The 110,181-nt window shown below is 39.9% G+C and overlaps 9 protein-coding genes across 16 annotated transcripts in view; 5 read left to right on the forward strand and 4 right to left on the reverse strand.

Annotated features, from left to right (window-relative positions):
• Positions 1–1,771, forward strand: part of LOC111222932 (protein FAM3C-like) — a 2,149-nt gene extending 378 nt beyond the window's left edge. The window contains exons 3-9 of one of the 2 annotated variants that reach the window (XM_022746851.1): positions 1–32; positions 217–340; positions 423–481; positions 759–809; positions 938–1,022; positions 1,106–1,232; positions 1,375–1,771. The exon at positions 1–32 is cut by the window's left edge and continues 10 nt beyond it. In XM_022746851.1, the coding sequence (XP_022602572.1) occupies positions 1–32; positions 217–340; positions 423–481; positions 759–809; positions 938–1,022; positions 1,106–1,232; positions 1,375–1,476 (580 nt within the window). In that variant the 3' untranslated portion in view covers positions 1,477–1,771. The remainder of the gene's footprint in view (positions 33–216; positions 341–422; positions 482–758; positions 810–937; positions 1,023–1,105; positions 1,233–1,374) is intronic. The other variant, XM_022746854.1, reaches the window with a different exon arrangement.
• A 1,127-nt stretch (positions 1,772–2,898) lies between these two features.
• On the forward strand, positions 2,899–7,941 carry LOC111222943 (protein FAM107A-like). Its single transcript, XM_022746874.1, has 5 exons — positions 2,899–2,957; positions 4,130–4,181; positions 5,297–5,486; positions 5,563–5,719; positions 7,755–7,941. Exons 1-5 carry the CDS (start codon positions 2,934–2,936, stop codon positions 7,860–7,862), a joined length of 531 nt encoding a protein of 176 aa, XP_022602595.1. The 5' UTR covers positions 2,899–2,933; the 3' UTR covers positions 7,863–7,941.
• A 3,978-nt stretch (positions 7,942–11,919) lies between these two features.
• On the reverse strand, positions 11,920–30,866 carry LOC111222933 (calcium/calmodulin-dependent protein kinase type 1-like). The gene is made up of 12 exons (XM_022746855.1): positions 30,800–30,866; positions 29,325–29,443; positions 20,044–20,175; positions 18,958–19,032; positions 18,324–18,462; positions 18,084–18,210; positions 17,708–17,783; positions 17,511–17,623; positions 17,339–17,417; positions 16,668–16,755; positions 16,331–16,505; positions 11,920–14,601 (listed from the first exon to the last, which is right to left on the reverse strand). Exons 2-12 carry the CDS (start codon positions 29,408–29,410, stop codon positions 14,498–14,500), a joined length of 1,194 nt encoding a protein of 397 aa, XP_022602576.1. The 5' UTR covers positions 29,411–29,443; positions 30,800–30,866; the 3' UTR covers positions 11,920–14,497.
• A 1,218-nt stretch (positions 30,867–32,084) lies between these two features.
• LOC111222867 (protein polybromo-1-like) lies at positions 32,085–44,445 on the forward strand. Of its 4 annotated transcripts, none has more exons than XM_022746753.1 (30): positions 32,085–32,150; positions 32,461–32,630; positions 32,768–32,865; positions 33,028–33,175; positions 33,534–33,683; positions 33,961–34,077; positions 34,323–34,391; positions 34,482–34,580; positions 34,660–34,745; positions 34,876–34,967; positions 35,052–35,268; positions 35,448–35,589; positions 35,764–35,849; positions 36,005–36,284; positions 36,397–36,499; positions 37,064–37,703; positions 37,846–38,066; positions 38,164–38,355; positions 38,608–38,765; positions 38,866–39,108; positions 39,640–39,785; positions 39,908–40,065; positions 40,427–40,610; positions 40,708–40,915; positions 41,046–41,244; positions 41,326–41,481; positions 42,327–42,488; positions 42,878–42,942; positions 43,250–43,463; positions 44,015–44,445. In XM_022746753.1, the coding sequence occupies exons 2-30, from the start codon at positions 32,487–32,489 to the stop codon at positions 44,176–44,178; spliced, it is 4,941 nt and encodes a 1,646-aa protein (XP_022602474.1). In that variant the 5' UTR covers positions 32,085–32,150; positions 32,461–32,486; the 3' UTR covers positions 44,179–44,445. The 4 variants fall into 4 exon arrangements, with proteins under 4 accessions (XP_022602474.1, XP_022602476.1, XP_022602477.1 ...); XM_022746755.1 differs by having other exon boundaries at positions 41,326–41,397; XM_022746756.1 differs by lacking the exon at positions 42,327–42,488 and having other exon boundaries at positions 41,326–41,397.
• A 168-nt stretch (positions 44,446–44,613) lies between these two features.
• stau1 (staufen double-stranded RNA binding protein 1) lies at positions 44,614–52,214 on the forward strand. 4 transcript variants are annotated; one of them, XM_022746842.1, is made up of 15 exons: positions 44,614–44,789; positions 46,644–46,949; positions 47,311–47,432; positions 47,563–47,719; positions 47,842–47,998; positions 48,111–48,282; positions 48,390–48,485; positions 48,987–49,199; positions 49,289–49,432; positions 49,569–49,715; positions 49,816–49,891; positions 50,035–50,354; positions 50,439–50,561; positions 50,865–50,944; positions 51,420–52,214. In XM_022746842.1, the coding sequence occupies exons 2-15, from the start codon at positions 46,757–46,759 to the stop codon at positions 51,505–51,507; spliced, it is 2,088 nt and encodes a 695-aa protein (XP_022602563.1). In that variant the 5' UTR covers positions 44,614–44,789; positions 46,644–46,756; the 3' UTR covers positions 51,508–52,214. The 4 variants fall into 4 exon arrangements, with proteins under 4 accessions (XP_022602563.1, XP_022602565.1, XP_022602566.1 ...); XM_022746844.1 differs by having other exon boundaries at positions 47,845–47,998; XM_022746845.1 differs by having other exon boundaries at positions 47,563–47,707.
• Positions 52,215–53,476: 1,262 nt separating this feature from the next.
• On the reverse strand, positions 53,477–56,113 carry LOC111222829 (retinol dehydrogenase 10-A-like). Its single transcript, XM_022746685.1, has 5 exons — positions 55,661–56,113; positions 54,713–54,811; positions 54,320–54,465; positions 53,743–53,874; positions 53,477–53,597 (listed from the first exon to the last, which is right to left on the reverse strand). Exons 1-5 carry the CDS (start codon positions 56,111–56,113, stop codon positions 53,477–53,479), a joined length of 951 nt encoding a protein of 316 aa, XP_022602406.1.
• A 2,643-nt stretch (positions 56,114–58,756) lies between these two features.
• Positions 58,757–62,890, forward strand: LOC111222830 (somatomedin-B and thrombospondin type-1 domain-containing protein-like). Its single transcript, XM_022746686.1, has 5 exons — positions 58,757–58,991; positions 60,139–60,330; positions 61,420–61,498; positions 61,641–61,823; positions 62,773–62,890. The coding sequence occupies exons 1-5, from the start codon at positions 58,757–58,759 to the stop codon at positions 62,888–62,890; spliced, it is 807 nt and encodes a 268-aa protein (XP_022602407.1).
• Positions 62,891–68,344: 5,454 nt separating this feature from the next.
• On the reverse strand, positions 68,345–94,319 carry LOC111222832 (potassium voltage-gated channel subfamily B member 1-like). The gene is given in 3 exon segments (XM_022746687.1): positions 68,345–70,270; positions 93,713–94,288; positions 94,290–94,319. Coding segments are annotated over 3 exon segments (2,532 nt in total).
• A 4,312-nt stretch (positions 94,320–98,631) lies between these two features.
• LOC111222893 (prostacyclin synthase-like) lies at positions 98,632–105,383 on the reverse strand. The gene is made up of 10 exons (XM_022746789.1): positions 105,294–105,383; positions 104,676–104,799; positions 103,942–104,117; positions 103,689–103,835; positions 103,491–103,603; positions 103,190–103,371; positions 100,767–100,929; positions 100,274–100,455; positions 99,829–99,980; positions 98,632–99,250 (listed from the first exon to the last, which is right to left on the reverse strand). Exons 1-10 carry the CDS (start codon positions 105,362–105,364, stop codon positions 99,082–99,084), a joined length of 1,479 nt encoding a protein of 492 aa, XP_022602510.1. The 5' UTR covers positions 105,365–105,383; the 3' UTR covers positions 98,632–99,081.
• Positions 105,384–110,181: the final 4,798 nt, after the last annotated feature.

The raw sequence follows: 110,181 nt of genomic DNA on the forward strand, positions 1-110,181 counted from the left end.
CTTAGATAAAATGAAGCTAGGATTCCAAAACGGTAAGACACATGTTCACTGTTTTTTAGCAAACTCACATGAAGTGTAATGTAATGAAATTTTCTTTCAAGTTAAATTCAGTTATGAACTCATCTTTCCAACATTACACAACTACCACATGCTGTGTGTATGACCAACCTCCTGCAAGATCAGAGATTTTTCTCTCACTCTTATCTGCACTTTCAGATATAAATCAAAATGAACCACAATGCAGCGTCTCCACAGTCTGTCCACCCAACCATTTTTCTATACAACTCCGGAGTGGAACAGCTAATATTATCGGGCCAAAGATCTGTTTTGATGGCAAAACGTACGTGTCATAGTATTAGTACCTGAATTAACCACTAATAAAGGCTCTGAAGGGAAACTAAACCTCCCTGCTATCTCAACAGCATCATGAGCCATGTGATGAATAACGTGGGACGCGGATTGAACATTGCGGTGCTAAATGGTGAGTAAAATACTCTCTGATACCTCCTCAATACACTGAAAAAAAGATCTCATAAAGTACTGGTTAGTGGTAATATTTTTTTAGATTGAAATAGTTTATCTTGAACTTTGAAGTTCTTTCTCAAAGTTTTTGATCATGTTACATGTTCTTAAAAGTAAAGTGTGTATAAGATGCGGGGAAAGTCCCTAAAATGCTCATCTAATCATAGGATCGTGATATGATCAAATGCTCTGGAACAGCTATAACATCTTTGATATTGTGTTTTTTTCCATCTCAGGTGAAACTGGAGCTGTAGAAAAATTTGGCTATCTTAATATGAGAGATGGAAGTAAGGGTTTTTTTTGTTGTTTGTTTGTTTGTTTGTTTTATCTTTTAATCCGGTTTCAAAGTTTATTAAAGCCTTTAAATGATGGTGATTTTTATTGTTATTATTACTCTTAATTACTCTAACAAAAGATTCAAACGAAATCCTGGCATACCTGAAGGAGATTAAAACTGGCAGGATTGTTTTGGTGGCCTCCTATGATGATGTGGCAGAAAAGTAAGTCCAAACCTCAGTGATTCAACTGCTAAAACAGTTTCATATCACACAGTGTGACCCGCTTTATTCCTTTTTCGTGGCAGGTTGACAGACAAAATGAGGGAGATATTTGTTGAAATGGGAAGCTCTTTCATCACCTCTGTAAGAACACGAGACAGCTGGGTGTTTGCAGGAAGAGCAGGGACAGAACAGAAAAGCCTCTTTGAGAAGGTTAGTGATCCTGTTCACTGCAGTTTTTGTTCTTTTGTTCTATTTGTGTTAGAAAAGACCATCTATTTTAGAATATGCCAAAAGTGAAAACACTTGATAATTGATGGAAAACAAAATGGCGTCTTCCCTTTTCACCCAACAGCAAGCTGTTAATGATGCGAAAACCAACGTTTATGAAGGATGGCCGGATATGGTGGAGGTGAGCGGCTGTTTCCCAAGAACCGAAACTGTTGTGAAGAACTAAAGATTATAACTTGGACTAAGTTTTTGTTTTACAGCAATGGCCTTTTAAGCCTTACCTCCTTGTCAAAATGATGTAAAAAACCTCTCAAACTTAAAACTTACCTTATTGGACTTGAGATTAACTCAATATTAGTATATCATTGTATTTCATTTACCTATTGTCATTCTGTTTCTCCACATTGTAAATTTTGTCTGCTGTGGGAAAATGTTAAATTGTTGTCAAAGTTGTAAATTGTAAAACCAGCAAGTTAGTTATTGATTTGTGTGTGTGTGTGTGTGTGTGTGTGTGTGTGTGATATTTTGGGCTAAATAAATACAATTGAATTGACTTGACTTGTGCTGTAAATAGTAATAGAAAATGCAAAAATGAATCTTCAAATAATAGAAATAGAGCCAAACATTTGAAACAGTGACAGATGCTACTGAATACTGTGCAAGTATATCTTACAGGTGGACCAATGTACTCGGGGATAAATGAAAAATATTTGTTGTGATTTCTGGTATGTGGAGGATCTGTCACTGAGGACCAGGTGCATCTCTGCTCTCTTTTATCTTACATTTCACTTTTTTTTTCTTTATTCCTTTTTGTATTTGTTGCACTACTTTTCCATTTCAACCTGTTCACCAGTGGTGGAAGAAGTACTCAGAACCCAGAATTCAACTAAGGTAACTAAGGTAAAAGTAAACATTAGATGATCTTATAAATGTCCCTGGTGACTCTTAACTTAACATAATATACTCTATATTATTAGATTTTGCACTGATGCAGCATTGTGTGAGCAGCGTGTTTCTGTTTCTAGTTTGTTTTTTTGCTGAAATATTTTGACCTCTCTGGGTCTTCAACCATGTGAGAGGCTGAGAAGGGAACTGTCTCTTTGGTTGAACTGCAAGTTAATGATATCTGAAATGTGGCCAGGGACACCAACTAGTCGCAGTTTTTTTTACAAGGGGTCACAAGCCAATGGAAGGAAAGTATTTTATATTCTTATCACATTTTTTTTTTCTTAAAAAAAATCTTAATCTTAAAATTAACTCGTAACTGAGGCTGTTGAATAAATGTTATGGAGTAAAAACAATAAAACAATATTTCCCTCTGAAATGTAGAGAAGTAGAAGTATGAAGTAAAATAACAATAGATTAAGTACTTTAATATTCTACTTAAGTACACTTGAGTAAATGTACTAAGTTACTCTCCACCACTGCTGTGCACTGAATATTCTGCCAGCGCTTTTGGCCTGTTCTCCAGGGTTTGTCTTCCACTTGGTTGCTGCTTCCCTGGGAGCATCATCATTGGTCCAAGCACAGATTCCTCTCTATGGTGTACTTCACTGCTGGAGAGCACAGAGAGAGAGAGAGAGAGAGAGAGAGTAACCCCAAATGACTCTTTGAGTAACTGTTGAAACTGTCCACTCTGAGGCCAGGAGGTGTTTGTGCAGAAATCTGACTCACACTGAGGACATGGGAGTCACCTATGGAAAGAAGGTAAGAGATAAGACTTTCTGCTTCAATTTCTTCTGTGAGACATAACACGTCTGTGTTTATCATTTCTCATGTCTCATTACAAGAAGAACCACCAGACGCATCTAAGTGGAAAATAGCTTACACACCACTTTCTTGATGTATCGTGTGCTTGAGAAAGTTAAGAGAATAGTAACCATGAAAAAGCATACATTGTTGAATCGTCTGTCATCATAAACAGCATATTATTTGTATATACTTAATCATACTGAAGCATTTTTACAGTATTCCTGTCACTGGTTTATATCTTCCTAAAGACAGTGAATTCTTGAACCAAACGCAGCTCTTTATCCATCTAAAAAAAAAAGAAAAACGAAAAAAGGCCTTGCCAACAGTGAAGAGTGGGCCTTGGAGACTGTTTATCCCGTCATGTCCTATTAATTCTTCTCTGCACAATATCCACAGTGCGAGATTTAGCCAAACAGCAGGACTCTCCCCTCATCAGCCAAACAGCAGCTGGCAGCAGAGTTGTCATTTAAAATGCCTCATGCAGTTTGCATTTTTCCTCAGTATAACCATTCACTGTTATCTTGTTTTTCTTTACCATATGAGATGCCAGTTCTGAACATATTTAGCAACGTTTCAGTGTTTTCTTTTGTTTTTTTGACATGTTGAAATGGAGCTTATGCTGAGGCTACAACAAACATTTAACTTAAGGAATAGATAAATGCTGTGAGCAAACAGTCTATTGTACCCATGTTGTATTTTCCTGCATATTCATGAAGTATTTAATCAGTGGAATAACTCTTGTCTCGACAACTATTAATTCTGTTCAAACTCCAGCAAATGAGGAACTCAGTGGGAATCAAAGTGTGTTTTGTTTGATCCTGTCATTAATGAGGTGGCAGCCCTCCATCTCACCAGTGAAGGCCCTCGCTTCACTGGACATGTGGAACAGGAGCTGACACTTCATTTGTCCGTCAGCGTCATAATACAGCTTTGTACTGCTCGCACTGCATGAAACTGCATTGTTGACCCGACAGGGAGATTTCTATTTATTTGAAGAGCTACCCTCTGCCAATTTATTTATTTATTTATGTATTTAAAACTAGCATTTTGAAAAAGCACCATGTCTTGGGGATATGCTGGTTGTGACTCTGAGCTATTTTATGTTCTTTTTGACTTGTGATTGACAGAGAGACCTGCAAAGTTTTCCAGGTAGAAGTGAGACATACCTGAACGGGTCGGGTGAGAAATCTAAAAATATTCCATGTGGTATTGTTGATTTCTGTGTCATTTTGTAAGTAGGCCTGCCTGTCTTTTTACCTTCCTTTACTAGTGTCAGTTGAACGCTATATGTTATTATTATAACATATATTGTTATAACATTATATAGAGTATTGCAATAGATTTGATAGGGCGACTGCCTTCTGCTGTTTAAACCTCCTATGAATCTTTTGCTGTGAGGCAGCACAGTACTGACCACTGAGCCACTGTGGCATCCATTAAGTTTATCATTATTATCACTGTCATAAAGACGCAGCTTAAGGTGTTTGCCTCTTTTGGTCTGTTTGTGTGACTCAAGGAACAAACTGAAAGGAAGCAGAAGAGATGTCAGTGAATCTGAGTTATGAAGCATGGGGGAGAATTTCCTGCACAGACATTTTCATTTAATGTATCGGTCATAAAAGAATTAACAAGGGCGAGCCAGAATGTGTTAATGAACTATGAAGTGTAAATAAACCATTTGCCTGGTGACATTTTAGCCTTCAATTCTGTGAAATGTGCTCTTTAAAAGCCTCAATGCAGGCTCAGGTTTTGTGCCTCTAATCCAAAGTTTGAATAGAAATACTTGAATGAGCCTCTACAGATGAAAATGCTACAAGGCTGCAATGTGTCTGCGTGTACTTTCAGTGGTCCTTACAGTAATATCAGTCACAGTCACCTGTTAATAAGTAGGAGGACAGCTGGTCTTAGTCCTGTTTCCAGAGAGAGTTAACGTTCTCATACATTAAAACCGAATACACCTCATCAATGTGATTCCGTGAACTAGTGCTCCAAAATAAAATAAAGAAATCCACAATTTAATTTGATCTCTTCTGCTCTGAATCAGATTTACTTTTTATTGTTTTGTTTTTTTTTCCCACTATCAAGCACTTTGTCACTTTGTTTTTGAAAAGTGCTATATAAATAGAGTTATTATTAATGCAGGGAGTTAACTCTTAATTGTCAATGCATATGTAGAACAGTCTACTGTAATGTTCAGTTTTTTATTTGTAAGTATGATGAATAAGACAAGAGGTTACATGCAAAAATCAGCTTGGTAAATATATATAGCATGTTGGTATGTTTTTCCCCTTCAGCCTCAGTGATGCAGGCGCATCAAAATGAACAGGAAGATCGATGCCCAAAGCTTCAGGCCTTCATTCCACCTCAGCTACAGAGTGAGGAGGAGAGTGTTCACCTCATCAGACCCAGAAAACCTCTCAGTCCCTTAACTGCCTCCAAGAGCCACCAGGAGCTCCACAAAGAGCTGCGGATGACTCACAATAGGTTGGACAGACTCACCCATCGTTCATTGTTTCCTAGTTGTAATAATTTGTTAACTCCCCGTGTGTGTTTCTGTCAGGAGGGTGTGTCAAGAAGGAAAAAGTGAACTCCAGCAAGTTCTAGAAAAGAGAAAATGGGACCAAAAGAAGAAGGCGAGCAGAGATCAGGAGGAGGCAAAGAGGAACAGATCACCATTTCATCAAGAGCTGTTGAGAAGACATCATAGGCTAGAAAAAGTATGTAAACATATCATATCAAGTATCCATCTAAGAAGCCATCATGATAGTTGGCATTAAATGAAATGTCTATTCATGGAACATTTGTTATGTTATCTTAAAAAATTGTTGAGGGTGTACATAGAGATTGAAATAAGTCCTGTGCACATAATTATCAAGTGGCTGGCCAGCAGAGGGCAGTGTAGACGCTGTTTCTGACAGTGAAAGTCTAGTATATATACACACACTATATTGCCAAAAGTATTGGCTCACCTGCCTTGACTCACATATGAACTTAAGTGACATCCCATTCTTAATCCATAGGGTTTAATATGACGTCGGCCCACCCTTTGCCGCTATAACAGCTTCAACTCTTCTGGGAAGGCTTTCCAAAAGGTTTAGGAGGGTGTTTATGGGAATTTTTGACCATTCTTCCGGAAGCGCATTTGTGAAGTCACACACTGATGTTGGACGAGAAGGCCTGGTTCTCAGTCTCCGCTCTAATTCATCCCAAAGGTGTTCTATCGGGTTTAGGTCAGGACTCTGAGCAGGCTAGTCAAGATCACACCAAACTCTCTCATCCATGTCTTTATGGACCTTGCTTTGTGCTCTGGTTCACAGTCATGTTGGAACAGGAAGGGGCCATCCCCAAAACTGTTCCCACAAAGTTGGGAGCATGGAATTGGCCAAAATCTCTTGGTATGTTGAAGCATTCAGAGTTCCTTTCACTGGAACTAAGGGGCCAAGCCCAGCTCCTGAAAAACAACCCCACACCATAATCCCCCCTCCACCAAACTTTACACAATGCAGTCAGACAAGTATCGTTCTCCTGGCAACCGCCAAACCCAGACTCGGCCATCAGATCGCCAGATGGTGAAGCGCGATTCGTCACTCCAGAGAACGCGTCTCCACTGCTCTAGAGTCCAGTGGCGGCGTGCTTTACACCACTGCACCCGACGCTTTGCATTGCACTTTGTGATGTATGGCTTCGATGAAGCTGCTCGGCCATGGAAACCCGTTCCATTAAGCGCTCTAACGCATTGTTCTTGAGCTGATCTGAAGGCCACATAAAGTTTGGAGGTCTGTAGCGACTGACTGTGCAGAAAGTTGGCGACCTGTGCGCACTATGCGCCTCAGCATCCGCCGACCCTGCTCCGTCATTTTACGTGGCCTACCACTTCGTGGCTGAGTTGCTGTCGTTCCCAATCGCTTCCACTTTGTTATAATACCACTGACAGTTGACTTTGGAATATTTAGGAGCGAGGAAATTTCACGACTGGACTTGCACAGGTGGCATCCTATCACAGTACCACGCTGGAATTCACTGAGCTCCTGAGAGCGACCCATTCTTTCACAAATGTTTGTAGAAACAGCCTGCATGCCTTGGTGCTTGATTTGATACACCTGTGGCCATGGAAGTGATTGGAACACCTGATTTCAATTATTTGGATGGGTGAGTGAATACTTTTGGCAATATAGTGTATATGTATATTATCAGTGCCTTCTCTGGGTTAATACAACTTCTAGTAATATGAATTTTGCATAAAGATAATCAATATTTCTGCTCTTTCTCAGACCATTTACAGGTTTTAAGAACTATGGATTATGTGGATGTTTTAGGCATTTCAACCTTAGGCAGTGGCAGGAGGGGTTCATATATTAATATAACATAATATTCTTGTTGCAGCTTGTCGGGGTTGAGCTAATTTTTCTACATTATCATTATATATATTTTAAACAATGCATCATATTCGATACTCTCATCATATGTTTTGTATACAGAATATTGATTCATAAAATATCCAGCAACAATACCAAATTTAGTGGGGTATAAAGTATAAAAAATATTGTGCCTTTAAACTTAAATCACAAAGTGGCCTGCAATAGAAATACTCAAGTGAAGTACAAGTATCTCAAATGTGCAACTACAGCACATGTACTTGATCATATTACACCACTGTTTTTATTGGCTTTAGAGTGTTCTGTAAAAACACTGCTCGTTGACTGTTTAAGAGCTCCAAGTCTTAGTCTTTTTTATTTTTTCATTTCTCCACAGCTGGAGAGCGAGGAGACAGGGCAGCAGCGAGAGGAGCTAGAGTTCCTGCGAGTGAAAGAGAGACTGAGGAGGACAGCAACGTTGGATGCAGGAGAAAAAGAAGTGTGATGGTTATGATTCATGACGGCATGTTTTCTGTTGACAGTCAACACAATGGACTAGTGGGAGTAAGTGACAGTGTGGAGAAAGACATGAATGAACTTCACTGTTGGAGCTTAAGTGTTTATTTTTTTTTTTTAAAACCTGTAGAATAAATAGATTATACAGCACAGTGTTTATGATCAAGGCAACATCAACAGGTCAAAGACAGAACCAGATATTCTGTTGTAACACTGTGCTTTAATAAGTCAGAAATCAAAGTGTGCATAGATGAAAAAGAAATTAGTGATTCCACCTGAAAACAGGATGTGTCACCATAATGTGTGAGTGTTTGCCTTATTATTTTTTAACTTCTTTTTGGGTGTGTTCAGTTTTCCCTCGCACATGTCACTTTTTTTTCACAGTCAGTCAGAAGTCATCAATACACAAGTATCATCAGTACACTAGTCAAACAATCAGGTCAGCTATATTTGTCTGAACGTATCATGACCCAATCTGTCTGGGAAGGTGTCTGATGTCACCACTGAGTATTACTGAGAACTGCTGATTGAGAGACATTAAATGAGCATTTAATAGAATTATTCTTAACATTAATTTGATACGTTTTAGTATAAATACATCTATTTCTATACTAATCTAAGACAGTTTTTAACTGAGGAAAAGACTCTTCTTATGTCATGATGATGTCATCAGCATACAAGTGTATTCTGTGTATCAGAAAAGTTAAGCCGATGTTTATTTTTAAAAAGTCTGCACATAGAATAATCTACCTATAGGGGCCTATGGGGCTGCAGCCCTGGATGTTTTTTCCCGAAAGCCCCAAATCTTATATGAAGTTTATAATATAACTTCAACATTTCCTCTCAGTCTCTCTGACTGGACTGACAAATCAGTGGAGCTCTATTAGTACTGCACTGGGAAAATAGCAATTTATAGGATGCTTGACAACTTGCAGAGCATTGGGGATTGCAGCAAAACACTTAAAGTCTGCCGTACGGAGCCAGAACAGTTCCCTGTGGAGCCCCAGTGCTGCTGATCACTGTCCCTAGGACACAGTTAACCAGCCTGACGCACTGTGGTCGTCTTGTCCACAATCCAGGACATGAAGCAGGGATCCAACCCCACCCCTTCCAGCTTGTCTTTTAGAATTGGGGGTTGGATGGTGTTCAACCCACTTGAAAAATCAAAGAATATAATCCTCATCCACCTGGCTCATCCAAGTGAGAATGGGCCCGGTGGAGCATGTGAAGGACCGCATCACTCACTCCAACATGTTCCTTGTAGGCGAACTGTAGGGGGTCTAGTGCGTGTTCAACCTGTGGCTTCAGAAGGTGGAGAAGCAGCCGCTCCAGAGTCTTCATGACGTGTGATATGAGGGCAACTGGTCTGTAGTCATTTATCTCAGCTGGTCGCCCTACTTTAGGTACCTGAGGAAGACATGATGTTTTCCACAGGACCGGGACCCTCCCTGTTTGAAGGCTGAAGTTGAAGATCCTCTGGAGGGGCTCAGCCAGCTGGACTGCACAGTCCTTTAACAGCCTCAGACACTCACCATCCGGGCTTGTTCCTTTTCCAGGACGTAGCCTCTTGAGCTCCGCCCTCACCCCCTCCGCTGTAAAGGACAGGAGACTTGACCCCAGTGTGGAGGGAGTTGCAGCTGTAGTGTCAGGTTGTGGAGCAGATGCCTTAAGGAGAAGCTGCAGCTAAACCAGTGGGAGACAGAAAAGGTGAGGCTTTGTTAAACCTGTTGTAGCACAGGTTGAACTCATTGGCCTTGTCCACATCACCTGATGTTGCCTGGCTGTTCCTCTCTTTATAGTCAGATTCCACACCTCTCTGGTGTTGTTGTGCTGCAGCTTCCTCTCTACATTCTTTTTGTAGTCCTCCTTTGCCTGCTTTAATCTCCTCTTAAGCTCATGTTGCACACACCTGAGCTTCTCCCTGTCTCCACCCTCCGTCCTTTTTCTGGTTGAGGAGGGATGTTGATGTCTGATTGATGTTACTGGTGATCCAGGGTTTGTTGTTTGGAAAGCAGTGTCCAGTGTACCTTGCTGGTATTACAGTGTCCATACAGAAGTTAATGTAGTCCGTGGTACATTCAACCCTTCTATCAAGGTCAGAGTCCTTGCTGTTATCATTTTCCTGTGACTCCAACAGGACATTCCAATCTGTGCACTCAAAACAGTCCTTTAGAGACTCACTGGTCTCTGGGCGTCCAGTTCCTGAATGAGCGAGTGGTTGCAGCCTGCCTCAGTACACAGGGCTTGTAGGAAGGCTGAAGAAAAACCAGATTATGATCTGATCTTCCAAGTGGTGGTAGAGCTGAAGCAGTGTGGGCCTCCTTGACATTTGCATACAACTGATCAAGTGTCTTATTTTCCCATGCGGGGCAGTCAACATACTGAGTGAAGCCAGTCAGGTGAGAGGTGGGATTAACGTGGTTAAAATTCCCCGATGTTGCAATGAATGTTTTCCGAAAGTGGCCTAGTGATACAAGTGGATTTTCATTTAGACTGGTGGAAAGTTTGTCTCAAAACTCTGTGTGTGTAAAATGCAAATCCACAAGTGTAGAATTGAGATCCGCAAATGCTTTTTCGCTTCACAAATAGGAAATTGATTGACAAATGTCTGTTTGAAAGTTTTAATGTCTCGAAGATATTCACAAGTGCTTTTCATTTATTAGTAAATTAATTGAATGTATTCACAGATATGTTTTTTTTCTTTTTTTGGAGTTTGTTAGTGTATTTGCAGATCTGTTTTATATTTGCAAGATATTTTTGAGTTTACAAATGTATTTTTTGTATTTGTGGAAGGTGTTTTAGCCTACATTCACAGATTAAACATTTACTCACTGGTTGTCAGTCTGTTCACACAAATATCACAAATCTACCTTCATAGACAGGAGATGAAAATGTGTTGATGTGTTGAAGGAGAGCAGAGGTGGAGCAGATGTAAGAGAATAAGATATGCATTAAATATTTTTACATCTTCAGTTTATGATCAGAAATATTAAAACTCCTTTCGTTTTATATTTTCTTTGTGTGGAGAACATTTCCAGGGATAGATGACTGGAGCTGAGAGAGTGAAAGAAGAAGAAAAGAGGAGGAAATGAGAACAGAGTGACAAGAGTAGATCAAATAAAATACTGTACGATATCATTACAGTAGATGTCCATGTTGTGTATCCTATGATGCTATTCCTTAAAGAAATTCTATATCATTAGAGTAAATGTTCTTCTGTTCTTCTGGCTTAATATTCAGTTTAGAGTCGTGAAGACATTTGCCTGGCCTTGTTGTGGATCTGTGTCTGCTCAGTAAGAGCAGCACATATTATTATGGTCTGGATTTAAATGTAGATTTGTCATCTAAACATTAAATCTTGGGGCGTCAAGTGGCGCAGTGGGTTGAGCAGGCGCCCCATGTGTAGAAGCTACAGACCTCACTGCAGTCGGCCCCAGTTCAAATCCTGCATCAGACGGCCCTTTACTGCATGTCATTCACCCTCTTTCTGCCTCCCCATTTCCTGTCTCTCTCTTCTGTACTATCTAATAAAGGCATAAAAAGCCCCAAAAAAAATATACTTTAAACATTAAATCTTTGAAAACAAAAATAGATGTCAAGATTGTTAATGCTGTTTATTCCAAATTCATCCCACACTTATGTTCAAAATTGTAACATCAGACAATTTAAGCCTAACCCCAAATGTTTACAATGTCTGTTGCAATCCATCACAGTGATCCACTGTGGTCGTTTTCAACACTAATTTACAGCAGTGCTGTTTGGGTTACATTATATCACGTGTTCATTGTGTCCATTATATCTTTAGACTCATAGGTTTTGCATATTCCTCACTCGGTATGACAATGGAAGAAGGAGTTAAATAACTGAAGGAGTAAAGATGTAAAATAAGTTATAGGTAAATATTTTGTATGCATTGCATTTTATAGGTCATGTGTTTGAATCGATTCTGTACAAACCGCAGTGTTTCCTGTGTAATTGACATGAAGTAATTGTGGAACGACGGAACACACAATGCATAGACAAGGAAGTTTTATTTCATTTCCTGCAATCATATCTCTGTGGGTACAAATCATTGTATTTTCTAACATCTTATTCAATAACCCATGATGCATTGCATCCATACATTTGTAGCTCAAAACAGCTTTTACAAAAAAGGATATACAATATATACTTATATTTATATATATAATATACACGTGTTTCTTTATGCATTTAGATGTGTTTGTAATGGGTAAAATAAGCTTTTTTTTTCTTTAAAAAAAAACAAAACAAATTAAAAGAAAACCCCAAAATACAGCCAAGTGGAAACAAATCCCAGGTAAGGTTCAACAGAAGGTCATTACCAAACAAATAATAGCCAGTTTATCAAAGTCATCAACATTGGCTAGCTAACAGTTAACATGAAGCCCTTCACACACAGTTTGCATATTTTCCACAATTACAGTCATGTAAATCCAGAGTGATTGCCCTCTGTTACTGTACTATGGACCTGTATGTATCAATGACAGATCGAGGGAGTTGGTTTAATGTGGGCAACAAAATTCTATCAAATTCAACAAAATGTTACGGACTGGTTCTCTACAGCTAACTAATAATACAGTATTATGTCATGACATACCTTAAATTAATAATGGTATGGTATGATATCAGAATTAAAGTACTTTTAGCTATTAGTTGTTTCATCTGTCCTTTCTGTGTTAAATCTCTTGCAGAATCCTTCATCTGAGTCACATTTTTAAAAGAAGATGACATATCTGAGTCTACAGTAAAACATTCCCACTTGTATGGCTTTAGTACTGCAGTCCTTTTACTCAGGAGGACAAATGAAGAGCTTGCACACTGGCAGACAGGAGATGTTTCCAGCACAATGATTTTGTTTCTCTCATGTTTTGTACTGTGACTGGCACCTGTTTAAAATTGGGATATGTGTTTTTTTTTTTCTTGGTATCAGACAGGAATAAATAGTTTCAGAAATTCTACATGAGCAATGGAAAAAAAGAAAAGACAGAAAGAATATTCTGAGATGGAAATAATCATAGTACAGGAGAAATGTCACTCAGGTAGAGACTTGACCATCAGAGTCAATGCAAATGATAAGTCCACTGTGCTGTGTTGTACTTTGTCAAGGACATTACTTCTGGTGTTACTCACTTCACATTATATAGCTCAAAATTACAGTATTACATCATTTTTCAATACAACAGAGTAATAATAATCATGTGTGTTTATACTAATTGATCATCATTCATGTAAACATATTTAACCAGGTCATGCAAACAGTAGACCAAAACTTCTTCCACTAGAGGTGCACAGCACAGAGCAGGCGGAGCGCCCAGACTGAGATCCCTCTGACTCAGGGTTAGACGGGCCTGAGCCAGACCGAGAGACTGACAGCCGGCGGATTGTCAGAAACAGAACACGGAGGGTGAGCGTGACATGAATATGATCATTTTCTTCCCATGCATTGTGGATGCTCAGCATAATTGCATCTTCAAAGTAACTCTCCTCGTCCAGGGAGGAAGGTCAGATTCTTGTGTTTGACAAACTTACAGGGATCTCAGTTTGAGCCTCTGGTAACAGAACAGCCATAAAACAAAACAAAACAAAAAAAAGTCTCCTTTTGATATTCATACATTTCTATGTTTTCCCCGACAGAAGCATGCAGACACTCCAGGTCAGAACCACTCTTCACAAACCCAGTCTGAGCCAGAATATAGAGTCCATAACCCCCAGAGGTACCCTCCACTTTCACGTATCTCCTTTCCAAAAAGGCTTTAAACAAAAGGAGTAAATACAGAAACACTTAATAATGACACTTAATGTGAGAAAAAAGACAAGAGTGATCAAACAGAACAAATGGGCAGGTGGAATCGGTAGACGCCTTGCGATTAACTCTATTCAACTAAACAGCTACTTGGTCAGTGACTGAGTCACATTGATGGGTAAAGAGTATAAAGACATGCAGGAGTAGCTTTCAGCACTGTTTCCCCTTTAAAAAGTGTTCCCCTCTTCTTTGTGCCCTGTCTGGCCAGATTTTTGGAGAAAGCTGCCAGTAATGTAGAGTGTGTGGGCCGGATGGATGTAGACACACAAGTAACTGTGATTAGAGGTAGATGTGACAGATAATGTGAGAACAAAAATAATGAAGGAGACTGCCTTTAGGCCACTGTCTCGTCTTTGATTAAGACTCCAGAGGCTTTGATCATTCCTGAAGGTAACATCCAGGAGAAATTGTTGTGATGTACGCGCTGCCAAGTGGCCACTGTCTGCAACAGCTGCACAAAGGACGACTACATGTTAGGGCTGCTAAGGGGGTTTATTTCAGGATAATCATGCAGATAGGCCCTTTTTCTTTTTTTAAATCATAGTCGCTGTCCATTTGGAGTCGCCTTGCATATTGTTCTGCAACGATGCTAAAACTTGTGTATATTTGAGTCAGGATGTGGCTTTGGACAAACACTTGGACAGTATGTTTCTCCACACCGTAACAGTGAGCTGCTCGCTGTGGATGTACTCTGGTGGACACTGCCTGATAACTACTCTGCATTCCTGGCCAGACTGGGCGGGTGGGCTCTGGGTGCTCCAGGGACAACACAATGTCACCATGACAACGGGAGGTTGTGCTCAGACACGACTGGCTGGCCTGCAGCAGTAGGTGCAGCTCCTCAGGCTGTCCCGATCTGTGCTGCCCTCATTGCTTCCGCGGCGGCCGTCCTCATAGTGGGACACTGGATGTTAGAGCAAAACAGGGAGCATATGAATTTAAAGGGAAATTCTGGTACTTCTCAACCAAGGACTTATTCTCATACATTTGGCTATTCCGCCTGTGGGTCATAATACCTTTGCAATCACATCTGAGTACAGCCGCCCACAGGAAATTGGGCATATTGCGAGAGCCTCCTAAAGCTTTCCAAATAAATGTCAATTTTTCAGAAGTCATCTCAAATGCTCGTCTTTGAGACCATAAGTAAACAGCCACATGGATTAGATAATGTTTCTAACTGCATGGGGATCTACTTCTGGAACATCCAGTCACCAAACAACTCACTATTCCTATCATGTTGTTGTTCTTCTTAGGATATTAAAGAAAAATTAGTGCAATGGTTGATTATATAGCAAGCTATGATGAGGAGGATGTCATTTTACATAAGGCATTTTACAAGGTTGTCCATTTTATCTATTTGTCTCTATCTATTTGAGTGGTGAGGAAAATCTATTGGTGTCCAAAAACAGAGTGATAATGGCTGTATAGCTATGACAAATGTGTGGCTCTGATAACATTGCCACGGTAACAATTTTGTTTCTTGTCCCCAAAGTCAACTGGAAGGATCTGGCTGGATCAAACAGCCTCCATATATGGTAAGAGAGGCGATTACAGCTACAAATCCATTTCTGTGATATCTGTTTACGTCTGTTCAAATAAAATCTATACATGTGACGATAAGTAATACATGTTAGCAAAAATAGCTAATCCTGGATGCTCATTTATGTGTTTACGTTTGGTCAGACTCAGAGCCAAGCGTGAAAAAGGTGAAATTTTTTATGTAAAATATCTGTTTATTTGAAAAGAGGTTTTTGCCCTGATATTCAGTGTTTTGCTGGAGGCCTCCTGAATCTCTATCACAGAAGTGGCGGGTATAAAGTTAGCAGGACCAAATGTTACAATTATGAGAATAAGACCCTGGTTTAAAAATACCTGATTGTTTTGGTTCAGGAGCAGGGACCTCTGCTCAACTTATACCTCGTTAACTCATCCTCTCTTCTCTTTTCTCGACTCACCCTCCTATCCCTTTCTTTCATCCACTGACCTCACTGCTTCATCCCCCTTTCTATCCCTCACCCCTCTATTGGATATGTATCAGAGCTTTCAAGATTCATGTTTCTCCGATGTAATTATGACTTCATTGTTGATGTGAACGCTACTTACCTGTCGGAAACTGGTAGTTATGGTAACTCTGATATGATGGGAAGATAGCATAAGTGTATTCCCATTCATCCATCCATCCATCCATCCATCCATCGTTCCATCCATCCATCCATCCATCCATCCATCCTAAATGTCCATTGCTTTCAAATTGGGCTGAACAATTCATTGAAATATGATTGTAATTGCCAAGTGCAATATCCAAATCCCAGGAGCTGTAACTTTTTGGATAAAGGTAAAATATGTCACAACAGACCATAAATAAAGCATTGTGATGCTACAGATGCATTTTTGGAACAAGACCCAACAAAAATCACATCAAAATGAAATGTAAAAAATGACCATTCCAACTGAAATTGTGACTCACATCACAATCGCTGCAAAATAATCGCAATATGATTTTTTTTTTCTGTATACCGTTTAGCCCTACTTTAACCACGTGCTGTCGTGGGACGTTCCTGGCTACTGAGTTCACACGTCTGAAATTGATTCAAAGCAAGTGTCTGTTCATTCACTGTGAACTGTTAACTTACGGCTCTCCTCCTCCCCATTCCCCAAATCATCATCCTCCTCCTCCTCCTCTTCTTCCTCTGGGAGCAGATGTCCATGGCAGGGACTGGTAGGAGTTATTTGACTGGGTCCTTCGAGGCTAGTGCCCAGCTGCAACTTCCTCATGTGGCGTACCACCGCTGTGGCATTAAATGCTTGCTACATGGACACAGACAGAGAGGAAGAAAAAAAAGAACCTTCTGCGTCTGACAGCCAGTGAGACACAGAAACAGCAAAGGCAAAGAAGATGTGCTCTAACTCCTGCCAATCTTAATACTGCTCTCTCAGCAGGTTGTGCTGTGATTCAGCCAAGGCACTGACCTTCCATTTACTTTTGGCAAAGTTCTTCTTGATTTGAGCACTGACAGATTCATGGATATTCTTGTCCAGAGCTGTGTCTCCACAGATCCTGCAAAGTCACCAAATGTTAGATAATTTACAGCATTAATCATTAATCATCAACTATTTATCAATTAATCAATTAATTGTTCCAATCATTTTTCACATTAGTTCCAGCTTATCAAATGCGAAGATTTGATACTTTTCTTTTTTTTCATATGTGTGTGATTGTAAACGGAATAGCTTTGAGTTTTGCACTGTTGGTCAGATAACATTTTATAGGCAGAAAGATGAATCATTTAATTAAGGAAATAATGAACACATTAATCGATAATGAAAACATGTTTAGCTGCAGCTCTACTATCGATTATTTCTTCAAAATAATATTTTTTTTTGTTTTTGTTTTTTTTAGTCCATTGACAAGGTGATCTTGATCATTTTACAATAATACAAAACATATAAAAGCAGCAAATTCTCATATGAAGCTAGAAAAACTTCAGTAATTTGCCTGATAAATGTCTTAATAGATTAATCTCTTACTGAATTTGCTGGTGCTTAATTTCAGTTCAATTAAAACTGAAATCGTTTGTCAGGTCTTTCAATCAAGTAATTGAGAAATAGTTTCAGCACTGCACATTTCTTGACTTTCTTACCATGGATGCTGGAGGGCCTGGTCACATGTATATCTCTTCAAAGGGTCTTTTTCCATCAGGTGACAGATGAAGTCTTTGGCTGTGAACAAAAAAAAATCACGTAATAGGACCCTCGGACTTCTTAGATTTCAGTGTTGGATCTCCTGAAGATATTTGTAGTAAATGATAGTACCTGAATCTGAGATGTCATCCCAGTACGGAGAGTCAAATTCATACTCTGCTTTCAGAATCTGCTCAAATAACTTGGCATCATTTTCATCGTAAAACGGAGGATATCCACATAACCTGAGGGAGAGGTGTTGGAGCACATTCAAAACTATAGAAGTAGCACTTTTCATACTTCCCAGGAATAAATGAGTTCTGACTTACAGGATATATGAAATAACTCCTATGGACCAGCAATCCACTGCTTTGCTGTACGGCTTCTGAGCGAGCACCTCAGGAGCTGTGAAACACACACGGCACACACATTCACGGAATGGAAAATGTATGAGCAGCAGCAGCAACGAGGGTGAATTCAAGTTATCTTGACCTTTCAGTAATACCATGCGATGTGGTAGGTCACGTTAAACAGGTAGAGAGCACTTCTGAAACACTTGCAACTGACTCAGTCGTGGATGAAAGAGCCTCTCACAGCGCAGCGAATGAAGAGGGGATATCAGTTGAAACGGCAAGTACCGAGCTCACATGAAAGAGAGGGGGGAGGTGAGGAGAGCCTGACCGACGAGAGGAATAAACGCCTTACCCACATAACCTGGAGTACCACAGGCTGTGGACATGACACTGCCTGCTCCCTCAATTTTTGACAGTCCAAAGTCACTGATCATGATCTTGGAGTCTTCGTCCATGCTGTAATACAGCAAATTCTCTGGCTGCAAGCACAAGAAGACATGATCAAAGAGGAGGGTGTGAAAATGTGAGGAAAAGGGCCGAACTGTAAGACAGATTGAGCTGTTACGTTTCTGTCTTTCATGAAGTACGATACCTTCAAGTCTCTGTGGACGATCCCCATGTCGTGGAGATATTTGACTGCATCTAAGATCTGGTGGATGAGCTGGCTGGCATCCCTCTCTGTGTAGAAACCTTTCTCCACGATCCTGTCGAACAGCTCACCTCCAGATACCCTGGCAGGTGAAAATCATGGGAAAAGAGTCCCTGACCTTTAGTGTGAGCACTAGTTAAATCAGTCTTTTTTTCAATTAATGAATGATTTCATATTCATGTTTTCAGCCAAACACTGTTTTAACCCACATATCTTTATTCTCTAAAGTTACCAATATTAAATTGTAGGTAAATAAAATGACATAAAAAAGTGGAAAATGGCCTGGAAAATGGTCGTCACAAGTTCTCAGATTCCATGGCAACATGCGGAAATGTCTTGTTTTTTTCCGACCAGCAGTCCAAAACCCAAAGATATTCAACATACAATTATGTAAATAGAGAAAATCAGCAAATATTGTGGCAGTTTTGCTTGATAAATTGATACATTTTCTGTCAAAATAATTAATTAAATCAAATGTTTCAACTCAAATTTACAGTAATTCACAATTGCATGTTAACTGCATGCTTTCCGTCATATAATCGGTCCTTCTGTAAGACAAAGAGGAAGGACAACTCACAGCTGCATGACAAGGTATAGGTGAGATGTACTTTCAAAGATGTCCTCCAGTGAAACAATGTTGGGGTGCTTGATTCTGAGGAAAAGAAGTAGACAAAAATCATCAGTCAAAATCTATGAAAATGTGCCACATTTCTCTAATGCTTACTGTCAAACGGTCACCAGATGGCATTCTTGCAGCATAATTCAGATTTCTGTTCTGTCTTTCTCTCTCTCTCTCTCTCTTTTTTTATTTTTATTTTTTTTATTGGAAAGCCCGTCAGTTTACACTGTTCCCCAAAAATACAAAATGACAAAATTTGTAAGAACAAACACAGCAAAGCGTAAGATGGATACTGCCTCTTGTTGAGAATGACAGTTACTGGCTTCTGAGGCTGGAAGCATTGACAAAGAACGGCTTTGGATATTATAGCGATGGCTTGACAGAATGACTGTGAAAAAATGCCATTCTTGCACACAGAAACCTGATTTGGATCATTTATTGTCATAAACCAGCGAACAGGCAGTCAAGCGTCTCTCTTGGATCTCGAGTGGTGCTGAGAGCGTGTGAACTCACCATCGCTTTAACACAGCAGCAGCTGAAAGGGGCTAATGTGACTTTTATTGGAATGAGAGTATCCCTCTCTGTTTTTCTCTGATTATTTTTCAGCTTTCTTCATGTCTCTCGCTCTCGTCACTCGCTTATCTCTTTAATGGTGACTTTGAGTGTATGGCCAAACTCCATTCTTCCACATCTTTCTCCTTCTATCATACCCTACCTCCCTCACCACTTCTCCACCCTCTATGTCTCTTTCTCTTTCTTCAATACACTGCTGCGGGGAACTCCACACCATCTCCGTCTCTGTGTGCTGTTGCCCTGGCAACAGGGACACTAAAAATAGGTCTATCTTCTTTACTCCTGACATTTCCGGTGCACAATCCTACTGTTTCTACTGACACCATGTATTTAGTCACCCATACAATTGACCCCTTGCATGTATATTGTGCAACTGTACATGCATTGTTGTAAGAGGTGTGCACTGACTAATTCCTCCTGCTGGATGTAAAGTGACAGCTGAGGCATCGCGAGGAACTTCGGTGGCATCACCTGTGTAGTACTGCGATCTCATTTTCGATGTTGTTCTCTTTGCCTTCCAACGCTTTCTTGGGGATGCACTTGATGGCCACCAGCCTCTGGGTCCTCTTCTCCTCGGCTAGAACCACCTCGGAGAAAGCTCCCCTAAAAGAGAGGCAGTGGAAACACACACGCACGCACACACACGCACACACGCACACACATGCGCACACACACACACACACACACACACACACACATGCACACATGCACACATGCACACATTAGAGAAAGAATGAGAACTGTGTGGGAGTGTAGGGTGAAATGGACAAGATCAGAAAGCTAAAGGAAAGTAGGACTCATTCTTCCTCGGCTGCAGGCGATGATGGCTTGAGAGTGTTACACAATAGGAGATAATAACAAGAAATCCTTCTTGAAATCTTTTAAGTGCGATTGAGTTTTTAGATATTTTTGTGACCTCATGAAATTGATTGTCAACTGACCCAAACCCTAACACTGGTATTTTTAAAAAAGATCTCCTAATACATTGCAATCAACCATCTGGGTGTGTGTTTGTGGGGCATAGGTGCATGTGTGTGTGTGGATGAATAATTAAAAATGGTGACATTACTGAGAGGTTTAGGGAACTGAGAAAGGCTATGGGAGGTGAAGCAACAGTCACATAGAGACATATAGGAATAGCAGTTGCTTTGAAAAAAAAAAACAACTATTTTTAATCCATTCAATAATGGATGCAGTAAATGTAGTGTAGCTGTTTCTGAGGGAGACTAGACTGCATTATGGATTATGGTCTGGTGATGATGAGAGCGAGAATAGTGTGTATTTACACAGTCTCCCCACAGGAGCGTGGGAGGGAGCTCAGGAGGAGGCCTGAACGCACGAACATTGTCAGCAACCACAGGGATCCTTTACATGTGTGTGAAACAGCACCATCATGCAATACACAATGGATGTTCAAAGTAGCATATATTTTGTCTTCTTCTCCATTTGTCACACCATGGACCATCTTTAACTTAACACTTAAGTCTGCAACCTTGAGTACAAGGATGCAGACTTCAGAGTTGCTGTTGCCAATAGCGACCCTGTTTATTCTGCTTTTAATGGTTATTAACACCTAATCTGAAGAGTTATTGTGCAACCTGACCGCTTCTCAGTAAACCTCCCCCGCTGTGATTTTTTTTTCCCATCATGTCATAATAAATGCTCAGTGTGAATGTGTGGTAAATCGTTGAGATGGCTTTGTATCGTGGCCATCTTGTGCTCAACGAACCAGCGCAGCAGAAACGTTTGCATAGTGAAGCTGATGCACAAGAGGAGAGCCGATTCTCACACACATCTCCGGTTTCATTTTTTTTTTTTTACAGAGTCCTTGAAATAATCTCAAAGCAAAATCACATAAAGCTCCAATTCCCTTCAACCCATAAAAGCATTTTAATGTGTTTAAGTCTGCAGCCTCTATTGCCAGGGTTTCATCAGAGGGTCGAGAGTGTTAAACTTCTATTATCGGTCAGGAACAATCTATTTAGTCTTATTGGCTGTTTGAAATAGGACAGTCAGGGGGCTGAGGCTATAGGACTCAGAAAGCTAAAGGTGAGGACTGATGTGTCAATATATCATGAAAATGTGGGAAATACTTCCTCACTGAAAACAGCATTTCTGTTGTTTGTAAGATTAGATTACCAACACATATAGTATTTCTTAGATGGAGAGGAAGCTTTGCTTGTTAGCTTTCAAAATGGACCAATTTAAGGCAAGAAAAATTGCATCAGGTTTACATGAGCCCTGAAATATGGTGCAGTGACAGCGATGAAATCCTCAAAATCCAGCTATCTGTTGTTTTCAAGTGATGCCTGCAGCTATCGAGAAATAGCGATGTCAGTCTTTGGCCAGACTTTGGTCCAGACTTAAATGTCTCCACAACTATTGAATGGATTGCCATGAACAGATGCAATGAACAGATATTCATGGTCCCCAGAGGATGGTGATTACTCTACAATATTGTTAGAGCAATTTATGGTATGCTAGTACTACAGCAAATATTATCGACAGTTTATACTGTATGTGACCTGATCCACGGTCATAGATCCTATTATTCAAACCTTTATTATGTAATACAACTTCTGAAAGAAAAAATCCCAGAAATGAAATATAGTTTGTTCGTATACGATCGTGTGACTGCATGTGAGCTGGACTGACAATTGAAAAGCTATGTAGAACTACATGTCTGCATCATTTCACCCAATATTTTTGACTGACAGAATGACTGAGAGCAAGTGAAAGAGCTAGAAGAGGATGTACACACACACACACACACACACACACACACACACACACACACACGCATGCACACACACTTTTCTACTGTTGCCGTGAGACACATTGTAATTAACCATCCAGTTGCTCATTTCTCCTTGGAGACGTAGTAGGGGTGGGCTCTCAGCGGGTTTGGGAGAGGAACACAGGATGGAGGAAAAGAGGAAGCTACTGTAGCTGTTACTCTGAACTAATGAGATTTTGTGAAGCACTAATGTGTAGATCTCTGCATTAGACATGAGTAAAATTGGTTTATGTTACTGTCCAGCCTTATAGACTGCAGTCTCTTCAGTCTCTTTCATTCCACAAGCAATCAGCAACAAGCCACTGAAATTTTTGACATATCATTTTCTATCTATTTTATGCCAGTAAAGAATTCTGGCACACATGTTAACTTGCTGCTAACAAATTCAAATAAATAAGTTTCACATGAGTCATTGGTCTCAAGACTCATATCTGACGCATCTGTCAGCTCGGCTGTTTTTGTGCACATGAACAAGACTGCCACAGCATCTATAGAGATACTAACAGATAAACTGAAACTCCATAAGATACATAGATGCACCATGAAAACTTAAGAAATATCCAAACTAGTTGAGACTAACTGGTAATGTGCAAATCTGTTGCTAGCACTGTCCAATCAAAAGCAATTAACTGAAATTCACTGTACCTTTTTAAGAGGGCAAATTATATATTAAACTTAACTGCCAATATGTATCACTTTATTTTATCTATATTTAACAAGACCTCTTATCAATATGTGTTTTTTAGACCTAGTATGGAGTTTAGAAAGATTGTGCTAACATAGCTAACATTATTTGGCCATTTAGCAAAATGTTATTAGCATAAGGCTTGGTAATTTGAGGTATGTAGTGTTATCAAGGCATCAGATGTAGAGTCAAAAATGGAAATATAACTTCAGGCAATATCACATGCAGATCAATATGCTGATGCAAACAAATGAAGAGACTGAGTAGGGCCTGATCCAGGCCTCTTATTAGTAAGGTGTGACCTAATATGTTGAGAGACTCTGTCCCCCCTCCCGGAAAATCTTCAATCTAAAATGGCTCTATATTAGCAAGCTAGCAATAGTTTTGTCACTTATTTCAGTTGCTTATGGTTATGTTTTTTAATGATTAAATGCTACATTTATTAACAGCAGCAGAGTCACCAGAAGGTGATCAGGGTTGGAAGATGGGTGTACAAGGTGCAAAGACTGTCGCACCAGAGACCAGGGTTTGTATCCACAGTCCGCTCTGTGTTTATAGGCCTAGGCAACAAAAGCATTTTGGTTAAGGTGGGGGAAACATTTGTTTTGTTGGTTAAATGAAAATAAACTTTTTCTGTATTAGACCAAAATTGTAGGGGACAGTGTTGCTGACATTATAACTAGGCTAGATTTGGACTTCTGAACAGCTGCTGCACCCAGCTCTACACACGATCAAGAGATTGATGTAATTAAAGCTCACTGCATCTCCCTCACAATGATGGATGTTTGCCACAATTCATAATGTTATTTTTTTTTTTTTGCATTAGCGAGATGCACTATCAATCAGGTAGAGTCAGGCCCCTTGGACCTGTTGCAGACAGCTAGGACCATCCATCAGTGTATCGATCTCACCTGATGCAAGTGCTCCCTTCAAGCCTCACATGCTTCCAAGTTCCAAAAAAAGCTTTCTCTTTTTAGCCTAATCCATTTTGTGTGTGTGCTGGTTAGTGTGTGCGCGCGTGTGTGTGTGTGTGTGTGTGTGTGTGTGTGTCTGAGTTGAACAGAAAACAGTGGCATATGTGCGGACATACAATATAATCCCATTCCAACCAAACCAATCTCCAGATCCATTCTTATATTATGAAAATTAACATCTTTTATTCATCAAAAAAATAGCTCGCCTCTGGACCATTCACTAACAATCATACAAATGTATGTCCTCCATCTACTCTACTAAAGTCACGTGTAGGTCAAACCTCTTAGCTCCACTGCTTTGCTCTATAAACAAACCAACCAGCACAAGTGCTTTCCAACAGTGTTTAGTACTACACAGTCACAATGTTTATGCTCTTACACATGATCCACCTGGACTCCAGTAGCTCTTAAATCTGCCCTGCCCCATTTTGTATCTTTTTTTCTTTTTTAAGCCGCTATGAAAAAAAAATCATTTTTAGTTATCCTCTGTTTCTGAGTGCAACTGCTAAATATCTACTGTATGTTTGAATATCCTTAAAAAACATGCAATTTAATAATGAATCAAAAAGCACTAGGACCATAGAAAATGGCTGCTGCTCCTGCTGAGCGTCAACACCAGATTCTGAAACTCTTTGCAGGTTTTCTTGCTTAGGGCTCATTATTTTGGGTGTTCATGTTACTTTCATCCCATCACAAAACTGTTGAGTTTTAGTTTTGTGATGGAGAGATCTGAAAGCAGATTTGAGCATCAGCAATACACTTAAGAAGTACTCTGCTGTGGATGGTTTTAACATTAACTGCTGTGCTGCAGTCTGAAATTGTTTTGTTAACTGGCCCCATGCTCTTCATTTCTGTCAGACAAGTTGCCAGCTCACCGGGATATCTCTGTCCACAGGGCTCGCAAACTGAACTAATGCCCATGCATCAATATCACTACTCCTAACTAACCCTCTAAGTACATGAAAACACCAAACCCTGGACAAAAGTTATTATCTCAAAGTAATTTCAAGTTACATTTAATGAAATTTTACACGGTAGACATGATGTCTGCATAAAGAGTTGATACAGAAAATAACAGCTGCTCTACTCTCTCCTCCTATCCTATCTTTAACAACAAGACTATGTCAAAACCTAATGTATGGCTGGACCATGTATGGTCAATGTGAAATTGACGAGAGAGTTGAAAACTGGAACCGCTTTAAATATCTCCTCTTAATGGAAAGTAGCTAAAGTCCCCTCAAAAAGTCGCTACATGTTGCTAGATGACGTAATATGCTAATTAAATTCATGAGGTCATTTCGATTGCATTTGCATTATCTCTGTGCTTCTCTCCTACTCCCTGTACTCACATATACAGTATTTCAATACAGTTAAATTCCCAATAAAGCTGTTCTTATTTACATGATTTTATGTCGTCAGACAATGAAACAAGTTTGAAATAGTGACTATAACCTGTCCCATTAAGACTAACTGTTAACCAGCCATTTTCAGGCTGCTGCTCTGCACTGCTAAAATTCTGATTTTATAATCGCAAAATCATCTGACAAATTCATCATATCCACAAGTTATAGACAACAGCTGTTCTGTGATTTTGGCTACTTGTAAAAATGATCACTCAGAGAGAAATTTAGAGTCTCATCCATGTCCATCTCAGCTGCCGTGTGGTGAGTTGAATGAGAGGCATAGAGAGGTGTGCCTGTAGTGGGAAATCCTGACTTCACGCTCGCAGGGCATCACTGGTGACTCTCTCCTACAGGAAACAACTAAGGTTCGTCCAAAAAATCTTTTGTAGAGTTGCTAAAGGGATCTGAAAAGTTCTAGTGACCAAAGCTGGTTGGTAACATTGCCTGTAAACACACCTGATGACGTAATAGGAACTGTTTGTACCATTTCATTTTGAACAGCCAATGGGGAAACTCCAACACTCGGCCAGCTGACCAATGATGTAACTTCAGCCCCCAGTCAACTCAAGAGACATTTGCGTTTATAGGGGTGGCCTCAAGTTTACATTTTAGATTATCTGAATGAGCCAAAAATATATATATCCAAACACAATATAATGTCTTAATAGATGAGCTTTAGAGGTGCTGATATATGGATTTTATTACCTTACGTTCCTGCCTGTTTCCAGTTTTTATAGTAGTCTAAGCGAGGGCTAACTGGTATCTAGCAGTAGCTTCATATTTACCGTACAGATATGCGAGTGGTATTAATCTTCTCATGTAACTTTCGACAAGAAAGCACATTGATGAGTCTTTCCCAAAATGTCAAACTATTCCTTCAACGATTATATTCATTATCATTATTAAAAGAAACATATTTATTCACTTTCTGCCTTTTATTTCTTCTTTAAAAGTTTCACTTTTTCAATCTGTGGCACTGAGACACGACAACGACACAACGAACATCTCTAAGAAGAGTTATATCAGAGCTGTCTTATTCATTTCATCCTCAGTATATAACATCGTTTAAGCCTAACAGTGTTAATGAGAATGACAAAGAAAACAGGTGTGATCAAAGAGTGATAGTCATGATAACTGAAGAGTGAGGGGATTTTTTTTATTTATTCATCTTCTAACCCTACCTTCAGGACAGCTTGTCCTGAAGTGGACTACAAACAGAGGTAGAACTGTGAGGATTAGCCGGATCTGAATATAATATTTCAACATAAATCAATTAACTTCACACACTGAATTCCTGGATAAAGCTCCACTGTAATCTCCTCTCCGAGCATAAGGAGCTTTCCGTCAACACATTAATTCTGCCCTCTGCCAGGTCCAGCTATAGTGACAGGAGGGAAAGAATATTACTACAGCTTTTTCTCTCCTTTTTTCCTGAAATGAGAACATACTATCCTGGCAATTGACTCTTTAAATCCTTGTTACATAATCCTTAATATCATCCTTCTAAATTACAGTCACTGTTTTAAGTTCCTGTGAAGTCTCGGTGGAATCATAACAGAAGTTATCAGCGTTTAGCAGCAGTCATGAATTCTCAAATATACAGCCTGCTAGTCAAAGTGCATTGCACACAGCATGCACAGCTCTGAGACAGACTGACGGAGTCTTATTTGGCGTCCTCCTGCAGGACTCAACATACCCAGACAGCCTCATCATCTACCCACTGATAGTTCACTTTTTTTGGATGTGGACCAGAGTTGTGCAGTCATTAATATCTGATTCTGTGCAGCCTCTCTGGGGAAGCAGGTGTGATTCCAAGAAGAAAGAAAACAACCACACTCCATATGGCACACTCGTGTCATCACAGGTGGACATGTGCTAGGTCACTTGTACTTGGTTTTAGAGGGGGGTGGAGATGTGCCCCTCGACCATCTGGGCTCAATCCTGTCCCCCTGGAGCGTGCAGTCACAGGTCTGTGTGAGTCCAGCCCTCACCATTACTGTCTGCAAGGCAACCTTCCCCCTAGCTGGTTGAAGATTAATTCTGCAATTTATTATAAGAGGCATATTAAATCAAAATGTAAATGTAAATATAATCTATTTCGGATCCCAGGCTGTCTAGCAATATAAAATGTAATCAGGGCCACAGGAAATATAAGTTGCCACCTGGTTTCATGTGGGTGGATTGAACTTGGGGTTTTTCAGGCAAATTGCAGCCAGCAGTTGCAGTAACAGGTCTGTGTCATCTTCAGTCAAAAGTTTTCTCTTGATTAACTGTCTCTTACATGCCCCCAGTCAATCATCACATGATCAGATAAAGGTGTAGCTGCTTCCCACATTCGGAGAGGATGGGGTCGTGTTCAGAATCCCAATTTTAACTAGGTTGCATGATGTGGTAAGAAAAGAACCGTTGCATTTAGTCACATAGTTCCAGGGAAGGTGGCAGGACGACATGTGTGCTTTCACAGCTTTCATAGAAAAGAGAAAAATGTTTGTGCACTAACAAGAGCTCAAAACCAAGTTAGATCTACTATGCAGGTCAGTCTGCCTAAATATCATCTCCTCTGTTACACCAGTACAACTGTTCACATTATCGATACTGGGATGATTGATCTAGGTTCTTGATTTTATTATATTTAACATGGATAAAAATGTATAGAACGATGTGTGAAATGGCTAAGATAGTGAATCTGCCATCAGCTGTTCAGGTCACTTTAGTTTTTAAAGACAATTGCTCATCCTGACAAATACTGACGTAATATCCGAGGAAGAAAGAATAAGGTGTTGTTTAATAACAAACATAACTCCATGTAAGTGGCCTCACATACCCGCATCCGCACATTTGCATGTGCAAACATACACAATTGTAGTTCCAGATACAAGACCTTTTTTAAGGTCTTGGTCAACAACAGTCAGAGATTGATAAACTCGAAGCCACATCTAAAACAAGATTTATTACGTTATTAATGCTTTTTATATATTCTGCCATTTTATTTGTAGTGACTTTGACCAGTCAATCCATAAAACTTAGCTGCAATCCCTTTAAAATGCCTTTGTACCTCTGAGAGGAAAATCAAGTTGGCAAGAGAGGGGAGGAAAAGCACTTTTGAATACTTTTAGAGGACTGGGAAATAGTTGAGTCAGCATCCAACAGTGGCCAAGAACAAGACAAGTCAAAATAGACATAAGTGAAGGGCATATCCAAAATGTCAATCAAGTTTCTTGAGACAGACTCCAGAGTCTACACTCAAATTCTGCAGCCCTGGCAGGATGGACAGATGGGGAAAAACTAAGCGATGGGCCCCTTGTGACCCCTTGGTTTCTTCGGCACTATGTAAATTGTGTACTGTGGGTACTGGCACGTACCCATCCATTACAGTGCATACAGCATGGGCAGCTCCCTACCTGATCCCACGCTTGCTGGTATTTTGATTTAAACGTGTAATCCATGTAAGAACAACAAAATCTCTGATAACAAAAACAGATTTCACAAAGGGCATCCTCTAAAATAGGGCCTCTAGACTAACCCATATTTAAGGGTCAGTTCAAAATTATGTTCTTAGTGTTTGTCTAGTTATGTTGATCATTTTCAATTCATGTTCAAAAGGTTTGAGGTGTCCACAGCTGAAACCTCTGCAGCCACCCCAACACATGGAGCCAAATGGAAACAGTCCAATGAAGGTAAATGGCACTAAAAAGGACTGGAAGAAATGAAGAGAATGACACCGTTCCTGAATAAATGTCGCAGGTATTTATGTACCGACTGACACACAGTGAAACTGGAGAGATCATGGGCCCCTGAGGGTCTGAGGGTCACTTTTGCAGTAGCCCACTTTGCCCAGTTGGTAATCCAGCCTTGTCCTGATAACAGCACTAAATTTACAGTATACAACTTACGTTCCCAGCACTTCTTTGAAGTCATAATGTTCTTTGATGTCTGATGTCTTCTTTTTCCATCCATTTCCATCCTCTCCAAGAGGCATCCTACAACGCTGATCGGATTCGCCACACTACAGCTACGGGGCAAGAAGAACAGAATTAAAAACTTTGAATAGACTCGGAGTAGAGTTTTATCCCCCACATGTGCCCTCTGGTGTTACATGAAAATAAGTGATTAAGACAAAAAATTTCCCCAATGCCTATATTACAGTAGTTTTATATTTGTTTTTTTTTTTTTTTTTTTTTTACCACTTTCCGATGTTGTCTCTGTTAAACACATCATTCTGGCACACAGTGGGGAAGTAATAGCTAAAACTTGACTTGAAATATTACACCACAATTCACTCTGCTATTGTTTAACATGCTTAATTAAGAGTATTTACACTGCAAGAGATGTTCTGCCTCTGCATCAGTTCAATCGATCCATTACAGTTTGTCTGACTGATGTGACTGTTGCTTAAAACCTGCAGTCATTAAATAAACCATTGATTTTCCTGATGAAGTACTCTGGTTGCTGCATCTCATGCTTGGGTTTTTAACACCACTACATTGAAGCTGTAGCCTGCTGCAGTCTCTTTCTCTTTCCTTTAAATATTTGCTCTTCATTCCATTTATGAGATGGGATACATTAGAGAGAACACTTTTATGAGGCTGAGGAGAATGTTAAGAACAGACTGACACATAAAACAGAAACAAGAGACAAAAATAAACTTGCACACTGATATAAAGATATGACTACTACCCCCTCCCTCCCACCCCCCTAAAAAAACTACACAGGGTAACCACATACTTCTTTGCTTAGAACCGGCCTTGCAACAATGAATAGCAACAAATAACAGCTTGAAAGTAGGGCAAACAGTGCAGCAGAGACGGTCGCAAGAAAGGGACCATGTAGCCTACCGTCGCAAAAACAAACGCATGGTCAGTAGAGGCAGATACCAGCTGGGGGACCTGTGCTATATTTAACATCTGAAGCTTTAAACCTTCATTTTGCTCTGAAGAAAGAAAAAAAAACCACAGATACAACAAGAGCTCTGCTCGAATGGAAACTGTATTCCACTGAGAAACATTTGATAAGGTGCTCTGCACTAAGGCTGCAGGGCGTGAATGACAACCAGGAGGATAAATGGAAATTATAAGGTTTTGCCGGTGCAATATGTCTGCAATGATGAAATGAGTTTTTTTAATTTTTTTATTTGTCGTAGTGATCATGCATGTAAGCTACAGTAAAGAAAAGGCGGTGTGGGTGTGCGCACCGTAGCCTATACTGCAGCGCTCAAGGGTATGGCAGTCAAAGGAAGGCAGCATCTTTAGGTTAGATCAGGAGGCTGCAGATATGCGACATGGAAGCTGCTTCAAGTTTTATTGCTTAAAGAAAAAATATATATACACGGTTGACAGAGGAAATATAAATGTGAGAAAAAAATACATACCTAAATGGCGATCTGTAGCTGTGATGTGTTCTCCTTCCCTCTGGGAGCGATGTGGTTGTTGTGCTTGGGCGCAGCGCTGGGTCCGCTCAGACTTCTCCTGACGTCAAGAAAACCAGACGTCTGTGGACGTAGTGCAGCATAAAATCACTCACTGTTCTCTTAACAACGTGATCTGCGATTCACCTTATGATAGTCGAACCACCGTCTGTTATGTGAACAGCTTTTTTGGTACATCTGCTTGTTATTTTATTTATTTATTTATTTATTTTTGAAGAAATCTTCTTGCAGTAGAGAGAGGGGTAATGCTGTCGCTGTAGCAGAGTATGTGGGGTATGCAGACAATTTTAAGGGCTTTTCAAAACAGGAATAACGTGTCACCGTGAATAATTTATCACAAAGCACTAACAAGGAACACACAAACAGCATGTATAGAATTAAAGTATTTAGTTTGTTCATGATAAAAAATATGTCCTAGAATGAAAGAGGATGAGTACCTCTCAAACCAAAAGGCTTTAGGCAGTTTGCAAGGTATTAAAGGTCTAATCTTTCCTAAAGTCCACCAGAGGTGTGTGAGGGGTGGAGCCCGGCCAGTTAAATGACAATCATGCTATACAGAGAATTTCTCTTATGAACTATGTATTTCTTATGTAAATTTAGCACTAACTTCAGTTTATGCTGTGCACTCTGCTTTTTTTCTTCTTCTCTTAAGCACTTTGTAAACTTGTTTTTGAAAGTACTTAATAAATAAAGGTTATTATTGTTGTTGTTGCTGAAACTTCCTGGCATTGTATTTGTGAAATAATTCATTTTTATTATTTGTTGGTTCATAAAGCACTGAATGATTCAGGGCTAAAATAGGCTACATTTTGTTACTTTCTCTTTTTAAATACCATTTATGCACGTCGTTTTATATTGTCCTGTGTTTCCTGTGTTGTCTATTTTCAAAATGCTTTTCTGTTTCGTGTAAAGCACATACATTTTTTACATGTGTTAAACAAATAAACTTCCCTGAGCTGAAGTGTTACAGGGTTTGATAGGCCAACATTCTTCCTCAGACACAAACTTACACTACTGTCTAAAAACTAGGACTACTATTGTAGGCCCACTAATATTAGTATTACAATTAAAAATACATTGGTCTATTTTTAAATTGTCTATTGGTGCATCTACTGTCTATGGCAGGCACAAACTATTGGGTGCAAATCCCCCCCGAAACTCTAGGGTGCAGCACTGTCTCATGTGGCGCTCTACTTCTCTTCCGGGCAGGAGTTTTCAAACAACAGTAGCTAGCCAAGTAGCCGTTACACATTTTTTTGCTCAGGGAACTACGGCAAACTTTGCTGCGTTTTGGGTACGAGTTTGTCTTTTTTAAAAGTCAACTCCTTTGTTTATTTATCATAGGTTGCATGTGTTGTTTTTGGTAACTTTATTATATTTAGATTGGCTGTTTTGATATGAAAGCGACAAACCAGCTAGGATAACATGCTAACAGCCGCTTGTCTGTTTGCTTTGTTTCATACATTTAACGCTCCAGTTCACTCTTGTTCTCTTGTTATGAATGACCAGAGGGTCTGTCGATGTTCTCTTTAACTTTTTTATTAATCGCGTCTAAATCGGATCAAAATCCATAGTAAGATTAACTTATTTTGCTGTTTTTGTAGCTAGCGGGCTAGCTTGTTGTTAAGCGATGTCTGCGAGCTCCAAGAGGAGAAGAGCAACTTCACCCTCCAGCAGTGTCAGCGGAGGGGGAGATCTCGATGATACCTCCTCTTCTACTCCTGGAAGTGGCAGGAAAAGGAGAAGAACCTCCAATGTTCCTCCTGTAGATATGGTAATTGCACGTCCATTTTTTTTGTATGAATTAAATGCGTGATATCGGCGATGTGGGATCTTCTCCTTCTCCCCATGTGCGCATTTGTAAACATAACAAGGTAGTTGTGATCTCTTATTAGTCTTTTGCCTTCCCAGATCGCTGTATGCCATGAGTTGTTCAACGCTGTCAGGGACCACAAGGATGATCAAGGGAGGCAACTTTGTGAAGTTTTTCAAAGGGTACCAAAGAGAAGGTAGGGTTGCATGGAATATGGTTATTGAGATAAACATTGCAGTTAACGTGAATACCCACCATTACATAAATGACTGCATTGCATATGGGTGGGTATTGTGCTAAATATAGTAAATATAGTAGGATAATATAATGATGTTTGTTCTTTCTTGTGCTTTTTCAGGAATCAGCCTGATTATTATGACGTGGTGACTCAGCCAATTGATATGACAAAAATTCAGTATAAACTGAAGTCAGAAGATTATAGTGATGTGGAGCAGCTTACTGCAGATTTCCAGCTCATGTTCAACAATGCCAAATCTTTCTACAAGGTATGAAAGAAAGAGAAATTCTACTCTAAACGTTTTTATTTTACTTAAAAGTACTCTGTATAAGATTAAAATGACTATTGAGCTTATAAAATTTGTTATTGAAAACTTAAGAACAGTGCAGTGTGACTGTTGTGCATTTCATTGGGTGAGAGTACAGTTTTTCTGATACAACTATTAATAAATATATAATAACTGTTAATAATGTGTTAGTAAGGATTTATTAAGGAATATAATACCAGCAAACTAGTCATATTCAGTGTTGCATAAGAAAATTTGATTTTGTTTTCTGATTTGTATAAGAACATCCCGCTGACAGTCTTAATTGAGTCTATATTCTTTTTCACGTTCAACAATTCAGAGTGACAGTGAGGAGTATCATGCTGCATGCAAGCTGTGGGAGGTGTATTTGCAAACAAGGAATGAGTTTGTGCAGCCTGGAGATGGAGATGAGGATGATGAAGATGGTGACGATATGATGGATAATCCAGGAATGTCAGCTGAGGATGAGGTGAGTGATGATACTAATGAGATGTAATGTTAAGTTGCCTTGTCTGACTGTATTATTGTCACTTATTTGCATAATTTATGTGTGTAACATATTAGGAAATGGAATAAAAAATAAGTCCAGTTCCTTTTTTTTTAATGAATGAAACATGTATTTTCAGTGTTTTTGTTGGTTGACATGCTTCTAATGTGCATTTTGTGGAAAATTAGTGTTTGTTATATTCAATAACAAGGAACTGACATCCTACTGGAGACCTTAGTTTTGCATATTTATCTTTTAGACCTCAACTGGCAGTTTGAAGGAGGTGTTGGAGCAACTCTTGGAGGCTATAGTGTCCCACACTGATCCCTCAGGGCGTCTGGTCAGTGAACTGTTCCAGAAACTGCCTTCCAAAGTGGTAAGTCCTCATATAGTCTTTAGACTTCAAATGATGCCCCTGAAATTGTTTCACATTTTTGACATTTTCAGCCCTCTAGCAACAACACACAATTTATGACCCATTAAGAAAAATCACTCTATTCAGATTTTGTTTCTAATCTAACATTTTAGTAGTGTAGAGCCTCATTGTTTTTCAGTGGTATCATTCGACTAGTCAGCAGTCATGTTCTTTATTTTATCACTTTGAATTTTTCTCTTTTCTAGCATTACCCAGACTACTATGCCATTATAAAGGAGCCAATAGATTTGCGAACAATCGCTCAAAGAATACAGGTAGTAAACTGACTTGCTGATGGAATTCACAGAATTCAGAACTTCATGATGTTTTATTCAAACCAACACTAATCTATTTTATTTGCATAGATTGGATACTATAAAGGTGTCAACGCAATGGCCAAGGACATTGACCTGATGGCCAAAAATGCCAAAACGTACAATGAACCGGGATCTCAGGTTTTTAAGGTAAACACTTTTTTTAAATTCAAAATTTTAAATAAGATTTAATATCTCAAATGTTAACAATGGCTATCTTACCGTGTAGGATGCTAACACCATAAAGAAAGTCTTCATCCAGCGGAAGACCGAACTTGAACACGCCGAACCCACAAAATCTAGTCTTCGCATCAGGTATTAAACAAAAATAGATTCAATGTACAGTTTTTCATCTCAAATAAGAGAAGATTATTCCATGACACAAAAAAGGGTCCTTTCAAGTTCTATATGACGTGTGCAATGTGTCTTTGCTGTTGCTATTCAGAAATCGCAGGTCTGGCCAGGGGGATCGGCTTTCTGGTGTCAGCGTGGCTCTTCACTACGGTTCAGAGAGTGAGGACGACCCTGTTCTCTCTGGTAAGTGTCCTTGCTTTAGGCAGCAGAGAAAGTTACTTTGTGTTTGCGTAACAGCTAACCAATTTACCATGTAAATGTTTGCAGGCTCCGTGTGCTACGATGAGGGAGAGTCAGAGGCTGAGAGTCAGAGTTCTAGTATGGAGATGAGCAACCCGATCTTTCAGCTGTATGAAGCTGTGAGGGGCGCCAGGAATAACCAGGGCCAGGTCTTCTCAGAACCTTTCCAGCAACTGCCCTCGCGCAGGGAATATCCCGATTATTACCAGCAGATAAAACAGCCCATCGCTCTGCAGCAGATCAGGTAAGGCACAGTTATTCAATATGTTTCATCAGCACTGTGTTAAAAGGAAAAATGGTGGATAGTTTAAAAAAAAATTGTTAAAATTTTAATTTCACCTGCTGGTGTGGTATGAGGTCACATTTAAAGATTCACTTGTGCAGGATTGAGCTCAAGTGTTTAAAATATTTGTTTCTTTTTAGGGCAAAGATGAAGAATGGGGAGTATGAAAGTGTGGACCAGATGGAGGCTGACCTCAATCTGATGTTTGAGAATGCAAAGCGCTACAACATGCCTAACTCAAGCATTTACAAACGGGCCTTCAGGCTCCAGCAGATCATGCAGGTAATTACTTCTGAATTATTCTGTCAGGTTTGCTGGAAGATGTTTTCACTCCACAGTTAAGTCAAGAAAAAGACCTTGTTTGAAACAGACCATGAGGGCATCTTGCAGGCATAGATAGACAAGCAAGTGTATGTGGAAGTACTGTATCCATCTGTCTGTCTCTTGTCTGTACAGGCAAAAAGAAGGGACCTTTTGAGGAGAGATGATGAGGACGGAGACAGCATTCTGTCATCTGATGCAGGGAGCGTCAAGAGGAAAAGGTATAACAGTTTTTCATTTTCCTAAAATTACCTATTGCTTTATTACAACACAATAACATACATCACCCTTAAAGAGTTATTTTTTATGTTCTTGCATTCACTGGCTCTGTATTGCCATTCATGCCTATTCTTCTTATACTTCTAATTTTTTTAAGCCACAAGAAAAATGTCAAAAAGAACCGAATGAAAGCCCTATACGCTTCGGTGACAGAGGCCAGGGAGGCGGGCACCAATCGACGGCTCTGTGACCTTTTCATGGTTAAACCATCCAAAAAGGACTACCCTGACTACTATAATGTCATCCTCGAACCAATGGACCTGAAGACCATCGAGCACAACGTCCGCAATGAGCGCTATGCCACAGAGGAAGCTCTGATGGAAGACATGAAGCTGATGTTCCGTAACGCCAGACATTACAACGAGGAGGGATCTCAGGTAGACAGTGTGAATCTCTCAGGGATAAAATGTACAGCTTTCATTTTTTGCTATTACTGCATGCACAACAATCTTGCCATGAACTAAATTCTTAAACCCAAATTTTGGACAGGTGTATAATGATGCTGATGTTCTGGAGAAGATACTGAAGGACAAGCGAAAGGAGTTAGGACCTCCTGAAGAAGAGGACGTGGGATCTCCAAAACTGAAACTAAGTAAGTTTGATCATATCAAGTGTTTTTACAGCTCATTTACTAAAAACTGGGTACACTTTACTTTACTGATGACAATTTTTATCGAATGTAGCACTTCAATTTCATTTTGGTATAAAAATGAACTAGCAGAGACTTTGATGCTGCCTCCACACTTCTGTGAGGAAGAAACGTGTAGATTTAGAAACCCTTTGACCCCTTTCTCTTTTGTAGTGCCAGCAGGCCGACCTTTAATTTTTCAGTCGTGCCTATATCTTGACTTTTTAGACACAAACACAGAGTATTGTAGGACCCATTCAGGATCACAACAGTGGAGAAATCCTTTGTTTGGTGATCCCATGGTCTTTGTCCTCACTGCAGCATCAACCCAGACTTTGCTCATCCTTGTTTTGCCATACACCCTGCACAATGGCAACTGTGAAAACAAAGGCTAGCTGAGAGATTATTAGCTCTTAGGCCTGTGCTGCATCAAGTGCTTTCATGTTGCTGTTGGTAACACTGTTCTTCAGCTTTAGTTTTGGTTTTACATTCATTTGAATTCTAAGTGTATTTTTTTTCCATATCTAGGAAAGAGTGGTGTTTCTCCAAAGAAATCCAAATACCTCACCCCTCTCCAGCAGAGGTTGAATGAGCTCTACGATGCTGTGCGAAACTTCACTGATCGCCGAGGACGGCGTCTGAGCACAATCTTCCTCCGTCTGCCCTCTCGTGCCGAGTTGCCTGACTACTACGCTACCATCAAGAGGCCCATTGATATGGAGCGCTTGCGAAGCCATATGGCGGCTGGTCGTTACCAAGACGTTGAAGCCCTGGTGGAGGACTTTGCTCTCATGTTCAACAATGCCTGCATATACAATGAGCCCGAGTCTCTGATCTATCGGGATGCTCTGGTGTTGCATCGGGTGCTACTGGAGACACGTAAGCAGCAGGAGGGAGGCGAGGACTCTGGGCCTCCTGCTGTAGGACCGCTGGTACGAGAGCTGATCAGGAACCTGTTTGTGTCTGTGCTGGGCCACCAGGATGAAGAGGGTCGATGCTACAGTGACTCACTGGCAGAGATTCCTGCTGTGGATCCAGCTTCTCCTGAGAAGTCACCACTTAACTTTGATGTCATCAGGATGAACGTGGACCGAGGACGCTACAGGAGACTGGATGTTTTCCAGGAACACATGTTTGAAGTGCTGGAGAAAGCACGGAGGCTTCACAGGTATACAAAGTGATTTTGAAAAGACTGTGCGTTGTTTACATGTAAAGTAGACTGAGGCTATGTCAATGGCTCTGTTTTGTTATGTTCTCATGCTCTCACAAAAGAAAAATCAATTTTTAATGCCCCTTTTGTACATTTCCAGGACTGACTCAGAGATATTTGAGGATGCAGTGGAGCTGCAACAGTTTTTCATTAAGATCAGGGATGAGCTATGCAAGAACGGAGAGATTCTACTGTCCTCTGCGCTCAACTTCACGTTTAAACACCTGCACAGCGACGTGGAGCAGGAAAAGAGGGAAAAAATTCCCAAAGAGATCGAGGAGGACAAGCAAAAGAAAGAAGAAGAGGAGAAGGAAAATAAAGGTATGTGAACTGTTGGCATAATACACAGTTTTCAGGAATAAGTCAAACTGTTGATGTGGTATTCATTTGACATTATTACACATATTCTTGCCCAAAGACGGTGGGAAAGTGGAGGACCTGCCAGGAGAATCGTGGCAGTCGGAGTCAGAGACAGAGCGTGTGTACAGCCAGAACTGCAGCTTTGAAAACAGCACCTACCACGTGGGGGACTTCGTCTATGTGGAGCCGTCTGAGCCCAACCTGAAGCCACACATTGTCTGTATTGAACGTCTGTGGGAGGATGAAGCAGGTAACACACTCAACACTTGTTTGGCAAATTTATATTATTGTATGTTATTAATAGCAAATGTACTCTTTTTTTTATGACACACTGCAATCAAAAATAGTTGGCAGAAGTATTTTAAAAAATGGTCTTCAACTGCTTTTAGATAGTGTTTTTTTTTTTTTTACTGAATACATATTGATGTTTGCAAATTACCCTAAAAAAATGTCAGACGTTTATTGCCTTGACCTGAGTCTTTGCTTGTTTTTGTGTTTGAAGGTGAGAAGTGGCTGTATGGTTGCTGGTTCTACAGGCCCAGTGAAACCTTCCACCTGGCCACCCGCAAGTTTCTGGAAAAAGAGGTCTTCAAGAGCGACTACTACAACAAGGTGTCCATCAGTAAAGTCCTGGGAAAATGTGTGGTCATGTTTGTGAAGGTAAGACTGAACCACATTTAGGATTTTTTTTTTTTTAACTTGACACGGGACTTGACACTAAACCAATCTTAATTTTTTATTTATTTTTTGGTTCCTGTAGGATTATTTCAAAATGCAACCTGAGGGCTACAGAGCTGAGGATGTGTATGTCTGTGAATCCCGCTACGCTGCCAGGAACAAGTCCTTCAAGAAGATCAAGATATGGGCCATGCCCGAGAGCTCTGTGAAATTAATGTCACGGGAGCTGCCTCTGCCTGTTGTCCGCGTAGCCTCCATGTTTGCCAAGCCCGACCAAGACAGGCTGACAATTTCATATGCAGAAAGCAGCAGTTTTGTGGACAAGGTAATGTGACATTGTTGGTTTCGAGGGTTTGAACATGTCAATACAGACTGTGTTCAAGTTATGATGGATTACTTTATGTCTTTGACAAGAGGAATTTGTGCTAAATACTGCCTTATAGCCTCTCTGGGACGCTCTTAATCCTGTGAGAGGCTGTTAATTTTACTTTGAAACTGGGCCATTTAGCAGCAAATAAAAGACAACAAAGACAAATTATAGGCACAGATAATGGGGGTGACAGGAGACTTTGAGCTACCTTTGGCTTAATCCCAAAAGGCCAGCAGAATCAGGACACTAACCCCCACAGTAAAGGATAAGAGAGAGAGTCCAGGTGTAATTGGAAATTAAAATAAAATCTAGAGTGTATTGTTGCTAAGCAAAAGGAGGAGATGAAGTAACACCTAAATTGGTTGTAGGCATGTCTTGACTAAGCACCTGGTAGCATGGGAAAAGGTAATTCCAAGTATAAAAGTTTGTTTGTCACAATATAAACAAACACCTGGGTCCTCTGTGTGTGCTTATTTATTCATTTAGGAGAGAGAGGATGTCCCTATGGAGATGAGTGGAGCTGAGCCTGGCTGTCAGCACTTTGAACAGTTACGCTACAACAACATGTGGTATAAAGTGGGAGACTGTGTTTACATCCAGTCACATGGTCTGTCAAAGCCCCGGGTTGCCAGGTGCGTGAAAGTATATTTTGCTCCCTAGTGTAAAAAGGCCTCTAATTGAAATGCGGTTTAATGTGACAACGGTGCAATATAATTATTATATATATTATTAACTTTTGATAACATGGCTGCAGGATAGAGAAGCTGTGGGTGCAGAATGGAACTACTTTCTTCTTTGGACCCATCTTCATTCATCCTGAGGAAACGGAGCACGAGCCCACAAAGATGTTCTACAAGAGAGAAGTGTTTCTGAGCCACCTGGAGGAGACCTTGCCCATGACCTGTGTCATAGGTATTGCTTCTAAGAACTTGCTCTCGCACATCACAGTGAGCCGGTGCATCTTTCATGTAATGCACTTAAATCATTGATCATTTCTGCTTATCACAACTATTTAGCACTAGTGTAAAACTCTTGTTTTTACACTAAAACAACTCTACATCAGAAAGTGAATAAACATATTTCACAAATATTCCAACATTTCATTTCCCCTGTAATTTTTAAGTGATATTACAGCTGCTCCATTTTTACGTGAGAATTTGTGCCCTCATACTGCTTTGAATTGAATTTGAATACTTTCATACTAATTTGAATTTTGACATTTGTGAACGGTTTTATCAACAAACCAGTTTTATCCTTCCTCTCTGCTCTCCAGGCAAATGTATGGTTTCCTCCTTTAAGGAATACCTGTCATGCAGACCTACCGAGGTTTCAGAAGAAGACATCCTGCTGTGCGAGAGCCGCTACATTGAGACCGAGAAACAGATGAAAAAGTTCAAGGGTTTAAAACGCTTCTCATACTCCGCCAAAGTGGTTGAGGATGAGATCTACTATTTCAAGTTAGTCAGGGAAGCAGTGCACTTATTCAGATTTAAAGGTTTCAAATTCTTGCCCAGTCTGAATTTCTGTTTTTCCTTGCACTGGAACCTTCCGTAGGAAACTGATGGTGCCACAGAAGGAAGCCTCACCCGTTTTGGACAAGAAGATAGATGAGCTTGAGGTTAAACTGGCAGACATGGAGGATGCAGATGATGATATAGAGGATATGGATGACGAGGAGGAGGCTCCAGAAACGCCTTCTATGCCTCAAATGCAAACGCCACTTGTAAGCGATATGGACAACATACCATACACACCCTCTCAGGTACCAAAATACCTTATCCAAACAAGTTCAAATCTTCTGTCCAATATCTTCAAACCCCTCCTACTAATATTAACACAAACACACGACTATGTTTGTTTTTCTAACTTCCATTTTTGTGTTTTTCATGAAGTCCACTCCTAAAGTGAAGGGCTTATCAAAGAAGGAAGGGGCCAAGAGAAAGATCAACATGAGTGGCTACATCTTATTCAGCAGTGAAATGCGAGCAGTCATCAAAGCTCGACACCCAGATTACTCCTTTGGGGAGCTGAGTCGACTTGTGGGCACCGAGTGGAGGAACCTGGAAGCATCCAAGAAAGCGGAGTATGAAGGTGAGAAGAAGCGCTACATGGGTGTGGAAGTCCTTTTGATGTGAGCTGATGTCAAGACTTAAATTTTTTGGTATTTTGCAGAACGTGCAGCCAAAATAGTGGAGCAACAAGAGCGTGAGAGGCCACCCCAGAAGCAAGCGTCCCCTAGAGCAGGTACCCCTGTAGGGGCACTGATGGGGGTGGTGCCTTCGCCTAGCACTATGGGAATGATAAACCAGACCATGACACCTGTGTCAGGTAACCCCTCTCAGAGACAGCACGAGTGTTTGACAACAAGGCAGCAGGGAAATGAGGCTGGACTGTTAAAGAGTGTAATCCTCTAATTTTCTAACCATTTTATTTATCTCAAAACTACATTTGAGTTTTTTCTTTTTTTGCTGCTGTTTCATACTTTATGTTTATAGTTCTATTATCACTAGCTTCATATCTGAAATTGCATGACATTGACTGCATGATTATTTATAACGATGAATAACTTTTTAGATATTCATTTTACTTTCATGCTTGTTTTGCCTGCTAACATTCTCAGACCCATTTGTATTGCCTGCCTCTTTCACACACTGAACCTTTAAGGTCTCTTGATTCGGTCGATGAAGTGCTTTTTTTTTTTTATCATTCACACGCCTCGTATTGCATACCGGATGCATGTTTGTTTTGTTTTTTTTTTTTTTTTTAAGTCGGCACAGCAGGAAAACAAAAGAGAGTTTGAGAGAGAATGCAACAGAAGGTCATTCTAAATTTTCAGTCTACCCAAATTATTGATTTAAATCGCATCAAATCGTATCACAATTACATATACAGTTATTATTACATCATCATTATTATTTTGCAAGCTTCACATGGAGATATTGCTGATTCTATTTCCACTAGAGTTGTAGTTACATATTTTGAGACATCTAACTACTCATGAGCAAACATGGAAAAACAAATCAGACACTGAAAATTACTAGAGCATTTATGGCTTGAGGTGCATGCGTGAAAGAGGCCACTGTGTGCAGTAGTAGTGCATGTTATTTTAGAGTTGGCTGCATGTCACTTATGCATGGATATGTTGTTGTCCTCTCCTCGCCTTCTTCCCCAAGGCATGATGGGAGCTTACGGCCCACCTTACATGCCCATGCAGGGCCCCCATGAGGGCTTGTTGAGTGTGGCCCCAATGCCACCTCACCCTGCAGGGGGGCCCCACCTGCCTCCTCACCATCTACAGCAAGGTATGCCTGGGTACCCTGGCATGCCTCATCAGGGTAAGGACCACTGTCCTAGCCACACCTGCTCAGTCACATCCAATCGTGTCTCTCCTGCTGGAGGGGTTTACCTGGTTCACAGGCTGCACAGCCTGATCCACTCACTGATCAGTCAAAGCTCTCTGGTCTACAACAATCTCTTTCAAAGTGTTCTCACATCACAGACCTAATATACATCCATATACACATTCACAGATATATAATGCATGTGAAAACTGATACCAAACAACTAACATTCAACTGATATTCAACTAACATTCAATTGATATTCAAAGACTTTGAAACAAGTAATTGAAAAACGTTGTACATCTTAACACAAAGCAAACCAGCTTCTATTGAGTTTACCACGGTTACTAAATGCACAGAAACTAAATATTGTCATTTAACAGGTATGATGGGTGCTGGTATGAATGGCATGGCAGGAAGTCCTGCACAAGGAAACTTTATGCAACAGGTGAGCCCCTGTCCAGAAAATACTCAGCCATAAAGGTTTTAGTTGAGTTCATGTACTTCATAATCATTTTGTTCCCCGCATAATTAATCATAACTGGCATTTCTGCGTCAGTCCTGCAGCCGCTGTGTTTTCACTGATGGAATGTTACAAGAAGGAGTAAAGATGATAAGATGAGAAAATAAAAGCCTCATGGCTAGTTATTATTATTATTACAGTTTTTATCATGCATATTTATACATTTTGTATAAATCAATATTCCACATATTGTCCATGTGCTAATACGTTTATTGTCATTGTTTGATTTTAGCCTGGGATGTTCAGCCCAGGACAGCATGCTCCTCCTCCATATCCAGGACAGGGCCAGTTAGGCCAGCCCTCACACCTGCAGCCCACCACTCCCATGTTTGTGGCTCCACCACCAAAGACCCAGAGGGTGCTCCACTCAGAGGCCTACCTGAAATACATTGAGGGCTTGAATTCAGAGTCTACCACTGTCAGCAAGTGGGACCAAACACTTAAAGGTGGTGTACCTTAAGTGGTCTTTTTCGATTTTACTAAGTGCCTCTGTGTATGTGTGTGCTCAAGGGTTCTTTTGAACATAATATTGACAGAACAGAAACTTTGTTTACACCACATGTGATCTTGTTAGATTTCAGTGTGTCATTTATCTTTCACTTTTTATATGCATTTTTTCTTCATAAATAAACTTTAATGTATTGGTTGTTGAAATACTAAATTCATATTTTTAGTTCATATTCTTCATTCAAGACAAATATGTTGATGTGTAAGTGTTTGGTACCGATGATGTGATTACCGTTCACATATAAATCAAGAACAGTGGAAATTATGGAAACAGGTTTGTTAAGATTATATATCAGGAAGGAACTGCTTTAATTTTCTTAGTAAGTATATATTGTGTTTATCATAGCATGTTGGTGAGCTTAGTTCCTCTTGTTTTTGTCTTGAAAAATAAAAAAAAAAAGAAAATCATTCTGCTGACAAAAGTAACCATTATTTGCCATTATTTGTTTAAAAATGTACTTCAATCATGAATCCTGTGTTTCCATAACAGCTCAAAGGCGAGATGCTCACCTGACCAAAGAGCAGGAGAGCAGACTGCCAGCTCACTGGCTAAAGAGCAAAGGAGCCCACACCACCATGGCGGATGCACTGTGGCGCCTGCGTGACCTGATGCTGAGAGACTCTCTAAACATCTGTCAGGCATACAACCTGTAACCCCTTAGGACACTCAAACCACTATAACCAGCTGTCTCACTGCTCTTATCCTCAAGCTATGGAGTTTAGGCAGGATTATAGACAATAGAAGCAATATTTTATAGTGAATCATGATCAATTTTATATTTATTAGCTAACATAATGAGCTTGATAGTTATTTGTGTGTGCATTTTGATTTTTTTTTTTACACCATTTGGATTAATTGTGCTGTAAAACCAGTGTTTTTTTGCTTAATGATTCTTCCAAAATAAAGTCCCGATTACCCTATTTATACTGTTTGCTTTAGTTTTAAATTATTTAAATGTATTTGTGCTTGTGATTGCTCACTTATGATAAAATGAACTGCTAGGTACCTCTTCACTGTCCACCCGGTCCTGCTTTATTTTGAAAGTACTTCCTCTCTGTGGATGTCACTTCCCGAAGAGAGAATCAAGACAGGGCCATTCTCTTTAGTGTTTGCCGTGTCTTCCCAATGTCCACCTCCTCACCGCCCGCATTTTGATATAAAAATAACATAGACTGACCCTTGAAACCGGCCATTAACGAAAGCATACGTTAGTAAATCAACGTGTCCTATGGAGTAACTAAAAACTGAAAAAGGGAACGACGAGGTGAGGTTTATTCTGTGCTGTGACTTCTCGGGGGTCGGGGGTTAGCTAGCTAGCAGTTTCACCGGTTGTGTCCAGACTCATGGGAATTAATATGAGATGCATACTTGATTCAGTTAATAAACTAGTGCCAGGTACTGCTGCACATGTGCCGAGAGTGCACCTTCCCGGAGACACCCTTGTTAAAGTGATTTTAACTGTATGGGGTTCGTTTTTGCAGAGGTTGTCCCATTATTCCCATCCAGCCCTGCCACTGTAGCCAGTAAGCCAGTTAGCTAACGTGGTCTTCAGGGAGAAACAGTCACCCGGCGGCCTGATTTCAATGAGAACCAGTTAATGGCACATTGGCAGTAATGTCTGATATATAAATCTTTCCACTCAGATCGTGAAATCATTAGGAAATGAAAGTTAAATGACGTGAGAGGTGTTCTCCCATGAATATCTGCATGAATATCTATGCTTCGTATTTGTAACAGCTAGCTAGCTTGCCGGTTAAACTTGTTATAAACCTAGCTGCTATTTAAGTGAGTATTTCTTTAACAGGTTCGTCAGTTTTGTTAAGCAAACATTTGATAGCAAAATGCACATTTTAAAGTTAGTGCATGTGAGTTTTAATTGTTGAATCACATTTAGCAAAGGTTCCTAGGGCCCCACAACACCCAGACAGGGATCGACACATCCCAACCCTAAACCTGGAATGAGGACAAAATAATCCTCACGTTTTTGGATATCTACTGACAAATCAGAGCAAGATGTTTGTGAGGAAACCATTTAAGCCAAGCTAAAAGTGGGGGTGGTGTTTTACTGTTTCAGCTAACGTCGGTGTAGCTCTGTCAACACATCACATGCAGTATTGTTCGTGACACACATCTGGTTGCATTGTTTGGTTGTCCTTTTTGGCTGTGACTGATAGTCAAAGTTGCCCTAATAATGTTGACATGCTGGGTGAACACTTTTGGGACATTTCGCAAATCTCTATGGTGTGCGTTTGTTTTTTACAGCCAGAAAAGGTGGAATATTTTGAGACCATTGTATACTTCATTCATGACAAGAGTATAAGCATATTATCCTGCAGTGCTGTCCAATGGTAAATTAATGAGTAAAACTCACAGTGAAACTAATGACTTCAGTATGTTTTGTACCACTGTTGTCTCAGTTGGAATATTTTATCCATCCATAAAATGTCATGTGCAGATTTTGCACAAAGGCTCAAGAAAGAACAGCTCTGTAATTGTGACCAGTGCAGTGAAGAAACCAGGGCTACACTGAAATACATACATTTTAAGGTGCCACCTTTTGTCAAATAGTAATAAAACTGCTTTACATGTGGCCAGGGTTCTCTAAAAATCATGTTGATTGCTGTAGTTTAAATCTTATCCTGTAAAGCAGAATATTCTTAGCACTTATCAGATGTCTTACTTTACATTAAATTCATATAGTTTCATTTCAGGTTAATACTTATAATGATTTAAAGTAGAAAATGTATCAATTTCAAAATTGAAAGTTAAAATTGAGCTTGCAAAAGCATAGTTGGCTCAGTGGGGAGCAGTGTTGCCTCACAGCAACAAAGTGCTGGTTTCAAACCTGATCCAGCCAGCAGGGGCCTTTCTGTGTAGATTTTCCACTTTCTCCCCCCCTCTGCATCAGTTTTTCCCACAATTCAAACACATTCAGGTTGAGTGAATTGGAAACTAAATTGTCCATAGATGTGAATGTGGTTGTCTTTGTTTGTCAGACCTGTGGGAGACAGGCTGGATAAAATTAAAAAAAATGGTAATTTACCCCCATATGTAAAAATTGGTATACTTAATATTTAATTTTTAATTTTTTTTTAAATCTTATATCCTCTTTTTCCAGGCAGAGCTAACATTCAGACCTCCTCAATCAACAGTTCCTCCCATTTTGGTATTCACCATTGCTGCAGAAAAATACTTACCTTGACCACAGCCTACTAAGCTAGACCAACAAGGATGTCGCAGCTCCAGTTTCAGTGTCCATCTAGCCCCATGCCTGCTGCTCCTGCCCCTCTACAGCTGGGGCAGCCACAGCCTGGCTACAGCATCCCCTGTGCCTCAGGCACTTTACCCTCGGAGAGCGCCAGCCAGCCCATCAGGAGCTCCGCTCTCCCCGCGGGCTCCGCCACTCCCTACAGTACCACCACAGGTTTGTTTGGTCCAAAAAATAATTTTTTTTTTTTCTTTTTTTCTTTTTTTTCTTTTTTTTTTTTACACATTAAATGTATAGTTTGAATGAACGGTGAGGTGCAATCTTTTGTTTAGCCCTGAGATTGGTGGTTGGAAATACTACATACATTAGGTTTTTCCCTTTTTTAAATTTATCATATCTGAATATCCCAATCATTTGCAATATTTCAGATTTTATATTCCTTTTTTTCAAAAGTCTCGAGACTATTTATGTATTTGCCCTCAGACTTGAGGGCAAGGATCAGCCCTTTGTATTTGTGCTCATAATCACACCTTTGTGCTTAGTTTGGACTATTTTGGATCTTTTTGTGTTGTTATAGTATCTAACATGGCAAACCCTAAAGAGAAGACCCCCATGTGTTTGGTGAATGAGTTAGCCCGTTTCAACAAGATCCAACCTGAGTATAAGCTGCTTTGTGAACAAGGACCAGCTCACTCCAAGGTACGTTGAGAAAAACTTTTACAAACAAACAAATGAGGTTATTTCATCTATGATGTCGTCTTCATTTTTCACCAGTTCATGCTAGTGACTGAAAACCTATTGTTTTTTCCCTGTCTCTTGCCTTTGTCAGATTTTCTCAGTGAGGCTGACACTGGGAGATCAGCACTGGGAGGCAGAGGGGACCAGCATCAAGAAAGCCCAGCATTCCGCTGCTGCTTCTGCCCTCGCTGAGACAACACTTCCCAAGCCCACCGTGAGGACACCCCGCAACACAGGCAAGAACCCAGGTGGGCTGTTCCCACTGTCTCTGTCTCTTTCTTATGCTTTATATAATGCTTTGCAGAAAAAGGGTTCGCTCATATGTATTTTTATCTTTGGTTTGTTGGTTTTGTTTGTGTTGATTTTATAGCAGATGGCATGACACATACTATGGAGTTAAATGCACTATGTATGAAGCTTGGTAAAAAGCCTATGTATAAACCCATCGACCCGTACCCGGGGATGAGACCACCAAACTTCAACTACAACGTTCGGGCTCCAGGGCCTTACCAGCGCTCTATGCAACAGTGAGTTTCCTTTATTTGGAAATTAAATGAGGACATTCAACCATTTTGTCCTAATTTATTGAGTAATTTCATGAAGTCTGATTGAAAAAATTTGCCTTTCTTGTGTGTCCAGGTACTACTACCCATTTCCTCCAGTGGGACCAATGTTATACCACATGGAGCTTTCCATCGGAGGCCAGCAGTTTATTGGGAAGGGACGCACGCGGCAGTTAGCCAAACATGATGCTGCTGCCAAGGCCCTGAAAGTGCTACAGAAGGAGCCAATATTGCAACAGTTGCCGGTGGTGAGAAAGAAAATGCACACTCAGCATGAAATAGTGCTAGTAAGCTTTTGTGCAGTTTTATTCAGACACCGCTTTTCTTTCTTTAATATGTATTTTGCTCTTGACAGATGAATGGAGAGCCTGAGGAGGAAAACCTCAACAAATCGGAAATCAGTCAAGTATTTGAAATTGCACTTAAACGCAACTTACCTGTCAACTTTGAGGTGATTCCCACATTTCTTTTTATATAAGTTAATAATAAGAATAATACAGTCCTGATGGTAATTTGTTTTGGACAGTTACACATTTTTTGTTTTTCAGGCTCTGTGCTTCACTACAATCATGTGTGAGCTCTTTTGTGTATGAACTAAGACTGAAGCGACCCAGGTGCCAAAGAAACATTTAGTTGCCAAGTGTCCAATTACTTTTGAACCCCTGCAATTTGGGCACTTAGTGTTAAAAATCCATATCTCACACTCATATCTTTCTATATTGATGTAAACCTGCTCAATTTATAGACTTGGCACTTCAATGTAGTATCTATTATTTTATGAATGAAAGGTATGGAGAACAGAATCTGTAGAACAAGAATGTGTTACTGACCAAATGTCTACTTTTCAGACTGTTTGTAGACCACATGCATGACTTACCCCACTTTCTTATCCGGTTCATTTATAGAACATCAGTGCTTCGCTACACTCTAAATTGAGAAACCTGTTTTTCAGGTTTTAAAGGAAGAAGGCCCTCCACACATGAAGAGTTTTGTAGTGCGTGTCACAGTTGGGGAATTCACTGGCGAGGGTGAGGGAAAGAGTAAAAAGATTGCCAAGAAGCTGGCAGCAGCAGCAGTGCTGAGGGAGTTGAAGAGGCTACCCCATATACCCAGTGTGGAAAAGACGCTGCCACGCATCAAAAAGAAAACCAAGTCCATCATCAAGGTAATACAAGTAGTTGGGTGGACTTGAGGATAATCAATATGGACCCTAAGAATCTTCATCAAGTGATGATTAACCTGTCATACAAACAGCTGCAGACCAGCCCAGAGTATGGTCAGGGTATGAATCCTATCAGCCGCCTGGCTCAGATCCAGCAGGCCAAGAAGGAGAAGGAGCCGGAGTACAGCATGGTGACAGAGAGAGGTCTACCGCGACGCAGGGAGTTCGTCATGCAGGTGAGTCAACAGTAACTGAGGCATGCCGGTAGAATAACCTATACAACTTATGGCTCTGTTTTCCTCTGCCTTTGCTTGTTCATGACTCTCCCATCCAGCTCTTTGATCTGTGTATGCTGCATGTTGTCTGGTCCAGGTGGCTGTGTGTGGCCAGTCTGCAGAGGGAATGGGACCTAGCAAGAAGGTGGCTAAGAGGAACGCAGCAGAGAAAATGCTGGAGCTCTTAGGATATAAAGTGCCTCAGCCTCAGCCCCCTAAACCGGCGCTGAAAACTGATGAAAAGGTACTGCTAGACCTTTATCAAGCAGGTCCTGTAAACATGGCAGACATAATGTGTTCTTTGTTAAACCTTCATGTATGTATATTGTTTTTGTAATATTTAGACCCCAGTGAAAAAACCTGGCGATGGGCGCAAAGTGACCTTCTTTGAACCTGGCTCTATTGATGAGGTGGCATTAGGTGAGTTTTTTTGTTGTTTTTTTTTTTTTTGGAGATGTTTTGTACTAGACTCAGGTCTTTTGATGTTGTTTTTTTATAATTTGATTTATTATTTTGTTGTTGTTGTTTTTTTTGTTTTTTACAAATGTGATTTTCCTTTGAAGGTTCTAAGGAGGAGGACTTCCGGCTGCCTTACCTGAGTCACCAGCAGCTGCCTGCAGGTATCCTGCCCATGGTGCCTGAGGTGGCTCAAGCAGTCGGGGCCTGCCAAGGATCCCAGGCCAAGGACTACAGTCGAGCTATGCCCAACCCAGGCAAAGCCACAATCACTGCCATGATTGCCAATGAGCTGCTTTACGCAGGGACATCCCTGACTGCTGAGACTATCCTAAAGAACAAAAATAATCTGAACCAACTTCCCCATGGGCCCCTCACCAGGCCTTCAGAACAGCTCGGCTTTCTTGCGTCTGTGCAAGGTCTACAGGTAACCAACAGCGTGTTCTGCTTTGGTTCATGTGCATGCATTTGATTTAGACTAAAATCACTGAAATATTTCATTTGCTTGCAGGTGGAATACAAAGATTTTCCCAAAAACAATAAGAATGAGTTTGTGTCACTGATTAACTGCTCCTCCCAGCCACCGCTAATCAGTCATGGGATTGGGAAAGATGTAGAATCCTGTCATGATATGGTGAGTCTTTCAAAATCTACAAAAGATATGTTCATGGCTTTTTGGGTTGTCCATCCATGTGTCCATCTGTCCGTCCGTCTGTCCCATACTTAGTGAAGGCCAAGGTCACAAAATACATTTTTAGCCGTAACTCAATACTTCACAAAGCAATTATGACAAAACGTCACACAAGTGGTTAATATTTTAGATGATTCTGGATAAACAGGGATGTAATCTGACTTTACACGTCACTACTCAAGTGAGCAGCAGTTGCCTCGCAAAATCAATCCCTGCAGTAACTGAAATGGTTCTTTACCTCCACAGGCTGCACTGAATATACTGAAGCTGCTCTCAGAGTTGGACCAGCAGTCAAATGAAAGAACAGGAAATGGACCAGTCTCTGGGTAAGCCCTCACACAAACATTCTCCCCACGTAGATGTGTTTTATTACTCTAATGTTTTGATTAAAAGCTCCGTCAGAGTAAAAATATGTCTTTATTAGAATAAAGCGTCTCATTCTGCAAGATGCATTAATCTGTTTTACACACCCGTGCCTGTTTACTGAACTTTGGAGTGCAGATGCATTTGTGAAAAAATGTGTATACAGTCATTTGTGGCTCCAGAGCTACGCAAAGTCTGATAAACTGCCTCAAGTGATATCACTTGATTGCATTGATTCTGATCCTTTTGATCCTGTCCTTTTAGAGTCTGATGATGATATAGAACTGAACTGTTAAATTGTTGGGGTACTGTTTTTAGTCAAAGATTTTCCATTGAGAGAGGTTAACAGTGAGCAGAGATCATTTTACTCAATGGAGGAATATTTTAGCGCTGATTAAAATGTTGACAGTGACACTAAATCTGACCTGTTTTCCACAGGTGTGGCAAGCAGGAAATCGAAGGTGACTTGCACATCAAACAGGCTAACTCAAGCACATTGGCACAGACCCTGGATGGCACTGTTTAGATGATCAGGTTTGGTTGTCTGTAAAAGCACTAGAGAAAACTCAGACACTGTGTTCTTTGTCAGTTTTAGAAGGCTACAGGAAGCTTTGGGCTCCGTAGGCTCTAAACAATCACTGTTCATATTCATTGTTCCGAAATGTTCACAGTTAAACAAGACTGATAGGGAAAAAATTGTTTCTTCTCCTTGATGTTGTTTAATTGTACACATTATTTATTTTGTTGCTTTGTAGAAAAAAAGTAGCTGCATCCTAGTCAATGAGTTGAGAGTTTACTTGGTGGGGAAAAATGAAGCTCTGTGAACTGTGAACTCTTTTGTTTTGCCTAGAACTTGTTTCCTCTCTGTGAGACCTGCTAACTCTTGTTTTTAAGTGTTTTATGTTTTACCCCCTGCTGAGATAGTTCAATTATAAAGCTCTTGTTAAGGTTTGGACCTCATCTTTGCCTAGGGTGCAGCTGGCGAACCTCTGTTGATTTTCCTAGAGTGCTTTATATCAACAACCACAAGTGAAGTGTTATCTACATTACCATGTAGGGCTGGGAAGAATTTGTGACTAAATGTAGCGTGTTTGTAATGTGATGTTGTCTCTGCTGTGTGTGGCAGAGATGTTTCCCTGTTGATACTCCTGGTCCCTCCCTTATGTCAGCCCCCCTTCTCTCTCTGCTCCCCATGGTAATTAAAATTATGTGCTTACGTGCACAAAACAAAGACTTCTGTTAACTTGTCTTTTCTAAATACCAGTGGTGGAATATGTAGATAATCTAGGGCTGGGTGATTATTCAATATTATATTTTATCACCTGTCAGTGGTATCATATTGCAATGATATAGTTATATTGCGTCAACATTTTACAAAACTGTTGATCACAAGCAAATTCTAAGTATAAACTAATGAGAAGTTATTAAAGTTGTAATAATTTTCAGTCACAAGTGCAGTTTAAGGCTGTGTTTAGACCAACAGCAGCCTTGCTTGAAAAAAATGTAGCCTTGCCAGAAGTCAGCTGGCCAGCAGCAATGCAGCGGTCCCATCAAAACAATTTAAATCTTGTAATGCAAGTTTGCTGCTCTTATTTTTATTTGAGTGCCCAAACAAGCTCATTCTGGGACATTATGACAGGAGACATTTTAAACACATTATGCTGCGGGAAATGTTTCATTAGTCATCCCTCCTCCCTTGCATGAGTATATTTTTGGGCAGTGATTACGTTGTCAGTGTATCACTGCTGTCTTTTGCAATTAACCACATTTAATGCACTGGTCTGCAGTCTTGTAAACATATGTGTGCACTGACATAGGCATAATCCACAAGTGCAGCAGGCCCAGAATTTTTCCCAATTCAGTGCCAGTTTTCAATACCCAACCTAGTGCGGAGTTTGTATTTTTTCAGCAATACTACATCTTTCTTTGCTCATTTTCATGTCTTGTACAGTCTGAAAAGTACTCAGTGAAACACACATAGCTTGCTCTGAACAGACGGTGTGTTTGGGGCAGTAGTTTTCAATCATTTTATTTTATGTAAACATAATGCAGCACAATATTCAGGTACATTATTTAGTATCAGACATTAAAGACACGACCATTCCCATTTTGATCAGTCCAGGATTCAATCACTGCCCTGTCATTTGACAGATTTACAGTGAAAATATTTTGAAGGGACTTTAAACTTCCTCTTAACATTACTGAAATCTTTTTGGTGTGCTGATGACCACTTGGCTGAGTCGTCATCTAGTACAGGTTTCAGAATGATCAGTTTTAAAATCTCAAGTCCCTTCCATTTTGCAGTAATTCTGACTTTTGCCATGTTGTGACTGAATCCTGGCTGTAGCTGAGCAGTTTGGCTTACTGCTATTCACAAAAGCAGGAGGATTTTGTTTTTGTTTTTTTTTAAGTTACCATGGACCCTTTTAAATGATATTCAATTTTAATTTTAAGGTCTTAACTCCCAAAGTTGTCATAAATGTATTTAGGTATGATTATGCAACCTTAATGGAGGTATTAGACACTTGTTTCCTCATGGTATCAATGAAGGGGTACATGCACTTGTCAGACCCCATGAAACGATACACAACCACATTGGATTCCCATGGCAACAACCTGAAAAAGAACATGTGCAATTGAACTTAAAACGCTGTACTTAAAACATGAGCTGCTTAGCAATGAAATACAGGGAATGATTCATGTTCCAAAACAGACTTATTTCTGGTCTTTGATTACTATGAAAGTGCGGCTTTGTACTCACGCTCTGGAGAGGAAAGGCAGGTAGGTGAGGCGAGGGATGCACACCAGCGGTTGGTCTATCAGGATGGCGTTCATGGCCTGCTCAACACAGTACTGGGGCTCGAGAGGGGGTAGCAGCAGTTCCAGCTCCTCCCTAACAGTGGCACCAAAGAACATTTACATAACCTAAACATACAGCAGTTTGCCAGTAGAAAGGACTGCCACTTCTTTCAACACATGTATAATAAAAAATACTGTACAAGATTCTTCAGTTGGAGGCGATTACAGTTGTAGACGACTAGTTTAGCTTCAAATATCAGCAGAATATCATAGAAACCCTTTCTATTACAGATTCCATAGTTGGTATTTGTTTTCACCGTTGCAATAACTTGACCATGTCACTTGCATTATTTTAGTGAAAATAGCAACAGAGATGTATATTTGGTGTGCACGTGTTGGTGAGTAGGATATATTCAAGTTTACATGCAGAAGCTATATCATACATAATCCAAATTCTTAATACTTCCAAGTGGGTCTAATTCAGTCCATTTGTCAACAATCATTTTTGACGGTAAGTAACCGTTATTTTGTTGACATACCGTATCTTGCAGCCGTCAAACATGCCTGTGTCCACAATATAGGGGCACACGAGAGTAGTCTTCACTCCTTCAACCTCCTCAGCCAGCAGCTCATGGGCCAGAGACTCATGGAAACCCACTGCAGCAAACTTGCTGGCACAGTAATCCTGTCCCAAATCAAACAAACCACACAAAACACACATCAGAGCTGGTTTACAGTGTCTTCACAGAAATGAAATATTTAGGAACCATCGTTTTCTGATTTCCAAAACCACCTCAGACTTCTTTTTACATGACAGGCATTTGAATTTGTCACATGAATTGTAAACTTGTGTAGAGAGGTGTGTTAAAGAGTGTAACAGTAAAGCTCTCATATCTTAGTGTAGCAGTGATGTTTCTCCCTCCCTGGTTCACCTCGACACAAGCCGTGCTGAAGAGACCGAGGACGCTGGCGATGGTCACGATGTGTCCATGATTCTGGGCCTTCATCTGGGGGAGGAAAGCCTTCACTGTCTGAGACACACACACACACACACACACACACACACACACACACACACACACACACACACAGACATACACATACACTGTTATTTTGCAGTAGGTTACTAGGCAACACACTGTGCAGTGTTCATATGACTTGTGGTGACTTAAATATTGTTCAATTCGAGGGAAGCTTATGTTGCACGAGCAGCTTCATATTAAGAGGATTTATGTGGGAATCCTATAGTCCATAGTGTGAAGGGGATAAAGCTGTTAACGCAATACATTTTACATGTCATGTGTCACCCGACGCACAATAACCTGCTCTGTTTAGCTGACGGTGTAAAGCATCTTAACTTTTGCATTTTGAAATTCAAAGTCTAAATCCAGCTCTCCAAATATCAGTCAGTGCTGAGTCATTGTCTGCGTGTCCTACAAAACTGGGTTATAATGTTTTTTACTAATCATTGCATGAAATTGTATTTAAATACAATGGGTCCATTGATAAGTACTTGCTCTTAACATTTGAACGTCATCACAGTATGGGCTGCTGATTTGGAGATGTGGACCAAAATAAATTGACCCAAATTACAAGAGAAAAAAATGTTCTCACTTCTATCTCTGAGATTACGAAATGCACAAACCGCACTGCCAACACTTTTCATTGGGGTTATTTCTTTGACAGAAAATAGTCCAAATGAAAATATGTCTCTCAGATATGGAGCTCTTCAAACCTGGGCAAAATAAACAATCATTTGAATGAACCGAGCCTTTCATACAACTGGCAACATTCAAATCAGTTATATATTGGCCTTCTCTGTCTTTTACTTCTTCATCCATATGCCAATGCCACACTGAGTTAAGAGTATCTCTTCTCACCCAGAAGAGGGCATGACAGTTGACTTTCATGGTCCTCTCCATCAGTTCATCAGGACAGTCTAGCATGCGCTCCCCTGCCACCACTCCGGCATTGTTCACCAGCATTGTGACGTCTCGGCCCAGGTCCTTTCTGACAAGCTCTGCATTGCGATACACGTCCTCCCGGTTGGTCACATCCACCGTGTAGGTGTGCGCCTTGCCCCCCATCTCACGCACCAGCTTGGCTGTCTGCTCGTTGGAACTGCTGTTGATGTCCCATAGCACCACGTCTGCACCGTGCTTGGTGAACTCCTGAGCAAAGAGACGACCCAGGCCACCTCCTGCTCCGGTGATCAGCACCAGCTCACCGTCAATGGGCTTGGTGCGCGGGCGCAGGACGACCCGCACGGAGTTGCGCAGGATGAAGTAAATCACATCCAGCAGCATCATCTGGAGGTCCATGAGAAAAATCATTTTGATCTAATTTGCTGCTGATGGTCTTGAGTGCAAGAAAATGGATTAGACTTCACACCTGTTCCCTGTGAAGGTTAGTGTCCTAAGTGTTGAATAGTGTGAGTGCAAAGGATGCAGACAGCCAAGCTGGTGTTTCCCTCCCTTTGTGACCCTCAGCCTCCATCCTTGGTTTATTTAAACACTCTCCTCCCAGATTAGAAATACCTAAGCTCCTAATAAAACCACTTTTGTTGTAAGCTGTGAATGTATGCATTTTCATTATTACTGAGGAAAATAACATGTGCCAGACGGCATTACAGCTGATTCCTGAAGTTTGAAGGTCTTTGCAGGACACCTTTCAAAGTTCACAGCTCATTCTGATCATAAAGCTGTTTATGCACAATGTGAAACGAAGCTGTATGAACCTGAACCTCAGCTGTATCAGTGTCAAAAAATAAAAAACAAAAAAATTCTGTCATAGTTTTTGAGCAACACAGTCAGAGAATTGAGAGTTGGTGTTGAAAAGCTTCCAGTGAAGTACAAACACTTAAAAACTTATAAACTCTCAGGTAGCTCGGACAAAAGGACAGCACAGTGGCTTGTAGATTAGTTGTAGTTAAAGTGATGCAGTGAGCTAAAGTTAAATTAGATATGGTGTTCAGCAAATCAATATCATTCAAGGATAAGGTTTGGTCCCATACGACCTCCCTGCTGCAGCATGAATCGTATTGAATGAGAACTTAAGGAGATTATGTATATGAACTGTAAATCTCTGCATTGTTAATTAAGACCCAAGAAGGCTGCTTGTTGTGTATCACGTTCTTGTTTTCTAGGTGAACACAGGCAGCCTTGTTTACTCCCAGCATGCATATGTGAGCCAGTCATTGGCCCATACTGGTGGATCAGCATGGTTTCACCCATTTATTAGAAATTCTCAAATTCTGTATATTTAAACTTATATTCATAAGATTTTTCTTACCTCCAGTATTTTTTGCAGTATAGAAAAAGAAGAATATAATAATTATTATTATTTCACAGTTTATTTTCATACATCAGTGATATAAAAGCAAACCACCCTGCAATATGGGAAGTAATTAGTAGGTATGTTAGCTACAAAAAAAAAAAAGACTCTAATGTAAAGCTTATTTATGTGAATATACATCACTCAGGTGAACAACATGATGTGTTACCAACATACAGCTTAATATATATATTATATATATATATTAATATATATATATATATATATTATTATATATACATGCAGAATGTGGAGCTGTGTCAGACTGTTTGCCAGCCAGTTTCTCTGTTACAAATGAATACATTTTGACTGCAGTGTTTAGTATGGGAAGCCATTCCAACCTGGGCTCATCCTGTCTTCTGTGAACTGTGTTAATTGAATCTGTTTAACTTTTAAGACACAACCCATGACCCAAATATTTAAAAAAAAAAATGGTTTAAATTGCAGGATTGTACAGTGAAAACTGTAATTGTGTTGTGAGAACTGCTTTAGAAATGATCATTTTGAAAAGAGAATCCTCACATTTCTTGATGAGAAGATCTGATGGCCTGAGATGTATATCATAAGAACAGGAGAGAGGGTGTGACTGGTGTCTACACTGCGGCTGTATCCAGTTTGTTCTGACTGTCTGTTTACTGGAGCAGCAAATGGGTGAGGTCCTGGTCTTTGCAAGCTTTACAGCTCTGCAGATACACATTCGGGCGACATGATAGGGCCACACAAAGGGAGAAGAAGCCACCACTGTTACCTTAATGCTTTTTGCTAAGTCTGGACATATATTTCTCTCTTACACAGAACACAATTCTTAGACTTGTGCTTGGTTTGCAGCTCCACCCGGGCCCCTTCTCTTTCTGTCACTATCTCCTCTCTCTCTCTCTCTCTACACACACACACACACACACACACACACACACACAGTAGCAGGCTACTAGGAATCTGAGTTTGAGTGGAGGCCTTCACTGTCCACACTGTTGTTCTTTATGCATGAATAACCTCAGCCATAGGAGTTTCATTAATCCACCCTTTTCACATGTTGAGGCACACATGAGCCGGGGAAGTTAGCCGCTTCACCAGCAGATCAAGAGAGACTGTGTGAAGGAGGGAATCTGAGCAAACACATCGCTCAATTTCATTTTCTAACTGTTTTGCAAGTAGAGCAGTAGACCCGTAAACCTTCTTTCCTACACACTCTAATGAAGGTTTTTGCTGAAAGTGTCCTAAATGAAATGGCCTGCAAATGCAGCTCAATGTGGGTCTATATCTTCACAAGCAAAGCTTCAGTGCATTTGGCGAGGTAACAAATTAACTATAAAATCCTATGGACACACTTAAAGTCTAATGATTGCCTAATATGTGGTCTTACACAGTCTTATGAATTTAATTTGTGCGCCACCTGTTTCGGTCTAGCACTTTATCTACAGTGGTGAACTGCGCCTTTAAGAGATGCAGAGTTGACACATGAATAACTTCCAACCCACCGGCCACTGTTTGAGCCGCTGACCTGACTGACCACAGATGATAGGAGCTCATTATAACACCATTAAGGACTTAAATAATACCAGTGTGCAGGTGAATAATTTACTGCGACACCGTTGCTCTAACTTGTTAAAGTGCATCACTGGTTGTCTGTGCGGTCAGTCGTGATGACAGTGTGGAGGAGCAGCTCTGCCACTTTGATGTGTTGTCTCGGACTGTCTTTACTCCTCGTCGGTCCGTGCCAGGCGGACTGTCGGGAAGCAGGCCTGTGTTGCTCCGGTCGCGACCCGTCATGCATCAGCGAGGGATGGAGATCTGACCGATCATATGGCACCTGCTACTGCGACCAAGCGTGCGTCTCCACCCTGGACTGCTGCCATGACTACGAGACAGCCTGCCCAGGTAGGTGTGTGATGATGTGAGAAAAGAGACTGAGCTTGATTAAATAAAATTAGGATAAAACCTGAACAAATAGAGGTATTGCTTATAATAAAATTACTTTTTTAAATTCTATATATTTAATTTATATAGTAGGCGAGGTTTTGTATTAAAAGCCAACTTTTTAGGGGAGACTGGGGGTGGTTGCAGTACTTTTTGCATTTCTCTGTTACTCAGAAACTATTTGGACAAGACCAACCAAACCTTTATATATTAAACTTATATCTGCTCATTACCCATACCATTTGAAGATGATTACATTTGACATATCATTGTCAATTTTTTTATTTTAATGGCAGAATTCAGATGTTGCACCTGACCCCAACATGCTATTTTATTGCTTATGATAAATACAACAGGAAAATATATGAGAGGCTTACAAAAGTATTCCCAAAATAACTTGTTTGTATTCTGTTATGCATTAAAATGAGCAATTATTGTTACCACATTTGTACTATGTGGCGAAACTGGCTGCATAAATTGCCTATTCTGAATGAAAAATACTGAAAAATAATGTTGTGTGTTCTGTTTTGATATGGCTGCTTAGCTGCTAGCCAGACACACTTACCTTGACAAAGCTAACCACGTCACCTAGAAGTCAACAAAACAGTGATTCGGACAGACAGAGTACGTTTTGATTCGTTCATACAAAAGCTCAGGACAGTATGACAAAAATACAACTCATGAATATAATAACTTTAGTACCTTAAAATTTTTTTCACTAAATGCAGCAGCAGATGTTGAATGTGTCTTCTGTGTTCCTGGTGGGGTGAGGTTCTAACTGAGCATGTGCAGGATGAGGGTCAACACTCTAGCATGTTTCTGATTAGAGGAATACGACTTCCTGCGACCTTCCCTTGTTGCAACCGCCCACGGTCTCCTGTACATACTACGGAAAACTGGGTGGCATTAAATAACTGATAGCTGTATTGTATCTACCTATGTGACCCTTCACAAAAACGTTTTCAGGCCCAGTCTAAGTGAAAATGTTCTGACTTCTTGAATGTGGCATCTTGATCTCTAGACATACTGCATGAGGGATATGAACTGAACTCTGTGATGCTGGTTTTAGTTTATCATCAGCTGTTGTGGTCTGTCTCCTTCCCCTCAGCGGTGTCCTGTGTGGTGAGTGAGTGGACGCAGTGGTCAGGCTGTGCCGAGCCATGCAGGGCCACAGTTCGCAGGCGGAGCAGGATCATCCTGCAGGAGCCGCTCAATTCAGGGAAACCCTGTCCACATCTGGAGGAGCATGCTGGCTGTGCAGAGTACTGGTCGAAGCAAGGGCACTGTCACAACTCACTTGGTGAGAAAAATCAAGCTTGATTCTTCCATGAATTCACAATCATGTGATGACTTTATTCTGTTATCCTATATCAGCTGAGGAGAGATCTCGCACTGGGTCGGATGTGTGATTGGCAGATTTTGTGATGTTTCAAGTTATTTTATGAAGAACTTGATTGGCTTAAAAGACAACTTTGGTCAACAGGTTCATCACTGGGACAGATTATAATTTCTTAGTCCCTAGCAATGTCAAAAAAACAAACACCCTTTAGCTGTTAACTGACCCGTTAAAGACACATCAGTAGAAATCAAATATACCAAACAACCCATTACATTAGCTTTTCATAGATCCACATCTGAATAACAGATCAAAGGACAGATTACACATCTGATTCTCCAGTAATTAAATGTAATGTAATGTTACTCTATGTTGGTATTTTTTAGGGAGGATATTCAATGAAACAGAGAATCACTTGCAGAACAAGAGATGTTTTTCATTACTGCCTTGTTGTCAAACAGTATAAGATAGTAGAAATTTAGACTTACTGAATATAAAAAGTTGTGATAATCCATCATGTGCAGTTGTCAATCATTTAATTAATATGGTCCATTATAGACTACTCAATGCCTTAGGAGAACATCAATACTTGCTTGAATTAGGAATAAGGAGTGTTTGAAAAACTTTCTCAAGGATTTATATAGTTGTAGTGAATACAGCTGTGCTGTTGCTAATACATATAATATATAAGAGTGATGGAGATACTGATGCATTGGGTCTTTAGACATAGTGGTATATGGAGTATCATTTATAGACACTGCCCCAACAGGTCAAACCTATCTAAAAGAAATCACCTGTTGACGTATCTGATGAAGCCTATGAATAAAGCTGTGTCTTCCCTTTTGCATCATTTCAATTTTTTCTCTCTTGAAAATGTAAAATAAATCGAACAAGCTGCTAAATGAAAAGCATTCATTCAAATGTGACATACCAGAGAATCCTATTTTTGTGAACATTTTCCCAACCCAGGCTCATTTCATTTTAAATGTATGAGACCCATACTGCAACATGTGGTCCCATGTAATGGTCTTATTATGGATGCTCCCTCTGCAGTCCCAGCTCTAATAACCACAGGTGGCTATGGCAACGCCAGGAAGAAAAGAGACATCCCTGACAGTGACAACATTATAGGGTAACACATCCATACAGTCCAGGAAAATGTGAAATTACCATCTTTTGTGTTCTCAGGTATCATTACTATATATTTTTGTTATTTTGTGTATGTTTGTGTGCATGTGTGTGCGTGTGCATGTGTGTATGTGTGTGTAAAACAGGTATTGTGTCCAGTTTCAGTTGACCTCTCTGACAAAGGGGTGCCAGCAGAGTGCAGGCCCACACACCCAGTGGATGCAGTACCTGAGGGAGGGCCACCATGTGTGTGTGGAGTGCCAGCCGCCAGCACTTGCTGCTGGACAGAGACACTGTGCCGGAGACGGAGAGGAAAATGTTGAGGACAGGTAAGAAAGGAGAGAATGGAGACTGTGGTTCATAACAATGTACTGTAAGACCACAAGAAGTTTCCTTGCATTACAACATTGTCACAACACAACTCACAGCTTGTTTTATTTCGCAATGATTCAAATTTAATTGGCTGCACAAATTTAAGCTTGTGTTGATCAGGAAATGCTAATGACCATAACAGATAGATAAAGTGTTTGTTTTTAAGCCCAGCTGAGAGTTTATTCAGCCATGAAATTAGCTTGAAGTTAATTTTGCTTATATGTGAAGAAAGAAAATAACTTCACTACGCTAATAAAGTGAAGGTGACCTTTCTGTCCCACCCTATGTCATAGTTACAATATTGTAATAGTATTTTGTAATTACCAGCTAAAAACAGTGTATATCACAAGAGTACATTAAAAAAATAATTGCATATGGTATTACTCATATGTGACACACACCACTCTTGTCCTTCAGCAGGTATAATGATCAATACTAACAAAATCTGCTTTTGAACCCTATGTTCTTGTCAATATGCTCCTCTGGACAGGAAACATCAATTTTCTTTTTGGTTATGGCACAGTACTTAAACATGTGGGGAGGAATTAGCGGAATGCGATGGGTCCTTCTCTGTTACCTGCTGAGGAGCAGGTAACAGAGCAGGTAACAGAGCAGGAGTTTGGTGAGAAGGTAAATTCCCACTCTCATGTCTGTACAATAACAAAAAACATTTCTATATGTCTGCATTCTGAGAGGTGCAGTGGCATATGGAGTATGTAGGTCAGTTGTAACAGGTCACATTTGTAGAATTTGTTTGTTTGTTTTTCATCCCAGACCACTGATCTACACCGATCTGATAGGTACTGTAACAGCAATAACTACCACTAGATGGCAACATTGTTTATCACTTGGACTTAAAGAGAAATCTTTTGAGCGCTAACAATCCCCTCTCCCTCCTTCCTGCAGAAGACAATCTCTCCAGTGGCAGGCGGTGGGAAACCCTCGATGCAGGGGTGTGTGGAGACGTGTTGGGAGGCTGGAGGCCTGCTCCTGCCCAACAGCCCACAGCTTCCTCTTCATCTGATCTCCTCCTTCCTTCTGTTAGCCCCCCATCAACCTCCTGTACATATTTACCAAGAACAATCTTCTAGTCGTCAAGATTGCTGGTCAGTGGTCAACTTTGCCTTTTTACAATGACCAAATGTAACCTGTGACTCCATATAACTACAACTGCATGTAAATGTAAAATATACTTATTTCTTAGTCAGAATATAATAAATCTTCTACACCTTTCTCCACAAAACAAGCTTTAATAGTACACATTCCTATCTACTTTGGTTTGCAATTCCAAAACTTGAAAATGAAAGTCAGCAATTCCTAATCAAAATGTAAAGTGATCTGATTTATTTTGTTTTGAGTCATCAAAGGGAAATGTTGCTTTTCTTAAGAAATAGAAATATCTTAGGACATTGAGACACTTTTTGTTTTTACATGACAAGTACTGGCTCTGTGTGAATCACAACCAGTCACAACGCCAAAGTTACAACATGCACTGAACAATAGAACATTTATACAGAAACAACAGCATAGAAAGTCAACAGGTAAAAATGTTTTTTTGTTTTTTTTTTTACAAAACAGACAGCCTCGGGACCTACAAACAACATTGTATAAGAGCTGGCTATGGTCGTTCAAATATCTTTTTTCAATTCCCTGGAAACAGTGTACTTTACAAAGACTGATGGCTTAGGCAAGGTTGGGGTCAATTCCACTGAGAGCTTAAAATGTAGAAAAAATATAGTTTATGTTTTTAATTTGTACTAGGTTTAATTTGTGTCATGCTCTAATACTGGTTCCCTTTATAGTGTCATGTGTGATGTGTGTTTTACTTCATCAAGGCATCTTGAATCGACCCCAACCCTGTAATACAGTGTTAGATTCAGAGTGTGTGGGATTGGGCTACTTGCTAAAGCAGTGGTTCTCACTGGGTTTTTGAAACTACCACATGTCCCTGAAAGGGTCCTATGGGGTTATAACAAAGATGAAAAAGACTTGAACCTCTTTACAGTTAAATTTAGCAGCAGGTGCAACAACCTAACTCTATTTTAGATGTCAGCTAAATGCATTTACTGTACAGTTAGGAGTCTTTTAATGGAAAAGTTTGAGAATCTGTGCTCTTCATCTTAATTTGTATCAATAAATGAGAAATAAAACAAGTCACTTGATTGGGTTTTCCTTGTAAAGCGTGATGGTTTAGTCCTTTGATTCATATCAGAATTTCTCCACAGGGATCTCAGTGAAATTAAAAGCTCTTTTAAACTAGTTTGTAAATTTGAATGGCTCCCTTGGAAATGAAGGGGAGTAAAGTGCCCAATAAAATAAAAACAAGGATGATTTGTAAAAATAGATGGGTTTTTTTTTTCTTTTTTTTTTGTATTATGGTGGTAACATGTCACAGTATCACAGTCTAGGTATCAAATCACAATGTCATGCTTGGTGTTTCTTTGCACTACCTTGTCTGAAAGCCTAAGAGTATCAGTACTATAGTGTCAAGATTTCAATACTTGTGTGTGTATGCACATGGTTGCACATTTTTGTAATATGTGCCCATAATAAATCTCAGTTCTCTACAGTAGTGCTTGCTGCCTATTCATGAACTATTGATTGTCATCATTGTTGAGAGATATTCCAGTGAAAAATGGTCCCTGACTACCATAATATAGAAAACCTAAATGATGGGACAGAAGCTCACATGATGCTTCAGGGGGAGTTGTGTGATCTGAATGCCCTTTGTATTAGAGTTTTTAAATGATATTATGCACTCAGAAGGACAACTTTAGAAAACACTTTGAAATCGCCACAGATGTAACAGGTTTAAAGATGTCGAAATGTTTGGCATACATTGGCCTTGACTTTTCATGAGGTACAGCGCAATGAAAGAGTTCATCAGAAGCTAACACGTGAACCAAATGTTACCATCTTAACAAAACAAAATAAAATGTAATGAACCAAGTTTGCATGTTTATCAAGTTTTTTTCATTGTGAAATTGAACCCATGCCACTCCAACCTCACAATGTGATGTTAAGAATTATGCATTTTTTAATGGGAAAAGTATAAATTCTTGCATGAATATTAAGGAGCAGCCATTCATAACAAGTGACTTGGGGGAGACTTTTAAAAATCACTAGAGACCATCTGGAAAATGTTGAATATCTGCAGCCAGTTGTTATTAGATAGATATGACATATTTTCTCATTTTAAAAATCACATAATTTCATTTTTTAACACCTCTTTACAGACGATGCCTAAGTTTATGTTTTAAAATCCTTTTGAGGATGATTGTTTTTCTTTTTTGTGAACTTTGCCTCTGATGTTAACAGATACTTTGGTTTATTTGCAACAAAGGGAAAACATGAGTCATTTCACTTGAATACAAAAAAGAGCTCATAAAATTAACCTTGCGTAATTATCTGCAAATTTGTTTTGTTGCTAAATAACAATGCTCCTCCCATCCCTCCCTCCTCAACTGTAAATTAAGTAACACTTCAGAAATTAAATATGTGCTTAAGTAATCTTAATTTCTCATATGACTAGAGTTCTCTTGGAGTCTGTTACTGATGCATTTTACAGTCAGAATATGGAGAAAACGAAAGCGGGATCCCCCCTCCAACATGCATACATTCATATCGGAAACACTTTATTCTTTTCCATTATGTGGCAGCTACACTGCTCTAATGCCCTGGCTTTACGGCAGTCATACACACTCACACTCACACACACACATACACAGATACACACACACACACACACACACACACACACACACACACACACACACACACACACACACACACACATACACTGTTCCATCTGCCTCTCACAGTCATTGCTATTCCTTTCACACCTCAGCTCCTCTCAGCATGGGAGAGCAATATGAAATGGTTCAACTCTGTGATTAAAACAGGAAATGAAATCAGGGTTTGTGATTACACTCTTAACCACAACACTAAAAAATGTATGTCAAGCCCCTTCTGTTGACTTTCAAAACAAATTTCACTCACCACCTACATTTGTAATAGTGCAACTGCTTCTTTAATAGCATCCTTTACTGTTGTATTTGTATCGAAAAAGTGACTAAGAAAGCTTTCAGTTTGCTCAGTTTTGTTTGAGAATTTGTTGAGTTGGCAGTGAAGGGATTACAAAAATTCACAAGGGAGCAAGGAGCTGTATTTGTAACTCTGCTCATGTTCTCCTATGCATGATCTTAAAGGATGCGTATGATTTAATTGAAATTCTCAAAGTAGTATCAACACTTTTCAAGTATTCCTATTGTGTTCGTAATTTTATTTTCTGTCACTGCCTGTGGCTTGTTGCAAAATGAATTTCTTCGTTTCAAGTTGAAATTATTTATGCTCTTCTTTAGAAGACAAAACACTTTCATCCCTTCTTTCATTCTTTTAATACCAGTATAACGAATCTGCCTGTTATTTTTACTATGGTAAGTGACACTTATATGTTATATAAGACATATAAGAGTTTGTCTCTGCTATGTGGCAATATAAACAGATAAAAGAGAATGCATCGTGGGTTCCTAACAGTCAAGAAACCAAACCTCATTTATATCATTTATATTGTGTGGAATTATAATTATTTATGGAATGTTACAAAGATTTAAGACAAACATCAATGTACAAGGTCCTCACATCATAATTGTGCATTTACACAGCACTCATGAATGTGCACAGTGAGTATTGGCTCTGCTAATATGTAACTACTGTGCATACCTGTCACGTTATGGATGCATGCGTCTATGTGTGTGTCTGTGTGTGTGTGCGTGTGTGTGTTTGTGTTTGTGTCTGTTGTTATATGTGTGAGCATACATTACATGCAATCAGACTCTCTCGCCCCAATTAGCAAACCGTTGGTGAGCTGCTGTCAGCCTTTGAGGACAACTGCTGTCACCATGGAAACTAAGTGTATCCTGAAGATTGTCTTCCATAACTGTATGTATCTTTTGTGGGTGAGTGTGTGCTCATGCATGAGTTTCATCAGTTCTGGTATTACAACTGATTTACAGTAAAGTTAACCTGGTTGTGTATATTCAGTGCTATTAAAGTTTATTTTGATGGTTTAAGGAACAAAGTAGAGGTGGATAACTCCCCTGCTTCCAGTATCTTGTGCAAGTACATTATCTCCTATTATCTGAAACTGCGTGATCTCTTTGGCTGCTTTCATGTTGGTCAGAGGAAGGCCAATGCATGCTGAACATCTATTACTGGAATCTAAACTTAATGTCAGTAAGCTGTAAACATTAAAAAAAATATTAGAGGATTTTCTCATATTTAACTATTTCTTTTGATATGAAGAACAAGCAACTCATTATGTTTTTGTGTGTTGGCCAGTTGGGCGCATGCATGCTTCATTAATGTGCGCTTTATGCAGCAATCAAGATTATTATGTCTGGCTCTTATGTTAGCCCATATCAAAAATTCTTGGTCCACCACTATCATCCTTGAAAATGACACTGAGGTGCTAAGACAATATTCACTGGTGGAGATTCGAGAGACATGATAACATAGGGGATAGCAAAATACTGTTCAAGAAGTAGCGCTCATTATGATGGATGATGGGCTGAAGCCTCTGATAACTGCAGCCTCTGTGCCAAGACATTGAACCTTATACAGGATTACTCTTCACATATGATTATGACACAGGAGACTAGCAAATCACATATTTCTATAAGGAACTTTCTCTTAGCTATATAAAAATAAATCAGGTAAGACAATCTCAAGAGTGTGTATACATGAATTATAATTACATCATCCATTAGCATTCACACACACACACACACACACACACACACACACACACACACACACACACACACACACACACACACACACACACACACACACACACACACACACACACACGCAGACATACACACCCTAACAAATGCAAATGACTAAGGCCAGGTTTGGGAATGGAGGGCACAAGTAAGTAGCTTATAGGCTTCTAGGTCCTCTCCTGTATCTCCAAGACTACAAAATGAACTGGGACTCTGTAATGGGACAGTGGGCAGCTGGGATTTTGTTTTCCTAAAGAATATAGAGATAACCCCCTGCTGCTAAAACCACATCATTCAGATGGGTTACACCAGTTTCAACCACAAAACTGGACTTCTCTGACGAGCCTGCTTCCACAGGGATCTCTGAACAGACCTCTTGGCTACCAGGGAGTGCTCCTTTGTTTTGTGGGTGTGGAATACCGCTAATAGGAATGAGCTGAAGGAGGGGCAGTGACATTCTCCAATTTAGAAATGTTTTTCTCCCAGAGTATTTACCACACATGTTCACCTTATTATGCCATTGGGCTTGTTGCCCAATGGCATGCTCAGGTAATTTGTGAAATGTTTCAGTGAGACCCTTGTCTCTCCCTCTTCCTTTGTCTCTGGCTTATGGAGTGTTTGTAGTCTGTCTGGTGTCTTTATCACAAACACTCTGGTCCCAGTTTCCTGTTTGTTTCTGCTCCACTTGTACCTCAGAGGTTTTTATCCAAAGTATTTTGACGCCCCCTCTCAACCTTTGGTCTACGTGCCATCTCATGTCCTACATGATTCTCAAGAGCGACCCCACGAATCCCTTCAAGGGGGAACAGACAATTCTGGCCCAGCATTTTCTGGGCTGCTTCTAAATGATTGGTGCCCCTCTGGTAATTGATGTTGATACTGCGTTTTGGGCTTGATCCTGCCAACAGACGCTCTGAGGGACTTGCATCAGAGATGTCGCGAAGGTGCTCATCATCATCTGTATCGGCATCAATGTATTTGCTGATGGAGGAGTCGTGGAAGGTGAAGACAGTTGGGGCCAGGGCAGTGCTCTCTGGGGACTTCGGTGGTGTCCTGCTACTGGCAGTGGTATAGACTGACACTTCAGGACTCAACAGAGAGTGGTCTGACAGGACTGAGTTGTCTGAGAGCGGGGATGGGCCTGACTCCCCCTCACTGCGGCAGCCTCCTTTAGGGATAAGGCTTTTTGAGGAGTTGCCAGAAAAGAAGAATTTTCTTGCATTCTCTGAGCATGAGGGCTTTGTGACAGACACGGGGGTCAGCATGGGCTCACGCTCCCCAGTGGTTTGCTGGCCTGTTTTTGTACTGGCGTGCTGGGACAAAGCTGTAGCCGGACTGTGGGAGAACCGGTTGCCTTCCTGAAGACCAAGGTCCATTGCTGGACTATGGGGGAAGCGTGGATTCTCCTGGAAGTCTGTAGCACAACTTATGTAGCTGTCAATGCTGGACAAGCTTTTCATGTCCCCCACTCCCTCTCTGGTTCCTAGGACTGGTGGCCTGTGATCTTGGATGGCCCCCAACTCTATCTCATCTCTCTGTTTGCTTACTCTGGAGCTTCTGTCTTTAGCATTGAGGTTGGGTTGTGACTGTGTCTTTGCCATCTGGTTGTACATCTCCTCTAGCTTCTGAACATTTAGCCTCTGGGGACTGGTAGCCCGGGCCTTGTTGGGAGAACCTAACTCCTGAGCATTGAAGGAACGATTTGAGCTTGTCTCTGATGCAGCCCTCTTGGGGGTCCATTTCCAACGACTTGGAGAGAGGTGGTTGTCATGAGGCCTCTCACTCTTCTCCACCACCACATCCATCAGTTCTGCACTACGAGCAAATGCCTCTTTCAAGTTCATTGAGACAATGCTACCATTTCTCTTTGCCCTCTCAAGGGCCTCTCTTCGTTTAAGTGCTTTTTCCTGCCTCTTCTGCTCCTTATAGAATTCAGAGAAGTTATTCACAATAATGGGAATAGGCAGGGCAATCACCAATACTCCAGCTATGCAGCATAACCCACCCACAATCTTTCCCAGTAGAGTCTTTGGGTAGATATCTCCATAGCCTACTGTGGTCATAGTAATAGTAGCCCACCAGAAAGAAGCTGGAATGCTTTTAAACTTTGTATCCTCCTCGTCCTTCTCAGCGAAAAACACCAGACTGGAGAAGATCATGATGCCCATGGCCAGGAAAAGTATGAGCAGGCCCAGCTCATTGTAACTCCTCCTCAAGGTAAAGCCCAGAGACTGAAGACCTGTGGAGTGACGTGCCAGCTTCAGAATACGCAGGATACGCATGATCCGAAAAATCTGAACCACGCGGCGGACGTTCTGAAATTGCAGCACACTCTTGTTGGATTCTGTCAAAAAGATGGTGACATAGTATGGCAGGATTGCCAACAGGTCAATGACGTTCAGAGGACCTTTGAAGAACTTCCACTTGTTGGGGGAGGAAAGGAAGCGAAGCAGATACTCCATGGTAAACCAGGCAATACACACAGCTTCCACGTGGGCCAGTTGTGGGTTGTCTGTGGACTGGCCAAACTCATCTGTGTCCTGCAACTCTGGAAGGGTGTTCAGAGACAAGGCAATGGTGGATAGCACAATGAAGAGGATGGAGATGATGGCCAGGATCTGAAAGACAAATTTAGGTAATATAAGTAAAGGTTGTAGGATCAGAGAATGACATACAGTATATCAGTTAAATATCAGATATCAGATATGCACTTAAGCTTACATTTCTTATTCTGATTAGTCAATTACACCCATACTGAAAATAAGATAAATGCAAATCCAGAGTATATATATATATATATATATAGTATATATAAAGGATTTTGATTACAGCATGAAAGTGCAGACAGCAAGTGAATTCCAATAACCTTATAGTCTAAACAAACCTTCAATAAATGCCAGACTAAGTGTGTGATTGGCTGAGAGCTAATGGATTGGATTGACTTGGACCACTTATTTATTCATGACTCATTTATTGGGCTTATCCACATGAGTGAGTGTGCTTGAGTGGAAAATAATGTTTAGCAATCAATATACAAAAGTAAAAGTGCACAGAATACAGTGAATGTAGTTAGAGGAAAAGTCGGGGATCACCAAAGTCATTAGGATTTATCTTTTTGGGCACCATGTACATCTCTACAAAATTTCAAGGCAGTCTATTCAATAGCTGTTGAGATATTAAACTAAATGCCAAAAATAGCAACCTCATGGTGGTACTACAGTAAAGTCAGTGGGATTCATCCTCAGAGGGCCATGAATATATGTGCAAAATTTCATGGCAATCCATCAGAAAAGTTATTGAGATATTTCAGTCTGGACCAAAGTCCAGGGACCAATCAATAGACAGAATGCATGGCTAAAATACATGGAAGACTTCTCAGATTTAGAATAAGCAAACTAACTCACATAAAAACCTCAAGAATTAGTATAGTCAAGTAGAAGCTAGATGGTAAATGAGAAGTTCTATGATCACAGACACAGCCCTCGAATGGGCTCTTCAACACCTTCCTCTACGCTAAGATTATCTCGTCTCATTATCTCAGATAATCAGACAAGCCCTCTGTTTTCACAGAGTGCTGGCCCTGCTCAGTATCCTCCAATTAGTGATCCAGCAGGCACCGGACATCAGTGTAATGTCAGAAAGACACTAGACTGTAATGACTCTAACGTTTTGGTTGGAAATCAAAATTGTGTTGACATCAAAATCCGTAGGCTAAGTGAGATTGTCATGTTTAGGAGCAGTTGAGTTCTCTGCTCACGACTAGAGTGTTGGTATTTTATACATCAAGATTGTGTTGGCATGAGACATTTGGAAGACATTGGATTTTGGTTGCTTAACAACACAACTTAAAATCCAACAAAATATTAACCTTAGCTGTCATCACTATTCTTTGTGAAATTTTGGTCACCCAGCGTCACAACCTACATTCAACTGAATATCAATCTCTAATGATGATGGTGGCCAGCTGCGTGCCTTCAGGGATATGGTGAATGTTAGATTAAACAACAGGGTGAAAAGCTGGCCTCAGGAATGTGATCATAGAACTAAGGTTACCAAATATAATCTTCATGCTATTTCACACAGGTTCCATCCTCTTATGGTCTCTCTATATTGAGAGGGATTGTGGCTGTCACTGCCTGTCACTTGCACCCCCATGTTGTGACACAATATGACATAAAGAAGAACATGCAACAGTCACATGTTGTAGGAGCTGAATTTCCCCAGAATCCACTGCACTAGATGATGTCTGATTCATATTCTACAGTACAGAGAACTGGGATGTCTTACAGAAAACAGAACCTTAGAGACACACACACAGGCACCCACACACACACACGCACACACACACACACACACACACACACACACACACACACACACACACACACACACACACACACACACACACACACTTCCCCACCTACACTCTACCAATCATGCCAACAAGCAAGTACGTGGTGGTAGACTACACCTCTTTTAGCATTTTATGACAGCTCCCCTCTCAGCCAGTATACATAGTGTAAACAAAAAAAATCACTGCAGTTTCTTTGAAGTATATTATTTTTGAGCTTCTTTGATCTGAATAAGTGACTACTCCTTTATACCACAATGAGCGCTACCAGAGGAAATGTTGCACTGCTCTCCAGTCTGTATTATCCCATCAACCACGTACAACTCAGATGAAAGATACTTGTAAAAATAACCTGAATGATTTCATGTTTATAGGGTGTATTTTGTGATGAAGAACTGATAGCGCTGCATGCTACTACAAATTTTCTGATGTCACATCACAGACCAAAATTACATAAAATCACATCGGAACATATTTTCTCCTTCCTCAGAGGCATATAAACATGCAATCATTTTGGATGTATTTGCCCACGTTTGGACACATCAGCCACTGAGATTACATCTTAAACCCCAAGGAAGTTCAACATAATTTAATTTTTGTTATCGAACACAGAAAAATTATGTGTAAAACAACTGCCTAACCTGAAACGTTTACAGTCACTCTACATGATCCACAGACCTGTTAAAACCTCTGACTGGAACAGTTTACATTGGAACTATAGTCTTAAGAACTACTGAAGAAACTATGAAAAAGTCTATGAATACTGCTGAAAGAGAGATCTGTGGATTACTGAATAATGATAGGTGAGAAAGTCTTTTTTAAATTATTTACTTTCATATAATTTGGCCCATGATGATTACAAGTTTGGTTCTGTAGACATTAGTAGATTTATTGGCTTAGTATAAAAATATGCAAATTCCAAATTTGTGTGTTATTATTTTCACAGGTTTACTTCTGTACTCATGAAAATATCCAAGAGACATGGGCCTTCCCTGTTTTTAATCTGCTAATAACAATTTTATAGGAAGGTTGTAAAATCAACTTTCCTCAAACATGGGGATGAAGGGTACAAATCCAGCAGCTCTGTGCTGATCTTAGTGCTGTGGTACAATAGAACGACTGCTGCCTGACCTGAGTGATGGTGAGTCATAGAAGCCGCGTGGTCCAGTCGTGTGTATTGTGTATATTTAGCACAAACATAAATATACTCTGATATTCTGTCTTACAATCATTTTGATGCTTCTACACAGGTATTACACAATAAAATATTACATATTATTCTGATTACTGACAACTGGCTGAATGTATCTTGGTCAACTCAGCTAGGTAATGCAACACGGGAGCATCTGCTCCTTCAGTGGACAAAGAACAGAAGTACTTCATAAACTATTAGTCTGCACTTGTTATATTCACCCTAAATGACACCAAACATTCCTGATACAGGACCAAACAGCACAACTTAGAGGATGAGTAGGAGGCTGTAGCTGGAACACAGAGCCTGTTTCGGCGATAGCCCACACAAATGAGGTTAGGATGTTATATGATGAAATAAGTCACAGAATAGTTAAGATACTTTCCTCTGAAAGTGAAAGCAGCTAAGCCTTAGACCACAATACTGTGAGGCATTTATAAAACACCTGTGACATTGAGAATTAATTATTTCAGTTTAATAATTTAACTGGTAAGCTTGGCCAAAACCTCATTCATGAACTGGATCTGCTGGTTAAACACACAGTCATTTGTGTAAATAAACAGAGCACAGCACATGATGCAGGGTTTCCCTATAAATTGTCCAGAGGAAATGAAGGCACACAGGCAGAAATAAGGCAATAGCAACAGTTGTTAGGAGGTGATTGACAGCGTGGGCCTTGACAATGGCCTAATATGTTTGGAGTCTACTCCCAGGAGTAAAAGTGATGGCCAAAGAGGCGACCTTATCTACGGCCAATCAGAGCAGGAGAACACTGTTGCCATAGCGTCACGGCAGACATGAATAATGACCCTATCTGTTTATTTTCTTCCCCCTGTGCTCCTCTCCTCCTGCCCTGGAGGAAATCTATTTGAATCAAACACTTCAGGAGCAGAGAGGTGCTCGGACCAGAGAGTGAAGGTGGAGATGTCAAGGGCAGCACAAAAGCTGCAGAGGGAGAGACGGTGCATTGCTGTCAAGAATGGAAAATGATGACGGTAAAAGAAAAAAAAAAAATTGAACGAAGTAAACAACACATTGTATTTGTAAAAACAACCTATTAAAGTTTACTGATTGTGTACCAGACACGGCAGAATTGTAATGAGTCAGAAAAAGAGAAAGACATGCTGCTAACAAATCCCAAACTTAAAGCCAGGGGAGCTCGTATCTATGGAAGAGCAGGACAAAAAAAGGGTAGAGGTAATAGGATTGAGATGCTATAAAAAGGTCGCTAATGAAGGCACACTGGTGCTGCTGTGTAACATCATGGTTATGAGGTCAAGTTCCACTAGGAATCCCTGCACATTTCCCACCGGCCTATGTCCCTGTTGCCCCTGCTTCTACACACCGCGCACTCTCTCACATTGCCTCGCTTGTCTTTACCTCTTCTTTTTTCCGCATTGTTTAATGTCACGGGGCGCTAATTTCATCCAACCATTGCACTGTAAATCTGAGATAAACCTTTCAGTGCACATAAATGAGGCCACAAACAAAAACATGTCTCGGAAAAGGTTGAATGGAGCGCCACACATGACTGTAATGGCATCAACAGAATTACAGACTATTTATAGACTCACACCAGAACCAGGAGCACACATAACAAAACAGATGTTAATAGTGGCCACACACAAGATTATGTCCTTGTCTGTTCCACATGATGAATACTCTATTATTGTAAGTAGAATATATGGACGCCAAACGTGAGAGTGACTCCCGGCGAATGCTCCTTGGTGGCCTACTGAAGGGAAGAAAAGATGAAGGGAGTGAGATATTTATATCTGGAGGAAAGGAAAAGACAATATATGTGCAAGAAATGGAAAGAGAGAAAGAGAGAGAGAGAGAGAGAGCATAGACTGACAAGAGATCACACTTGCACTCTAAAAACAAAGCCAGATCACACTGGATTGTGTGTCTCATGGCACATTGCTGTGTGGCTCAGCAGACACAATAGTCCACACCCCCATCTTATACAGGACAAGGTGACACCAGCCCTCATTAGGCTGTTTGAAAAGATATCTAGGACAAGATTTGGTTTGAAGAATGCCCTCAAAAAAAACAAAAAAAACACCCAATGACATGCACAGCCCTGTGTCATGGACTGTGACATTGTCTTCTGAGTTACATATGGAAGAGAATTTATTTCACATATGGAAGAGGGAGTAAGCCCTCAGATATGGCGGTCATTGCACAGAGACTGTTGGCTGGCACACTATACATACGCCAAAACATATTCTGCTCTCCAGAGGCGCCCACACTTGAGACTTAGAGAGGGAAAAACTGATTTATAATTATTGCTGGGTATTTGACTGTGGTTGTACTTGCTGTTCGCTCTGTCACCAGCTCTTGTTCAGTTACGATGCCCTGGTTTTATGTTGGCTGCATCCCAGCAGCTGTGATTAATTTTCTTTGTGCTACATTGGTTTTGTCAGGGTCAGGTCCATTCATCTGTCTCCCCAGCGCTTATCCAATGAGGATGGAACCCTGAACTTTGCTCTTTTCATATAGACTTTAAAAAATGGGCAATATTTATAAATCAGACATTGACCATTAAATCGCTGGTGTGAACGTGAACTTGGCTCCAAAGGAAATTAATGGTCACTGAAGCATCAGCTAATGAAGAATATAAAGTAGAATTTCTAAAATCTCTGAATCCCGTTTTGAAGAAGCATTAATGGATTTTTTGGCTTTTAGCTTCATCAACTCATTAGGGGAAATATTCAGCTTTTCAGCTGGTAAAAGCATGATGATGTTCACCAGCTAGTGGTGCTGAGCAGAAGGGCGTGAGATTAGTCGACCAAACGGTTAAACATTGCTAACCACCTTCCTAAGCAGCACCAGACAGACTAGTTGGTTAAACTAATTATTAATATTTTATTAAAGCACGATGCCTGTTGTTAACTGTTTGGCCTAAGATGTTAGGCAGCCGCCCTCTCCCCGTGCTAATGCCCGAGTGTTATAAAAAAAAAAGGTGGAAAGTGGGATGGATAACATCTTGTAAAACCAGTGCGGTTTGGCAGTTTTTAAATGAAAATAAGGTTGTATGTAGGCTGTGTCAAAAAGAAACCGGCGTATAACCACACAACCAGAGCAATGCGTAACCACCAACAAGCTAAGAAGGCTGCTGGTGCTAGCACGCCTAAAACTAAAATTTGGATTGCAGGAGGAAAGAGAACACAACACAATGCAGGTTCCAAATACAGATGTATAGTGGTAACGGCTCTCAGTAGAGTGCATACCTCTGCCAGGGCCGAACAACCCTACAACTAAAAGAAAATGATTTTAAAAATCCCGGAACTTCTCCTTTAACCAGATCTGCACCAAAATGTAATGGGTTCTTCCCATAATAAATAATAATTAATAAACCCCTGCACTATAGCAACAGGTAATGATTATAGGATACTGGCAAATTCTAAAACATAATCTAATAGTAGCATAAGTAGACAAAGTCATAAATCAAGTAGACTGACTCAGTGTTTTCATTTATACTGCAATATCTATCTAAAGTTTGCATTAGCTAGTGTTAGCTACTACAAGCCAATGACTATGTCAGACCAAGTAATGCTGTAGTTCAACTTTTCATTTGTTAGAGGAAAACTGTGCTTTTTCTCCTTTCAAAAGTGTCTGTTTTCACTTTAAAGGGTTCTACTCTCTTGATGATGGGTTAGTCAGCTCGGACTGAGGTTGCACTTGATTTAGTTGTTTATTTGGTAACTCCCTTGGTTAGGTGCAGTTAAGGTTAGTGTTCTCACACTGCTTTAAGTCTAGTAGCATCCCAAGTGACAGTTCAGGAACTCCCAGTCTCCCAATGCACAGCCCGGCACCTTTCTCATTAGCTGCAACAGGAGCAACAGACATACTGCTGTGCAGTGGAAGCTCCTGTTCCTGTGAGTCCTAACACCATTGTCTGTTAACTCTCCCAGTTCTCACCCATCAGACCTACCTAATAATGATAGGTAATACACCAAAACTTCTAATTAACACTCAAACAGACATGGGCTGACAAGGTTTTGGCAGAGATATGTCCACTTTCAGGTCAGTAAATCCAGGTCTGGCTTGATCACTAACACTAAGACCCCTGACTAGTTGACTTGCTTTCCCATCATCCCCTGAGCCACATCGGAGACCACAGGGATACCATGCAACACTCTCCCAGCCTTGACTGCCAGCCACTGTCACCATGACAACCCCCTTGAAGCTCGACAGGAGGTGGCTACGTGGACCTGCTTGTGAAAAGCAAGTCTGACAGTCTCCTTCTCTCTCTCTCCCTCCCTCCCCCTCCTCTCTCCTTCCTTCTATCCCTGATTTGTACCTTATTCGAAGCTCACCCAGCTTTTAACCATCTGCACTGTTCTAGTCTCTGTTATGTCTCTAGGTTTTTCTCTTATTTGTGTCATACTGTTTGCATTTCAGTTGCTGTGATACCTTCTTTAAGTGCTTTATAGGTTATCAGTTCAGTTGATTAATATTGGTCTGTGGCACATTGGCTCAGTTTCTGGAATTAAAGCAATATCCAACATTACTATTTGAAAAGGTAAAGAACACTTCATAAATACGTCTTTAAAACTGCCAGACACCATGCAGATGTTTGTCATACCACTTAATAGGCATAAGGATAAATAGGCATCACACAACCACACTGTTGGTCTTCGTCTTCATCAAGATGTTAATGTCAGTGGTTGACTGTATGCAAGTAATATTGTGAGCGTTAAATAATGTGGAATAATTCACACCCCTGATTCTGAATGTAGAAGGGCTCTGCCTCTCTGCCTGTGAAAGAGATGGGGTTTCCATGGAGACGGGAGGAGACTGTGTCTTCCACATTTCCCCCAGCATGAGAGCTTGAAACACACACGCACATTTGCAGTGGCTCAGCTGTAGTCTCCCCACCCTACACCACTTCTGCCTCTAACTTTGAACAGCAGATCCCCGTTTATATTAACCTCTCACATCTTGCCAAAATGAACAAGTTGTACCTTGTGACTCTTCAGGGGCACTACAGTCAGTTTTGGCATGTAGCTTCAAACTGGTGACCTATGATCATGACCTTGCTTCTCTAACATTAAGGCGACCGTACTTCAAACCTTGTAGATCTTTTTCAGGCTCCCTCTGAGAGAGGCTCAGTCTCTATAAATATTATATGATGGTTAAGAGTCATTTTCTTAAATAATCTGCACATGAACCGCAAAAGAAAATCTGAAAATCACACTAGTGTGATAGATTTATGTCTTTGGGACCACTAAATTATATTAAATTTAATTAAGTTACATTATAGGCCCTTTGACTTTGCTTCAGCTCTGAGTAGATTACACACATTTGCAATATTCTGTTGTGAACTCGATTTTCAAGATTGGGTATAGGTAGGAGTATTCAAATGATCGCCAACATTTACTATGTACATCCCATCTATATGTTAGCAACTTTATTTTATTTATTCCCTACTTTAACTACCTTAAAACACTATATAATTTGAGGTCAAAGAAAATTTGGAAACAAGCCATTTTTGGGAGCCTTCATCAAACTTTTCCCTAACTCATGTAGTGCTTGCATGCACAAAGTGCACCACAACCCCATTCAGCAAACCACTAATGTAGGTAGGAAATCTATGCTGGACCATCCATCTCTTGAATGAATCCCACCTCATCTCCTCTCCCTCTCAATTATTCATGCATTTCAGAGAATCCAGACTCAGCATCTATATTTAAACTCTGGCTGGTCTATGGTGGCTATATAAATAGAAACAGTATAGGGTCTGGTCTGGCACACCAAAGGAGGCTGTTTTCATCAGGAATTTTAACTTGGAGTACATAGAGTACATTTATAAGAATTGGAGAGAGATGAAAGACACGTTAGTCAGTGTTTCTGGATTGAAGAAATAGCATAGCTTCTACTGGTCATTAAATGCCTGAAAAATCTCATTTTATTCCCATGGTAGTCCCCCCACTGCACAAAATAACTCCTATAGCAATGGTGAACAGTCACATGTTGGAATAAATATAAACAGACACAAAGTTTTTTGTGTATTACACAATTCTCCCAAAACCAGTTTTTCAAATGTATTACACCCCTTTCCACTTGCTCTACAAAAATGTGGTAAATATCAAAAAAAATATTCTGAGCCAAGATCGAATACACAAACTCAAGTATATCCTTATGTCATCATTATAAGGATGTGGTAGAGTAGATAATTAGATGCATAAACCCCGTCCATAATGCTGTGTTGTAGGAATGTGGTAGAACGGGAGATTGGCAGCATGAATGTGCAGCTGACAAATCTGTAGGCATGATGTGATGCAATCACGTCATCATGGACCAGAGGAGGATCTCAAAGGAATGTTTCCAACATCTCATGGAATCAATGCCACGAAGAATTTAAGCTTTTTTCTTTTTGAGCAAAGGGAGGCCCTAACCTGTATTAGTCTTGTGTTCCTAATAAATTGCTCGGTATAAGTTTTTCCAGTGATTGCTCCAGAGTTGAAGTGTCTGCTAGGATATCCTGTCACTCCCAAAATACAAATATTGTAGTTCAGGGTACAGTCGAGTTCAGATGAACAAATAGGTCGGATCAAGCGTTCAGCATTCACAAGCTGAGAGGAGGAATACAATTAATAAGGAAATTAAATTAAGTTATCAAAAAGTATGTACTGTAAGTCTACTGTCTACATAAAAGAGATATAGAATATTATTTTGAATGGTTTCTATTCTGTCTGATAAAAACATTTTAAGTACTTGAAATGATATATCTAATCTTTATTGTGACAGTGTAAGATAGCAATTATCTTATCTGTGCCAGTAAGAAGAACAGTTTGGTGCGTCAAGTCGAGTCAAGTCAGCTTTTGTTTATATAGCACCAAACCACATCAGAAGTTATTTCAAAGCACTTTTCAACTTACAAAACTTACAAACTTACTGTACATGTGTAGGTTGTGCCATAACTTAGTGTTTGAACATGAATAAATAATAATCACACCTAATCCAACATGTAATAAACTTTTGACTATTGTCAGTACTAAAACTAGTTTATGGGATACAGTACTGACCCACTTAAAACTGATAAGTGCTCAGTGATGGGTTCATTTGCAACTGTAAAGCGCCAGTGGTGCAGCATCTGGTTCGAATCCAGCAGTTTTGCACTAACATAATGAAAAAAGGAAAAAATTTCTTTTTTTTTTTTTTTAAATGACGAAGAAGTAATTTGGTACACACACACGCACACATGTACAGTCAGTCAACAATGATGCAGGAATAAAAGGCAGCTGCAAGTCTCTGCATCACAGAAATGACAGTTGCCATGGCAATAGTGACAGTGAACTTTTAACCATTTTAGTGATAGCAGTGACAGGGAAATAATGAGAGAAATGGAGAGAGCACAAAAACATTCACAAACAGAGAAACAAAGACAAGACTTGGACGACCCAGACTGAAAGATGTGAATGTCACATATTCTATTCACAGAGCAAGAGCAAGACAAAGCAAGGTTAGTCCTAATCCTGAACTCAAACACATGCTTACAGCAGATATTCTACTTACTGACAGCGAAACACTACACTGAGTTCATATTTTCACAGTTTGTGAGAGCTCAGATCAGTGGCCATTCAGTGTCAATGCTGTTAATCCCTCTGAGAGTTACATTCAGATTAACATGCAAATCCTTTAAATTTGATAACTGGGCAGCTATAAACAGAAGTTTTGTACTTGAAACAGCCTCTGTTGTATAGGTCCTAAACCGTTTAATAACCATCCTGACTGTGATGTAATCACCAGGGCAAAGAGAATATGTGAGAACATACCATAATGATAACCACAATATACACCATGTAATTCAGTGGCAGACTGAAGGATGCTGCTCATTTCTAGCTCATAACCATAGATTTGGCTTCTTTTTTTGTTTTTGTTTTTATACAGAAAAGTTTTAACAGGTGTAGCTAGCTAGTTACTCACGCTAACACTTGCTTCATGAGTTCCACTTGATGGCTACATACATGATATTGTCCTAAAAGACTGTGGCTAAAGCTGCATGTCCCACCCTCACATCACTCCTCACCAGTTTATGATTGTTACAGAAAAAAAAGAAAAAAGTAAAGATACTGTGGAGTTAGTTAATCCTAATATAAAAGGGAGGATAAGGAAAAATTTAAGACCAGACTTATTTTATCCCTATTTGGCTGCTTAGCTCACATTCTATGATAAGCAAGAGAGATAATTGTTCATATTTTCACACCACATCTACAGTAAAGAAAAAAAAAATTAGTTGTGTCCCAATTCAGGGGCTGCATCCTTCAGAGAGTTGTAATAGACTGAAGGCCCAACTGAAATCAAATCATCCTGTCGTCTAGCAACCTTGACCACACGTACCTTTTTTTTCACAAAAACTTGAGGTTTTAAGGCCTTTGGTTTTTTAACAGTTGTACTGTTAGCTGTTCAACTGACCTGAAACACAATACTTAGTTGTAAAAGTGTAATCCTCTGGCTCTCAGTCTCTTGTTTGCTGCCATATTATTATCATTACTGGTGCATAAAGAAACTTGGGATAAGTTGGAAAAAAGGGCTGCATTTCTTGGCCGCATTTGAAGGGGCCTTCGAAATGGGACAGCCTTGTTGTGCTGCTGTGACACAATCAGTCTCCAAATGCAGCCTCTGAAAGAGGTGCCCCCTGAATTGGGACACAGTTAAGGTAATGTGAAAAAATACTGTAAGTGTGTATGTGTGTGTGTGTGTGTGTGTGTGTGTGTGTGTGTGTGTGTGTGTGTGTGTGTGTGTGTGTAAGAGAGAGAGAGTATGTGTGTTTGTCTGCATTTGGGTGTGCTGAAACTTGAAAGTTGTCCCCGAAAGTGCTCATCAAGGTGAAAGGCTTCTTGCTCCAGCAGTCAAGTGCTGTCTACCTACTCTCACAATCAACCGTTGGCTTGATGGATGCTTCTCCTTCACCTTAGTGGATTCTATTTCTGCCTCTGGCCTTCACACTTTCCACAATGTCACTCATTCACCTTTCCACACAACCTGCCCAGTGGAGTGAAATCCACCAATGAGGAAAGCTGCAATAGCTGCAACAACTAGAGCAGCTTCCAGACCCGTGAGTTCTGATTTATAGACTGTGTTGTTCTGTGCACACATATATAGGCTGAGTATTGGTTGTCGTGTACAGGGGGTTGCAAATCAAAGTAATGGCGACATGGCCTCTCTGCAGGGCCATGGCCAGATGATGCCTTTGGGCCACTAAGCTGCATTGTGTTTGTAAGAGATGGTAAAGAAAGGTAATAAATAAATATTAAAAATATATCACATATACCTGTTCTATCCCATGAATTACTGCTTAGCACACACCAAATATCACAATATACATTAGGCTTCAGCTTTTATGCTCATACTGATTGGCAGCATTAACATTCAGGCAGACAATTCGAGTTGTGCTCTTACTCTTAGGTACATGGCAAAGTCTTCATGCATCATACAGTGTATCCAATGCACCCTCTGTGTATCTTAGCTAACAATGCCCTATCCACTGTTTTGCTCTGCTGTAACAGTGATGAAAACACCTGTAGAGTTAAATCATTTGCAAGTTTATCATTGACACCCCCCAGCACCTGTTGCACTCGGCTTGGTGTAACCTTAGGGCAAATGGAGGTAGGAGAACATGCTATGTATTCATATCCAAATCTATTCCACATACAGTGAGATGAAATGGTTATCTTCTAATCCACTGAACAGTGTGCAGTGGGAAATGTAAGGAATCTGGGCGTCTGATTTATATTGATCCTTCATGGCAAGAATCTTCACCAACTTAACGAGCAATGACTCAAACTTACACATTGCATATATTTTTAATAGACTGTGGTGGCAATGAGTGTTAAGTAAAACAAAATCAAGGTGAAATGTGATCTAAGATTTTAGTTTATACTTTTAAAAGAAAATTCCATAAGACTTTGGCTTTACATTTCTGTCTGTTCTCCTGTTGTTTTGGATCAAATCCTCACACCTGAACCCTAATTGTTCACACCCATGATAACACTATGTAAATAAAAGCAGTCTGTCATTCATTAAAATGACATTAAAACATTCTTTTGGCTGTGGGTTATGACCTAAAAAGGTCATATTCTACATGGAATATCTTATAGCTTGTAGCATTGCACCAACTTACTATTTAGATCACAATCATCAATCATTGAGACAGAGGAAACTTTCCAGAGTTGTGCAATGAACGTAACTCAGTGTTTCAGTTGGGATGTTTTTCTCGGGTTCCCTGCTGACTATCAGAGAGGGGAAGGCTGTTGCTCAGCCGTCAGAACCTTCAGTGTTGCTAAAACGGCGTCATTGTTTTACGGCATACAGCGTCATGTGTTCGCATGTGCTACAGCAGTTGTGACAGTCGCTGATGAGCACTCTCCTCGAGGCTTGGGAAAACTGACACAGAGTTTCAATATTAATCACTCACTCACAGACTTAGACAGCAGAGTTGTGAGCCTGAGTGAGACTGTATTTCACTGGAAGGTATGACCTCTGTGTCACTCCAACTGTAAGACTAAAACTACCATGTCTTCAATAAAATATAAACTAACCACTACACTTCCATGGTCCTCTTTTTTTACATAGAGGAAAGAACACAGGTTGGTCACTGTTGTTTTTTCTTATGATGCATTTTGCAGTGCAGTAAATTGAGCTAAGACATTAAGAGGTATTATATAAACCTGCTTGTCCATGTTCAGATTGCGTTAGTAGTCCTTTCTTTTTCAAAATGCTGAATATTTTACAATTATTTTAACTATACATGTGTTTTCTCTACAGGGCATCTGTGTCCCAGAATGGCTTTGCTACAAAACATGTGTCTATAGAGATACCTCATAATGAAAATTAATTTTTATGTTTTCAATGCTGCACTTTTGTTTTTTTACTCTCAAAGCATAAACAAAATACTAACCAGATGCTTTTGTTCTTTTAGCTTCTGGGAATGTGGATGATTGTCCCACATATGAGCCTCGTTCTTTAGAATTTAATCTGGTCTGAAGGCAACCAAAAAAAATCAAATGACTAGTACTCCGCCATGGGTTTTTCCCCAAAGTTTTCAAGTTATTCAGGTTCAAGTGTTTCTAACTTGTTAGGAGTTGTACAAGTTAGTCAAGTGATCATAGCAGTCATGCCTATCAACATTTAAACCCTGTATACCTCTGTAAACATTGTTCAATTTAGTGCATTTTCCAGTTTCTCAAACTGTAATTAACTTAAATTTCATCATTCTGGCACTTTAGGACATTTTAGTACCTTGAATGTGCTTACATCCAAAGTAATATCACATTAGCATTCTGGACAATTGAGTGTTTCATTAGTATTACTAAAAAAATCTCATGTATGAAATTGGGAAATAGTGAAAATATTCTTTTAAACTATTGTTACAGGCTTTATAGACCCAATGCAATGACACATATTGATTCCCACACCTATTAGAAATGGAAATTTTCAGCAAGACTACAATATCATACACTAACAATCTAGAATTTGAAGTTCCTCCCACAGGCTATAATAAGAGCGAATATTCAACTATCATCATCTGCTAGTTTCTATTTTTCCCTTTGTTATAAACCTGCTTCTTTATTTTCTGTTTCTCTGGCTCAGCCTCCATGTCTCACAGTAATTTTCTCTTTCATGTTTACATTCTCCAACTCTCCAGATCTCTTGATCTATCTCTGTGTTTTTTTTATTTTTTATCCTCCTTACAGTCTTTGCTCGTCAGGCTTCCCTCCTCTTGGGGACAGTGATGTCTTTCACTCAGTGCTCACGTAACAGCTCAACTCCAAATTGAATGAACAAAGGAGCTGTCTAGCTTTGCAGAGGCAATGCACGATTCTTGACCACCTCCTGTGTCCCAGCATCCACTTCACAAGCTGTTTCTATGGAAAGACAATGTGTTCTGTTCATCAGTGACAAAATCTGTTTGAAGATTTGAAATTTAGTTTTCAGCAGATTCACTTCACTGCATGAATTTCAGGATGGTTGCTCCGGTGACCACAGTTAGGTAATTTGTAGCACACTTAAGAATTTTAGTCACCACACAGTGGGAACATGTCCACTGAAATAAATTCAATAGTAAATAGAACAAAACTTACCAAACCTGTTCTGCTGCAGTGAAGCAGGCCATGTATGTGCCCCACTGCAAGCCTGAAAAGCTGAGACAGCACTGCAAATCCACTATCTATCCACTACAAAATGCATGATATGACTTGTAAAATGCTCAGAAACACAACCCAGCCACTAGAGAATCAGACTTCTCCACGTTAATGATGAACGGGCCCTAGCACAATGTTAAAACAGCTGCTGAATAGTCCTGAACTCTTTTCCAAAACCTCTGTCCAACCGATTATATAAATAAATATCAATAAAAGCAAAAAGTGAAACATAGTGACTAATTATCATAATCTTGATCATTTTCACTGTGGCTTGGTCTTTCTTGGTCAGCCGTTCCCGATTTTGTTTCTTCGTTTATGTGTGACTGAATCAGCAATTCATTTGCTGTGAACATTTATTATCCCCAGAAGAAGAAGCAGGGATTTTGGAGATCCCCGTGACCTTTCCTCTATTGCCATCATCAGCCCAAATATTCAACTATTGTAATGTGTGTGCCTCCTGACCGAAGCTAAATGTTTGTGATACACATTCATGCACCCAACAGAAAAAAAATCCAATAATATTGAGAAACCCCTCACCTTTCCCACAGTGTTTCCATCAGGCCAAATTTCTGCTAATATTGTATAATCTACCCAGCAGACTGTTGACTGTGACAGTAACAGCTAAATCAGGGATTATCAGGCCTTAGTGGACATCTGCATGCTTCCGAGTGTTTCTTGTTTAATAAGACTGCATTTGTCCTAAGAGCCACAAAGAACATAAAAAATGTGAAGTCACCATTTCATCTGTGATTCTTTCCGTCGTACCAAAACCAGGCTTTGAGGACAAAACAATTAACCAGTGCACACCACTGGCACTTTCAACAAGGTCTGGGTTAATGCAAGTGTATCACCATAAAACTATACAGTATAGACAGCTTTAAAGCTGCAATAATCAACACATGTATCACATGGTTATATGCAATGCAAAAGGGATCACTTGTAGAATGAATTAATGCTCAACAATGTAGTTCCCCTTGACTCTAAGGAGCACTTTAACATTTTAACAAACTCATTATTTTGGTTTTATGTCCCACAACTTAATTTATTTGGTTTACTCCCACCACTCTCATCAGCTTTTTATTTGGAAATGTTCTGTAGATGACCTTTCCAGCAGCAGACAATGGACAGACAAAGTTAAGGGCTAGCTGGGAATAACAGTGGAGCATTCAGCAGCTTAAGATCCAGCTATTCTCTTCAGGGGTTGGTGGAGACCAAAATAGAGCTAAAGGGGGAATGACTATTGGACTTCAATTTGTCAGATCGCCTGAGGTATGACTCCAACTGAATGCTAATATTGCTCTGCTGAATGAATAAAGACTTCAACTGTTTGCTAACATGTTCACCATATTAGCTTCATAAGGTGATAACAGTTTGATCTTATGTTTACATTAATGTTTCATTGTTCCCAAGTGGCTGATAAAAATTAATTAATGCAGGTTTAAGTGTTGGATGAAGATCTAACAGAATCTAACAAATATGTTTGTGTCAGTTTAACCAAAGTAACTTGGCTGCCAGTCTGAGTCATTATTTTTAACTTCTTCTCCCACAAAGTCGATTGAGTCTTCACCATATGCGAGGGGAGACATCCTCTGGAGGCCTAATCGGATTTTTTTTTGGTACTCCGAACTGTTTGGCTGTGATATGCAAATGAATTTGGCAATGAGGACGCAGGATAAGGAAGGGAGCCATCTCTCTGCATTATAAGATCATGATCATAATTGCTCAGCAGTTACACAAATCCTCAGTGTGCCACCATCCATCTGGTCAAAAGTTAGCTCCCCTTCTGGCTCAAAACTTTATTGGACACATAGTTAAGTCCAAAGTCCAAAAATGTGGTCTTGTAAGTTTTGTCAAAAACTGTTCGCCTTCTAGCCTTTTTTCAGGTTTTCAGGCTCTGTGAATTAATTTACTGTCACTGTTCTCCATTAATACATTTTGACACAAATAGCAGTAGGCCTAATGTACAGTATGTTACACCTTTAATTACATTTATCTAAAGAACATTTTACTCTGAATGTCAGCCTTAATCCCCTGAGGCTTTCAGTCTGTCTGATTAGGCCATCTGATTGTGTGTGAGTGTGTTTGTGTGTGTGTGTGTGTGTAAGAGGGCTGTTATGAAAAGAGGAAGTAGAGACAGTGACCTATATTTAAACATTTAACTTTGTCATAAGAATCCATTATAAACTCATAGGATTAGAAACTGAATACTATGCAAATATAGGTGTGTGTATGTGTGGGTGTATGTGTTTTCTTATGGTCTCTTGACAGTGAAAAATGGTCATAAGTTAGAGCTGTTAGTCCATTCACTTAGCCCTTCCTTGTCCATTAATCTATTCATTAAGTACACTATGGCTAAAACAAAAATTTGGACTAAATAATGTTTGAGATGTTGAGTTCAACTTTAACCTTCAGAGGTTGCACTCGAGTTTTTATAGCTGCATTTGAATCTGACTTCAGGGCAAGTTAGAAGAGACACAACCACTCAGAGGCACTGCTGTTGACGAGCAGACAGTGTGACAGGCAGCGAGAGCAACCGGCATGAAAGCAATCGCAGAGGCACTCAGTCGCTGAGTGCACGTGATCCTAGCTCATATCTCTGCACCACACAAACGCAGACAACATGAACAAACAACCTGAGAAGCCCCGATATTTTATTTCCCCTTAATCCTCTAGCACAAATTTCAGCCTTCAGTATCGCATGGTCACTCTGCAGCTTCCTGCAAGAGAGTTACAAGTGATACTTAATACTCACTGTGTTACTGCTCTCTTTTTCTGTGCTCTTTGTAACACATAGGTCTGAAAGACTGACACACGTATACAAAAAGGTAAATCCTGTAGATGTAGACAGACTCATACAACATATGACCAAGTAGCAGCAACGTTACCCAAGCACCATCTCCACCAACTTAAATGTTGGATGATAACAACAACTTTGACAAAGGTGTTAAATTATTAATCAGTGTGCTCTGCAACGGTTCTGAGGACTTTGTTTAGCGATTAGAATTTATTCTCTGTATATGAATGTGCAGTGTTTGTCTTTTTGTCTTACATGATCATGGCTATGTTCATACAGATTTCATACAAGATAATGCTTTGTGTGGTAGATTGTGTATGATTTGTCACATATGTTTTATATACAGTATGCTATTTATTCCATACACAAAATATAGTGTAGAATTCTTAAGTAGTTTGTATTTTGTTTCATTTTATTTCTTAGGGGTATTGTATTCTTTTAATACTTAAGGAAGATTTGTTTTTGACTGATATTGTTCTGTAACAGATATTGTTCTTGAGGACTTGTTGAAAATTCATTGTCCTCTCAGTATTGTTTTGACAAGCGGCATAGCTTGCTGTTGAAATGATCCGTCATCATCAAGTTTTAAAAAGTTTTGCGACATCTAATATTCAATGTCAACAAGGATGGTGTGAAGAATTAGTTACACTGCTAGGACTGTTGTATAGTGTGTAACATATAGTACATAGCTGTGTGTCACCCACATAACAACGGAACACCATGGCTTTGTGTCACCGGACTGAGGGGAAGCATGTAAACTAAAAGTGTGCCAAAAATGGACCCTTGGGGGGCACCAAAAACTTACTACCAGCAACAGGAATTAGCTATTACAACAGTTAAAACAAAAGTTACAACAGTTCTTTCATGAGAACCTAAAAGGTTTAATATTTAGCTATATCTTTAAGATCTGCCCAAGTTTTTAAATGGTGTGGAAAATCAGTTTGATAAACTGTGTTAAAAGCAGCACTGAAATCTAAAACGAAGACTTGCTGTGAAGAGAGGATCATTGGCATTGACCTTGACAAGGTCTGCCTTCTGTAAAATCTGTCTAAAAGCTATTCAAAACAATACCAAGGCCAGACTGAACCTGTGCCTCTTTCTAACCTTCCAGAGATTAAAAAAAAGTTAATGAAGACTGCCTCAATGATCCAGACCCTGCACAATGGTTTGTGGGATTTGGGCAAATTTGTACAAAGGAAAGCTACAGACATTAGTGCCCTTTAATACGGGACACATGTCACTAGTCTGTCAGGAGATATTCAGTCTAGAAAAGCAGACTCTGAATAATCGAGCCCCAACTCAGACACAGCATTCTAGTCTTGTTCTCATATTACTTCCTATACATCAGCATCCATTTGACTGGCTGTGACTCTCCACCTGTCAGAAATAGTGATGGATTCTAGTCTGGTAGCTTCACGTCTTGGATTCTGCTGCAGACTGATTTATGAGTAGGACTATAGCCAAACTACGTTTATATGTCATCTTAAGTGTGACATGAGAGGAGCATAATTGGAATTTGTTGCCTGCCATGTGAAGCACAATACCCAATGACAGAGAATGAAGTGGTCATAATCCATTTTCAGATGCATGGAGGACAAGAATGACAGCAACATTCATGTTTGGCTCTGGTTTCCAAGCCAAACCAATGTTGATACTCGATTCCATTTGTCCACTAACCATCGAGCACAATCTTAAAAATGTTCATGAAAAACTATCTCAAATGTGAATATTTACAGTCAGGTTAGGTGTATTTGAGTCCTTCAGTGATGGATGTCAGGGCAGCGGCAAATATTTTCACCAATGCCCCTGAAATTAGCTTGTTAGGTTAAATTCTCAGCCTCTTAATTCTAGTTCTTATAGCAGGTATTATTAATGACAGAAACCAGCCAAATCTAATATGATGCTACATAAATGCTCCTGCAGGTGGAAAGCCTTTTATTGGCAGTAATCTGACGGTTAGGCACTGCTTTGCCAACGGTCAGACACAATCCTATTTTATGGTGACTCAAATCTGATTTGAGACAGAGAAAGACAGACAATGCCATGGCTTACAAAGAACATAAACAGAGAGAGGGAAGCTTCAAATTGGGCCCAAAGTCTCCTGGAGAATAATTAATGTGACATTTCCCTGACATTTAGTCGGAGGTATAGCGGAGGAGCCTGAAGTAGGGGAGGAAGGAAGCAGAGATATGAGCCAGTGAGGGGATAGAGAGACAGGAAGGACGACAGGGCAGAAAGAACACAGGCAGCAACAATGACTGAAAATCCCTGAAAATCTTGACAAATATTGCAGCTATTAATCACTTTCTTGTGATACTCTGTACAGCCATTAAAATACAGGAACTAAGCAGAAATGCATGCACGCACCCCCCCCCCCCCCCCCCCCCCCCCCACACACACACACACACACACACACAGACACCCACCCACACCCACCCACACACACACACACACACACACACACACATAGAGAGAGAGAGAGAGACAAACAAACCTACTAATGTTCAGGTTCAGTACCCTCTCCTTTTCAATGATGATAAAATTGTACTGTTGTTGCTCGGTAACCATTTGTTTAGCGCTTGTCTCTACCATTCACCATCTGTTTATGGGCTGTTACACATACATTTCCATCTCTGACCCAGGATAGGAGAGCACAGGTGATTAGCTAACACTAGGACAGTCTGTGGTCTGTGGACCACTCCACAAGACCACAGTTTGTTCCAGCCTATTAAAAAATGACTAAGACAATACCCCACCCCCCTGCCCCCCACTATCAATGTTTTTAGTAGTTTGGTCTGTGGTTTCACAGTGCCCTTTCAAGCTAATTAGGAACTGATAAACTTTGCTGCTTACTGTGTCGAGTTTGCTCTTTTCTTCCGGCACGCCATCTTTTGCTATGGACTTATACTGATGCCAAAGGACGATATGATGAACGCTGTTTTTGATGGTAATCATTGTGCACACTCATCAGTGAGTGGCTATTGAGAGCTATAGATTTGCAGGAAACAACATGTACAAGCACTTTGCTGTGTCATTATTCAAAGTGAGAAGTACCCATCTTGGTTAAGCACTTCAAAACTGCTCTCCAGTGATATTTTGATAAATTGCAGATATCAGGGTGTGATAATGGACACAACAACGTATGGTCGACTCAGAGTGGTCATCTCCTTTTTGTAGGCTACAGCACTTTCTTAGCTCTAACACAATAAACATTGATTCTACGTCTCTTTGATTCCTATGAAGAAGACATTTCCCTGACAGACTCACAGCACTCAGTCTGTTTGTGGAGCTGCGCTGACAGTTCTCACAAATCTTCATCGTAACAGCATCAGCCAGCACAAACTGCTAATAGTTTAATTTCCATTTCCTATTCCTGATTGCTGCAAGCCAAAAAGAAAAAAAGAGGCATGGTGCTGCTTTTAAAACAGTGTTGGAAAAAGACAGCTTCCCCTTTGATCCCTCCGATTCAACCAACACTAGTGTGATCAAAGGCTGCTCATGTTTAACACTGCTGTGGTCTCCCAGGTTGCAGTTGCAGGTGTGGCTCTCTGAAAGGCCTGCTGAGGGCCAATGCTGTCTTTGTGCACTGACTAAAGGTGAGCACAGCTAATAGAAGTCAGCAAATGTGGCCTTCAGATAAGGAAATAATGTGCAGCAGAGTGAGGACCTTAACATCTAATTATGACCAGGGGCATTCTGTGCTTGGCTGTTACAAACAAAACGCTCATTCAGCCAAATATGCATAATGTTAACACACAACCGCATAGGTTTTGAATCCTAGCAGCTGCTCTCATCTTTCTTTTTTACTAAATTCTTCTTTAATAATTTGCTTGAGCAGTATGGCCTGACTGCTTTCTTACTAATAACTGACTTACTCATGAGCTAGACACCACATGTAACTGTGTTTCTATATTTATCTTCTATTCTACTTGTTCATTTAAATATGTACAGTCATGACATGTCACAGCCAGCTTCTATTGATCCCCCCCCCCCCCCCTCCAAGCACTGATTTATCCAAATGATTCAAACAATCCTAAATCATTTCTGACTTTTTCTCTATCTGCACAAAAATGTTATTCAATATCTCAGCCTTCCGCAGAATATCTCAAATTCAATTGGCTCAGGCTTAGGGTGGGGTTGACACAAATAAACAACTGACAGAATTCAAGTAATATTTCAGAGAAATTACTTCAAGAGTCAAATATGTATTTCATGTTGTAAGCGAGGGCAGGCAAGAGATATTGCAGTGATTTAATGGTGCATGTGGAGTGTGACAAAGTGTAAGCATGCACATGTTCGTGTACATTTGAACACCAAAATGTTTGAAGCTACACATATTTTCAAAAGGAAACTGATGATATAGCATTGAACTTTTGCAACAAGTCTGATAATAAGACCATAACAAAGGATACAGATTATAAACCTCGACTCATGTTATGGTAAATTGAGACGTATGCACAGAGCTGTCTGGTAAGACTTTTTCTCTGGTTCTTGAGTAATATTAATAGCAGATAATAGCCCACACATCCCAGACTGATAAATCACATCCGCTGGATTTTTCAATCATTTCCAGCTTTTACTTCGTGTTCCATCCCTGGAACATTCAAAACATAAGTAAACAGCAAAGAAAAACACACAGCTGTGTCCTGATTTACCCATTTTGTGCAACCGTAAATGTCCTTTAAAAAGTCTGACTAGTTTTCACTGGTGCAAAACTTATTTTTCTCTTTTGTTTTCTGGTGAAAGAAATGGTAATTATATTCATTAGCCTATGTTACTCACACAGAACACTTGTAGACAGGCATCTTTATGTTAGCCATATCGATAAAGATAGTAAGATAATAGTCTGATAACTACATGGGACATCATCACGTTATATTATTTGAAGAGACTACAACAGATCTTTGAGCTAAATGCTAATATCAGCATGCTACCATGCTCACAATGAAAGTGCTAACATGCTGATGTGAGTAAGTATAATGTTTACCATACTCACCATCTTAGTTTTGCATGTTAGCATCGTAACGTGTGTGGTACTTAGCACTAAATACAAAGTACAGCTGAGGCTGATGGGAAGTCATTAAAGTTTGCAGGTATTTGGTCATAAACCTGTGTATTGGACAAATTTAGATTTTGACCTGAGGGTGGCGCTAGAGGAAAAGGTAAGGTATCAATGTGATCACAATTTGTCCTAAAGGGCCTATAAAGGTCAATACCAATTTTCATGCCAATCCATTTAATAGGTTTCAAGATATTTCACTCAAAACCATAGATGTCAGCATCAAGGTGGTGCTAAATGAAACGTCAGGGCATCACCAATGTCATTTGGTTGGCACAATGAAAATTTCATGGCAATCCATCCAATATTTGTTGAGTTATTTATGTCTTGGCCAAAATGTTGGACCAACTGAATGACAGACCAAGAGACCTACATTGCCATTAATAGAAGCATGCTGCTTATGTGTTTACATGTTTCTGTGTGTGCGTCTTTGTGCCACTGTGTGCAGGCACTAGTTGCTCCAACCAGTCACACACTCATCTCTATCATACCTAACCTCCAGTGACAATTACCTTTGCTGCAACAGACGAGCTGGGCTTTTCCAAGAGGTCCCAAAGTTTCTTCCGTTTTTCAGCACAGCAAGTGTTGTCAAATTCTTCTCCCTCTCTGTCTTTTAAATTGTCTGCCTCTCTTTTGAGCTCCTCATTCATTTGCTCCTTTTTCTGGTGGTACCTCGCCTGGCAACACGACTCTAGGTAGATCTCGTCAATGCCCCAATAGTCGAGTTCTTGACTGAACGACAGGGCGCACATTTCTTCCATCATGTGCAGCTTGCCCGTGCGGTAGAAGTTCAGAATTGATGTGAATGCCCCCGGATGTCGGTCAAAAAAGTATTCGTTCTCCTCAAGGTTGTAGTCATCACACACTTCCATCAGAGTTTCGTGGGTGTTGCAGTCTCTTAACTTTCCCAAACGTGTTCGTGGTAGCCTATCTAATGTTCGCCACAAGACTTCATGTGGAAGACCCCCAACATTCAGCCTGACTCTGCGGAAACATGACTTGCTGCGAATGATGTCCACTGGTTCAGGTGGCAGTGATGACGTTGAGCGGGAGCCAGCTTTATTTAACTCTGCCAAGGATTTCTCCATGATGAATTATGTTGTGGGAGCAGGCAAACATCCAGGGCTATGGACTACAGTTGGTCCTGTTTTCTTTCATTACTGTATCTAAAGGAATCAAAGAAACAACAACAAAAAAAAACATGATATAATTAGTTTTCTAGGAATGGGCCAAAATCTCAGGGTCCATACAGCTATCATCAGATTCTGAATTAATATGGTGATAATACTATAGCTCATGGCCTGGGCCCCATTGAAGGGGTTCCCAACCTGGAGGTCAGGATCCCATAAGGGCCATAAGATACATCTGATGAGTCACAAGATGATATAAAAAAGAACCATTTTGATTTTTCTTTCCTCTTAAAACCTCTAAAAATAATCCAAATGAACAAATCCAAGAAGCCAAAATGTTGTGTGGACACTGCTACTTGCCAAAAAGGTTGATATCCACTGGTATTTCCCAATCCTGGTCCTACCTTGTTTCTAATGCCATTCCCTGAGTAGATGATAGATTTAAAGACCAGCAAGTAAGTGCAGGATCTTGATGACCAGAGTTTAAAATCAATGGTTTAAATGGCGCCATAGTAGCAAAATGATGGAATGATCTTTACAGTATATTATGAACAGGATATTTCAAATCAATTACTGTTATTGCAGCATCTGTAGTGTCATTTTGAATTCTTTTTTGAATTTCTCTCCTGTATTAACAATAAACATACCCTCAATTTGAGATTCTTAAGATGATTCTAACCTATTAAGGGTTAATGAGAAAAAAGTGGATTGATGTAATGTTGTTTTGTCATCAGCAAAACAAACCACAGAAAGATATCTAACTGAATGTAATTTCCCACCAAGCTTTATAACCTTAGACTGAAAACCAGCAAGGGACTGCCAAAATTAATCATTGCTTAAAGTGTTCCATGGAAGATGAATAAAGGGCAGATAAACTGTATTATTTTTATCATTATTATTATTATAGGATATTACACTATTTATTACTGTTATCACATCTTTTATTGTATTATCCTGTGTTGTTTCATTCTTCCCTGAATCAACAATAAACCTACATTCAGACTGGGGCTCTTGAAATGAGTCACACATGTTAGGAATTAACAAGGGGAAAAAATGGAAGCCTGACTTAATATTGTTCGGTCTTCAGCTGAATCAGGAACTGAGAGAAATAATTTCCCACGACTTTTCCCAAAACTACTTTAAAATCTATTCAGATTGAAACTGCAGGTCCTAAAGACCAGAGTTGAAAATAACTGGTTTAAAGGGCTGAAAGGTATTGAAACTTTTTTTTAATTATGTGCCGAACCAACAATAAACATCCCCTCAGATGGAGGTTCTTGAGATGACTCACATCTGATAGTGGGCTGCAGAATCAGAATCATATAGGCTGTTTCTATTTATGGGGTTAACAAGAAAACTATTTGGAAACAGTGACTAATACTATAGATTTTTGCCCCCCCCCAAAAAAAAAACTCACTAGAAAAAGCTTCTTAAATGTGAATATTTGGTTGTCTTCTATGACCATAAACTCAACATTTTTGGGTTTTTGACTGTTGCTCAGACAACAAAAGCAATTAGAATATGTTAACTTGGGCTTCAGGGAATAATGATGACTATGTTTCACTATTTTCTGACATTTTATACACTGAACAACAAACTCATTAAGACCTGTTGATAATGAAAATAATCTTTGGGTGCAGCTTCAGTTCTCTCAGGATGGAATAATACGATTTTACCTTGGTTATTACTTGACACAGAGAGATTTAAGCTTTTGGTAAACAGCAACTTTACAAAAAATGAGCAACAAATATAAACTAAAACACCTTAGGCCATAAAACAAGATTTTGACAGAGTCCCTCTACAAAACCAGGGCCACAAGATGGAGGACCTGTTGTAGTTTATATTGTACTTTTGTGATGCAAATTTCTAACAAATTTGCAATTAAATGAATTATGCAGACATAAATGTTATGGAGTAAATATTGGGCTGTTGCAGCCCCTATAGGGACCTGGGGTCCCTGGGCAGTTGACTGCTTTGCCTGGTTTTGAATCCAGCCTTGGTTGCTGATGATGTTGTTATTAATGATAAAATATTAGTCTTAAAGACACAAACTAACAAACTGAAAAAAGTGCTCTGATCTCCTGATATAATGATGTTTGATTAATTGTGTGTATGTAGTAGTCTCCCCAGCCTTTTGGTTGATCTTTGCTCATTTGACAGCCATGCAGTGCTGTGGGTGGGGATGCAGGACACCACAGTGATGACTGTGGTACAAAGTGAAGCGCTGTCCAGTCTAATGGTGCTGAAACACCAGGAAGCGCTGTTCACTCCCTGAATCATGGCGAGCTCCCTTGGGGAGACTTCGAGGAGGAAAATATATATCTTATAGCCTACGTCCTCCCCTGACAACGAGAACAAACATTTTTATGAACGATTTACGACCGCAGACGTAGCTGCACGTTTCACAGGCTTTTTTATTTTGTTTATGTGATGAGAGCGTGGAAGCCCTGGCAGCAACACCTCAGGCCTGCAGATGTGATCATTGATCACTGTCACACAAAGTTTCCAATACTTCGCAAACACAATAAGGCTGGAGCATTTTGTCAACGTACATTACAAAGCACATAGAAAATAGAAACATTAACAGAGAACGTACAGGACATGAGGATGCTATCATCTCGGCTTCTGGACATGCAGAAACAGGCGGTAAAAAGAAATGTCAATTTCATCAAATCATTTTGCATTAAACTAAGCACAAAAACAAACACAATTTGCTCCTGTGCAGCCTACACACTGCAGCCTACCCTTCTGCGCAGCTCAACTGAGAATCGTAATAAGCTCAGCGAGATGTTTGATCATGTAAAACTGCAATATTGTGAATGCAAATCCTCCATCGTTAACCATTCCTCCTGCTACTCAAAAGGCTCCATATTGGTGCAGTTTTAACGCAGAGTAGTCCTACGTGCCATTGATCATCTATTACAATTCACAGGCTACATATGATTCAAAGTCCAGAGATGCAAAACAAGCTTTAAAAAAAATACCGTAGTGAGTTGTTGTCATCCTGCACTGAATCAAACCGGCACATACCGCTCTGTGGACAATCAATCCGCTGGCACAAACGGAGATGAAGCAGTAGCATTTAAAAAAAAAAAAAAAAAAAAAAGGAGGCGCCGTTATTGGTTTACAATTGCCAGGGTCTTAAGCCAATCCATTTCCCCCTCCTCTGCCTCCGACATGGCAGAGGGATCCCCAGCTCGATCTACTGCCTACCCGCCGGTTTCCTGCTCCGCATATCGCCCCGTTGTTTCGCCCGAAGATCAACAAGTATGCCGGGCGCCCGTGACGGACAAGTACTACCTGTGTTCCCAGTCAGCTGTGTGAGGAGGCGCCGCATCTCTCTGAAGGTGGATCCATGGCAGCTCAGCGCCCTCTCTTCCACATCTGATTAACTCTTTCAGCACCACGCCTCGACGCCTGGCTGGATCATTTTAAGGACTTTGTGTGTGGTGTTGCATTTAGGCCGGGGTGCAGTGTTAGATAAAAGCGTGATGTAATGTTAGTGCACATGAAAATAGCTGTATGTGTGATCTCTGAAGGCGCAGAGCCAACAACGTCAGTGAAAATCAATGACAGTAGCCTTCTTATGGTAGACTTAATTTGACAAGGGTAGGTTTACCATCTGTACATCATAAGTACAGGTGGAGGAAATGTTGAAGGATCTTCTACTTAAGTAAAAGTAGGCTACCAATACATGAATGTAAAAATACTCCATTACAAGTAGAAGGCCTGCATTCGAAATCCAACTCATGTAAATGTACAGAAGCATTTAAAAAAAAAAGCATTAGAAAAATGTACTTTTCATCATTCTGCAGAAAATGGCCCCTGTGAGTGATTTGTATATATTGCATTATTGGTGTATCAGTGCATAAGGGGAATTTTAGTAGATGGTCGACTTTTAGCCACTTGTTGTGTCATGTATCCAGTGGTCAAGACAAATCTGGGCAGCTGTGAGATGATTAGTGGGACAGGAAAGCAGGAGAAAGAAAAAGCTCTGCAACGTAAATTTGTATTCATGTTTTGGACTCTGGACTGAATCTTCTCTTTTTTGTGAAATAATTTAAGCTCTTTGGGCTTGAACAGTTATTTAAATGAAACCATCTTGGAAGTTTTAGGGAGAAATCACTCTTGATGGAACAGCTAACAACTCACAAACATCTAAAGCTGTACAAGGGGCCACAGCCTGCTTTTTTTGTTAATGGTCATAAGCCAAAAAGGTTAAAAACCACAGAACCTGCATATTTTTTTATTTAAAATCTTCATCTGAAATACATAAATTAAGCAAAAAGTACAATATTTCCTTCTAAAAATGCAGAGGTGTAAAGTAGCATGAAATGGAAATACTCAGGTATAAGTACAAGAACCTCACAATTGTACTTAACTACAGTACTACAGTATATGTACTCTACATATTTGCACAATGAATAAACTCTTCTTCCATTTTTTCTCATCTCCTCTTCTTAATATAAACTTGGCAAGAGTACCCTTACACTGCAGTTACCAATGTCATGTTGTATTCCACATTTTTCTAAAGCCAACTAGCTGTAGCCCAAAAGTACAGAGGCCATTTGTATGGTATCAAAAAGAGAAATGTGAAATTAAATTATAATTTTTCCTTTTTTGTATTAAAAATATTACTTAAACACAACAAAGTTAATTATGATATATAGGTGCACTCCGAAATACAACATAGAATAAATAGTGATACAATACATATTACAAAAAGGTTTATCAACAATTTGTATGCTTAATCAAATTAGTAACATTCTATGCTGTGGCATCTTCAGTCTGTATCGAACCTGCAGATCTCCGTCCGGCTGGAGCATCCCAAAGCCGTAGCGACTGGGATTAACTGGTGGCAGTTTAGCCTCCGGGTCACACATCTCCATATCAAGATGGGTCAAGAGCAAAAACACAAATCTAGAGAAACAAGAGGGAAAACAATTTAGAAGAGGCGACAAACCACACATTTATAAACATGACTTGTGAGAGTCATATTTGTATTACAGCGCACATCTAGTTAAATCCAGAAATTAGTATGTGACAAAAAAAAAAACACATCCCAGTGAATAAACCAATTAGATAAAGGGGGCAACATGTCTAAAAATAACTGATTCCCAAAGTCTCTACATCAATATTAAATAACCTACCAGCCCCCCCCCCTTTGTATGTTGTGGAGTACAAGGATTGACCTTTGACCTCTGTAACTGGATATGATGTCTGAGAAAGACGCTCTCCATCTGACTATCCTCTATTACCCTTAGCCTCTTTCATACTGATCATTACAGAGTATGGGCCATTACTATATTGCAGCTTGTTGCTAATGATGATAGAGGACATGAAAGCAAGACTGAAATGATAATAGGGGGAATATTATGTGGAGATGGATTTTGCTGGTCTGCTTTGGTAATCGGGACGAAATTGCAGGAAATGCTTTGATCACAGATGCATCGTTTTAAAACTTAATATACATCATAGAAAATGATTTTTACACTCACTGTTTAATGGCTGTAACAGCAAACTCTTTCCCAACGCAGATGTTTTTCCCTGCGCCCCATGGCAGGTTGTAGTACTTCAGTCTTTTTTCCTTCTTGTAGAATTTATCCTTCACTGTAATGTCTTCATTTAAGAAGCGATCATACTTGAAGATCTGTTGAGAAGAGACGAGAAAATGATGAAAACACATGTTACATGTATAACAGTAGTGTAATATCATGAAAGCAGGTTGACTTTTTGTACAGCACCATGTCCTCAGTTAAAAATAACATGCAGTTATCACATCTAACCACCAAATTAACTTTGGGAATTGATCTTGCTGTAGTTGTTTAATTTGCAGGCATTTAGCGGTTTATCTCAAAGGATTTATTCCGTCAGTACTGCATTTATCTTTGTGCTCCTAATGCACTGACCGTGTTGTACACTTCAGGTCTACACACTAAGTACCTGCGGGTCTTGGTGTATCTCTGGGTCCATTTGTGGGCTGAGGAAGGGGAACAGACACACTCTGTCCCCCTGTCTGAGGTGGTACTCCTTTCCATTGGCCATGCGCAGGATCTTATCCTGAACCACCTCTCTGTTGATCATCACTGCAGCGGTGAGTCGTAGGGTCTCACTCAGGACGCTATCTACAGAACAGAAAAGGACAGCAGAGTGGATGATGTCAGAGGGGTGTCAGTGTGAGTTAAGTCAGCGGTGCCCTCGGGCGTAATTTGGAGATGTACAAACATTTGCACAGATATGAGGAAGGCAATAATTATTTAATTGAATCAAAGGTCAAACTTTTATTGTCACTGTCATTGTTTTAGCACACTGTGCTTATCTTATTATTTCCAACAAGTCAAATGAGACTTTGTTTCCATCTCATTGAACTGGCTAAACCCGGAGGTGGAGCAGCTCAAGTGACTAGCTGAAAAGGCAGCTAACAGCTGTTACGTACCAAACACAGGTGTGCTGTGTGCTTCCAGCGGGTTGATGGGGGGATGCTGTAGGGAAGTATCCTGAAGAGTAAGGCATCTGATCTCTGATTTAACAGCCTCCATGGCCTCAGGGTGAGTGAGCAGGAAGCCAAGAAGCCAAAAGGCAGCAGGTCCAGCGTTACACTGAAAAGAAAAACACCCAACTAAGCAAGCACTCACATCTTCTAGCATGAAAAACTGCATATATGTTCTGTTTATATGAACACAAAATGCATAAACCTTTTACTTTTTGGAAGATTTCAGCCAACATTTCCTCTTAGTTCTCTGTAATGCTGCTGTCTGAATATGACTGATATGAGCACAAGCCAGTGAATCAATCCACACCTTGTAGACACTGCTGTCAGCCTCTTGGGGAGAGACACCTGAGCCTGTCAGACAGTAATTGCTATGGGTTAAGGGAGTTGTTCTTCTTACCTCTGCACATCTCAGGTCAGCTCTCCATTGATAGCCAGGGCAAATACCCAAAAGCGATTAGAGGTGCATCACATTGGCTTTCTGCTCTCTTCAGATCTTTAGATCACCAGATCAGACGCCTCAGGTAATATTAGTCCTGTTACGTGATCCGCTGCAGGATATGTGAGTTTTACAGGAATCGTCTGGTATTTTAGGAAATTTGCTTAGAGAGATAATGAGAAGACTGATACCACTGGAATGCCACTAGGGTAAATATGTAGTTGCTGATGTTTAGTTTTTATGATTCAGTTTAAAGAAACTAAATAGTGCATGCTAATTAGTAAACTTAAGTCATGGTGTTAGGTGGATTTTGTTATGTCTTTACAGAGCCAGGCTAGCTGTTTCCCCTGATTCCAGTCTTTATGCTAAACTAAGCTAACTGGCTGCTGGCTACATATTTAGTGTACAAACACGAGTGTCACTCTTCTTATGTAACTCTCTGCAACTTTTGAGTTAGCATATTTACCAAAATGTCAAACAATTTATTCTGGGTATGAGTTGATTCACTGGCAGCTGCAGTATGGTGGGAAAAGCTATGAATGCAAGACTCACTAAACACTAATAAATGTGCAAGTAAGTGACCTGATTTATTTTCCATAAAGTTAATTTCTTGATATGATCAGTAATTCTTATTACATTCAATTAAATGTGTGGGGGTGGCGAGAGTGTGCCTACACTACAACACATTAAATCACCATTTTGTCCAACAAGGAAAGTGACTAATAAATCAATTTCAGTCTACATATGTTTCAATCAATAACATTGATTGTTTACAAATAGAAAGATGACAGAAACCGCAAGCTGGTGCAGGACTCGTGATGAGGTTGTAGGTGGCTTTAGAGAAATCCTACAATTGTACTTTACTCTGCAATACCTCAGTCTGCCTGAAACACATGTAAAAGCCATATTCACTCTGGCACTTCTCACTAGCTTCACATCTAATCCCTGTATTCTCTGCAGTGGTGCTCCAGTTTCCGTCCCAGACTGAGACTGTGTGCTCATATATCCCAGCAGACATCATAACGCACAAACAAACATGCTGGAGGACGAACGGTCTTTCCTAAACCAGCAGAGCAGCCTGTGGGCGGCCAGGTCGAGGCTTCTCCTTGCTCAAATACTGTACATTATTGGGTGAACAATCATTGTTCCAGTGAGACTAGCTGGATAACAGAGGGATAAATCTAGTGCATCTAAAATGTAGCGTAGAAGGAACAGCAGACACTAAGACAATAAAACAGCTCGCTATCTCCCCCACCTGGCAGCACAGAGCAATGATACCATTGTTGCTCTGGACTTGTCTGGACTAACAATCCTGTTTGCACACCTGTGTCAATCTTGCTAATACTGGCAACTTTGTACACTGTAGCCACTTGAAACTAAATGAACAAATAATATTTGAACAAGAGGCATTGTTCACAGGTGAGATTATATTTAGTGATTAACCAAAAATGGAAAGAGATTTAGACAAAGCAAAGTATCCAATAGGTTTTAATATAGTGTGCTGAACATTACTATTTATCCATTCACCCAGGTTCAGTGGAGCTGTTTTGTTGGCAGCAGAAAACCTGATTGACAGTACAGTCTGTTTTTCAGGGTTGAGTGACTAAAACAGGAAAAAGAGGAAGCAACTTGAGCTGACTAACACAGTTATCTTGCGCACTGAATTCACATGTAATTACTAAACCTTGAACAAGGGGCCAGGGAAACTGATACATTTATTACAACTGGCAAAACTGCACTCTGAGCTGCAGGTTGAGGCAGGTAACTCCCTTCTCCATTGTTGGCAGGCTGAGCACCATGGAGTGGAATTCAGGCATGCAGTCTGGGTGTGGAGAGTGTGCATGTTTTGGAATCATTGTGTGGCCTTGCTTGTATGTGTTTGTGGTTTGTGTGCACATGGGAAAGAGACAGACAAAAAACCAGCTCTCACCTGTGTGGTCCACAGCTGCAGCAGTGAAGCTCTTTTCTGCATTTCTGCATCTACCCCCTCCTCCTGCAGGAAGTGATGGTAGCTGTGCTGCCAGGAGGCGGGCTCTGACCCTCCGCTCGGCCAGCTTGGGGACAGCAGCTCCCACAGTCGCTCCCGGGATGAGTTGGCTGTTTCCCTTTCCCCTATTTGAGACCCAACATAAATTCATAAATACCTTACTGTGCTGTATGGATATAAAGGAATCAAAGAAAGTAACTGAAAGTGAGATCATTTGACTTTTGTTTACTATTGTGCTACACACCTTGCTTAAGCGAGCAGCGAGCCAGTTTGGTGAGGAGATTGTCAAACTTGCGGAACTCTTTGTAGACTGTGGCAGTATTGTCTTTCCTCTCAAACAACGTAAGGTATCCGGCCCTGAGAAAAAAAATAAAGTAAAAAAATCTTCCTAATGATATAAATGCTGATGTCATGTACTTTACTGTATCTTGCTGTCCGTTACCTGAAGAGCAGGCTGTAACATAGGCTAAAGAGCCCGTCCTGTCTCCACTCTGAAGGGCCAAATCCTGTCTGGTCACTCAGGAGCAGGTTCTGAAGATGAATGTTCATGGAACTGTTGAGCTTGGACAGATGAAGACCATGAAAATGCCTGAGGAAATACAAAGCAAACCAGATATTGACATTTGCAACATTAACTTGAAACTGATTTTTCTGTTGTTGTTTAGAGATCTAAGTTTAAAAGATGCTTTCATTACCGTTCCATCCATTTCCTCTCTGCTGTAGGCTTGATGCTTGGCAGCTGCAGACTGAAGATCCTTTTCACGAGCTGGTTTCTTGCGCGGGTGAAGTCCAAGAACACTGTGTCATTTATGATGGCATCGAAAGAGTTTGGGTCCAACAGAACAGTCACGTAATGACCAGCAACACGAACCTGCAGGGACATCATTTTAGTTGTTCAAATATTCTGTACTCTATAACCAGACCTTATTACAGTTCCCTTTTCCTTAAAAAATACTTTAGTTTTCTGTCTTTTAACTTGAAACTCTATGGAATAGTCAGTTATTTGCTAGAAATCCCATTCAGTGAAACACTTTATTCTACATTGGTAAAATAGTAAGTTGTGCTTGCCTCTGCAGAACATATTTCAGATATAGTCAGATTTAAAGTTTTATGTGGGACTAATTAACTTGTTACCACCTCATGTGAATACTAATGTCCTTTTAAAATGAATATATTGTTGCACTTATATGAAAACCTTGTTTTAGTGCATTTTAGATCATATTTTGTAGTTTCAGATCACTTATGACGTGTTGTTCTTGTATGCAAGAAAAAAGACCTGCTCTGTCAAACCACAGTATGAATTTTTAATCTATTTGATAGTCAAATGTTATTTTATCATACTCAAAGCAGCTTCTCACTTCCTCTAACGTTGCAATTTTTTTAGATGAAAATTCAACACCACAGTCAGATGATCTTTATCAGAACTTACTGTGAAGATATCTCCATGTTTTTCTTTCATTCGGGCCAAAAACTTTGCAGCATCTTTTCCAAACTCAAGAGCGTGCCCCAACCATGGAATGAGACCTTTGTCCAGAGGTGGCTCATTTTTCTGTCTGACAGATATAAGGAAACTCATTAAAATTCTAACAATGTGATAGAGTTGGTTTATCTGTGTTTCATTCATTCATGAATCTCAACCAAGAAGTTAGGTGTGAACATGAAGCATACTTTCTGTAGCTGAGAAGCCATGCAGCACGTACACTACGGTATAAGTAAGAACAATCTTTAGTTTTTAGTTTTATTGTATTATTTTGTTTAAAAACAATGCTAAATACAGAAAGCTCTGTTTAAATTTATCAGTTATGAAAGTTCACAATTTGAATGAAATGTTATTCTAATATATCTCATACTTTTCATTAATGGATTTCATTAATTATCAATTGTATTTAACTAAAATAACAATAGCAAAGCTTTTATAAATTTTTACATTTGCAAAATGTGCTTTTGCGGTATTTTCGCCATCCTCCAGACTCATACAACGTATTAAATGAACCTTTGCTAATAATTTAATATCTGCAAAAATCAACATATTAATAAATGGCTTTACCTTCTGCGAGTGAAGTAAAGGAGAACTAGTATAAGCAGTCCATTAAGAAATAAGAATATTGTCCATAACATGTTTCCGTGAAGTCTGATACTTGTGCTGTCCCACAGATAATTTACTCCATGGCAGCTGGCAACTCCCTTATATCTCTAAGTCTGGCTCAGCTGTAACTGCTGCTTGTTAGGAGGCGTGGAAAGGTGTGGCTGCTGAAACAAAGTGTTGCACCATACTCAGGAGCAGCCACGACAGAAACCACATCCACTGCAAATCACACAAACTGAGATTACATAAGATGAAACTCAACTACTTCTACTTTTTTTTTTTTTTTTTTTTTTTTTTTTTTTTACAGCTTAGCTAAATTAGACCTTTCAAAAATACTGTCAAATAGGCTGCACAACATATTTCATTTAAACTTCATAAAGTGCATGGAAAAACCACCTGCCAGTAAATTTCACAGCAGTGACATCATCAAGGTAGGGGGACTCATGTTTCATTTAGCAAAGAGTGATGTCAGGACTCCCATATTTTATCATATGCCCCACCCCACACAAGTCCTGAGGCCTTGCTGGTGTGAAATATTTATATGACAACATCCAGCTTCCCTTGTGTCTATTTTTACCTCCCTTAAGATGACCTCCTACTTAATCATAGGCTTAGTATCTACTGATGATACTACCTGTCACACTGAAACCAATGATTAATTTCCCTATTGTGAAGTTTAGAAAAGATCTTCATAGTTTGAGTTTTGTTTGATTCTATGACATTATTCTTACAAATGAAGAACCATGTGGTCAACTTTACTTGACTTAAAACCATTATACAACCAATCTAATGAATGTAAATTATAATCAATGGAAAACATAAACAAATAATGGTATGATAACACCAGACAGTGAACTGGTGTAGGTATACTGCTGCAGCTTGCATTTCGAGACTGATAGCTGGTTGCTTGGTGTGGACACTACCAGCAGAGGGTAGTCGTGTACTTACAGCAGCCTCGCCTTTCAGCAACTGGAGAGAAGTTCAGTAGTGGTGGGTCCTGAAGTGAACTGATGTGTTACTTCAGGTAAAAATCATAAAGCTCAACAGCCCAAAAGAAACTCCTCAACAGATACTTTTCACCTGAAAATGACAAGTAACGTCAATGCGGCGCAGCTTGGCAGGTAGGCTACATTAGTGATACCAACAACGTTGTCCCGTACAAGATATTTAAGGAATATCAAAGATGACACAGTATTTTGTTAAACAGGCAAAAACCATAGTAACAGCAGGCGAAAATTTAACATTACATCCACAGGGACTAATTTAAATTCTGTACGACAGTGTTTTGTTGGTAAATGAGACAGACTATAAAACAATGATGATTAATTAAATTTAAATAATTAATGTACGTTATTACCCCAGTGGCATTAAATGAGTAATTTGAGGGTTATTCCCTAGAGTCGCACGTAGCGGTTAGCTTACTACAGCTAGTGCTAACATTAAGTGTGCGCCTTGCTAATCGACACCTGACTACAACAACATGAAACTTCAGTTCCTACAGGAAACACAAACACTGCAGTTAATGTTCAGGAATTGTCAAAAGAAATAAACATGCTAATGCTAATGTATATGTTTACAGCAAAAGAATAATAAATAACAATAATAAATAACTATAAATCATGCCTGTGCTGTGACTTATCATTGCACAAGACATGATATCTACCTAAATATTCCAGTATCCCTCATTTCACAATTTCTGACTCAAACTGAAAGGAGATTAATATTCAACATTAATATTTGCAGGTGCCATGGTTATACACAATTCACACATACATTAAAATCATCATTACATAATAATCAAGTATATATCAATTTTTAGTGCATACATTTCCATTATTATGAAACACCCTCCTCATTTGGATAGAAACTGGCTCAACCAATCGCAGTAATGCCTTAAGACAACCTCTAATTTTAAATAATGTCCTATAGACACTTTCAACATTGCATTAGCATCAGACTTTGTATTAGAAAGTATTACCCTGTACGCATTCTGCAATACAGGTTAGCAGTTAATTGGATTTCATAATGCTATAATATTTTTTTGACTGAAGCAAAATGATCAGTATTAAAATCACAATGTTATCACATATCTAAACATTTGGTAGTCCTTTACAAATCACTACAGGTGCTTTCAACTTAGCATAAAGCCCAGGAACAGAAACACATGTTTGCACATTTTTGTGAGCTAGATGAAATCTCTTCAGTTTACTGAAGCATTTTGCCATGAATTTTTGATTTGGCAAAGTGGTAACTGATGATTGTAGCCAGTAACAGTAACTTGGTTTGAAACTGCTCACTTGCTTAAAGATTTAAAAGTGCTTATCCTTATCATCAAAGTGTTTCAATCATGGAAATGGACCAATAATAGAAGAAAATACTGTGAATGGCACAATATAATGTCATTTATCATTTTCCTGCAGCATAGTGAATTTACAAATAGCAAACTCTGATCTAAATTAATTCCATCTCTGTTAAAGTCATACCCAGGTATGATTAGGTTAGCCATGTTCTGCTGGTTTTTATAGTGTGATGAATTTAATATAATTTGAACAAATAATTTTCTGCCCCTTAGTGTGATGTTACATTTAAAAAAGAAGATATTAACTGTCTAATGCTTTCAGTCTGCAGATACCTCCCAAGGGAAGGGAAGGGACCATCAGCATTGACGGCCAATAGGAACAGCGTCTCAGGAATAATGCTGTTATTATGTTAATGACCCTAAACAGCCTGTTTCATAAAAGGTGGGTGTGGCACACTGGAAACCAAATGACTTTAAACAAACAGCCTGTGGTATAAACAGACATCACATACAACATCACATACAACAAAGGCCTTTATATATAAAAGTTTGTCAGAAAGCATTTTCACCCCATGTTAATTGCTAATCCACCTTTAAAGCAATAACACATTACTACTATTACCTTTCTTCATTGTAAATCCTTTATTTCTGGATGGTTAGGAAATATATATATTTTACTTCAAAGTCAAGGTGAAACTAAAAAACGTTGGCTTCAGTCATGTCCACTGGGTCAAATAAAAAGCAGGTAAAGTGCCCAGCAATTTGACCTGGATCTCCATCATGCTTTTGAGCTCCAACAGCTGACATTGTTTCGATCTTTTATTTCACTATTTCTAAAACTCTGAAATATACATTACAATATACACAAGGACACATGTATAATCTGATGCAATCCACTACAAAAATACCCTGCAATGTAAATGCCATTAGATACAATGTTAGCCCTAATTATACTGGTAACAATGTAAAGTTATCTATGAAATTGAATTATAGAATGACATAGTAAACAGTATGCATAATCCTGAATAACTCGACTACTGTAAATACTACATTAACACAGCGAGAGATCTTTGTTAGCCTCCTGAAGGAAGCTAATCTTTTCTTAGTGGACCATGTGATGATCATTCCTCCAGTAAAGGCTCATAAGTGGATGGTGTTAAAGTTTCCGTGGCCTAGTTAGACACAGCTTTTTCACATTATTTTCAAACCCACCCCAGCTTTTATCAGACCCACTCTGTGGCCAAGGACTGGTGAGTAACATTTGCTCAGGAAATTAGAAGTTGGAGTGAAGACTGTATGGTGAGAACTGAGCGGTTCTCCTGCAGATTTCTTCTGAGCTCTCCTCCAGCTTAAACAGTTGTCACAGGCTGACGCAAACCCACAGATTTCCTGAGAACTGGGTGCAAAGGCGGACCAGGATCTCTTGACACAGAACAAAATACAATCTTTTCAGAGAAAGGCCCAAGAAGAACGTGCTCAGTCATCCCTTTCCTGCACACCAGTTTAAACTCCTTTAAGAACACAAAAACATGTTTTTGGAAAGATGTAAGGTCAAAGATATAAGATGCAGTTGCACTTGAGAAGTCAAAGGAAGTTATTTGATAGGACTTGTCAGCACACTGTGCTGAAATGAAGTGCACCTAGAGGGGAAAATGCAGGGCAGAGTGACAGATTGAGACATTCTGACTTTCTGTGGAGAAATCCTCCATAATCTTTATCAGAATGGTGCAACTGTATCTGTTTAGAGAGGTTATTCTGTAACACCTCATTTTCCACCAGTTACAAGCAAAGTTTGACTCATGTCAATAAGTTGTTGTGTTCACAGCCCAAGAAGAATTACTTTTGCTGATTTCACAGACAAACATATTGTTATGGGGTTATGTCTTCTAACATTTTCAACAATAGAACATTAGCAATGGCTACACACTAATGTCAGAAACATTATGAGGACTTATGGTGCTCTGTCATGGCTGACACTGTGGAGTCAGTTGTTACACATTAAAATTGAACACATCTTAAGCAACGCCACGTCCAAGTTACTAATTACACCACTGATCTTACACATGGAGATCAGTTTTCTCATCATGGTTAGTACTACTCAGCCTGTAAAAATAGTAGTGTAAGCTCTTACGTATGTGGCTTTGGATGGGGCTGTCTAAAGTTTATGATGTCATTAGAGTTATCTTGGTTTGGAGTTGACACTATAAATCTTGTACAGAGAGCCTACTCTGTCAACTCTAGAAATATGTGGGCATTTACCAGGCAGGGAAAGGTTATAATGGGAAATGTAGTATTAAGTAGTAAGCATTTTTGGAGAATGATCACAGACACTGATTCTGACCATTTAAAAAAACAAACTGTCTAATGTGAATCCCCAAAACTTTATGGAAGTGCTTTACCAAATTGCTGGCATACCCCTTTTATGTTGATGATTAAAAAATACTCCAATTATAAGGCTGTGTTTTTTTCATAACAGTTCATTATGAATTGATTATTTGATTAATCCAGTTTATCCCAAGAAGCACCCACCCAGCTATCCCTGTGTTCTGC

The sequence above is a fragment of the Seriola dumerili genome, unplaced genomic scaffold (genome assembly GCF_002260705.1).
Source record: "Seriola dumerili isolate Sdu_G_001 unplaced genomic scaffold, Sdu_1.0 BDQW01000109.1, whole genome shotgun sequence".
Lineage (NCBI taxonomy): Eukaryota > Metazoa > Chordata > Actinopteri > Carangiformes > Carangidae > Seriola > Seriola dumerili.

Coding starts and splice junctions, on each gene's coding strand:
- LOC111222943 (XM_022746874.1), top strand. CDS start 2,934: ATGGGAGTCACCTATGGAAAGAAG. Junction 2,958..4,129: donor GAGTCACCTATGGAAAGAAG/GTAAGAGATAAG, acceptor TGTGATTGACAG/AGAGACCTGCAAAGTTTTCC. Junction 4,182..5,296: donor GACATACCTGAACGGGTCGG/GTGAGAAATCTA, acceptor TTTCCCCTTCAG/CCTCAGTGATGCAGGCGCAT.
- LOC111222933 (XM_022746855.1), bottom strand. CDS start 29,410: ATGCCTCTTGGAGAGGATGGAAATGGATGGAAAAAGAAGACATCAGAC. Junction 18,211..18,323: donor TCGTCCACAGAGACTTGAAG/GTATCGTACTTC, acceptor TTGTGCTTGCAG/CCAGAGAATTTGCTGTATTA. Junction 17,784..18,083: donor TGGTACTCCAGGTTATGTGG/GTAAGGCGTTTA, acceptor TGTGTTTCACAG/CTCCTGAGGTGCTCGCTCAG.
- LOC111222867 (XM_022746753.1), top strand. CDS start 32,487: ATGTCTGCGAGCTCCAAGAGGAGAAGAGCAACTTCACCCTCCAGCAGT. Junction 42,489..42,877: donor CCCTGGCATGCCTCATCAGG/GTAAGGACCACT, acceptor GTCATTTAACAG/GTATGATGGGTGCTGGTATG. Junction 43,464..44,014: donor GTGGGACCAAACACTTAAAG/GTGGTGTACCTT, acceptor TTTCCATAACAG/CTCAAAGGCGAGATGCTCAC.
- stau1 (XM_022746842.1), top strand. CDS start 46,757: ATGTCGCAGCTCCAGTTTCAGTGTCCATCTAGCCCCATGCCTGCTGCT. Junction 46,950..47,310: donor TCCCTACAGTACCACCACAG/GTTTGTTTGGTC, acceptor GTGTTGTTATAG/TATCTAACATGGCAAACCCT. Junction 47,999..48,110: donor TACCAGCGCTCTATGCAACA/GTGAGTTTCCTT, acceptor TTGTGTGTCCAG/GTACTACTACCCATTTCCTC.
- LOC111222829 (XM_022746685.1), bottom strand. CDS start 56,113: ATGATTTTTCTCATGGACCTCCAGATGATGCTGCTGGATGTGATTTAC. Junction 54,812..55,660: donor ACTGTCATGCCCTCTTCTGG/GTGAGAAGAGAT, acceptor TGTGTGTCTCAG/ACAGTGAAGGCTTTCCTCCC. Junction 53,875..54,319: donor TTTGACGGCTGCAAGATACG/GTATGTCAACAA, acceptor TGCCACTGTTAG/GGAGGAGCTGGAACTGCTGC.
- LOC111222830 (XM_022746686.1), top strand. CDS start 58,757: ATGACAGTGTGGAGGAGCAGCTCTGCCACTTTGATGTGTTGTCTCGGA. Junction 58,992..60,138: donor CTACGAGACAGCCTGCCCAG/GTAGGTGTGTGA, acceptor CCTTCCCCTCAG/CGGTGTCCTGTGTGGTGAGT. Junction 61,824..62,772: donor GAGGAAAATGTTGAGGACAG/GTAAGAAAGGAG, acceptor TCCTTCCTGCAG/AAGACAATCTCTCCAGTGGC.
- LOC111222893 (XM_022746789.1), bottom strand. CDS start 105,364: ATGTTATGGACAATATTCTTATTTCTTAATGGACTGCTTATACTAGTT. Junction 103,836..103,941: donor GAGAGGAAATGGATGGAACG/GTAATGAAAGCA, acceptor GTATTTCCTCAG/GCATTTTCATGGTCTTCATC. Junction 103,604..103,688: donor TGTTACAGCCTGCTCTTCAG/GTAACGGACAGC, acceptor TTTTTTTCTCAG/GGCCGGATACCTTACGTTGT.